Source organism: Haliotis asinina, chromosome 16 (genome assembly GCF_037392515.1).
Source record: "Haliotis asinina isolate JCU_RB_2024 chromosome 16, JCU_Hal_asi_v2, whole genome shotgun sequence".
Taxonomy (NCBI): Eukaryota; Metazoa; Mollusca; class Gastropoda; order Lepetellida; family Haliotidae; genus Haliotis; species Haliotis asinina.
The window spans coordinates 22,582,163-22,726,341 of record NC_090295.1 but is presented as its reverse complement, the minus strand read 5'-3'; the positions used below and the strand labels follow the sequence as shown (position 1 = coordinate 22,726,341).

General features: G+C 39.0%; 8 protein-coding genes and 1 pseudogene across 11 annotated transcripts in view; 2 read left to right on the top strand and 7 right to left on the bottom strand.

Moving 5' to 3' along the window:
• The window catches only part of LOC137268708 (toll-like receptor 4), a 2,604-nt gene extending 2,529 nt beyond the window's left edge, over nucleotides 1-75 (bottom strand). The window contains exon 1 of the mRNA XM_067803306.1: nucleotides 1-75. This exon is cut by the window's left edge and continues 2,529 nt beyond it. Coding sequence (XP_067659407.1) covers nucleotides 1-75 — 75 coding nt within the window.
• A 13,937-nt stretch (nucleotides 76-14,012) lies between these two features.
• LOC137268706 (toll-like receptor 4) lies at nucleotides 14,013-17,529 on the bottom strand. Its single transcript, XM_067803305.1, has 2 exons — nucleotides 17,512-17,529; nucleotides 14,013-16,598 (listed from the first exon to the last, which is right to left on the bottom strand). Exons 1-2 carry the CDS (start codon nucleotides 17,527-17,529, stop codon nucleotides 14,013-14,015), a joined length of 2,604 nt encoding a protein of 867 aa, XP_067659406.1.
• Nucleotides 17,530-20,659: 3,130 nt separating this feature from the next.
• LOC137268684 (chondroitin proteoglycan 2-like) lies at nucleotides 20,660-23,762 on the bottom strand. The gene is made up of 3 exons (XM_067803285.1): nucleotides 23,642-23,762; nucleotides 22,700-22,723; nucleotides 20,660-21,480 (listed from the first exon to the last, which is right to left on the bottom strand). The coding sequence occupies exons 1-3, from the start codon at nucleotides 23,700-23,702 to the stop codon at nucleotides 20,777-20,779; spliced, it is 789 nt and encodes a 262-aa protein (XP_067659386.1). The 5' UTR covers nucleotides 23,703-23,762; the 3' UTR covers nucleotides 20,660-20,776.
• Nucleotides 23,763-45,998: 22,236 nt separating this feature from the next.
• On the top strand, nucleotides 45,999-50,622 carry LOC137268705 (polypeptide N-acetylgalactosaminyltransferase 5-like; annotated as a pseudogene).
• Nucleotides 50,623-51,392: 770 nt separating this feature from the next.
• LOC137268452 (plasminogen-like) lies at nucleotides 51,393-53,724 on the bottom strand. The gene is made up of 2 exons (XM_067803018.1): nucleotides 53,603-53,724; nucleotides 51,393-51,797 (listed from the first exon to the last, which is right to left on the bottom strand). Exons 1-2 carry the CDS (start codon nucleotides 53,661-53,663, stop codon nucleotides 51,511-51,513), a joined length of 348 nt encoding a protein of 115 aa, XP_067659119.1. The 5' UTR covers nucleotides 53,664-53,724; the 3' UTR covers nucleotides 51,393-51,510.
• Nucleotides 53,725-64,793: 11,069 nt separating this feature from the next.
• LOC137268018 (OTU domain-containing protein 3-like) lies at nucleotides 64,794-110,213 on the bottom strand. Of its 4 annotated transcripts, none has more exons than XM_067802511.1 (9): nucleotides 110,186-110,213; nucleotides 109,626-109,977; nucleotides 77,494-77,642; nucleotides 75,401-75,513; nucleotides 74,494-74,616; nucleotides 73,413-73,556; nucleotides 71,617-71,716; nucleotides 70,946-71,181; nucleotides 64,794-70,304 (listed from the first exon to the last, which is right to left on the bottom strand). In XM_067802511.1, exons 2-9 carry the CDS (start codon nucleotides 109,859-109,861, stop codon nucleotides 70,125-70,127), a joined length of 1,281 nt encoding a protein of 426 aa, XP_067658612.1. In that variant the 5' UTR covers nucleotides 109,862-109,977; nucleotides 110,186-110,213; the 3' UTR covers nucleotides 64,794-70,124. The 4 variants fall into 4 exon arrangements, with proteins under 4 accessions (XP_067658612.1, XP_067658613.1, XP_067658614.1 ...); XM_067802512.1 differs by having other exon boundaries at nucleotides 70,946-71,178; XM_067802513.1 differs by having other exon boundaries at nucleotides 70,946-71,178; nucleotides 110,158-110,195.
• Nucleotides 110,214-110,254: 41 nt separating this feature from the next.
• Nucleotides 110,255-129,622, top strand: LOC137268010 (transmembrane and coiled-coil domain-containing protein 4-like). The gene is made up of 14 exons (XM_067802480.1): nucleotides 110,255-110,370; nucleotides 111,179-111,293; nucleotides 112,569-112,626; nucleotides 113,435-113,579; nucleotides 115,122-115,254; nucleotides 116,374-116,471; nucleotides 118,996-119,139; nucleotides 121,175-121,321; nucleotides 122,229-122,390; nucleotides 123,360-123,496; nucleotides 124,825-124,909; nucleotides 125,594-125,711; nucleotides 126,668-126,785; nucleotides 128,846-129,622. Exons 1-14 carry the CDS (start codon nucleotides 110,271-110,273, stop codon nucleotides 129,620-129,622), a joined length of 2,337 nt encoding a protein of 778 aa, XP_067658581.1. The 5' UTR covers nucleotides 110,255-110,270.
• An 8,191-nt stretch (nucleotides 129,623-137,813) lies between these two features.
• On the bottom strand, nucleotides 137,814-138,872 carry LOC137267703 (uncharacterized). Its single transcript, XM_067802168.1, has one exon. The coding sequence runs from the start codon at nucleotides 138,870-138,872 to the stop codon at nucleotides 137,814-137,816; it is 1,059 nt and encodes a 352-aa protein (XP_067658269.1).
• Nucleotides 138,873-144,036: 5,164 nt separating this feature from the next.
• The window catches only part of LOC137267702 (uncharacterized), a 1,637-nt gene continuing 1,494 nt past the window's right edge, over nucleotides 144,037-144,179 (bottom strand). The window contains exon 3 of the mRNA XM_067802167.1: nucleotides 144,037-144,179. This exon is cut by the window's right edge and continues 609 nt beyond it. Within this exon, the coding sequence (XP_067658268.1) occupies nucleotides 144,037-144,179 (143 nt within the window).

Sequence of the window (144,179 nt, the reverse complement as noted above, 5' to 3'; positions counted from 1 at the left end):
TTGCTGACACTCGAGACTTGATCCTCCTGCTAACAGGGCCACGGTTAAAGACAGGACCTGCAAACAATAATCCATGTGCAAGTGATTTGAAAATATATACACTTTCACTCCCAATTATGCTCATATGGACGTACTAATGAACACTTGAGGACGTGGTTGCTCTCACCCTCATAAATCACGTTATTCATCTTGCCTTCACCTGATTATTTTCATATTTGATCTGGAATGACGATATAAGTATTTGATACTAACGTAATTTGGGGATTAGGATTTTTAAATTCACTTCCTTCGTGGACCCATAAATAATGTTAATTTAGCATTATATTGTTATGAATGTCAAAAATGTCAAGTTATGAGGCATTGTCACAGATCACATGTACTCTAGGGGTGCAATTGCATAAATCTCTCATTGACATCGTTATAAATGAAATCCCGTCATTACAACTGCGCATTTCGATCTTTAATTACCTTAAATCGACTTTTTGACAACAGTGCACAGCCGCAAACGAAATTTCAGCGAATCAGAGCGGCACGTCTCCGTGACGTAATAGTAGGTATAGATATGAGGGTCTATGCAAAATTCATCTACATTTCATGGGGTAAACCATTTCGTTTACATATTTGACAATGACAATGACAATGACAATGACAATGACAATGACAATTTATTTCAGTGTGAAGGCCACATGGCCTAAAGTACATTAAATATACAAAAGAAACAGTGCACAGCAGTGTACAAAGAGTGGAGGGTTGTGTACTGCCAATATACTCAAACTGGCAAGCTTCGTTTCAAATAGATACTTAAAGCTAGTATGTGTTCATAGTGAGTTGATGTCAGTAACTGATAATATTTAGCCCGTGATGGATTAATATGATAATATGATGGAATACCTTTGTTGCGGCTTATAGAATAGTAAGGACAAATAAGCAAAAACTGGTACTCACCCTCGATTTGCTGTAAGTGGCACTTAGTGCATAATAACATTCTTTTCTCAACAGTTTTATCAAACCTATACTGTTGAATATTTAACTTATGTGAAAGACAATGAAACTTACATAGGATTCTTCTCGAATCGTGTCTGTCAGCAAGTGCGGATATGTATTTCTCAGGAGTTAGTAGTGATTTCAGTTCAGAATATGTCCCCAAAAAGTGCGAATTACTAATCTTAGAATGCCAATCTTGAAACTAGATATCTTCACAACGGTGTTGAAACTGCTTAATAAATATGTCAGCGTGACCACGAACCTGGGCGACCCATACATATGAAAAACCAGTGTACCAAAGTAATAATCTAACTTGTGACACCCAGTTTATTTCCCCATTTTTGTCGTATGTCTTGAGCATCTCAAAACAGGCTTTTGGATATCTTGTATGTTCCATGTATAATAGTCGACACCAGTACTTGATACAGCGAGTATAATATTTAACACAAAGCGGGTGTCTGCCTGTCTCACTAAGAATGGTATTTGTGGAAACAGTTTACTGATACCTATAAATCTCTTAAAGAAATTTCCTTGTACTCCCTCAATTACATCTCTCTTTGTGAAGCCCCAAATCTCTGACCCATACAATAAAATGAGAATGATTTTAGAGTCAAAAATCTCTAGAACACAATTAAAGGGGATAGTTCGGTATTTTCGCCAAATGTTCTGTATTGGAAAAAGAGTTTTAGTGGCTTGTAGAGCTAAGGTTTCACAGGCTTTGTACAAACCCGAATCGCGACATCTGTTGTGAAAAATGAAGCTATATGTTCTCACAATCTACTATCATTTAGTTTTGTCTCCTGCTTTGAACGGTTTCCGAGTTACAACCCTTGTAATCTCTGACCCATACAATAAAATGGGAATGATTTTAGAGTAAAAAATCTCTAGAACACAATTAAAGGGGATAGTTCGGTATTTTCGCCAAATGTTCTGTACTGGAAAAAGAGTTTTAGTGGCTTGTAGAGCTAAGGTTTCACAGGCTTTGTACAAACCTGAATCGCGACATCTGTTGTGAAAAATGAAAGCTATATGTTCTCACAATCTACTATCATTTAGTTTTGTCTCCTGCTTTGAACGGTTTCCGAGTTACAACCCTTGTTTTCATAGACGATACTGTCAAAATCACTTGGTGTCGCTAGGTTGTAATCTGTGTTAGGTGGTATAAACCTACACGTTATTTGTCATCATTCACTTGATGCTCAGTTAATATATTTATAACAGGTATAATTAGTGGTAACGCTACTTAGATTACCCGACAAAGGCCCCCATTTGGCGTTTCTTATGTCTGGATCGATCACAGGATTAACCGATAACACGCTGATTGATTAATTATTGTTATGCAGATTTAAATGGGGGATTTGTCAAAAGGTAGTGTTTATGTATGTAATCTATACTGAATGCACTCTGTCGTGTCTGTGTCTATGTAAAAACAACACGCATCATTCAAAGGATTAACCGCCAATACATTGATTGATTGCTCATTATTGGCTAACTAAATTACTTTTTAAAAGAATGACGCACATTATGCAATTAGTTGCCAGGTGTGCTGTCTTAGGTGACCATTGAGACTATACAGCAATGTGAAAAACCTGAAACGATACATCACGTTTTCGTATATTAGACTGTTAAAAGACGCATCGATATCACTTGGGAAATCTGCAGATGAATCATTTGTCACTCGTTTTTGTGGACAGTGATGGATACATTCTTCGAACAAGGTAATAGCCAGACATTGCTCCTATATCTTTAATTTGTTTCAATTTTAATATTTGCATTTTGTTTATATGAAGTTGTCGTAGCTTTCAACAGAATCATTGTTTTCGTCGTGAAGTATAATGATACAGACGACATACACTGGGACGTGCGTGCGAATTATGATTCATATAGGCAAACTATAAAATGTCTGCATATTACATTCCTGTTATACATTCGCAGATCGCTTCTTTTCATTAAGTTTCAAAATGCATGATCATAAAGTAATTAGGATTATGAGACCGAATCTAAAGACGTATATTGACAATGTGTCTACATATTGGCGAGTGAACGTTTACAAACCAAGTAAATTTAGCATGTGAAGAAATTTATCGCGCGGTAGTTTCACTTCGACCCCGACCTCGCTTAGGTTATGTTACAGGTTGTGTCATGCAAACTCCTTTTGGTCATGATTCAAATACATATTTATATACTAGTAGAAAGTAGTTTTGATTTTATACCTTAATGAAAACAAACCATAACCTCATTAATTCCAATGGATTTCACTTCACGATTTTCAAAAATGGCGGCGCCCTTTCACAGGATGAATACCATTAAGTATGTTTTCACCGACTTACAAAAGCAAAATTACTTTCTACTGGTTGTAAAATATGTATTTTATTGATGGACATTAGGATTTTGCATGACATTGATTATAACAATTTTACCCTTGGAAGCGAGGTGGAGGGCAATATAATATTACTTGCAATATTAATGTCACTTCGACCCTCACCTTGCTTCCTAGGAAGAAGTCGTTATGTTACAAATCCTTTTGGCCGTGATTCAGATACATATTTAACTACTAGTAGAATGTAATTTTGATTCTGTACCTTGATGAAAACAAACCATAGTCTCATTATTTTAAATGGACTTTAGCCCGTGACTTCAAGATTTTCAAAAATGGCGGCGCCCTGTCCGAGGATGAATGCTATTTAAGTTTGTTTTCACCGACTTAAAAAATCAAAATATTACTTTCTACTGGTAGTAAAACATGTATTTTATTGATGGACAGTGGGATTTTACATGACATTGATTATAATAATTTCACTCTTGGAAGCCGTGTGGAGGTCAATATAATTATATTACTTATGATAATATTGTCACTTCGACCACAACCTCGCTTTCGAGGAAGAAAGCGTTATATTCATGCAAAATCCTTTTGGTCACCAATGTGTAGTAAGCAGTCTTGAATTTATAAACTCGATGAAACTCGAACTACCATTTTCTATCCTGGAAGCGTGGTGGGGGGCGAACCATCCGATTTAGTATATACCACAGGCTTCCACAAAGCTCACTTCGCACACACAAACATCCAATTTAAGCACAAACTACGGGGTCTGGTGGAAACCTGTGCATAGTGACACCATTACTCGACCCCAAGGAGCAATTGACAGCAACACAAGAAGTCGGCATGTCTTTGGTGACGTCGAGAATTCAGCAAAATGGCGAGCTTCCTACACATTTTCTATACAACTAACTGAAAATCGTTCCTTCTATGGCGTCACTGCAGGGCTCTGGAGACAGAGTGACATAACCTTTTAATTAACCGCACATTTGTTGTTTGTTGTTTAAAAAAACAAAAAAAAAACAAAAACAAACACTGTGTTCCGTTTATGACTAACCAGAAGTGTTGCATATGCAGTGGTAAAAAGAGTACCAAAACGTTTATTCGTTCTTTAATTAAATGCAGAATTAAATGTTGTTAAAATTTACCTTCTTAACCATTTAACCCTTAAAAATATATAACATTATATAGCTTCCTTTTTCCAATATTCGACTTTTCAATACAGGCTATAGTCGGTATATCAAAGATAAGACGGTAACCCCACACACGGGACTGTCGGCATATCAAACAAACCGGACAGGTGGGACTAACCCCAAATTCTGAGGTATCAGGGCCTCATTGTCACAGAACCTCATTGTTCACTCTTCCGCCCAACCCCTTTGAGCAATGCATAGACGCAAAATCAAATCAAGGGCAGATTTCCTCTGCTTCTCACATCCCCAAGCGGTTCACTCTCCCTTAGAGAGAGTCTATCCAACAAGGTCATGTTAAAATAACATTGCACTATGGCTAGGTGAGACCTTTATAAATTGGTAAAGTAACTGTAGTGTGATCGGAAAATAGCTGACAGGTAGATCTTGACTCCCTGATATATTGCTGGGCGCGGCGTTAAACAAACAAAACAAATCAGAACCAGCTACTTACAAAAACATGACCATCCATAGTTGAAGTCATCAAAACTCTTCAGTAACAGGTATAAGCGTCTTCAGATGGCGGCGCCGTGTACACAAGTAACGGTATTGGGTGAATGCCCGCACACTAACTTCCTGGTGTTATCTACGCGATAGGATATCCTTTTATTGCCCACTTTGTCAACGTATGAGTAAGTGCATACTAATGTCGCACCTCACGAGTGTCGTATCGCGTCGTCCTGTGCAATAACCTGGGATTCTAACGATTGGTTGAATAGCCGATGACCTCTCAATTTCGATTTGCGCTGCGATCCTTTCTTTACATGGATTGTTCAACTCCACGTGTTATCGTCGAGACCTTACAGAAACCTAAAGGAGAACAAACGATGCAGCCTGTTTATATATAAATATAAATATTTATTCTCATACACCTTACTTTCGCAGTTGCAGAAGAATATTTACGTAACAGTGTAGAACTGTACAGCACCGAAAACCACCCTTTGCTTATTTATGAATATGTGCATTTGTCTACAAACAAGAGAAAAGTCCGGTCATGTGATGTGCAAATTAACCTGTGGCAGTGATGTTATGATTTAAAGCTCTGTTACACGCTAATGGTAATGGTGCAATCACGCTATATTAACCCAAAAGGCTGTGTATAAATACAGTAATGTAACTGTGGTGTCGTGTGCATAGGGGAAGTATAATATAGAACATACTATATGGAAGAAGCTGTTGCCCATAAACTTTGTTCTATATTGTACTTCCCAACTCCCAAACCCAACACGAAGACGTTATCCGTCGTCTACATGAGACGTGGCAGTTCCTACCATCAACTCCGTGTCTCGTCTTGAGAAAAAAACATTCACTTCCTCTCACGCAATCACCTCACCTTCCAGATGAGATGACGAGTTGAAAACATCATCCCTAAGACTGTGGACAGAATTACGTAGGCGAAACGTCCCGTCCCATCAACAACCGAGTTAAAGAACAGTAGACCTCTAGCACCAATTCCGACAGCACATCAGCCATCTGTGACCACATCAAGGTGAGCCCCAGTCATCCAATACACTGGTGCTGACATCACCATTCCTGCTAACAATCAGACTTCACTAAACGCAAACTCACCGAAACCATCCACATCAGAACAAAATAGAAGTTTATTGTCGTAAAACATACAGAATGAAACAGAGGACATACACTGTCGTTTATGGTTTAAACGTAATTTATTCACTTGGAAATAGATTGGCAAACAAGCCTGCATGGCTTATATTAATGCCTCTCAGGAATACATGCTTTGTTCACATTTGTACGTGGAAATGTTACATGATATTACTATACATTGACATGATATTGTTATTTGAGATGAGGCTGAATGTTTCGTGCGATAAACAATTTATCAGTCATCAAAATAAGAACAGATTGCATTTGTATGATAAGATTGAAGTTACATTAAAAGTAAACGCAGTAGCTTTACTAATATTTGCTCATATTTGTTTCGTGGCCAGTTAATACACGGAAGTTGTTACCTACTAAAGCTTCTAATAATCAAATCGTTTTAACGCAATGATGAACTGTTGAACTGAGTGTAGAATATTCATATTTGTCTGATATGAGACTGAATTATTGCCGTTCAACACGTCCCGCAGTGTGAAACCTTTCTTGTAGAAATATGATTCATATCGTATATTGTTATTTTTAGGACACGTGAAGAAATAATGGAAAGCATCCTCAGAAACATGTGAGCAAGAACAAGAAGCATTATCAGCAATGAAACGGTTGTATTTGTCACTTTTTAAGTCACTGCATCCCAGCCTAAGGCGACTGTGTATTATTTGACAGAATCGACTACCATAGTCTAGATCAAACTTAATATCAGTATTTGTGCGGGGTGTGATTTGATTCTTAAACTGTCCAACAGAAGAAGCACTAGTCGCATTTGTAGGTACGTAGTTTATTCAACAGTGTGATTGTATCGGGTAGAAACGATCTGCATCTGATAGTTTGGAAATTTTCACTATTTCTAAGATTATAATTATTATTGTCATATCCGATCCCTGGAACAAGATCACAAAGATAATCAGAAACCATGTGGTTTACCATTTTATAAAGCAATGTTAATTTTGATCTTTCTCTTCTTTTCACTAAGAAGGTTTGATTTGTTTCATTGTACAACTTATCATGGCTCGTGCCTCTGACTGCACCACATATTGTGCGTATAGCATCTAAGTGAAGGTGTTCTAGTGACAATGATTGCTCATTTGTACAAGTGTCCCAGGGATGACAACAATAATCAAATAATGTTAAAATAAAGGATTTGTACATTGTTTCCAATGTTTTGCGTGACAGCCTGTATTTAGAATTACGAAAACAATCATGGGGCTAATTTTGCTGATCACTTCATTGATGTGAGAATGCCAAAGTTAGTTATCCTGAAAGGTAATACCTAAGTGTTTATGAGTCTGAACCACTTTTATGACCGTACCATTCATGGTGAGTGGAGGTTTTACTTTTACGTGAGAATTGGATGGTTTCAGTTTTGTTTGGATTAAATTTAACTGGCCAGGTTTCTGCCCATTGGGATACACTGTCTAGATCTGAGTTTAGAGTAAACGCACTTGTATAATAAAATATAAGGATCGTCAACTATCACGTAGAGTGACGTGTCATATTACTTTCGATTCCATCAACTATGTCATTAATGTATACTAAGAATAGAGGAGGCCCGAAAACTGATCCTTGGGGAAGTCCGGCTATAAACGGTTTGGATTCTGACTTTTTACCCTGAATAACTACTCTCTGCTTTCGATATTGTAGATAACTTTCAAACCATTTCGATAATGTTCTGCTTATTCCACAGGATTTAAGCTTGTGAATAATTCCTTTGTGCCAAACGTTATCAAATGCCTTGCTTATATCGCAGAATACAGCTCTAACTTCTTTTCCATTATCTATAGCTTTAGCAATAAAATTATCCAAATGTGTAAGTGTATATGCTGTGGAATCTCCTGGAACAAATCCAGATTGTAAGTTTGAAAGGCAGTTATTATCTCTCATGAAATTAAAGGCATATCTAAATGCACATTTTTCAAAGACTTTCGATAATCAAGATGTCAAAGTAACCGGTCTATGATTACAACGGCCGTCAATATTTCCTTTCTTATGAATACATATGACAAATGGTTCTTTCCATGTATCTGGGAAGAGTGATGTTTGAAGTGACTTGTTAAAAAAGATGAGTTAATGGTAGAGACAAAGAAGACTATATCAGACGTAAAATACGATTTCCTATCTCATCCGGTCCTGTCGCTTTATTAATGTTTAACGATGTCAACACGTCTTGAACTTCCCGTTGAGTGAGTCAAATCAGTCAAATATGCAATGTTGTTATTCAGATTCACGTTTGGAACATCTTTATTGGGGTCATCTACTGTTGCCTGCTCAATAAAGTAATTATTCATAACATTTGCTATTGACACTGGATCATGATAAACATCGTTATTGTAATGAATAGGTGGGAAAGACGTATTTTCAGATTTCTTGTTTATATAGTTTTTAACTAGTCGCCACCATAGTTTGCTGCTATGGTTGTTATTTATTTCAATATCTAATTTTGCAATATAACCCTTCTTGGCTTTTCTAACTGTAGAAGTTACTTAGTTTCGAAATGTTCTAAAAGTAGCCCAATCGCCTTCACGATTTTTTTACTTCGCCAGTTTATGTTGTCTATTCCGTTTCCGAATGAGCTCGCGGATATTGTTATTCATCCACGGGGTATCTTTACTTCTTATCGTAACAGTTTTATTTCGTATATGAGAATCACATATATGTGATAGAGTTTTGACGAACGAATTGTATTCATATTTATATTCGGTGATGAAAGGACGTTTTCCCAGTATGTATTTTCGATGTGAGAGCAAATATTATGTCTATTTATCTGATTGTAGTCATAAACTTTTCTCTGATATGTGCTTGTCGATTTCATACATTCCTTTAGTTTTACGGATACTGGACAATTCTCACTGCAGAAAGGTTGCAAGACATTAGAAGCGAGAAACAAATATCAAATCAATGAGGGTTTCACTGTTTTTTTTTGTGATTAAGCTGATGTAAACAATGTCGCCATAAGATTAGTGTCCAAGGTGCCAAGTTTCTGTCAAACAGATAACGTCATGGTCATTCAATTCTGCATTTATGAGATCGATTTTATCTTTAACACTGCAAACATTTAAATGAATAATCTTGAGTTCAGTGTGGTGAAATGGCCCTGGGTTGGGATGGACATCGCCACAGAGTAATAGCAACAAGGTTACCATTAGGGATATTCTAGCATCGTAAGGACATGTCATCATTAAAACACACTTACGAAGGCGTAACAGATATGGTTTATCCAAAGATATTTTTAGGGAGAACAAACCCATCGATTGCCTATATTAAGAAATGTCATCTGGCATTATCAATCATTAAACTGTCAAATAAACGGCGGCAACGGTGGGAATATGAACTGTTACTGGTATTTACTAGCCACGAAATATGAACTAAGTCAAGTTTATTATGGACTAAATCATTGGCAAGCAAACAGGCAAATAGATTCTGGTTTATGAGTAAAAAACAGAGAAATACACATACATTTTGTAAACTCCAATTAGTTGTCATGAAGGGAAGTCTCAAAATCATTATTTGTTTTTGGAAACAAAAAAAGTAACAAGGCAGATCATGATCTGCAGTTTGGAGAGAAAAGATCTGTCATGGAATTTGTGGGGAAAAACCTCATACGTGTGCACATACCAATTATAGTAGGAAGTACAAGACTTATAAGACATATATATATTCATACTTATATATCATACCCATCTTGTGAGGTGTAAACATATATACATGTACTCAAACGTGACACCATATGTAAGATTTGTAAGATGTATGTATGTATGTATGTATGTATGTATGTATGTATGTATGTATGTATGTATGTATGTATGTATGTATGTATGTATGTATGTATGTATGTATGTGGGTAGGTAGGTGGGTATATATGTGTTTATATATATATGTGTTTATATATATATATATATATATATATATATATATATATATATATATATATATCTATATCTATCTATCTATCTATCTATCTATCTATCTATCTCTCTATATATATCTATATCTATATATCTATCTATCTATCTATCTATAGATAGATAGATAGATAGATAGATAGATAGATAGATAGATAGGTAGGTAGGTAGGTAGGTAGGTAGGTAGATAGATAGATATATAGATTAAAGTCTCATAAACACATATATACCCACCTACCTACCCACACACATACATACATACATACATGCATGCATGCATGCATGCATACATACATACATACATACATACATACATACATACATACATACATACATACATACATACATACATACATACATACATACATACATACATACATACATACATACATACATACATACATACATACATACATACATACATACATACACATATGTAGATAGCACCCAGTGACACGTGCATATGTTTGCACATACACACATACATATCCAAGGGTACATACATATATGCGAGTGGTCTTTGATTTTAACTACTATTGAATTTACAGGAGGAACACTAGGGAAAAGCAAACAAGCAGGGGAACAAATCAATGAAGCTCGCACAGCCAAACTTGGATATAGTGAGCGAGCGCTCAGTGATGTGCCATGTTCATATCACATGCCTGCCTCGTTTATAACACAGTAACATATGATGAGATATATTCGGCGCAGTTTTAGAAATGACTTCAGTTTCAACAAAAACTGATAGGTTCAATAATAGTGTGTTATAATCTGATTTCATAAGTGAGATAAATTTGTCAAGATGTGGGGTATTTCAAAAACAAGTGGGAAGTATCTTCTTGAGTTCAACATTAAAATGTGTCCATGATAAAATAACATGAAATTCGCGACAAATAACAGTATTTACGCATCAGACGACACAAGCCCACCACCAAACGAGAACAAGAATACTTCATTCCAACCGCCTAAGATGCCCAATCTAACACACGTCCAATCCAAGCCCAATCTACTGTATACCCTCTAGTGTATAAACATCTCACTACTTGTGCATCGTTGCCATCCGTGCCTTTCCTTTGTCCAACAACCTGGCTTTATCAGCTTACTGTCTAGCCAATTATGCTTGTGGAAGTCGCGGTGGCTGAGCGGGTTAGACGGCTGACTTTGTGTGCTGGCGATTAGGCGCCTGACTCTGAGGGTGCGGGTTCGAATCCCGAATGGGACTCAACCAAAAAAAAATACTAGAATTTGTACTTTACTGAGGAAGTGAAATCCCAAATATGACAATTGTTGCATTTGATCACTTCCTAAATGGCATCGTGTAATCATGTTATCATGTTGTTTTCTTTGCTACATTGTTACATTCAGTAACAGTCACTATCGAATGACAGTCATTATGTCCGAGTCATTATGGAAGAAAACATTGGGAAATATTAATGTTAGTTGTACTCCGAGCTGACGTTCTTCTTCAGTCAATGGCTCATAGTTATAAATGTGTTCAATTAAGTCATATTGGTGGTAATACGCTGATACTATTACCTAGTTCTTAGGGTTTGGTTAAATTACATATCACTCAACAATCAGTTTTCCACACATCTGTGCATCACATCACACAGCACAACAACGTCCAGATTGGACATGTACGTACACAAACTCGCATGTTTACAGAAACGTAATAGAAAACTGAAGTACAAACTACTTATCTCCCTTTTCTCAAGTCATACAATATCAAAGTAAAAAAATGAATCAATTAATTCAATCACATAATAGTCAATCATTCGATTCAATCTAAAATGAGACGTACTCGTTTACATGTGACGTCATCATCTTCTTGTGGGGCAATTATAACAGTCAGTGGTATACACAAGGTCAATCTGAAAACAAACAAACAAAACCCCAAGAAGGACAACGTTTTCTCAAGTCGAAAAGTCAAATGTTAACAAATCGCAAAAGTTCATAGGTCGACCAAATCAAATGTCGACAAATCAAAGTCATAAAGTCAACAAGGTAAACCCCAAGGTTTATCAAATCTCAGAGGGTATTACAATGTACTTTACCGCTGTGGAGACGGTACAAACAAGGTATATACATTGTATTGCCGATGATCAACCTGTAAAGAAAAGAAAACCGTTACAATGACATTCAACATGCGTATGCAGTATCATTTCACGTTATCACGTACGTAAACACAACGCATGGGAAGCACGGGCACAACGTAGGAGCCTATTACACGTGCATGAATCTTGACGTTTCTTCAGGCAGATCCATGAAACATTGAATCAGTCCCAAATATCTCCTAATTTCGACAATCGTACATTGAAAGTACAGTTTCCCTACTTTTTGGAAGAGTATATAATGTAAAATGTCGGCAGCCTGAGTGAGTGAGTTTAGTTTTACGCCACATTCAGCGATATTCCAGCTATATGACGGCGGTCTGTAAATAACAGACTGGACCAGAGTCCATTACAAACTAGATTAAATCATCCCGGTTAATTATCTTTAACAGATTTATAAAACGGCTGCAAGCGTATTTGTATTTGTAAAAGAACAATTACAAAAGCAATGTCGTAAATAGAGAAAAAAAACAAATATCTGTTTTTTAAATCAAAATTTATATAGTCGGTAGTGTAAAATATCGGCCTGGCTACCATGGAGTCTCATTAGCACTCCGAAAAGAAACAGACAGGATGTGTGTCGTCTCAAAAGGGATGGTGTTGCAGACACTGGTTGGGGTCGGGCTCGGGGAACGCAGATATATCAGTTATGAAAAGATATTCCTTTCGGGGGCTTAAACTGGGGAACTAAACGCCATGTAACAAAAATTTGCCAAAACAAATATCCATTCCCGTCGATCTTCGCGTGGTCAGGCAACGTATATATTTTGAGACGGTGGGGAAGCCTAAGACCTGGGTTCGATTCCCCACGTGGGTACAATGTCCCAACCCTTTCTGGTGACGTCCACCGTGATATCGCTAAAAGCGGCGTAAAACCATACTCACTCACTCTAAATATGTTGTGTAACAAGCGACTCTAAACAAGCGAGTCGTGTGCTTGTTCTCTTAATCGCGACCCGTGAAGGTCCCGGGGTAGAATAGGTCTTCAGCAACCCATGCTTGCCATAAAAGGTGACTATGCTTGTCGTAAGAGGCGACTAACGGGATCGGGTGGTCAGACTAGCTGACTTGGTTGACACATGTCATCGGTTCCCCATTGCGCAGATCGATGCTCATGTTATTGATCACTGGATTGTCTGGTCCAGACTCGATTATTTACAGACCGTCGCCATATAGCTGGAATATTGCTAAGTGCGACGTAAAATTAAACTCACTCACTCACTCTCTTAATCGCCAGATGTAAAGCCTTGTGTGGGATGCATCATCCATCCCTCAAAAAGTTGCATGACGGTAGCGCTATGGTCTGGTTTACAATGTTGGAGTGGTTTGTATATTTTGTAAATGCTTATATGTGAGCGCAATGTGTGCATTTAAGGTGAGGCTTAAATGAAATATTCTGTTTCAACGGTTTGCATTTCGTGCCAAGTGAGTCCACGGTTCGTCGACATACCAGACTAAGCGACCTAATTGACATTTATAGTCTGACATATTGCTTTCAGCAGCTTTCGGTCTTTTTGTCCAATTTTACGAGTACACTTTCTCTTCTGGATATTCTATTACGCATCCCAATAAACGCCTAGTTCGGACGATTATTTCGACATATGCTACATGCAACTGTGTCAATTTTAGGGATAGAGAGTGACAGACTAAACACATTTTTTTCTTCTATTTCCGACTGTACTTTAAAGACGTTTTGTATTCACATGCAGCTCTATTACAAACCTAAATAATGCAAGAACTAAACTGAGATAAAGAAAAAAATATGACATTTGCAATAATGTACAATAACATTTTTTCCTCATGGAAGTCATAGATCTCAAAATAGAACAGTGTGTAAAAGAACAGATATGTACAAATATACACTATGAAACATACCCCCCACTGAATAGTCACATTACATCCTACGTATTGATCGCTCTAGATTCTGCCAGAACACTTCCTGACCATCCTGATCATCAGTGTACTCTACATAGGAATCTTGACACATCAACTCCACAATGTCGGCGGGCAGGTCCTTCACAGGGATGTTCTCCAGGCCAACAACCAGCAGGATGTTCCGTCCCGTGTAGATACTCTCCATCTTAGCCATCTCCACTTCGTACTTACACCAGTAGCTCCTCAAGAAGTGTCTTGACAGGACAATCACTGTCTTCTTGCTGGATTTTACAGCGTTTAGGATGTTGGCAGCGATAGCTTCCCCAACGAGAAAGTCTCGGTGATGAATGCAGAGCTTTAGACCTTGCATCTCTTCAAGCCTCTGCCTCATTTTCCTAACTACTAGATCACGGTCCTCATCAGCGTAAGATATGAAGGCATCAAACTCGAACTCCTGATCCTCCTCTTCTACAGGCAGGTAGCCTCTGTGTCGGTTACGGGCAACGTAGTAGAGGTACCTCAGTTTCCACCTGTATCTGTACACGATGCCCGTCACAGCAAATATCAGGACCAATATGATCAAACTCAGCACCCCAATCACCACACCAGTGTAGGATGCACAGCTCTTCTCCAGTTCCATAATGATGTCATGTAGGTTGGTCATGTTTTTCTGGTCACCATTTGACCCTGTACAGAGTAGGTCCTGAAGATCATAAACACGACTTCGTTTAGTGTCCAGCCACTTCAAGAAGCTCAGTGTCTCACATGTGCATTTCCATGGGTTTTTATGAAGCCTCATTTTCAGTTCTTTGCTCGCATTGTCATCAATCTGATTTCTAAAGGTTACATCAAGCTGCTCAAAGAGATTATCGGATAAATCTAAAAGTTCCAAGCTGCTCAGGTCCCAAATGTTGGCATCCCACGTATTCAAATGGTTGGATCCAATACTCAAGTACTGAAGATTTTCTAAGCCCTTAAAAATGTCCCTTGGCAGACTACTCAGTTTATTATTTGATAGATCCAGGTGTTCAAGCTTGAACAACTTACTGAATGTTTCATCATGTAATGTATAGCCAAGAAAATTGAAACTTATGTTCAGTATTCTCAGGGAAATCATATCATCAAAGACGTGTGTGTTTATAAAATCACAATAATTGTGTGATCCATCCAAGAATTCTAGATGATGAAGCCCAATAATTGGTCCAATCACCTGCGTAAAGAAATTATATGACAGATCCAAAACCTTGACTTTGTTTTTACCAACTTTTACTCTGTGGATGTTGAAAGTCAGTTTCGAGTTGCTGATGTTTACATGTGTTAAATGTGGTGGACTATGAACTGTGAAATTTCCTGGCCATGGTGAATCACCATCAGAAAGATCTTCAAATCGAGAAATAATGTGTTTCACAGACTTGGTGACATCAGACAATGAACTAGAACTTTCCCTAGCATGTGAAGTGCCATCATGAGCCACATGACGGTTTGCCTCTAAATCACTGAGGTAAGAATCAAGCTGAGCTTGTGCATGGACATAAAATGGACGAGCATGGGATAAGTGACCCGACGAAGCATCTAGAAACTGCAGGTTGGTCAGTGATATCATTGTTAGAAGATACAAACCAAATGAAAACCTGTTTCTTCTCACCAAGAGAACTTTCAGGGTTTGTGGTAGGAGAACGGGTACTCGAGGATCCACTAATTCGATCCGGTTGTCTTCCATATGTACTTCCTCAAGAACCATACCAGACACGTGTTTGAAGTGCTCCTCTATTATGAAAATGCCGATACCTCGATATCTGTTCAGTTTGTTTACTTTAAGAATTTTCAGTGAAGAATTACGAAGACCGTACAAACTAGCAAAAGCCTTGTCTAATCCAAGATCGGAATTGTTGGAAATGTCTAACACGTGAATGTTTTGGAGGGACTCAAATGCAGATTGGTCAATATCAGTTATTTCACATTTTGTAATGTCTAAGTGTGTTACTCTTTCTATATAGCGGAATGTTTCGTTTGAAATGACCCTCATGTTGCAGTTTCCTCCAATCGTGAGTTTCGTGATGTTGGTGTATTTAAAGCCTTGTCCAAACATTGGATTCTTCAGTCCATCAATGTGAAGTTCCTGAAGGGAAACCAGATCCTGGAAAGTTTCATCTGGGTAGCAAAGTGAAGTGTCTGTGTCGCTCAAATCTTCTTCATTCTCGGGAGGAGAATTGTTGTTTATTATCAGCAACCGTAGTTTTGTCTGAGACTGGAACATACCAGTTGGATACACTTCTTCAGAGAGACGCAACTGATTGTAGCTGAGATTGAGGGCTTGCAATTCAGAAAGTCCGGCAAAGTCGTAGCGGTCGAGCTTATTCAGATAATTGAACGATAAATCAAGTATTTTCAGGAAAATGTATTTTTTCAGCTGCTTTCCAAGGGATGAAATTTTGTTACGAGTCAGTTTCAGGTTGGTGGTGTTATATGGGAGGTTACTGGGAACGGATGACAAGTTTCTGTTTGTACAGTCAGCAGTTATAGAGTGCCTGCTTTCAGAACACTGACATTGCTGACTCTCGAGACTTGATCCTCCTGCTAACAGGGCCACGGTTAAAGACAGGACCTGCAAACAATAATCCATGTGCAAGTGATTTGAAAATTCACACCCTTTCATATTTTGGTCAAAAGACCCCGTAGTGGCAAAATACTCTGCGTGAATACGCCCACTAGTTACGTGTATGCCATGACCGGATTGTTGGGTATGTCCATGAACTTCCAAACAGAGAACCCGTTAATTTTCAAATTTGATAATGTTTACACACCTTAGATCTTTATGTATCCTTCCGGATTTCAGGGGTATGGACATTAACGGTACATGTTCATGTTACATGTACTCAGGCACGATGATCATGTGTTTCCATCATGTGAATTACTTGGTACATAGAATTTCATTTTCTCATTTAGTACGTTTGAAATCAACGTTCGCGTGACCTTATTATTCTTATCCAAGAGCCTGACTAAAAGTCCCCCAATATTATGCAGGCTAACACGCTAATGTATTACTATAACAGCTGCTAACAAGCTGCTCTTGCTCTTTGCAACATATACTGTGTGGCTGTAGAATCCTGTATTACTGGCTAAGCTTTCGTGGACTTTTTTGTTTTACATTTCCGGATCCTGGACTTAAAGGCTGAAATATATTCTGGTTATGCTTATCAGTTTGTTAGATTTCCCCCGTTTTGACAGCTGTTCTTTGCCCACAATATCATCACTGACTGATTTGTGAAAACCATTGAAGTCGCGAATGGAATGAAGTACCAGTATTTTAACTCGGTTATTCTTTTCTGATGGAAGTGAGAGCAAAGGCTGCGCGATTTGACGCAGGAATAAGCAATATCGTATTAATTGGTAAAGTAAACGTAAAGTGATAAAAAAAGTCTCACATCCAGTTCTTGACTCCCTGATATATTGCTGGTTGCTGGGTTAAAACAAACAAACTAACTAACAACACAAACAAATTAGAGCCAATTACTTACAAAAACATGACCATCCATAGTTGAAGTCATCAAAACTGTTCAGTAACAAGTACTAGAATATGCGTCCTCAGATGACGGCGCCATGTACACAAGTAACGGTATTGGGTGAATGCGCGCCACACAAACTTCCTGGTGTCATATTCTCGATAAGATATCGTTGTATGTCACCACCCTGAAGCCATTGTGTTGTTACAAGCCTAGGGAACATCTCACAGGAAGACAACTGGCTGTATTGGGTACTAGGGCCTAGATTTTCGAAACTCTCTAAGGGCTAAGACTGTCGTAAGTACCATACATTAATATGGGACTTGTGGCGTTGAGCAGTTTTGCACAGAACAATATTGCTTACTTATTATGCACAATATTTATTACATAAATACGGAAGGGGGGAGAGGGTCATTGATTTTGTACATGACATGGGATGTGTATGGAGGTGGGGGTCGAGGGTAGGGGCGGGGTACATCGCTCACTTTATACATAAACTTGAAAGGGGTAGGGAGGGGGTGGCGGAGGGGAAGCCCTCCCATTGCGTCTCCATAAATCTCATCATCATCCTCTTGCCATAAATCGTGAACGGTCCCTATGTCGCTAGTCGTATTGCATGCAATGCTCATTCATTGAATTGTGTTGTAATGTTTGTTTGATGAATGTTCATGTTATGAGCTTAGAGTGAGCGTGAGAATATCATTCACTTGACATTAATCCATCCTTCCATCGTGTGAGAGTGGTGGGGTAGCCTTGTGGTTCAAGTGTTCGCTCGCCACAAAGAAGACACAATTTCAAACATAGGCACAATGTCACGCAAACAACCACAGAACATCATTGTTCTCCCTTCCCTCCAAACCCATCGTGCAATGCATAGATGCAAGGTGAAACAAGGTTAGGTTTCCTCTGGTTCTGAGTCCCCAAGCTCATTGGGGCTTATGTTCAGTTTAAATGGAGATAATTTGTCTCGGTCAAACTTACTTATTTCCAGAGACAAAGCTTCAGTTTTAACGCACATGTGACTTTGGAAATGGAAACAAAAGTGGCAAATTTCTTTGGTTAATCACATCGGAAACCCACTTTGCTGTTTCCGATTCACTGAATACCTTTTAGATGAGGAAGTACTGTTTCAGATTCAATGATCACTGAATCACTCGTTACCCCGGATGTGTGTTTTCAGATACAAACCCTCCTTAAACCGAATGCATGTTTCCAGATACAGCGAAGAAACCCTCCAGGCAGTGAAATCCTCCTTAAACCAATGGTATGGATGCAAATACAGTAAAACCCTCCTTAAACCAATGGTATGGATCCACATGCAGTGAAACCCTCCGTGAACCGGATGTATGCTTTCAGATACAGGAAGAAAATCCGTAAACCAGAGGTATGGATCCAGATACTGTGAAAAGACTGGACTAAACACTCACAGATAATCATATCGATTAGAAGGTCAGACTTGAATAAAATATTCTGTCTGTTTGTTTGCATTTCACGCCAGGTGAGTCGACGGTCTGTCGTCATACCTGGCTGAGCGAACTCATTGCCATCTCTTGTCTGAAATATTGTTTTCAGCAGCTTTTCGGTCTTTTTGTCCCATTTCATGAGTTAGCATGCTTTTCTTGATATCCTATTACGCATTCCACTGAACGCCCAGTTAGGACGATGAAGGTTATTTCGACATGTCCTAGTTGCGATTATGTAACTTTCAGGGATTCAGAGTAACAGAGTAAAAACTTTTTTTTCTATTTTCGACAGTACCTTTTTGTATTCACCTAAGGGACGTAATGTCATAACTGATGTAAAAGGCGAATAACTATTCCTTCTCTACCAAAAAAAACCCAAACGCTTATGAGTAGGAAATGAACGCTGGATAATATGAATGATGTTTTCGTCCCCTGTCTAGGCTTCATCTATCCCTCATCATACCGGGCTCAGGGACGGTGGGGGTAGGCTAGCAGTGAAAGCGTTTGCTCTTCATACCGAAGACCGGGTTCGATTCCCGGTACAATGTATGAAGCCCATTTCTTGTGTACCCGTCATGATATTGCTGGAATGTGGCTAAAATCCCAACCACCTACTCACTCGTTTTTTTCCACATCTCTGTGGAAAAAAAGTGGGTAACACTAAACTCACTCAATAGTTCATCTAATGAATAATCGAGTCTGGAAAGAGCAAACCATTACAATTAAGTAACAATCTAATTCTCATTCAGTTGTTCACACGGCGTCATGGTGTGCTGTCTGCTCTGCCCTTGTAGGACTTGGAAATTATTTAAATTAATATTTAAGAGCTTTATCATTGTAGCCGAAGGATGACACGTGTCAGCATTATGTTAAAGAGGGGCGGCAGTAGACCCGGGTTCGATTCCCACATGGGTAAAATGTGTGAGACCCAATTCAGGTGTCCCACTTCGTGATATAGATGTAATATTGCTAAACGCGGCGTAAAACTATACTCTCTCACTCACTGATATTCGTCGAAAGTACAATGCCACGAAGTACTCGAAGGAGTGCACCTGAGATGGAAGGAGGTCCTTTTAGATGTAGCATGAAGCAATATCGCTTTAACAGGTCTGCTTTAAATGATCGAAACATGGCTAACAGTCAGATCGCGACGGCCTGATCGTGTTCCAACTGTATCGGCCATTTACTTGTTCCCGTAAGGACTCGGACTAAACGTCACGCTGTTCTCTATTCCTGGCCTATATTCTGTCTCTTTTCAAGACGTGTCAGTCTGCAACAATGCGACGACGGATTTGATGTAGTCTAGGCTCGACTATTTGCAAAGGCGTCTCAGTATTACTTAAACCACCCATGCAGCGCTACCTAACACCTCACGGCTCAATTATATCCAGTTGTGAATCGGTACCAAGTAAAGAATGGGAAAGCCACATTAACTCTGTATGCTTAATGGCGGCAAGAGTTGATTGTTCCCCAGGGAGTTGAAATTGACAATGCGATGTACCGTTGAGGTTGCAATCCAATGCTCGAGGGAAAACACAGCGTATGTGAGCAGCCGAGCAGGAACCCAGCGCTAAATTAGATTAGAAGTAAATAATAATACAATAAAATTATGTGACTTTAAAATTACTTCAGTTATTATTGTCGAGAGAAAGTGAGGAATCGCAAAGGCTGGCTCAGTGACACACAAGACCAACCCTTGATGAGACACTAAGATTTATTTGCAACAAATGCTTAGTGAACTGATTATTGCTAGTTGATCCAAGTCATGGTTATTTTGTAATTATATTTATACTGTGCCGATCCCACGTTGATTCTTTTCAACCAATCGAGGAAAACGGTGAGTTGCAGGTTTCAAGAACCGTATTCCATATAAGTCCACCTGGACAAGAACCAATAAAGGCGTCACCATTGTTATCGCACTGGATGAATTTATGTGCATCGGGATGAGGAAAGTACAGCTTCCCAGCAGCAGCTTGGCTGGACATGCAAGGATTCGCTCCAGTTCCGGTTCCAGTTCCAATACCGGTTCCGGTTCCGGTTCCGGTTCCGGTTCCGGTTCCAGTTCCAATTCCGGTTCCAATTCCAGTTCCTGATGTTACTGGACCAACGGTTGGAGGTAGCGTCACAACAACGCCTGCATTAGTGGCGTATTCGCAAGCACGACGGGCCTGATTCCAAATCAGCAAGGAGGGACATGAAAGAACTGTGGCATCTCCGTTAGGACCACATTCGATGAACTTAGTGGGGGTGTTTGGGATGGCGAAATAGATAAGTCCAGCTGCATAATTGGATTTGGTGCAATACCTGGCCGAGGTTGTGGGAATGGATGGTGTGACCTGGGGGACGACACCTGACCGGCAAGACGTGGTAGCCGAGTTATAAGTCGTGCCCGACGGGCACTGGATGATGTACATCTGACCTAGATTGTCACATTGGAGGAACTTGGTGTTGTCGGTGGGATGTGGGAAATAGATTCTCTTATTGTTTCCCAGACAAGGGTTTTTGGGTGGAACCCAGCTGTCTGAAAATAAAAAAGCATTAACTTTATTTGGATATGTAGGTCGTTCAGTCTGAACAGTCACTCACTACTTTGCTTCTTACGTCATGTTTCAAGCGTCATGGTCATCTTAGCGCTCAGACGGCTTTTTCATAAGTCCTAGTCGTGGGCTTCTTCAAAGAGGCATCAAACGTTCTGGGTAGTTTGGGGCTTTGCTTAAGTCATTTTTTAACATTGTTATGAGAGGTTATTTGTAAAGACTATTTCTTGTGTGCTGTTAACGTTTTGAGTTTACAGTAAAACACTTAAAACCATGTTCGTATTACACTTGAGGTAACCTAGTGGTTAAAGTGTTCGCTTGTCACGCCGAAGACCCAGGTTTGATTCCCCACTCGGGTACAGTGTGTGGAGACTATTTCTGGTGTCTCCCGCCGTGAATATTGCTGGAATATTGCGAGAAGCGGCATAGAGCTATACTCACTCACTGACACTTTATCGTCCATCTCTACCAACAACACATTACTTTATCCTTGTTGTGGCGACGACATATCGGATGTGTCGCGTGATGAGCGAACCCCAATGCCTCATACTGATATCTCCCGACAAGGCCCGGCTCATATGAGTTAATGGCCTTATAATTCAAGGATGTATTAACCACGTTGACGTCTGAACATTAACGACTAACCATTAAAGACTAACTGTCTCAAAATTCAATTAAGGGTTAACGTTGTGACCACAAAATCACTGTAGTAGGGTGTTCATTGATAATGCTGAGGGAGGGACACGCGTGATTGTGACTAAAAAAATAATAAATATAAATAAATGACACCATATACATATTACGAACTTTGCTTGGGAATTATATTTCATAAAAATCAACATAAACAAATGATATGAAACTAACGGATGCCTAATATAATGCTCGGACGTCAGTAGCAAAAGCCAATGGAGTCGATTCTTATAAACGTGAAACTTAAAAACATAATTTTCTTACCGAAGAATGTATAAAAATAGACCCTTGTAATCTTTAGAGGCACTGATTAAAAAACTGTATTGTATTTATATCAAGGAAGGCAGCCACTGAGGGAAACCATAATTTTGCCATTTAGGAAAGATAATGTTTTTTAGTTAATCAACGCCATAACACAGAGTTGTTCCATTTGTCTGTAGCTGAGCTGTTTTATATAGTATTACCATCCAAAAATTTACTCTCTGAATAGATTGTATATCTTAAAACACTTACTTATGCAAGGCACTTGCCGCTTCACTGAAAGGTAAGACAAAATGAGAATATTAAAACGGTCAAGGAAGAGGTAAATAAACTGTAGTTAATATTCCAACTGCTGTATGCTATTGTATAAAATAGCACATACTCCTTAGGGCGAGATATGACAAGGACACTTTTTGTCTCACTAGATATGTAAATAAACAACTGAATTAGAGTTGATAGATCGATCCGAAATGTTACCTTGACTGACTACCCATTTATTGTGTTCCCACTTACAGATATTTGTCATATCACGTCAGGGATAATTTTAAAAGGCAAATCTTTTGAGCTAACGGTTAAATCACCTTCAGAATGTCATGCCCTTATTTTTTAGAAAACCAGATCTCAAAAATGTATTTGTGTTTAAATTATTACATACACTAAATGAAAACCTCTGGACACATTTTAGCAATGCAAGCATCTCTGAATATACATGGTTCTAAAACTTCACATGAAAATGTTGACAAGAAAAGAATAATCTTTCGGATGAACACTTCTGATATATTCTGTAAAGGTCCGGGTTAAAATTGGTCTTCCGCAGCACAATGTCATAACTACTAAAAATTGCTTATATTGATGCTCATGCTGTTGATCACTGGACGGATTGTCTGGATCAGACTCGATTATTTACAGACCGCCGACATATAACTGGAATAATGCTGGGTGCGGCGTTAAACATCAATCTTTCATATCTGAAGACATTCACATTGTCCTTGGAATTTGCAGATCGAGACAAAGGGGACAACTTGAACATGAATATGAATACACAGGGTTCAAGCCTTTTCTTCGAGAAAATCGTAAGTTCGAAACAACGGTGTTTGGATGTAAACTGTAGAACCAGAACGCCCAAATGACTATCATTCAAATAATTACAACTAAAATCAACAGATGAGATGGCAAAAGAAACTTTATACTCACATCTCAGCTCAGCTGAGACACTGAAGGCCAAAAAACCCAAGACAGCCACAAATTTCCACATGTTCTCAGGAACCGTCAAAAACCGTACTGTGAAGTAGGCAGTACCAGAAACATACTTTATAGTCTTACTGGGTGGAGATAGTAAATATAACGGCTCCTCAGGATCAAACCATGCCGAAATCCGGCAACGCAGTGTTGCTAGGTAAAGCTTACATTCAGATAAGGATGCTCTTGGTTGATGAAGTTGTAAATGGATGTCTGCGTTTAAACAGCGGAACAAATCAGTAGACGAACTACGCCTGTTTAGATTTAAGCGTAGGTGGTTTGGAGATGGTGTTTGGGTTGATGTCAATGTTGATGGTCATCCGAGTTCACCAGACACTTGTTTAAAGGAGGAGTTCTCTTAGATGGCTGCAGGAAATGAAGAGTAAAGACGGCATTTAAACATCTTGTGTGCGTCATGATTTAACTGAGAGCGACATGAACCTGTATTCAAGAGACGTGTATTATGGATTAATGCAATGCGTTTGCACATGTGTGTGTGCGCGTGTGTGTGCGTGTGCGCGTGTGCGCGCGCGTGTGTGTGCGTGTGTGTGTGTGCGTGCGTGTGTATGTAATCTTTGTGCGTGTGCGTGTGCGTGTGCGTGTGCGTGTGCGTGTATTCTTTGCAATTGTAAAGATATAGCACCCCGCAGATGAAACAAACAAAATCACGAAGATGAATAATTATCAAAAGACTCCGAGTACCACCAGAGCAATTAAGTAGTCAAGTAGTCAAAGTGTTCGCTTGATACGGCGATGACCCGGGACCTGGGATGAATTTCCACAGTAGTGCAATATGTGAAACCATATTCTGGATTCTCTGTCTTGATATTGTTGGAATTTTGCTCAAAACCATATTCACTCAGTCAATCATTCGTTGCAAACTTGCACAAAGTGTAGTGGCTTCTGAGTGTGACGGTAGTTTCATGCAAAACATGATGAAGTCTGATGACTAACCTCAACGACCCCAGCCCGCACCCCCTTGCTATATTCAATGACCCGATTGTGTTGTGGTCTACTTATTCAGGACGGAATTAACTGTCGAAGGAGACAGCACAAGGTCAATACATATGTGCGTTCGGATCCGAGCTACAAGGTTGTCCCCGTGGAACTGTCTTCTGGAACTACTTCAGCAGGGTATTTACGAACACCAAAAGATTATGCTTCATTTTACATCAAGTGTTAAAATGTGTTTTAGAGTACAATCACTCGTGTTTTACCATTAATGGTCGTTCAGTTTATATTGCACAGTGACTCGTGTCTCTGGTGACTACTGACCGTTTGTTTTATTGTCAATGACTCGTCTCTCTGATGACTACTGGCCGTTTGTTTTATTGTCAATGACTCGTGTCTCTGATGACTTCTGGCCGTTTATGTTTTATTGTACAATGACTCGTGTCTCTGATAACTACTGGCTGTTTATGTTTTATTGTACAATGACTCGTGTCTCTGATGACTTCTGGCTGTTTATGTTTTATTGTACAATGACTCGTGTCTGTGATAACTACTGACTGTTTATGTTTTATTGTACAATGACTCGTGTCTCTGATGACTACTGGCCGTTTACGTTTTATTGTACAATGACTCGTGTCCCTGATGACTACTGGCCGTTTGTTTTATTGTCAATGACTCGTGTCTCTGATGACTTCTGGCCGTTTACGTTTTATTGTACAATGACTCGTGTCTCCGATAACTACGGGCTGTTTCTGTTTTATTGTCAATGACTCATGTCTCTAATCACTAGTGTTCTTTTCACCTTTGACCTGGCAGCAACGTAGGAGATATTCGCCGGTTGTAATTGTATCGGGCCGGCAGTTTCAACTATTTGCTGGCCCTTGTGGCCTTCAGTAAATTATCAGTAAAATAGTCTTTTTTCAACTAGAATTTTTCATATTATATTTGCTATATTAAAGTTGGGGAATCATCCATGATTCTACATGCTACGATAATTACAGCTTCACATCCTGGTATTTCAGCGCTTTACTCATAGGAATGCCCACACCAGTCTTTAACAAATGAAATTTTTTTCTGCGCCATAGTCTTCTCTAATTGATTTTGTAGAAATATTCTGAAAGAGTGTATAAAGTCTAGTCTTTCTTGTTTTGATTAGCTTGACAAATCTCTCTCCAGATTCCATTCAGGGCCTGTAGATTTTAAGCTTGCAGGCCCCGGTGACCAACTGGCAAATGAAAGTATTGCTAACACTGCCTGGCCAGGACAGGTTGAATGATATGCCCTCGTTTCTTAATAAGCGTGGTCTTCATGCAGGTCTGACGTTAACTGTATTCTGATTCGACTTAGGTTCCGACGACGGGTCATACACGATGGAGGCTGAACATTGTATGATCGTGGACAGAAGTTTGAAAGGCCATAGACGTGATAAAGACTGGATATAAACTAACTGAGACGTGACATACACAGGGCGCAGACTGAACATGTGCTTGATGCGGGACAAGGCATACAATGGACGAAGGTGTGGCGAAGACTGAACGTACAGCCGATGTAGACTGGAGATTTGATTTTGACTGTAGTTGATGTTGACGGTGTACAGTTGTTTACAGAATGGATATAGACTGGATGAAGACGGTGTAGACTAGCTGCAGACTTCATACAGAGTGAATTTAGAATTATTGACACGGGTCAAAGGTTGTGACAACTGTATTGGTGCAGAGTCAAATGACAAACCAACAAACAAACTACTACTACTACTACTACTACTGCTGCTGCTGCTGCTGCTGCTACTACTACTACTACTACTACTACTAAAACTACTACTTCTATAGTTCGTTTGGCTCACAATCGAACCGATGAATTGCAATCTAACTCGAAAAATAATAACCATTTAATAATCAATGAAATACATAAGTTATTTACCAAACTGTCATTAAAAGTTTGACACAGTTCACTATATATTACGAGGGAGGAGTCCAAAGAAAGGAACAGCCAGGTGTGCAGGAAAGGATGGAGACAACACGGCACAGGTTAATGATTATCGCTGTTATTAACCGAAGATAGTAGTCCAGGAAGCAATCTTGTCTCGCTTGCTTGAGGTGAGTGCGTGGCCGTCAAGTAAATATCGTCCATTATCTTAGTTCTGTCCACTTTCAAATCACATTTATCAATCATTTCTGTTCTGGGTCAGTGAGGTCAAACCATGACTGAGAGTCTTCGAGTCAGACTGCAGTTCATCGGTCCTCTTTTGAGCCAAACGGACTATGGTACCACTTAAAGCAATGACGAAAACGTAGTACATCTTTGCTATATTTAATAATCGGTGCTGGATGTGAATAAAAAAACAATAATGACTATTTTGTCACTTCAGATTTATCAACACTTAGGAATATTGCATTGTTCATATCCGGGATAATCGGCCAGGTAGCACCACAGGTATCCAGATGCCAGGATGCTACCTCCAGAAGGGTCTCTGCAGTAGTTGGCAGCCCCAGCGTAGCCGAGGTTTGGTGCACCGTTGGTGATGTCGAAGTAGTTGCGGTAGTAGCCGTGATTGTTGGGGTAGGTGCTGGACCAGTACTGACATCTCTTTCCGCTGTAGGTTGTGGATTTTGTACCACTGTACACCGCAGTGCGACCTCTCATGGTGTAACACTCAGCTGTGAAGAAAATGTCAATGTCAGTAAGTATGATACGGAAATACATTTCGTACATTCTTAGTATGGTCTCTGATCAGCTGAAGGAGGAATTGAAATGTCATGGCTGTGATGTTATATTATTGTTGGAGCGCGTAAGTGAGTACTATGCTTTTCCGCCGCTTTTAGAAATGTTCCAGCAACATCAAGGTTATAAATTGGCTTCACACATTGTACCCATGTGGGGAATGGACCCCGGGTCTTCGGTGTAACGCGCGAACGCTTTAACCACTAGGCTACCCCACCGCGTCTTGTTGTTGGAGGAAAGCCCAAACTGAATGATGAAACGTTTGCAACTTTGCTAAAATAGTCCTGAATACTCTTGGCAACCCACGATCACAGGATCTTGGCTCACCAAGGGACAAAACTCTGCAAAGCGAATACCCGGGTTTGATTCCATACATGGGTACCATATTTGAAACCCATACCGATGTCCCCTGCAGGGAAAAACTAAACTCACTCACTGTAAACCCCAAGTGGGCGAGACATAACACTGAAGCGACATGTTGTTGACAGCTAAGTAGCAAGACACACTTATCGCCAGTCACTGACGAGAGCCGTCATCAAGCTATGGTTCGGCGAGATAAGATTGAGCAGCAGCAGGGGTGTCGCCAGAGATACGTGATATATGTCACTGAACGATTAGAAATTCTAACGACGAAATAAAGCAAAATACAGTACATTACAAAGTACGTCCTAGTATTCATTGACCACTGATTCTAATATTCTTTTTGGCGAAATTAACTTCTTTCAAAGATACTGACGTGCATTACTTTGATTTGCATAGTGCCCACAGTACCAAGCCTGGGTCATGGACGTGACGACCGAAAGCTTTTAAAGGTCACATATACTCTAATAGGGTACAAATGCAAAATCAATTGCTGACATCGTTATATATGAAACCCCGTCATTAAAACAGCTCATTTCAATCTTTAATTACCTTAATTCGACCTTTTTGTCAACAGTTCACAATTCTCAGCCGCAAACGGTGGGGCATGGTGGGCGAGCTGGCTAAGGTTAGTGATCCAGTGAGGTTGAGGTTTCGGGGTCGAGCCCACCTGTGACCGGGTGTAAAAACCTTGGAGTCAACTCTGTGTGCAGACTCTTTCAGTGTTGTCACAACCCCTAGTGTACAGTACACAACCCTGTGCAGTTAAAAGAACCCACGAATCCGTTGGTATATGACCAGATGGTGGCCACATGAACACGTGCATACACCTAGTTGCGGTGTAGTGCTGTGACTATGTGTCCCAGTCCACCCAGCTGTCGATTGGGTACCTCGCTAGGATGAGTGAGCCACAATAAACTCGGTGCGCCTAGTGGCACCTAGAGTTGTATACTCCCCAGGGAGTTGAGATTGAAATACGATGTGTTGTTGAGATTGACATCCGGTGATCGAGGGAAAAATACCTAGCGCCTAGAGAAATTGCCTTGCAGTTTGATTTGTGCGCTATACAAGAACACTTATAATAATATATTTTGTTTCACTCTATTTATGATGAAATATCTGTTGTACCTTTGGAAAAACGGAGGCCAATCAAACAAACCAGTCAGTCTTTTCCCACAACTGAAATTGATTTATTAAATGACATTATTTCTATGAAACTTTCTGCGGACTGTTCATTACATGAAGTAAATTGTTGTGTCTATGCTGCTGCTCGAACCTTGGAGGAACTTCACACAGTTTCCAAAGAAAAGTCTTCTAATACTAAAAACAATAAACCAAGAAAAAACCGGTTTCAAGTAAAATTAAGAGAAACTAGAAAATATATTTCCTGGATAGAGCTGTGCCTGAAATTAAGATCATCAGGGAATCCCATGTCTAAACGACAAAAGACAATTTGGAGAAAATTAAAATTACAGTACAAAACAGCAAAAGAAAAGGTACTTCTCCAAATTGTCGATTCCCTTAAGGCAAAAATAAAATCTGGACTGAAAGAAAGAAAAAATGGGAAAAGAGAAACAAATTTATCAAAGAAAATGAACAATTTAGAAATAATGAAAAGCAATTTTACAGGCAACTCAAGACAAGTGGTGTTGATGAGCATGATAAACGGCCTCCCATGGCTGCCAATGAAAGGTTCTGGAAACAGTTGTGGTCTGTACCCGGCGACTGTAACTTGGAGGCACCATGGGTCAGTGATTATGACCATGCAATGCATGAGAAAGTAACTAGGTCATTTGTCTGTTACATCTCACCAGATTGCCTGAAGACTGTTATAAAGAAGTCCAAATCTAATACAGCTCCAGGGCCTGATGGCATTCGAAACCGGTATTGGAAACTGTTTCCCTGTGTCCAAGCACCACTCCTTCACTGTTTCAATTCTCTTGTGGATACAGGTGATGTTCCTCCATGGTTCTGCAAAGGTTGCACAATACTCCTTCCCAAAAAAGGAGACTTGACTGATCCCAAAAACTTCCGCCCTATCACATGTCTAAATACTCAATATAAATTATTCACAGGGTGTTTGTCAAACCTCGTGTCATGTTACTGCTCTTCCAGTGAGATAATTTACAGAGAGCAGAAGGGGGCGAGAAAGGGATGTTGGGGGTGCAAGGATCAACTTCTTGTACAGAAAATGATTTTGGAAGAGGCTAAAACATACCACCGCAACCTCTCCATGTGCTGGATAGACTACAAAAAGGCATACGACTCTGTCCCTCACGAATGGATTCTGAAGTCTCTTCAGTGTATTGACCTCCCTGAGCGACTACTTCATTTACTCAAGTCTTTAATGAGTTGCTGGTCGACTCAACTTGAGATGTACTCGCAAGGAGAGGTGCAGACATCGGAATCTATTCCAATCAGAATGGGAATATTTCAGGGGGACTCCTTCAGTCCATTGCTTTTTTGTCTGTCTCTAAATCCTTTGAGTTTCCTGCTCAACGGGGAGGAAGGGTACCATCCCGGACCTCCTCAGCACAGATCCCCAACACCTCTCACTCATCTCCTCTATATGGATGACATCGAGCTCCTTGCCAAAGGAGAGACCAATTTGAAAGAACAGGTTCTCCTTGTCGAGTCCTTCTCTAATGATATTGGCATGACATTTGGACTCGACAAATGTAATACTCTTCATCTGAAACGTGGCAAGGTAACTAATGATGGATCGGTCAAGTTACAAGGGGGAGGAGTTATTGAGCATCTTGTGGAAGATCAGGCCTACACCTATCTTGGAATGGAAGTTCGAGACAAGCTCCGGAATGCCCTGATTCAAGATAAATCTCGTTTAAAGAAAATCTGGAGTTCAGAGCTAAATGCTCGAAACAAAGTCAAAGCCACCAATACTTTTGCTGTGCCAGTCCTCTCCTACTCCTTTGGAGTAGTTGATTGGACAAAACAAGACATCCAGAGTCTTGACCGCCTGACCAGAAGGATCATGTCTGATAACAGAGCACACCACCCTCGTTCCTCTCTTAATCGTTTATATATGCCAATCAATTCTGGAGGTCGGGATTTGATTAATGTGGAAGCTCTTCATGACAGAATTTTATTGTGTACTTTTGCACATATTTATTTGTCAGATGATCCTCTGGTGATGCACGTCAAGATTCATGATGAAAGCAAGGAATTCCACAGCTACTTTAAGCGTGCCAAGGTTGTTGGACACAATTTGAAATTTGAAGTTGATTTTGTTGATGGCGATGTACTGCTGGACGGTACAGTGATGGCAGTAAACCAGGTGAAGTCTTTCACCAAGTCTGCCCAGAGTCGGTCCTTTGTGGAGAAGCTGTCTGAGAAGCCATTGCATCGTGTGTACATGCAGTGTGTGGAACAGAACAGCAATCCAAGCGACTCCTTCGCCTGGATGAAGTCGGCGGGTCTTAAATGTGAAACTGAGGGCTTCCTTTTTGCTGCTCAGGACCAGTCACTTCCCACTCGCAATCGCCAGAATGTTATTCTTAAAGAAAATATCAATATGAAATGTCGTCTTTGCAATCAATTTACAGAGACTGTCCAACACCTTGTTAGTGGATGCCCTTCCTTGGCACAAACAGCATATCTTAAAAGACATGATGGCATGGCTCGCTGCTTTTATTATCGTCTCCGCCATGCCTGTGGCTTTGACTCCGAGGTCCATCCATGGTACGACCCTGAGCATGTCCAGGGCGTCCTGGAAAATGACAGCTACAAACTTCTCTGGAATAGGCCAATATACAGCCTGAGACGAATTCCAGCCAACAAACCTGATCTTGTCCTTTTTGATAAAGCCAATGAAATTATTTATATCATTGAATTTTCTGTCCCTTTTGACAGCAATGTGATTGGCAAGATTCAGGAAAAGCATGATAAATATGCGGACCTCGCCTTTGAAATGTCTCGCTTGCATCCCAAGTACAATGTCGTCAGGCTCCCCATTGTTCTCGGTGCCCTTGGTTTGGTACCTCCTGATCTCTTGATGCAGATGAGGAGAGTGCCCGGGTTCTCCACCGGGAGCACAGCCCTTCTGACAATCTGGGTAATGCAGAAGGCTGCAGTGTTGGGGAGCCTCCATATTCTCCGGAAAGTTCTTGGTGGGTTCGACTAGGCAGTGTTTCCTGGGAGAAGTCCCATTCGCTGTCTGGGCTGCGTGTAGAGGGGGCGAGGGCCCTGAGCTGATGATGAGCTTGACCAGCCTGACTGTGCCAGGATCACCCGAACCCTCTCTGCTGCATTTTCATTCTAATCTGTAAATAATAATAATAATAATAATAATTCTCCGAAAAGTTCTTGGTGGGTTCGACTAGGCAGTGTTTCCTGGGAGAAGTCCCATTCGCTGTCTGGGCTGCGTGCAGAGGGGGTGAGGGCCCTGAGCTGATGATGAGCTTGACCAGCCTGACTGTGCCAGGATCACCCGAACCCTCTCTGCTGCATTTCAATTTTTAATCTGTAAAAAATAATAATAACTGACTCCGAGGTCCATCCATGGTATGACTCCGAGGTCCATCCATGGTACGACCCTGAGCATGTCCAGGGCGTCCTGGAAAATGACAGCTACAAACTTCTCTGGAATAGGCCAATATACAGCCTGAGACGAATTCCAGCCAACAAACCTGATCTTGTCCTTTTTGATAAAGCCAATGAAATTATTTATATCATTGAATTTTCTGTCCCTTTTGACAGCAATGTGATTGGCAAGATTCAGGAAAAGCATGATAAACATGCGGACTTCGCCTTTGAAATGTCTCGCTTGCATCCCAAGTACACTGTCGTCAGGCTCCCCATTGTTCTCGGTGCCCTTGGTTTGGTACCTCCTGATCTCTTGATGCAGATGAGGAGAGTGCCCGGGTTCTCCACCGGGAGCACAGCCCTTCTGACAATCTGGGTAATGCAGAAGGCTGCAGTGTTGGGGAGCCTTCATATTCTCCGAAAAGTTCTTGGTGGGTTCGACTAGGCAGTGTTTCCTGGGAGAAGTCCCATTCGCTGTCTGGGCTGCGTGCAGAGGGGGTGAGGGCCCTGAGCTGATGATGAGCTTGACCAGCCTGACTGTGCCAGGATCACCCGAACCCTCTCTGCTGCATTTCAATTTTTAATCTGTAAAACATAATAATAATAATAATAATAATAATAATAATGTCTGTTACATCTCCCCAGATTGCCTGAAGACTGTTATAAAGATGTCCAAATCTAATACAGCTCCAGGGCCTGATGGCATTCGAAACCGGTACTGGAAACTGTTTCCCTGTGTCCAAGCACCACTCCTTCACTGTTTCAATTCTCTTGTGGATACAGGTGATGTTCCTCCATGGTTCTGCAAAGGTCGCACAATACTCCTTCCCAAAAAGGGAGACTTGACTGATCCCAAAAACTTCCGCCCTATCACATGTCTAAATACTCAATATAAATTATTCACAGGGTGTTTGTCAAACCTCGTGTCATCTTACTGCTCTTCCAATGAGATAATTTACAGAGAGCAGAAGGGGGCGAGAAAGGGATGTTGGGGGTGCAAGGATCAACTTCTTGTACAGAAAATGATTTTGGAAGAGGCTAAAACATACCACCGCAACCTCTCCATGTGCTGGATAGACTACAAAAAGGCATACGACTCTGTCCCTCACGAATGGATTCTGAAGTCTCTTCAGTGTATTGACCTCCCTGAGCGACTACTTCATTTACTCAAGTCTTTAATGAGTTGCTGGTCGACTCAACTTGAGATGTACTCGCAAGGAGAGGTGCAGACTTCGGAGTCTATTCCAATCAGAAGGGGAATATTTCAGGGGGACTCCTTCAGTCCATTGCTTTTTTGTCTGTCTCTAAATCCTTTGAGTTTCCTGCTCAACGGGGAGGAAGGGTACCATCCCGGACCTCCTCAGCACAGATCCCCAACACCTCTTACTCATCTCCTCTATATGGATGACATCGAGCTCCTTGCCAAAGGAGAGACCAATTTGAAAGAACAGGTTCTCCTTGTCGAGTCCTTCTCTAATGATATTGGCATGACGTTTGGACTCGACAAATGTAATACACTTCATCTGAAACGTGGCAAGGTAACTAATGATGGATCGGTCAAGTTACAAGGGGGAGGAGTTATTGAGCATCTTGTGGAAGATCAGGCCTACACCTATCTTGGAATGCAAGTTCGAGACAAGCTCCAGAATGCCCAGATTCAAGATAAACTTCGGGCCGAGTATAAATCTCGTTTAAAGAAAATCTGGAGTTCAGAGCTAAATGCTCGAAACAAAGTCAAAGCCACCAATACTTTTGCTGTGCCAGTCCTCTCCTACTCCTTTGGAGTGGTTGATTGGACAAAACAAGACATCCAGAGTCTTGACCGCCTGACCAGAAGGATCATGTCTGATAACAGAGCACACCACCCTCGCTCCTCTCTTAATCGTTTATATATGCCAATCAATTCGGGAGGTCGGGGTTTGATTAATGTGGAAGCTCTTCATGACAGAATTTTATTGTGTACTTTTGCACATATTTATTTGTCAGATGATCCTCTGGTGATGCACGTCAAGATTCATGATGAAAGCAAGGAATTCCACAGCTACTTTAAGCGTGCCAAGGTTGTTGGACACAATTTGAAATTTGAAGTTGATTTTGTTGATGGCGATGTACTGCTGGACGGTACAGCGATGGGAGTAAACCAGGTGAAGTCTTTCACCAAATCTGCCCAGAGTCGGTCCTTTGTGGAGAAACTGTCTGAGAAGCCACTGCATCGTGTGTATATGCAGTGTGTGGAACAGAACAGCAATCCAACCGACTCCTTCGCCTGGATGAAGTCGGCTGGTCTCAAATGTGAAACTGAGGGCTTCCTTTTTGCTGCTCAGGACCAGTCACTTCCCACTCGCAATCGCCAGAATGTGATTCTTAAAGAAAACGTCAATATGAAATGTCGTCTTTGCAATCAATTTACAGAGACTGTCCAACACCTTGTTAGTGGATGCCCTTCCTTGGCACAAACAGCTTATCTTAAAAGACATGATGGCATGGCTCGCTGCTTTTATTATCGTCTCCGCCATGCCTGTGGCTTTGACTCCGAGGTCCATCCATGGTATGACCCTGAACATGTCCAGGGCGTCCTGGAAAATGATGCTTTTAAACTTCTCTGGAATAGGCCAATATACAGCCTGAGACGAATTCCAGCCAACAAACCTGATCTTGTCCTTTTTGATAAAACCAATGAAATTATTTATATCATTGAATTTTCTGTCCCTTTTGACAGCAATGTGATTGGCAAGATTCAGGAAAAGCATGATAAATATGCGGACCTCGCCTTTGAAATGTCTCGATTGCATCCCAAGTACACTGTCGTCAGGCTCCCCATTGTTCTCGGTGCCCTTGGTTTGGTACCTCCTGATCTGTTGGCGCAGATCAGGAGAGTGCCCGGGTTCTCCACTGGGAGCACAGCCCTTCTGACAATCTGGGTAATGCAGAAGGCTGCAGTGTTGGGGAGCCTCCATATTCTCCGGAAAGTTCTTGGTGGGTTCAACTAGGCAGTGTTTCCTGGGAGAAGTCCCATTCGCTGTCTGGGCTGCGTGTAGAGGGGGCGAGGGCCCTGAGCTGATGATGAGCTTGACCAGCCTGACTGTGCCAGGATCACCCGAACCCTCTCTGCTGCATTTTCATTCTAATCTGTAAAAATAATAATAATAAACGAAATTTGAACCAATCAGAGCGACTCGTCTCCGTGACGTAATAGTAGGTATAGAAATGAGGGTCTGTGCAGAATTCATCTACATTTCAGGGGTAAATTATTTCGTTCACAGGTTTGCACAAACCTGAAATCGCGAAAGCTGTTATGAAAAATGAAAGCTATATGTTCTCACAATCTACTATGACTTAGTTTTGTCTCCTGCTTTGCCTAGTTTTCGAGTTACAACCCTTGTTTTCATAGACGATTCTGTCAAAATCACTTGGTGTCGCTAGGTTGTAATCTGTGTTAGGTGGTGTAAACCTACACGTTATTTGTCATCATTCACTTGATGCTCAGTTAATGAATTTATAACAGGTATAATTAGTGGTAACGCCACTTAGATTACCCGACAAAGGCCCCCATTTGGCATTTCTTGTGTCTGGATCGATCAAAGAATTAACCGATAACACGCTGATTGATTAATTAGTTTCAGGGGGATTTAAATGGGGGTTTTGTCAAAAGGTAGTGCTTATGTATGTACATTTACTAATCTATACTGAATACACTCTGTTGTATCTGTATCTATGTGAAAACAACACCCTTCTTTCAAAGGATTAACCGCCAATACATTGATTGACTATTGGCTAACTAATTACTTTTTTAAAAGAATGACGCACATTATGCAATTATGATTACACGATGCCATTTAGAAAGTGGTCAAATGCAACATATGTCATATTTGGGATTTCACTTTCTTAGTGAAGTACAAATTCTAGTACTTTTTTCGGTTGAGTCCCATCCGGGATTCGAACCCGCACCCTCAGAGTCAGGCACCTAATCGCCAGCACACAAAGTCAGCCGCCTAGCCCGCTCAGCCACCGCGACTTCCACAAAAATGAAAGTCGGACAACTGGTAGTCTAGACTGCGTACTTTGTGTACCCCTCTGATGAGTGTAAATTGGCACGGCTCCCACGGCCGAAAGCTATGATTACACGATGCCATTTAGAAAGTGGTCAAATGCAACATATGTCATATTTGGGATTTCACTTTCTTAGTGAAGTACAAATTCTAGTACTTTTTTCGGTTGAGTCCCATCCGGGATTCGAACCCGCACCCTCAGAGTCAGGCACCTAATCGCCAGCACACAAAGTCAGCCGCCTAGCCCGCTCAGCCACCGCGACTTCCACAAAAATGAAAGTCGGACAACTGGTAGTCTAGACTGCGTACTTTGTGTACCCCTCTGATGAGTGTAAATTGGCACGGCTCCCACGGCCGAAAGCTATGATTACACGATGCCATTTAGAAAGTGGTCAAATGCAACATATGTCATATTTGGGATTTCACTTTCTTAGTGAAGTACAAATTCTAGTACTTTTTTCGGTTGAGTCCCATCCGGGATTCGAACCCGCACCCTCAGAGTCAGGCACCTAATCGCCAGCACACAAAGTCAGCCGCCTAGCCCGCTCAGCCACCGCGACTTCCACAAAAATGAAAGTCGGACAACTGGTAGTCTAGACTGCGTACTTTGTGTACCCCTCTGATGAGTGTAAATTGGCACGGCTCCCACGGCCGAAAGCTATGATTACACGATGCCATTTAGAAAGTGGTCAAATGCAACATATGTCATATTTGGGATTTCACTTTCTTAGTGAAGTACAAATTCTAGTACTTTTTTCGGTTGAGTCCCATCCGGGATTCGAACCCGCACCCTCAGAGTCAGGCACCTAATCGCCAGCACACAAAGTCAGCCGCCTAGCCCGCTCAGCCACCGCGACTTCCACAAAAATGAAAGTCGGACAACTGGTAGTCTAGACTGCGTACTTTGTGTACCCCTCTGATGAGTGTAAATTGGCACGGCTCCCACGGCCGAAAGCTATGATTACACGATGCCATTTAGAAAGTGGTCAAATGCAACATATGTCATATTTGGGATTTCACTTTCCCGGATGGGACTCAACCGAAAAAAGTACTAGAATTTGTACTTCACTAAGAAAGTGAAATCCCAAATATGACATATGTTGCATTTGACCACTTTCTAAATGGCATCGTGTAATCATAGCTTTCGGCCGTGGGAGCCGTGCCAATTTACACTCATCAGAGGGGTACACAAAGTACGCAGTCTAGACTACCAGTTGTCCGACTTTCATTTTTGTGGAAGTCGCGGTGGCTGAGCGGGCTAGGCGGCTGACTTTGTGTGCTGGCGATTAGGTGCCTGACTCTGAGGGTGCGGGTTCGAATCCCGGATGGGACTCAACCGAAAAAAGTACTAGAATTTGTACTTCACTAAGAAAGTGAAATCCCAAATATGACATATGTTGCATTATGCAATTAGTTTTCAGGTGTGCTATCTTGGGTGACCAATGAGACTATACAGCAATGTGAAAAACCTGAAACGATACATTTCGTATATTCGATTGTTGAAAGACACATCACTTGGGAAATCTGCAGATGATTTCTATATCACTCGTTTTTGTGGATATTGATGGATACATTCCTCGAACAAAGTAAGAGCCTGACATTGCACCTATAACTTTAATTTGTTTTAATTTTAATATTTGCATTTTGTTTTTATTAAGTTGTCGTAACTTTCAACAGAATCGTTGTTTTCGTCGTGAAGTTGTAATGATACAGACGACATACACTAGGACGTGCGTGCGAATTATGATTCATATAGGCAGGGAGCCTATATGAAGGGGGAGAAGAAACTCCTCGAAAAGCCGTTGAACGTATGTCTCGGGTCGTTACGTAACCAGTGTAGCCAATATGGTGGCAGAGTAGTATTTAAGATTGAGTTCGGTTTATTTTCAACAACTGATTAAGTTCGCTGAGTGTTGTAACAACTGAAATCCTACATGTAGAAGAAAGGTTAACTATTTTGTCACTTCAGTTTAAGTCAAATAATTTGTATTAGTGTCCGTATTAGGGCAGCATATTTGTATTAAAGTTTACAGTCGGTATGTTATAGCTCTTCTATTCTCTTCTCGATGCACCGCGAAGATAGACTAAATTGTGCCGATGAAACTTCTTTCACACATTCGTTTAATTTTTAGAAGGAAAACATGCCATTAGTATTTCCATGTAATGGTGACAGTTTTATGACTTAATAAATTGTTAAGCTGTAATTGAGGTGTGTGAAAAATATGACATTTCGCCGATCTTTTCTCATCCTCCATTGAAATGCAACACGTCGTTGTTTGAGTGTTTCTAGTTATTTCTTCAAAAACATCTTTCACATACATCTTTAATTCATATGAGGGGAATATACTATAAGGTGAAATGTGTTTGCAAGCAACAGTGATACGTTTATCATCTAAAAAGGAATGTTTGGGTGTATTGGAGGTGTGTGAAAAATATGACACATCGCCGATCTGACCTGATTCGCCATTGATGCTTGAGAGTTATAGTTCCATAACTTCTTGTTGATCTTATTATTTGACAAAACGGGAAAGATGTTTTAGAACGCTTTTGACAGTTTTACACTTTATTTTTGAGGGCAGTGTGACAGTGTCATTTAACATTTTGTTAATGTGCATTCCATTCCCCACATGCAATAAGACATCTGAATTAATTATTGATGTAAACAAAAATGTCTCAAAGTAGATTTTTTAAAAGGACAGCTGATGTTAACACGTGTTCTCGCGATACTTTTGCGTTCTTTAGCATGTTTTGGGAGGGGAGACCACGGTGTATTATTAGTTCTTTCATTCATTCACATATGTACTTCTTTCTTTTAATTCTTATCCTTTCATTCGTTCACATATAATTCTTCCTCTTAATTCTTACAGTAATTCATTCATCCATTCATTGTAAAATTCCGACAGATACAATAAGCTGGCAGAAGTTCTGTTAAATACAACTGAAGTTGCGCTGGGAACGAGCCAAATCACTGTGTGCGTTTGAGCATGACGAGGCACATGTTAATTGGCACAAATGGTAAAGAAAACAAGCGAGTGACCTATCCCTGTTGTAGAGTATCCCTGATATAGGCAAACTATAAAATGTCTAGATATTACATTCCTGTTATACATTCGCAGATCGTTTCTTTCTGTTAAGTTTCAATATCCATACAAGTATGATTATAAAGTAATTAGGATCATGAGACCAAATATAGAGACGTATATTGACAACTGTCTACATACTGGTGAGTGAACGTTTACAAACCAAGTAAATTTAGCAAGTGTAGAAATTTATCGCGCAGTATTTTCACTTCGACCCCGACCTCGCTTATGTTACGTTACAAGCTATGTTGTGCAAATTCCTTTTGGACATCATTCAAATACATATTTAACTACTAGTAGAAAGTAGTTTCGATTTTCTTGATGAAAATAAACCATAATCTCAAATGGACTTTAGTCCGTGACTTCACGATTTTCAAGAATGGCTCCCCCTGTCTGAGAATGAATGCTATTTAAGTTTGTTTCCATAGACTTACAAAATCAAAATTACTTTCTACTGGTAGTAAAATATGTATTTTATCGATGGACAATATGATTTTACATTACATTGCTTATAACATAACAATTTCGCAACATAATTAGCAATATTAATGTCACTTCGACCCCCACCTTGCGTCCGTGGAAGAAATCGTTATGTTACAAGTTGTGTCATCCAAAATGCTTTTGGCCATGATTCAAATACACATTAAACTACTGGTAAAAAGTAGTTTGGATTTTCTAACTTGACGAAAACAAACCATAATCTCAATAATTCTAACCGACTTTTAGCCCGTGCCATTTTCAAAAATGGCGGCGCCCCGTATGAAGATAAATGCTGTTTAAGTTTCTTTTCATCAAAATTACTTTTCACTGATAGTAAAATATGTATTTAATTGATGGACATTAGGATTTTACATGACATTGCTTATAACATAACAATTTCACTCTTCGAGTGAATCGAGGCGGGGGCCGATACAATATTATTTACGATAATATTGGCAGTTGTTTCAAAGGCATTTTTAGAAGTTGGATGAATCAAACTAAAAGTGCTTTATGGTTCAACATCTTTATTATACAAGGTCACAACGTTTCGAGACAGATTCTAGTCTCTTCTTCAGGTGAGGTGAGGAAAAAGCTGAAGGGTTGTAATATATATACACATAACAGTAGACCTATAACAATGGTTAACAAGATATACAGGTTTGTATTGATTGATGTACAGGCTTCGATTGATTGATGTACAGGCTTCAACTTATGTACAGGCTTCAACTGATTGGTGTGCAGACTTGTGTTGATTAGGTTAACGAGTTACAGGTAAAAATCAATACAAACCTGTATATCTTGTTAACCATTGTTATAGGTCTACTGTTATGTGTATATATACTACAACCCTTCAGTTTTTTCCTCACCTCACCTGAAGAAGAGACTAGAATCTGTCTCGAAACGTTGTGACCTTGTACAATAAAGAAGTTGAACCATCAAGCACTTTTAGTTTGATAATATTGGCACTTCGACCACAACCTCGCGTCCGAGGAAGAAAGCGTTATATTCATGCAAACCCCTTTTGGTCAGCAATGAGTAGTAAGCAGTCTTTATTTTATAAACTCGATGAAACTTGAACTCCCATTTTCTATCCTGGATGCGTGGTAGGGGGCGAACCATCCGATTTAGTATATACCACAACTACGGGGTTCGGTGGAAATCTGTGCATAGTGACACCATCACCCGACCCCAAGGAACAATTGACGGCAACACAACATTTCGGCATGTCTTTGGTGACGTGGAGAAATCAGCAAAATGACGGGCTTGCTACACATTTTCTATACAATTAATTGGAAATCGTTCCTTCTATTACGTCACGTCCGGTTCTGTGGCGACAGTGTTCCGTAACCGTGTCTGTGGTATGTGGTAAGCGCTTGGTACTAATTAACTACATGTTTTGTTTTGTTTAAAAATATGGTGCTCCGTTTATGACTAACCAGAAGTCTTTCATGTGCAGTGATAAAAAGAGTACCAAAAAATTGAGTTTCGTGGTCCTTTAACACTTGACTATCTTACTTCCCTGACGGCCTGTCTTAAAGAAAAAAAGACCAAAACGGCCAGTCATTTATACTGACGTGTCACATCAAAATACCCGACGTCAAAATGGCGAGCACGAAAATTGTCGGGAGGTATTTCAATGTTTTTTATGAATCTGGGGCGATATGAAGTGCTATTAACAATCAGTTGGCCGCGGTTGGAAGGTGTTTAGAAGAAGTGTCAAACAGATAAGACAAATTTCCAGTTTGCTGTGGACTGTCTGTTGTCAATCCTAAGTAGGATTTCCGGTGTCCCCCGCTGTGATATTGGTAGACTATTGCTAACAGCGGCCTTAAACTAAGCCCATTAAACCAAAGTTAAAATGTAATTTTGTTCCGTTTTGTTCACAAGGATGGATTGTTCAGAGGATATTCTTTAGAGGCATTAAGCTAAACTCTGGTGTAAACTCTGACTTGTCCTGGTGTATGGCAAAGGATATAATGGTGCTAAAGTTGAGAAATGGCGCTTCAGTATTCTTCGCTGGAGAATTCTCGGAGGTTCCCGAAGAATATTTTAGTCTCTCAAAGAATCTGAAACTTAGTGTTCACCTCATTTCAAGAATAGGCTCTTGAAAAACGTATGAACATCAAAATCTGCTCTACATACACTAATGAGCGAAGAGCGGTGGGGTTGCCTTGTGGTTAAAGTCGCTAGTCACGCCAAACACCCGGATTGGATTCCCCACATGGGTGCAATGTGTGAAGCCATTTCTCGAGCCCCACGTTGTGATACTTGCTGGAATATTGCTAAAATCGAAGTAAAACTAAACTCACTCACTCACACTTACTTATGAGCGCTGCTTCGAGGTCAAGATCACCGTCTTTCTCCCATTGGAAAAGTGGTATATAAGAAAAATCATATAGATATATAAAATTCGTAAGCAATCTCTGCTAAATGTAAAGTGGCTTGTATGATTATCATGAGGAAACCGTCTTTAGGAATTTTTTAGAGTAATGAACTGTGGATTTTTAAGATTCGAACTCTTAGTACACACAATTATAACTACCACTTACTATTGCATGTTGCTAGTGACACAAAAACAGCCAGGGTTGTTAAGACCAGGAGACGAGCCATGTTGGACGCTGTACACTCTACACCTTATGGCACGTTTAAACAGAGCAGGCAACACACACGTCGTGACATTCACACAATCGTTTAGGTAGATGAATTTCTATTGAAAATTAATTCCCCATTAACCTTTCTGTCACATGTGACAGATGTTAGGCCAACGTAATTGCGACATACATCCGAAACAGCCTTTGTTCGACAAAAGAAAGCTTTGCTGAAATCCACGAAGTGTAAATTCTACACGTCTTTAGACACTTATTAAAAATACGGCTGTAACGAGGAGCGTAAATGTTTGGAATATAGTCTTGTAGTTACGTTCATGTAACCAGGAATGCCTGGGGTATGAAGGCATTGCACTCTCACATTTAAATCGTTGACAGCTTTGGGTGATGTTAAAACTTTAATGCGTTTCACTTGACTAGAAAGTTAACATGACTGGACATCGTGGATGATAATTGATTCACAGTTTGATAATAACAATATTAATAACAATAGTACGCCACCTTTAGCCACATTCCAGCAACATCACGGCGGGTCACACCAGAAATAAGCGTCACAGATTGTACCCATGTGGGGAATCAAACCCAGGTTCTCGGCGTGACGAGCGAACGCTTTAACCACTAGGCTACCCCACCTCACCGTTATAAACTATAATATGTAAGTGATCGTGGGGCAGAATAAACCCACCTGTTCGTGTTCCTGGTGTCATCACTAGTTTGATAGTGATTCATATAAATGCCATAAGTGATGTATATAAACCTGCTTTTAACAGAGATTTATCATGGTTTTACCGCGTGTATGTCCAAATCTGACACCTGAACCTTCCCGTGAGAAACAATTACTATGAATAGAAATCCCTAGTTCAGCTAGCTCGATCTGAGGTTGTTTGTTGTTTGCTGTTGTTCTTTTCGGCAGTCCATCCCTATTTCACTGATGTACATCTGAATAATGGGAACAAGATAAAATAATAATAATTATTATTATATATCATATTATGTATTCATTCAACACAGGATAATTGTCGTATACGTCACAAAATTCGATCGGTACCCTTAGAGATCCGGGTTAGAATTGGTCTTCAGCAATTCATGCTTGTTGAATGGGCGACTAACGGGATCGGGTGGTCAGACTCGCTGACTTGGTTGACACATGTCACCGTATTCCATTTGCACAGATGGTCATGCTGTTGATCACTGGATTACCTGGTTAACTACAGACTGCTACCATATAACTGGAATATTCCTGACAGCGGCGTGAATTTTGAGATGTTAGCAAATTATATAAATCTCCAAGAAATTTAAAAGAAATAGGTACTAAACAATTCCGTGTTTTGTTCTTTTTCATAATATTTAAAAACCAAAAAGGGTGGCGGACTGACACTCACATTTATGTTTACGAATATAGTTGGGTAAATTCTTTCCTAAAATACAACTATAAATACGCAATGATTCTTATATGTGTAATTTAAAATATGATTATGTTAATTTACAATGGTAAAATGAAGATGACATTTACAGTGTTGTTTACTTCTAACAATGTTCATTTCATTGCTTACTCTCACAACTTCCGGTTTTCATGATAGTGAGAGCGGAGAGATAGCCTAATGGCTAAACAGTCCGCTCCTCACGCCCAAGACCCAAGGTAGATTCCCCACACAGGTTCAATAGATGAATTCGTTCACTCTTTCATAGTGATCTTGCTTGTTACTTTGTGTAAATCACAACTGGAAAGTCATCAGGCATTTGTCTCGTTTACATTTCTTCCGAGGGGGTCTGATAATAAAAGCGTTCGCTCGTCAGGCTGAATCCTCGTGTTCGATTCCCCACAGGTTCAACTTGTGAAGCCCATTTCTGGCGTCCTCCGCCGTGGTTCTCCTGAGACATTGCTCCAAATGGCGTGAAACAATACTCATTAGCTTTACGTTTTTGTGTTCTGAACCACGGTTTTAAAAATTAACTAAATTACTGAATTGATTTCATTACTTACACAAATTAACCCATTTCACAAAGCTTAGTCTGTCTCACAGTCTCTCCGCGACATTAGTTCCTCTTGTACCTAATCCATTCTACAGGGACTATGCCCGAAATGAAGCTAGTCTAGGTCCCCAGGAAAACCTCCCTTCTCCAAACTGAAAGGAATTGTTCGTTTCTATGATACCTTCTAAGACGAAGCGTTAGTCAAGTATGGTACAGACAAACCTTGATTATCAGAGCAAACTAGGATTCGAACCCACGACTTTTGGTTTCTGGTGCGCCTTGTGGGAAGTTACTCGTACGTACGTACGCCATATTGATAGAATGAGAAGAAAGAATGTAGAGGAATGCTGAATACTACGGCCTACGTGAACCTTGTAGACGTACGTGATCAGTGTACAAAATAGTTTTCATATTTTACTACCCCACAAAATAATAGACTAGCCTGAAATTTGAATTTAGAAATCAAGCAAAGTTTACGAAAAGATGTTGTCGTCACGAGACGGGCTTGATATTTCAACTGCAAACGTGGACAATCTTGTATTATTTAAAAGTGTATTATAGTATATTTTAAGTCGGAGAGAGTGGTATATTTACAAAATGACCCCATCTTGCCCTTTTTGATAAAGCCAATGAATTTATTCATATCATTGAATTTTCAGGCACTTTTGACAGCAATGTGATTGGCAAGGCGGAAAAGCATGCTAAATATGCGGACCTCGCCTTTGAAATGTCTAGCTTGCATACCAAGTACACTGTCATCAGGCTCTCCATTGTTCTCGGTACCCTTGATATGGTACCTCCCGTTTTCTTGGTGCAGATCAGGAGAGTGCCCTAGTTCTCCACCGAGAGCACAGCCCCCCCTGACAATACAATTAATGCAGAAGGCTGTAGTGTTGGGGAGCCTTCTTATTCTCCGAAAAGTTCTTTGTGGGTTCGACTAGACTGCGTTTCCTGGGAGAAGTCCCATTCGCTGTCTAGCCTGCGTGTCGAGGGGGTAAGGGCCCTGAGATGATGATGAGCTTCACCACCCTGATTTTTCCAGGATCACAGGAACCCTCTCATTCTCTTCCCACAGAGGTTACTTGTCATATCTTTCTACGAACCTCTGTTCTAATACTGTTCTCATAATATCCCCTAGCGGCAAAAGATAGTAGCAGATTTAGTTCCCATTTTCTGTCCAATCAGAACACGTGTTACATGGACCTAGATTCAACTTGACAAATGGAAGCAATGTGGAGAAACAAATATGACTTGACTGTTTTCACGATGCTTCCGGAAATTACCGAGATCTTGCGAACGATCACTTTTGAAACAAGGTCGCCGATTGCACTACTAAATCTGATTGCCTCCAATCACGAGTCTTGAACACTCGCACCATGAAAGGGTCGTATTAGAGCAAAGGTTACGTTGGAAGATATGACAAGTAACCTCTGTGGGAAGAGAATGGAACCCTCTCTGCTGCATTTCTATCTTAATCTGTAAAACATAACATAAATAAAAAACATAAAATAAATAAATAAAAATCGAATATGATATATCCCACAAGAACATGCAAGACAGACGTAAGTTTTACTTTTGTCATTTTATATTTATTTTTGAAACAAGATTCATGATTCGAACTTGTTTTAAAGTTCAAGCTTCATTTAGGTACACTTATGAACACTTATGAATATCACATGTCCCCCATCCCACTCCATTAGCAGTGTAGCACCAGAGATATCCAAGTGGGGGTGAGTTTGGTCCAGATGGGTCACGGCAGTAGTTCCCAGGATAGGCTGATGATGGGGCACCGTTGGTGATGTCGAAGTGCTCAGGGAGAAAGGCGTGATTGTTTGGGGTCTTGCTGGACCAGGGCTGACATGCAACTCCCTCGTCGGTTACCCCTGTAGTACCACCGTACACTGCTGTTATCCCTTGCTTGGTATAACATTCAGCTGTGAAGTGAAAGTCAATATCAGTGAATATGGTACGTAAACACAGTTCATAATATTTTGACATTCGTGTCTGATTAAAGGAAGAATTGAAAAGTATTCTTTGAAGTCCGGATTGAGGTTTGAGACTTTTGCAACTTTGCTGAAACGCCATGGAACATTCCTGGCAAAGTACAATCTCAGGATCCTGGCTCACCCAAGGTAGGCATCTTTATTCTGCGAAGCAACTTTGTTGTTTTCGACGATTTAGATTTAAACATGGATGCAAACAGATTCCTATATACACACTGCTATGTAGATCACACTGCGAAGATATAACCTAACTCAAAGTGATGTTATTGGATATGTAATATACCTTACACAATATACCATGCAAAACTTCAAGATAACTTAAGATAATACTGAGACACATTCCTTAGACAATGTTTTGGAGGAAGGAAAATTTTCCACATATTCCAGTCCTAAATAGTAAGCATTTACACACTCTTACTGGATACAACGAATTTCAATATAAAACAGCGAACACTTGTTGAACGATTCCATTTTCGAAAATTATTTTCTTGTTCATTCGTTCAGCAATGTATGAGTCATATGAATAAGATTATCTACAAATATTCTTCGCATTCGTGATTCCATCTTCTAAAGATCTGTTCACAAATAACACTAATTCGTCAATAAAAAGTCACGGACCAAACCAGCATCCTTGTCTGACACAGAAAGTAATTCTGAAATGTGTCTGATAAAGATAGTATTATCTGCCTTCAGCGCACTACCGATGTTTCCATTTTGCTATTACTATTAATTCTAAACATCTTCAATCCTTTTAAATAGCTGGCTGAGCTCTTAAATTATGCTGATCCAGTGTTTGACCTAAATCTCGAGAGCTGCAGGTCCTAAGGTATTCTTTCGTAGCTGCATTTGAACTCACTTGTCCAGGAATTTCATTTTCATTTCTGCTACCAGTATGTAATGTTAAATTTACAAATATCCAGAATGCAAAACCTCGGGGCTTAAATGAAATACAAAAAGACTTTCCAATAAATGCTTTTACTGCAGGAGGATACAAATGAAAGTAGTTTATGATCATATAAATGGAACAATTCGAAAGTATTCGAGTCGTGACAGTCAAATTCAATATTGAATTTCGGAAAGATTATTTCGAATGAAAGTTCACAATATGAGAAACTGCTTCACTTAAAATACTTCTCAAGTTCGTGAAACGAAGTTGCTCATCACCTGAAACCCACATGTATGATTTGACAAATTCTGAAAAGGTCATTTACAAGTGGAATTGCACACCTGAGGTCAATAGTATTAAGAACAGAACTTACTATTGCCTGCTGCCAGTGAGGCAAGGGTAGCCAGGGTGACGACTAGCAAGAGACGAGCCATGTTGGATGCTGTTGTAATGATGCAACGCAGTTGATGCTGCCCACGTCGTTATCACAAGACAAATGTAGACGTGGGTGATGCGATTACGATTTTAAATATAATCAACCATTGATCTTTCTCTCAATTGCAACAGATGCTCTGCCAATTCTCACGAAAGAGTCTTTGTCCGAGTACAATTGGCCCAAATGTAATCCATTCAGTGCAAACAGCATGCAAATGTTGGCATCTATCAAGATATTGCACTGGCAATAATGGAGATGACATGTTTGAGTGATTTGAATATAATTTCTTATGAACTTCTTTGGCAACCAGAAAATGATTGACATTATTATTAGCATTTCATTTGCATTCTGTGTATATTATTATTCAGTAAAACAAACAATTATTATATTACAAAATAGTTAGCATAACAATATCCACCTTCCGTTATGAATTCGAGTAATAACCCAAAGTATGTTTAAGTTGAATTGGACAATTATTTCAGTGAACAGTGTAAATGCCATTCAACTTGACATGCATTTGCGAGTGTTTATGACGGGTTACTGCCAATGGGGCAGGATATGCTCACCTTTTCGCTAAAGCTGGGTATCGGCACTGTTTCGTGGTGTTTCAAACGGAAGCTCATGGCATAACAATGGATGTGGGAATGTTTTGTCGCTTTTATCTTTATGTTCTACTGGATTAACAAACGTTGTGTATAGTCATAAAGAAATATTGTGTGTGGTTTAGATTCAGTGCACGTAGTGTGCGCTTTCAACCTTGAGGTTGTTCACGTATAATTTTTGGAGCAAATACCCAAATCAGATGGTAGTGATAGAGGAAATACTGAAACGCCACTCACTGACTCACTCGTTCACTCGCTCGCTGACTCTGGACCCTGTGCGTAATGCTCGGGTAGTTTGTGCAATACGATCATCTTAACGGTCGGGTTTATGTATGTATGTATATATGTATGTATGTGTGTGTGTGTGTGCGTGCGTGCGTGCGTGTGTGACAATATGAAGATATCTCATTGTGTAACCGAAATACTTACAATGTTGATTGAAATAAATAGAATTCACCATGAATACTTTCTTGAGGTCACATCGTTGAAACACACAACAAACACATAGCAAACCAATTAATCCCCTTTTACTGCTGTGTTTGACCCTGCTTGTGCAATATTTAATCAGAGAAATACCAAGACGCGCAATATTTTTCTCGTTCCGTTTTATATGTTAGAGACATTTCTAAGACTTGCAAATATTGTTCCCTTGTGCCTCATGATGAATTTTGACGAATAGCAATGAATTGTCTAGGGAATTGTCAGATCCCTTGGTACGTCTTCACCATCCCGACGATCCCAGTGTGGAACTTGTGTTTGCCCAAATGGGCCTGGTGGACCCAGGAGTCGGTGGTGCAGGGTTGTTGGTGGATGTGACGAAACTTACCAAGGAAGAAGCCAAGAAGTTCCAGAGGAGTTTCGAGGAGTGGGAGTACTCGACTTATACCAGCAGTCTCCTTCCCGTCCAGAGATCTCTGCCTGATATCCGTCTTAAAGGATGCCACTCGCTGTACACAGACCTCAACCTCCCTGAAACCAGTGTGGTCATTATCTTCAACAACGAGCACTGGTCAGTCCTGTTACGGACTATCCACAGCATCATGGACAATACCCCGCCTCATCTCATCAAGGAGATCATCTTAGTGGACGATGCATCTACAGACAAGGTTCTGAAGGAACCGTTAGAGGAGTATGTCTCCCGATTCAGCAAGGTGCAGCTACTGCGAGCTGAGTCCAGACAGGGCTTGATAAGAGCACGGATGATTGGTTTTGAACAGTCTACTGCTCCTGTAGCAGTGTTCATGGACGCACATTGCGAATGTTTTCCTGGATGGCTGGAACCACTGGTGACAAGGATTGCTTAAAATGATTCGATAATCACTGCTCCTTTGATTTACGGTGTTAACCCCTTGGACTTCGGTATCAACCTGACAAAGGATATCCGATTGCAGTGGGTGTCTTTCCCAGAACTACGATTTGCATGGATGAGGGTTCCACAGCGAGAAATTTTAAGACGAAAACGACCAACAGACAACTTTCATTCACTTGCAATGATTGAATGTGTATTTGCTGTCAGTCAAAGATGGTTTCGGAAGCTGGGACAGTTTGACCCCGGCTTGGAGGTGTGGGGTGCGGAGAACACAGAGCTCTATCTGAAAACCTGGATGTGCGGGGGAGGGCTGGTGTTAGTCCCCTGCTCCAATGTTGGCCACATGTATCATCCACATAAATACTACGACACCAATCCGCCTTTCTTCAGTCGAAACATTGCCAGAATCGCCAACGTCTGGATGGACAGCTACAACGTCTTTGCCCGCAACTTCGACGGCAGTTTGGCTGATATCGGCGACATCTCTTACAGGGTTAAGCTTCGACAGGATCTGCGCTGTCATTCCTTTGAATGGTACCTTGCCAACGTCAGCCCTGAGTCTTACATTGTTGGAGATGGGACGCTTTTGCGAGTGAGAAGTTGAAATCACCCACTGCTTTACTTCCGTGCCGCGGGAAGCTAGTGAACCAACTATGGGACTACACAGAGCTCAGGGAAATCAAGAACTATATATTTTGTTTCCAGGAAGATACAGGACCTGTTGCCATGGCAATGTGTGACGAAGATCAGATGAAGCAAAAGTGGCGTTATGATCCATCTGCTAATGGACACGGTCCAGTTGTGTCGGCCAGTGGCCTCTGTCTAAGTGTGGATCACCCAAATGATTCTTATCATGGAGACCTGTAACAACACCGACGTCCAGTTGTGGCAGTGGGGAAAGAGACGCAAACCTCGCACAAGGAAACGGGAAACTTAATTTGAATTGAGGATCGCAATGAGTTCAGAGGACATGACATTTTGTCAGGACTTGCACACGATTTACGACTTGATTGTGAGAAAGGTGATTCAGGATGTATGCAGTCAGGTATTTATCCAGATCACCTGATCATAGGCTCGTTGTTTTCCTCCTCGATCATTGATTGTCAGTCTCAAACGGCACAATTATCAATCTCAACTTGGAAAGAAGAGGACAACAAAACCAGGAAGGTCCTTATCTTTATGTTTAGGGACTAGAGGACACTTCATAAAAGGCTGTGTTACAGAATGGGACTTACGATCATTTTGGCGCTAAGTGAGTGAGTGAGTTTAGTTTTACGGCACACTCAGCAATATTACAGCTCTTTGTCTCTAAATAATCGAGTCTGGATCAGATAATTCTGTGAGCACCGCAACTTGGATACGATGGCACAGAGCCTGACCTCCGGATGCCGGTAGTCGTCTCTTGCGACAAGCATAGTTTACTGAAGATCAGTCCTACCCCTTATCTTCACGTGCATGGTGGCGTTAAGATTGCTTTGGGCAAGTGGACCCTGTTCTTTAGAATCCTGCTCGTACGGCGCGCCTTAATGATGCTAGGAAACTTTCTTAACGGAAAATAACTGCCTTGAAAACATATGCTGGAATAAATGTGTTCAGGTCTTTCTGTCAAACGATCTGTACCGTATAAAGATGTAAAACGATAACAGTTTTTTCATTGCATATTTATTATTGAAACGATGCTGTACGATGTTATCAAGACGAACAGAGTTTACATTTCAAATGTTGTTTTAATATCCTAGGTTCAGTTCTGTACACAGATGAACACCACGGAACACATAGGACGGTCTCGGACAACCTGGGAACATCAAGGAACACCTTGGAAAACCTAGGAACACTTCGGAACCATGCATGTTTCCCATCCTGGCTGGTCGGCTGTGTAGCACCATAAATACCCCAATGAAGGCATGCCTCCTCCGGAAGGGTCGCGGCAGTAGTTGCCAGCGCCGGTGAAGCCGAGGTTTGGTGCGCCGTTGGTGACGTCGAAGTCACTGGGATCGTAGGGGTGTTCGTTCGGGGATTGGCTGGACCAAGCCTGACATGGTTTTCCGCTGGCGGTTTCAGATTTTGTGCCACTGTACACTGCTATTCCGTCCTGCTTGGTGTAGCAGTCATCTGCGAAGTAAATATCAATATACAAACAGACAAACCTGGACATCAGCTTCTTTATGTTGTGAGTGCGTTGTTTCAATACAGATTCTTGTACCGTTGTCATCCCTGGTTATCAACAGTTCAAGAACCTGTATCGAACGTCCATGAGCACATACTGAATGTTACTATTAGTAGTATTAATTTCCTATTACATAATGTTTATATAACGCAGATATCAACGCAACTACTACATGCTCAAATATGTTCAGAAATATAAGGTGTTGTGGTCGACTCAAAAACTAAAAAAGAAGTTATTATCCAAAAATGTTACTTCTATGTTGTAATTGTCAACTTCTAAAATGACATTAAATGAAGCAATATTGAACCCGTACGTCCACTGACAAGTTTGTCTCATCGACGTCAGCGCAGAGTCTTACATTGTTGGAGAGAACGTGGCTTGAGTTTGGTTTGAAGTTTTAATATTTTCATTGTAACTCCCCATATGAGATTATGGCAAGTTTAGTTTCCAGCTGGTGTGCTGATGGGGATTAGTATATGTGACAGACAGACAAAACTAGTGACTTAACAGATAGATGTTTTAGGAAATACAGTTGTGGCTAATTTTCAAAAGTGGATTGCATAAGAAAAGCAAGATTTAAGGGTGTCAACTTCTTTATTGTGAATAACATGACGTTTCGGAGTGTGTGCTGAGTAAGCAAACACTCCAAAACCTCAATTGTTGCCTCAAAACTCCTTGCGTCGCTTTCAAGTAAAATAAAGTGTGTATGCTAAGAACAAATGACTATTAAGAAAAATATTCTACTCGACGTGTTCTAAGGACCAGACCATTCACTACATATGGCGATTAAAGTTCAGTGATGTTGGTCGATCTAAAAGAAGCAAACTTATTACTTGTATAGCTTATGGAATTGAGAACATAATTTACTGTGGAATGTTGCCTTGGTGGCAGTTCCCTCTTCCACTGGAAAAGGTGACTGAGTTAGTCCAGGTTTACGCCGCTTTTAGCAATAGCACGGTAGGGACACCAGAAATGGGCTTCACACATTGTACCTATGTGGGGAATCGAACATGGGTGATCGTCGTGATGAGCGAACCCTTTAAACGCTAGGCTTCCCCGACTCAAATGGAAAAAGACTTCACATTAAAACCTCATGCAGATACATAGCATTCACAATGTCTCTCACCTAAAGCAGAGTGAGTTGTATCATTTAAACACGACCATAAGCAAGCTGTGTTTATGAATTTTCTGAAGATATCAAGTTGTCGATCAAAAACATTTTAAAAAGCCCGCCTAACTACCGGTACAATGAGTGACTTTGGTTTAATGGCACTTTCAGTAATATCCCAGCAATGTCACAACGGGGGACACCAGAAATGGGCTTCACACATTGTACCCCTGCACTGATATCAAACCTGGTCTTCGGCGTGACGAACGAACGCTTCTACCACTGCCCCACCTCCCCAACTAGAGTCCGTGCAATAAGTTAAGTATCGAGCGAAGATCACACCACGAATCGTGATTCACAACTTCCCCAAAGGTCAGGCAGAAGTGCATTTGTAAACGACATATTGGTCACGTGAATGTGAACTGTGAAGTGAATAGGTTTACTAGCGAATGGAGTAGGTGAATAAGTATGGATTTACGCCGCTTTTGGCAATATCCAGCAACATCACGGTGGAGAAAGCCAGAAGTGGCTTCACACATTCTACCCATCTGAGGATGCGAACACGGGTCTTCGGCGTGACGAGCCAACGCTTTAACCACACGGCTACCCCACCGCCCCGATGGCATCACGAACAGAACTTACCATCGCATGCTGCCAGTGTAGCAAGAACGGCTAGGACAGTCAAGAGCAACAGACGAGCCATGGTGGATGCTGCTAGTGGACACCGACTGGTACTTGCAAAGAAACAGGTACTGCATCTGTGAGAGACAGACAAATATATATACTCCTGGATGCACCAATTAACCCTTAACCATGTGCGACAGGTGCGTGGCCAACGTATTGTTAAATGCACATAAAGGGTTCATTATTGTCCGAGTAAACCAGCTGAGCTGCATGTCATTATGTGCATGTGACATGCTTCTTTATACATGTATCGATACTGCACCAAGGCATCATCAAGCTCGGGATGAAGGGCCGTTCGTGTAAAAAGACCGACGCACTGGGAATTCTATACTCATTTTTAATTTACGATTGAATCAAATGTTACATGTCGGAGTTGATATGATAATAATGAATGTTTCGAGAGTGCATCACCACTTGCACTTCCGTATGACCATAGTTTTTTCACACAGTAATCGTTCTTGAAAATTGATTGGTGTCAAATTTTTCATTTCAGAAAACAACAACAGCCCAAATGTGTGATGCAAGATGATTGTCAAAATTAACGGCCTGCGGTGATTTATCGACCCTTTTGAAAACCGTCAAAATCAAGAAAGACACCCCATGCAGGTGTTTGGAGCTACTGCGCTGCACACATGCATTCCACGCGTTGTGTTTAAGGGTAGTAATAAAGAGAAATGATCCAAGGTGCGTTCATATGATGTCTGTCTTTGGAAAGTTTTTAAGCTCCTATTCAAAATTAAAGTTCAGATTCTCCCACCTTCTAAGAGTACATTTTATATAAACCCAACATAGCCCATCGATGTAAGAAAATATGTACGTTAAAAATGTAAACTCGCCATTGTTGTCTTTTGTAATCAGTTTATAACGGGGACAGTTTATGAAACTATTGGTGTGTAATGCGGTTTTGTTGTGCCGCTATTCCCTTATAGTAGTATAGGGCGGTGGGGTAACCTAGTGGTTTAAACGTTCGGTCGTCATGCCGAAGACACGGGTTCGATTCCCCACATGTGTACAATCGTTGAAGCACATTTCTGGCGTGCCCGACTTGCTGGAATATTGCTAAAAACGACGTAAAACTAAACTCACTCACTCATTCAGAGTATAGTTGTGTAGTTATTAAAGCGATCGCTAAAATGAGTACATGTGTATTGTATTTCAGTTCGATTCTCATTCTCGTGAGTTTGGTTTGTTACTCAACTTAAGGTTGTAAATTTGCTCTCGTCGCAATTGCTGAAATAAAACCTTTCTCGAATCGACGTAGTATCTTGACTCACTCACTCATCTGATTCCCTATACAATAAGGCTTTGATATTGTAAATGCGGCGTAAAACCCCACTAACTCAATACTACATCTGGCGACCGCGCCCCTTCTTAAGTGGACAGAGCGTCGTTGAATGTGGTCAGTTCGATCTCCACTGCATTAAATGATAGTGCTTGCTGCTTCCCTATCGGATGTCGACACTGAAGGTACAGAACTAATACTGATTTGCTGAGGTTCTTTTCTCACTTCCCTATTCCAAAACTTCCAAAACTCTCTCTCTCTCTCTCTCTCTCTCTCTCTCTCTCTCTCTCTCTCTCTCTCTCTCTCTCTCTCTGTGTGTGTGTGGGGGGGGGGGGGGGTTGAGAGAGAGAGAGAGAGGAGAGAGAGGAGAGAGAGAGAGAGAGATACATCATATAATGATATAGTTCACATCTGAGATCTTAGCATTCCGTGTTAACCAGCAGGAATAAAACTATGAATACAGATCCCTTGATGTCAGGTGTCTTGATGTCTCTCTTTCTCTCTCTCTCTCTCTCAAACATCATCTCCTCTCACACACACCAAATACTACCATGCTCATTCGCTTTCTCACACACCCATTCACTCACTGAAACACGCATATACACACTCACACACATCAACTCTCACACGCTCCATTACAGTCTCACACAAACACATACATATACACACGTGGTCACGCACGCTCTTTCACACACTCTCACAGACACACATAACTCCTCACACACAGTCACACTCGGAAATACTCTCTCTCTCTCTCCCTCTCTCTCCTCTCTCTCTCTCTCTCTCTCTCTCTCTCTCTCTCTCTCTCTCTCTCTCTCTCTCTCTCTCTCTCTCTCTCTCACGGACCTCCCGCAACATGACCGGATACAGGCCACTAACAATCATACTAAATCGCTCGATAAGAGGTCCCCATGTCAGTGGAAGAGTTATCACTAAGTTACCCTCCATCAAACGTTCATGTAATGTGACAAGGCATGGTCCATACTATCGATACACTAGATAATATAGATTGAAGATATGAGTACCAGCCTTTAATCTCGTGGAAATATTGGATTCAACACTGACAGCTGACACAAAAGTAAACGTGTTCCAGATGGCAGATGTGGGGTCATGATAATTTTCTTACGGAGAATCATGTACGACGTGAATGAACTCCCTAATTTTTTTTTACAAAGTCAGTGCCACCCCCACACACTCAAGGTTAGAAATTATCTTCTGCAATTCATGCTTGTCGCAAGAGGTGACTGATAAGTAGTCAGGTTCGTTGACTTGGTTGACACGTCATTATATCCTAAATGAGCAGACGAATGCTCATGGTGTCAATGACTGGATTGTCTGGATATTTATCTTGAATATTTCTGATTGCGTCGTTTTACAATAAACAAACCAAAAAAGTTTGTCAAATGAGATGCTTATCCCACAAAATTTCGACCAAGTTCTCGGGCGGTGAGGTAGCCAGTTGTTAAAGCGTTTGCTCGTCGTGCTAAGGACCCTGGTTCGATTCCCCACATGGGTACAATGTGTGACGCCCATTCCTGGCGTCCCCACCGTTATATTCCAGGGATATTGCCAAAAGCGGCGTAAAATTAAGCACAATAAACTAGGTTGGATTGTGTATGGATTGTCGAGGCAAGAATTGATTTCTAAATGTTTGAGGTAACATTACCACAGTATTTCTATGGTCTGTCTAATCCCACTTTGTCCCCTACGCGAACGTATGGATAAATATTTCCTCGCCACTGATCGATTGGTTTAAAGTAATTGTACTATCGTCTTAAATCCATCCTATTTCGAGTGTACATTTATCGGTTTCCAATAAATTAAATGTCCTCAAAGAATGCTCATTGTGGGTATATACATAGCTTGTTTGGACATAAACAGTAGAATTTTCCCGAAAATTGATTCAGGCAATTTGTATGGCAGCTAATGAAATTTAGCTGATCGTCATTTTGGCAGTATGGAATTGTTGACATATAATGTCACTTCTACCATAAATAACGAAGCTGGATAAATTATATTGATTTTGTAATATAGGAAGCCACAGGTGGCTGAGCAGAGATATTTGAGCTGCATTTTGACGATGATTTACAGTCGTGAACCGACGGCAGAAATTTGCTGTTAGGAAACATACTGCGTTGCGTTTGGGCGATGGATCCAAGTTAGCAGATGTAGGGTGTTTCACGTCATTCTACAATGAGGGTAATTCATTTTTGATGACTTGTGACTTTCCACATTATGTAAAAAAGATTTGAATCATGTGTGTCACGTGCCATTTGTATCGGAGTATGTTACAATTTAGAGTCACAGAGTGATAAGAAGAGGTCAGTGTTCTCAGAGTGTAGAAAATCGTTATCTACAAATGAACTGAACAACAGGGGCATATGTGTGGCTTTTTCAGATGGAGAAGCTGAGTCATAATGAACTTTTGCGCACACTTAGTGATTATCAGGTAATATTCATTAAACGCACAAAGAAACTACAAGAATGAAGAAAAAAAAAAGAAAACGTCCATGTATTGATTTTAATTTAAACATACTGAACGTCGATTTGTAACTACAATGCAACAACACACCTCTCTCTCTCCCCCTCTCTCTCTCTCTCCCTCTCTCTCCCTCTCTCTCTCCTCTCTCTCTCCCTCCCTCTCTCTCCCCCTCTCTCTCCCTCTCTCTCCCTCTCTCTCCCTCTCTCTCTCCCTCTCTCTCTCTCCCTCTCTCTCTCCCTCCCTCTCTCTCTCTCTCTCACACACACACACACAAACACAAAATAAAAAAAAAAGAAAACAGAAAACAAATTCAAATTATTGTTGGTTAGAAAATAGAATATCTGAAAAAAAACACGAGTGAGTACGTGAATGGGATATTACGCCGCTTTTAGCCACATTCCAGCAAGATCACAGCAGCGGACGTCAGAAATGGGCTTCACGCCTTGTACCCATGTGGGGTTTCTAACCCGGGTCTTTTGTGTGGCGAGCGAACGCTTTAACCACTAGGATACCCAACCACCCCCTGGAGAAACGAAAACAAGTTTTTGAATTACAAATGCAATGGATCGTGGAACACGAGATTATACAAAAACACAATTTTAAGTAAGGAAAACCATATGCACATATGTTAAAACACGAATGGGCAATTTATGGAAATATGTAGTCCAGATGTTAAGTGCACTTATTACCATGTGTAAATTATCACCCTTGGTTAAGCATTCTGTATCAGTAACCTGGCCTTATCCTGCCTCACAACCGCCTTCCTGCACACAGCACACCGGTCAACCCAAACAATTTAGATGATACGGTATCTATTCAAACTGTATAAGCACGCATGACTACCGCCATTTTGATCATATTGTTGAAAATCAAAGCTGCCACGTTAGATCTTCTGATAAGCATATTCCAAAATTGTTAGAGTATAAAATTTAATTTATTTAACCATCATTTTTCATCTCAAAAAATCTTATACGATTTTGACGTAAAACCGTCACAAATCGCAGTGTCGAACTAACGCATGTGTCGAGGTAACTTGAAGAAATTTCGTACGTCCTTTCTACCCAACGCGGTTTGACATTATTACCATACACACTCTTAGGCTGTCGCCTACTCTGTCACGAAAAGGGACGGGGGACAAAAACTGAGACCAATAGAACCTTGATTGACACGGGCAGGTAATATAATAAAATGTCGCAGTTTCTTGGGGAAGTCTGAGGTCCCCACTAACCTTTTATACCAGGGTAACAAAATGGATTAATCATGATAGCATGGTTAATTGCGTGTCATTGTATCCTGAAATTGTTGTTTGGCTTCACTATATCAACCTCTGGTTTGTCGGGTTTATCGGATCCAGCCACGAGACTTTGTGCCAGAATTGTTAGGCTACACAATGACAGAAACGTTATCTTATGAGACAGAACAGAGGGCGTGAGAGGATAGTTGGCGAGTACAGTTATTTTTTACAAGGTTTTATTGATTCGGTCCCACTCAAATCCGTTGTGTTTAAGTCAAGTGACTAAGTGCGATTTATGCTTCTATTCAAATAGCAGTGAAAGGGTATCCGAGGGATGAGGTGGTAGAATGAATTAGCAGTGAATGGGTGCCCGATAGGATGAGGTACAGTGTTCCCAGGAATTATTGAGAAAATCTTTGTTTTTTTTCTAATGATGCTAAGATTGGAAAAAGGGCTTTCACTATGCACTAAGCATACTAAATAAGGGAGACAACTCTTGAAGGCTTAGAAGGCAGCTCATTACGTCAAGAGTTATCTCCCTTGTCTGAGCAGACGGCTTCCTGTGTTGACATGGCACAATTTACAGCAAGAGAGAAAAGAAAGCTCATTCTAGATGATTTTGAAAGGGGTGAGGCTGATGCTAAAGTGTTAGCTTGTAGACATGGTATTCCTCTGTCTACAGTATACAGAACTTTGAAGAATATTCAAACAGGAACCGGGATAGAGCACAAAGCAGGGGCAGGTGGGCCTAGGAAATTCAGTGTTGTGGATCGCCGAAGACTTGGGCAGATTGTGAGTAGGGGCAAATTGAAAAGTGTTGAGAACATCAGAAATGAAATGATAAGCAGAGGAAGTCCTCAGGTATGCAATGAAACAGTAAGGCAGGAATTTCAGAGACTTAATTGGGTGAAAAAACGTGGAATTCCCTCGCCGTTGATGAAAGATGCACAAAAGGAAAAACGTTTAAACTGGTGTCGGGCTCATAAAAATCAAGATTGGGATACTGTTTTCTTTTCGGATGAAAGTTCTGTTTGGCTTTTCCCTAATTGTGTGAAAATTTGGACCAAAGATACTGTCAAACCTATCTACCAGCGACCGAAACATAGCCCGAAGTTTCACATGTGGGGTGGCATATCGGCTCGCGGAGTGACGCCATTGTGTGTTTTCACGGGAAACTTGACGAAAGAAAGATACGTTGACATTCTAAATGGTCACCTTCTTCCGACAGCACAAACATTGTATGAAGATGATTGGATTTCCCAGCATGATAATGACCCAAAACACACTGCGTGCTACACAAAACAGTGGTTGTCGGGCGAAAATGTTCAAGTTTTAGACTGGCCCAGTTACAGCCCAAACCTAAACCCAATTGAGAATGTGTGGGGAGTCATGAAGGACAGAATAAACCAAAAGGGACTGAGAAATATTGAAGATATGAAGGCCGAGGTGGTCCAATATTGGGATACCCTGTCACACGATTACCTACAAACTTTGATGGGTAGTGTGCCTAGGCGTATTCAGGCATGCATTGCTGAGCGAGGAGGTCTAACAAAGTACTAAAACAAGACTGAGACTGTAAAAGGATGATGTTTTAACATGTTTTATAAGTAAAACGCCAGAAGTTAATAATCGTAATGAGTTACATGACGCAACATGATTCTCAATAATTTCTGGGAATACTATAGGAATTTGAATTATCACTGAATGGGTACCCGGTAGGGTGAGGTGGGAATTTTACTGTTAACCACACGCGCAGGTTGGATAATATGAACACTAGGGGATTGACAATGATAATACATAATACAATGACTGTTATTGATATTATTTATTTGTTTGTTGAAAGGATGCATTACATGCGCTTTGAAATAATTCGATGGCTGACATTGTCACATTCAGCCTGTGCGGGTATCTCTGTCTGATTCCGACTGATAACGGTTTCCCATTGTATGTGTTAATGTGCTTAGTTAATGTAATATTGTATGTGTTAATGTGCTTAGTTAATGTAATATTGTATGTGTTAATGTGCTTAGTTAATGTAATATTGTTATACTTTGCGTATTTCTCCCGTTACCGAGCATACATCACATTCAGTAAACACATTGCATTCCTATGAATACGCAATGCCCTTTAGAAAGTGGTCAGTTTTATTTATATAGTTTGTTACGTTTGGACTTACATCTCATTCTTGTCGTAGTGGGGTAGCCTAGTGGTTAAAGCGTTCGCTCGCCACACCGAAGACCCGGGTTCGATTCCCCACATGGGTACAATGTGTGAAGCCTGTTTCTTGTGTCCCCCGCCGTCATATTGCTGGAATGTTGCTAAAAGCGGCTTTAAAGATACTAACCCACTCACTGTAATCAGGATTTGGGCACAAACGCGCAGTATTGGAATGCATCGTCCATTGGGCTGGTGTCCAAGCTGGTGTACGTATTTAAATAATTATCGTCCAATTGTTCCAATATCAATAAATATAATGACATTATCAGGTCGTTATCCTGTACATTATGAGCAGGTGGCAGCAAAGTAACGGCACATTAATCGGGTATTCCACAACTTTAGCAATTTAAAACCATCATTATCTCCGAGAACTTCCAAAATATCCAAGAACGTTATATATTTCAATTTATGATTGCCACAGTGACTCCAAATCTTTGTTGGCATACAGCTCTGGTTTATATCCTCCTTGTGTCAAAAGAGGAACTCAAAACTGTCATAATGTCAAGCTCGCAAATGACCTGGGCTCACATTTTCGAAGCTCTCTTAGCGCTAAGATAGTGGTAAGTGCCACACATTAACATTAACTTATGACTATCTAAGTGCCAGCAGAGCTTGGTTTTATATACACTGAAAAGCAAAAAACCCGCAACCTTGACTTTTAAATAGATGACATATACATGGACGCTTACTTTTATGAGATTTCATTTTTTCCAAAATCGCGTTTCTTTTGCTGTTCAGAGTATTTTGACCTATTGGTGATTATACTTTAATGGAAGTATGAGATATTTTACAACGACTCTTAGGGACCAAACAATTAATGTTGTTTGTTGTTTTACGCCGTTTTGGACGATAAGGAAGTGTGACAATGGACTAACATGGCTGAAGTTTAAAGGACGTTTACCCTGGAAACCAGACAGACGCTCTATCTTGCTCGCCACACAAAGAACTCTTTGTGTGAAATGTGTACTTCCAATTTCGTTTCCTCGTGCCAGTTCTATGTTGATTGAGGGATATATTCTATCCTTTTGTCAGCAAGAATCAATGGTAATTTGACAGTTATTGTTTATATTGGGACATCTTGTCTTCAGGGCTTCCTTAACAATCTTGCTATGAAGAAGTGTTTTGTGAAGGGTGTGCTCCTCCGGTGAGGAAAACATTGACTACCATTGTGTGAACGATTAAGTAACTTGTGAATCATTGCCTTGGTGCTGGCACCTATTAGGAATATACACTGGGATTTGTCGTGGCAAGTCACCCAGAGAACAGGAGTAAAGGAAATCAGGTGTTCGTCCAGTTAGATGACACCTGTTCACTTTGCACTGCCAGCAAAACGGTTAAACATATACCATAAATATCCCAGTCGATACTCGTGGTCCGGGCTAAAAGTACTGGCTTTCAGTAACCCAGCAAAAAGGTTAAACATATACCATAAATATCCCAGTCGATACTCGTGGTCCGGGCTAAAGTACTGGCCTTCAGTAACCCATACTTCAGCGGCGACTAACGGGACTAGGTGTTCTCGTTCACTGACTTGATTGATACATGTCATCGGTTCCCAACTCGCAGATCGATGTTTATGCTATTGATCACTGGATTGTCTGGTCTAAATACCATTATTTACGGACCGCCGCCATATGGATGGAATGTTGCTGAGTGCGGCGCAAACTGAATTAATAAAGGACAATAGCGCCTTCTGGTGCACATTACTCCTCATGACATCCGCCAGTTTGAATTTGTATCATGTGAGATTCACATCGTTCAGTAAAAGATCATATACGATTAAACCCGTGAAGGTCCCGGGGTAGAATAGGCCTTCAGCAACCCATGCTTGCCATAAAAGGCGATTATGCTAGTCGTAAGAGGCGACAAACGGGATCGGGTGGTCCGGCTTGCTGACTTTATTGACACACGTCACCGGTTCCCAATTGCGCAGATCGATGCTCATGTTGTTGGTCACTGGATTGTCTGGAACAGACTTGATTATTTACAGACCGCCGCCATATAGCTGGAATATTGCTGAGTGCGGCGTAAAACTAAACTCACTCACTCATGAGTGTAAGGTGTTTTTCCATTGTTTTCCTTGCCGGGTTCCCCTCAGGGAAGAGTATGTTATGTGACTTCTGTACCGGAAATACAAGTAATTTGACGAGCTGTCTGCATTCGAGAAATGTTGAACTTTCGGGCTAAACATAACTCTGCACCCGAAGCACGTGCATGCTACAACAAACACGTGGCGTTTCATGCTTTGTGGCTTTCGAAAGAAGTCACTGAGAATGTCAGACAATCATGACAAAGAAGGTAGGATTGATATGCCAAACATCAGGACAGTTTTGACGACGCAGGTCAGAAACATAGACCATTGCATTCTGCCTTTGGGGAATCCAAGAAGACGAAAGGTTGGGAATTTATTTTAATTTTATTGTGTGTCCCATATCCTATTTTAGTTTTTAAAAATGGTATAAACACGATCAGTGAACTTATTTCAGTGTTAGAATATCACACCGGTGAAAGACTACCCAACGAGGATATTTACTATGCGGTATCGCGTGCACGCGGGGTGGGAAGGGGTGGGGGAAGTTGTTCGCTCGTGTTGTGGTCAAAGGGAGACAACTGCGTCAAGCGTTTAAGGGGGCACTGATGCGGAGCAATTTCCGTGGACTGGTGAAAACTTTTGTTGTTGTTTTTCTTCCGTGAGTACCCGGATGATATCCCAGAATTCGTGACTGGTTCGTGACCTCTGCTGCGCAGTCCGTACTGAGAGTTTAATTATAGACAGATCAACTAAGGTGAAGTCATTTTTACATCATTACAAATGTATTATGAAAACAAATGAAACACTTTGAAGGTTAATCATCTGCCAGTGGTAGAAATGGTAAAAAAACTATTAGGGCGGAAAAATAACGAAGCCAATGTACGTCTCTGTATTTTGTCTCATAACCCTAATTAGTTTATTGTCATGTTTGTATGATTTTGAAAATTTATAAAAGAACACACGGTCTGCTTATATTTTTGTAAATTTCTAACATGATAGTAACATTTATACATTGTGTAGATTGCCAGTGTGGATCCTATTTCTCAAACATACCCGATCTAGTGTGTGTTTTCTGTCATATAGATTCCGCTGAATGCTACAACAATGCTACACCTGGCAACTAATTGTATGATGTCCGCCATTCTAAGTAATTTAGTTAACCAATAATGAGCAATAAATCAAACAAGGCAAGGGTGGTTAATTCTTTGAAGGGTGTAGCAGACTGGCTTGAAAGTATGTTTCCAGATCGTCCAATAGATGTCGCTTCTACGGTGGTGAATGATGAGAACCCAGTCACATGCCAGTACAAAAACAGGCTCTGATTGGTGGCTGTGAGGAGGCGTTTTCGTAACCTGTCCGGCTAGTCCCGGAATAACACGGGTTTTCACGAATGGGATAGGCGGCTGGCTTTATTAGCTGACCACTTGATGGCTGACTGAGAGCGGGGATTCAAATCCAAGATATTGGACTCTAGCCAACACCTCAGTAATAGACCACTAAGACAAGAGTCATGTATAGTCTGGTCATTGAGAATACTTAATGATTCAATACCTCGAAATAGTGATAAGTGTACAAAACACAGATAAGAAACCTCTGTACCCAACAGCATTTGAAATCTGACGTTTTATGATCGGTGTTTATGACACCTGTTTAAGAAGCCGTCATGTAATATTGTACTATTTTCATGCTTCACACGAAGGGGTGATGGCCATGTTTTGTGCTCTTCCCTATTTTTGTGCACTTATTTATACCTGGCAAATTGCTGAATGCAGCATTAAACAAATATCGAGACTTGCCTTTTACTAACTTGAGACTAGAGGATCTGTTGCCTATATGAATTTTCACTGCATACAACTTGCAGAGAGAAAATATTCAGCCCCAATCAAACACAAGACTCCAAAAAGATCTTGAACCTTTTTATTGTAATTTTATTCTTATTTGTTAATGATGAATAAATCTTCTTACAGTGTCAACATGTTCTATACCTGCATAACAGCCATAAAGGATAACTTATCTAAAGCCGACATCAACACAAATTAATTTTTCAAAGCAGGCAAGAAAACATCACAATTCAATACTTGCTGAAAATCAAGCTTCATATTTACATTAAAAAAATAAATCTCTCATCGAACATATTTTCATTCAACATATTTCATACCGGTCTGAAACCATGTTCGGTTTTGGTTAATTCAAACCCTGAAGCAAATATCTTTGAACACTTCAAAAACATACTGTGTTTTATTTGATATCTGAAGACATTGGTTAGACTACTGTTAGTGCTGCCTACATGTTAACACACCCTCTCCACTAAAACAGTTTGGAAAGTCACATGGTAGCAGTTTAGATTCAAAGACTAAAAATATATTTTTTAATTCATGCGTTTTCATGAAGACAACAACTTTCTTTCAACAATGTAATTCTAGATAATAATTAATAAATGCTTGTTCATGGATTAAAGAGCCAAACATTTGAACTAATGAAGATCATGTACTGGTACTCAAAGGAAATACTGTTAAAACCTTGAGCTAACAGAAAGTGATGAAAAGGGAAAAAAATGTGTAATTTATCTGAAAAAAAAAGTAAAGAAAAACACTGCTGGAAGTTAAAGGGGGTCAGCATTTCCAGGTCAGACATGTTAACAGACAATTCAGCCAATCAGATGCAGAGACACATGAATAATGTGAAGCAGTGTCTTAGTCATTTCAGCCAATCAGAACTTGTGACATGTTATGTGCATGCTCTCTCAGAGACATTTCAGCCAATCACAGGGAGTATTACATCAGCAGCAAATAAGGTTTTCTTCAGGCAATAAATACTTCTATATCAACAAGCAAGCTATTGCAAGGTACTGAGAGTCACTGCAAGGTACTGAGAGCCACTGAGGGCCATTGTTAGCCATTGTAATGCATTGTAAGGCATCGCAAGTGTCAAAACTTTCATACTTGAGGTTAATGCACAAAATGTGCTGTTATCTTGACATATTAACCATACATGAAATTCAACAGATGTTACAAGCCTGCTAATCCTAGACTTTGCTGAATACAATGAAACCCTCTTAATCTGGACACTAAGATTACTGCAGTACTTACTATCAGATTCACTGTATAAACACACAGTGTATTTAACACCGTATTAACTGTACAAAATTCAAATTTATGAGTAAAAATTTTTTCGCAATTATTTTAAGTACTACATGCAAATTTGCTATAAAGCAAGATTCTACAATAAAACATATATGAAGATTGCATCATAAATGTGATGGAACATGGCAAAATAACAATACCTACATTGCAGGCCTTGGATTTCAAAAAAAACATTTCTTTGGTTTAAACTAACAACTAATGCAATACTTACACATATAAATCACACACTGCCTTCAACAACAGATACTTAAAACATTTCATTTGTCAAGAGGAAAACTGAATCACACTGTTTGAAACACTCGAGGGAACCCATACTGCAGTTCAATTCAAATCTGATCTTGTACCCCATTTTGATGCCAGTTCTTGTTCTTTTCGTTTTGAAAATGAATACGGACAGGCAGTTCCAAATGGCTAATGACAATTTCTCTTTTTTGTTACAAATCTTTTACACTTATTTTTTAGTTTCATTGATAAACAACAAAACTGAGGCTATTAATTATATTTTTTATCTTGTTTTTGTAGAAGCAAAATATCAGCATAACTTCCAGTGATGTGTTGCCTATGGCTGTCATACTGACAATGAAGCCACATTGTTTCACAAAGCAAACATCTCAAAAGCCCATTGATCGTGAGTGTACAATGTATTTTGAAATTCACTTAGAATTAATTATAGGTAACCCCTAATGCTTGATTTGTTACATCTGATTTGTGGCATGAGCATAACAGAGTAAAAGACCAAATATCAATTAGACTGACACAAATAACTAACTTGAGGAAAGACTCAGCAAATTTGTCATTCCGTTTCACAAACAAACATTCTTCAAACAGGCCTTGACATTAATAGCCAATAATCTGAAAAGAATCCTTTCAGCTACAGAAAAGAAAAATACAACAACACTGAAATCATTTAGCATACTTTCATGAAAATAAAATAAAAGTATGAATAAAAAAATAAGTAAAAATTATTTTTAAAAAATCATTCACTTCATTTTAGCTTCACAATTGATATCTTACTCGATGCAGATTACAAAACACTTTATGTCATTTTACAAAATGTTAATTATTTGTTTCACTTTCTTAACGTGACAACAGTGTACCAGGGGGTATTTGTGAAATTATGATGTAATGTTTAAGTATTTTCTTGATCTGCTAATAACTCAGAGCAAATATATCACATTTAGTTCACATGCTTCTCATATTCATATTCCTGTTTTGTTTTTTTTTGTATTTTTTTAAATATGTATTTTATAAAGTACTTGTTTCAAATAAACTCAAATTACTTTGAAGAGAATTCTTATTTTTCTATTCTTGCTTCAGTTCTTGGAACAAAAACCCAAATACATGTAATAATTTAACATTTGTCTCTCCCACCAGCTTAATTCAGAGCATTTATGCTGCCTGTAGATTCTGTCTCCATGGAACCATTTTAAACATGAAGGCTTAGTGGTTAATATCATCCATAAAAACATCCAGCACTACAAACATTACCATATATTACTGTGTATGAGCCGAATTTTGAGGACCTAAAAAAGCAGGATAGTGGTACACCTGCCAAGAAGTTGACGATGATTACAGCCACTTTGGTATAAATGATCAATGAAATACATATCAAAGTGTACAGTTTTCATTATTTAAATTATTAAGTTCTGTACCTACCTATTATATTATGGTAATATGTTGAAATCAATTTTCAAATTTGAGTTCATGAGATTCTAGAAATATTATACATACAACAGCAGACATGGAACAAAGCTTGATTTTGTCATATTTTCAAAAACAAGAAAAATAAGAATGTCGTAAGTCACTGAATCCAGTAAACATTGTCAGACACAAATGGGAAATGATATAAAATCTGTCACAAGTATGGATGAGGTAGGATAAGAAACCCCCTTTCGCCAAATGGAAATTTTAGAGATATGAAAATAAGAAGAAGAAAAATAGGTGCAAAAAAATACCCTTTTCACCTTCTTACACAGACTTCTGCTATGATATAAAGTGATGTAGATAGTAGATATGCTTTGAGTGACTGTTGCTTAAATGTCAAATCAGACAACACAGACAAAGAGAAGAAAACAAATCTCCCAGAACCTTTCAACAGGAAATAAGCTGTTTTTTGAACAAGCATTCCATACAAAATGTGCCTAAAATCAACCAAGACTTCCCCTCCATATTTTGAAATTTTAATAAATCTATACTAATCCATTTATCCATTTCTGTAGTTCCAGAAATCACAAATTGCAAAAAATGAATTTCTTTAATACTCAGCCGTTGTGTGGTTTACTGAAGTGCTGTCTGGGGAGATATTGATGTTTGACTAATGAAATAAAAAATAAAGCAATGAAACAAAAATAATAAAAATGAACTATGATCTGGCCTAATTACAAAAGCAAATCCATGTGGCTTAAGAAACAAGACACTGTATGAGTGACAGTATGATTAATACGTTCAAACGATGTCAAACATGAGAAAAACCGAAAATACTCTTAACACAAATTAACTGAATATCAAACATTTTCACAGTGCTACAATGCTCAGCATCAAGATATTTCTAAAATTTTCAGACAGATCTACACTGCTCAGCATCAAGATATTTCCTAATGAGTTGCACAAGAATTTCAGTGGTGTATTTTCGGCATATGACAAACCATATGGTGAGAGTTGTCTCCCTTTGTCTGCCATATTGGAAAAATCTAAACGATCTACTAATATGGAAAGTGAGTCATGTTAAGCTCGAGGAAGGTATCAGGGATACATGTGACAGTTGCCTTGTTGCATATTTACAGGTGTCTAGTAACTAAACTTGCCATCTAATAAATTGTGCCAGCTCTTGCTTATAATGAAATAAGCTTGGTCACAGTCAGATGTTCAAGCTCGATATTTGCCATCCAAACGCAGGGATATAAATAAAAATGTCTACTTCTGGATGAATGAGTGTTATTTCTGAAATTGCTTTTCTTTAGAAGAGACAGTCCGTCAACATTTTATGATGTTAAGTTCCTGTTATGGTAACACAACATCAAATAATATCACACATGAAACATTATTTACATTAAATACATTCTGTCATCATGGCTGTGGTATATTATAATATAATATTGAGTAATATATATCAAACAAAATAAACTAGGGATCATCATTATTTTTTTGGATAGGTTTTTTTGTTGTAAACACTGAAAACACAATTTCATGATATTTTTCGTAAAAAATTACGATCCATAGCTGTTTGGTAAATAACAATGTTAGAATTACAGATTTTCAGATCAGCATCCAATAAATAATATATAACTGTGAAAATATATTATATTCAGGATGTAACCGGATTCCACATTTCAGAAAATATGAATATTAATCCGAACATGGCACATGAAGTGTGACATTAATGCCATTTTCTGGTTGATGCAAAAGTCATAAAATAGAATTTGATGGCAAACAATTTTCAGATTTTTCACATAATTCCAAAATAGTTCCAGCGGAATATTTCTTTTGTAGTCATATAATATATTTTTGGATTTTAAGGCAGGCATTGTTGTGGTGTTCATCAAGGAGTATGTAAGATTTTATTTCCCTTTATGAAGAATAACGGTAATTGGAAAACCTGATTGTTCCATTATCAATACATGGTTTCACACATTGCATGTGTTTAAGAACTCAATTGGGTTACTGAAATTATAATCTTTAAAGAAACTATGTCAGGACTAATATTGGTAAATCTTCAAGGCAGATACATGGCCAAAAGAACAGTAAACATTTTGAAAAACACCTTTCCTTCATTTTCTTGCTACTTTTAATCAACAACCACATCTTTTATATTATTTTCATAAACATTGTTCTTTTCTCATTTTATGTTTATGTTTGTTCAGCCCAAGCTTTGGTGAAAAGGAAATCACTAAAATTCTTATTGTGCAATGTTGTGAAGCATGTGCCACTGTGACCTCAGGACAGTCTTGTTAATTTATATCATATGTATAAGTTTCTATTTACAAATTTACATGACACAAAATATATATGTTTTCCATATAAGTAAGATTTGCATTCAGAAGTTTCCATGGTGTTGTGCGTGCTCAGGTCACACTATCAACATGACCTTGACCTATATCCTGGTAATGGAGGCTGCATGGGACACAACTGTGAAAGCGCCGGGGTCACCTGAGACGATCTGTGGCTGCAACGTCCTTGATCCTATTACACGCTGGCGATGTCGCTCTTCGGCTCTCATCTTCTTTTCCATTTTCTTCACTTCTTTCAATTTCCGTGATGAGACTCGTGGGGGCTGTTGTTGCAAATAGTAATACCACTGATCAGTTGACATTAGAGATATACGGAGACAAGAATTATGAACTCTTAAACTAAAGGATCTTACTGACAACGGACAAACCTTTCTGTTTTGTGATGCCTGGTGTGGGCTGAAATAACCCAGATGGATAGTAGAAAAGTAGACAAGTAGAAAATTGTTATATATTATATATGTTCACAAATTATCTGTTGTCCTGTTGTGACGGTGTGTGATCATGTGCATAGAACTCAGGTCACAAATCAGTTGAAGTTAGGCAACGTCGAGCACAGAGAGTCCGTGTTAGGGCTTCAGTGTTGCCCCTCAGCAAATCACCTGATACATGTGGTCTCACCTTAGGCAAGTGAGTGTGTTCACCCAGCAGTAAAACAGTGACTGTAACCTTCTAGCGCCTCACAGGCAGCTTGGGTTACCCCTGGTAATAATAATCAGATTTTAAAAATTTGTAGCTCTTTCAGCATGCACTAGTGCCTGGAGTCTAGCAGTCTACAAATACACCTCATTATTATATATTATTATTAAAAGAAAGCAGCCCTACTTGCTTCCTCTACCCTCCCTCACAATGCAAAAGCAGTAATATTGTTTAAAGCAGGCTACATCTCATTGTTTCTGAATCTTACCTGTGTTGGCATGGGAACCAGCTTTGGTCGTGCACCACCACGATCGCTGTTTAAGGAACCGTATCCTGAGCTGCCGCCGAGACTGTCATCCCGGAAATGGACTCGCTGACCCTTCCTGCTGGATGCGGAGCTTGAGATGCTTGTGGCACCGAATACTCTCAGTCCAGTGCCACTGTCAGACCAGATCCCACTGTCTGTCGATGTTCGCTGAGATGACATGGAATCGGTGTCGTCTGCTGATGAGGTTGAATGTGTAAAAGTATTCATCATATCATATCACTGGATTCATCTAACACTACAAGCTTGCCATCAAGAATAAACAGGAACAGTTACTGATACACTCATCTGATGTGCACATAACTTGCTTTCATAAACATTCTCAACATTTCCCAATGTGTCAGTGTTTACACAACAAACACTGTAATCATCTATACATTGTATTTCAAAATAGTTTCTCAGTTTACTTTATTGCATGAAAATATGCAGTTTACAAAAATTAAGAAAATTAACTAAGCATGAGGGTCCCTAATTCGAGGAGTCGATTTTTCAAAATGACAAATAATTGCATTGATTACTTGTTTCAAATGCATTTTAGGAATGATGAGAGAATTCTTGGAATCACTGGGTGGACAATACCAACAAGTCAGTGTAATGGTTTGATATTTACTTACGGTCTTTATCTGTGAGTTCCATCACCTGCATAAGATGAGCTATGGCTGCATCTGCATCGTAGCTGCAGTCAACCAGTGTCTCGCGAATCATTGTGAGGTCCTGAATAACATCAACAACTTCAGAACAGACCCTGTCTGTAAGTGTTCATTTGTTATAGGTAAATCAGTGAGTGTGTCAGTTTAGTCTCATGCTGCTTTTAGCAATATTCCAGCAATATCACAACGGGGGACACCAGAAATGGGCTTCACACATTGTAACCATGTGGAGAATCGAACCCGGGTCATCTGCATGACAAGCGAATGCTTTAACCACTTGGCTACCCAACCACATCATTTCTTCAAAGTATGCAGTCGTACAAGTAACACCACCACCAGCAGTAGTGGTAGAAGTTGTAGTAGTAGTAGCAGCAGTAGCAGTAGTGATTGTAGAGGTTGCCCTGGGGTTCAACACATGCCACAGGGGAAGTGACTTTAAGAAAATCATATGTCCTGACTAAGTTTCCCCTTGCCCTGAATTTTATGATGTAAATATGATGCTGTAACTATGAAAGAATAAATCAACATGGTTCTTGATAACTTCTTTGAGAGGCATATGGAAGTGGGGCAGTAATGAAAGATACAAATATAAGGATGAAAGTCTTCTTCATTGCTATGAGTGAAATTTTAAAATACTTGCTTGATAACCTCACTTGCTTCATGACGGTGTTAGAACCTACACCGAAACGTCGCTCTCACGGCAATAAAGACGTTGTTCATCCCTATATTGTCATCCTGCCTTATGGTCATTGAGGTTAATGTTTAGTGACCTACTTATTGAGAAGTGGGAAAATAGCAAAGAACAATAACTCTGTTATCATTGTGAAATTTAATAGGAACATTTTGAGCAGATATGAAATGAAATCCAAGTTTAACTGCAGTTTGAAACCATAGGCAGAAATTATGTTGTAGCCCATGGACAAGTAAGATACCATTATTTCATTGCCCTAAAAGAAAACTGACTTGTCCCGGGCATAGGGCAAAGGGATTTTTGAACCCTTACATAGAAGTTAGAGTAGTAGCAGCAGTAGCAGAAGTGATAGTAAACTAACGCTTTGTCTCTGAATAAATATAATTTTAACAGTAACAAAAAAAACATACAAACTGAAAGGAGCCCTGGCAGACCAGAGATTCCGGGAAAACCTAGACTTGCTTCATTTAAGGCTTTAGCATGGCAGAGAGGGCTTGGCGGTAGGAAAAATAATGTGGTTCTGGGACAGTGAGGCAGACTAAAGTGATAGCAGCAACAATATACTGGCTTATGAATATGCCATCAACAATTAGAATGCCCAACGTAACATGAGCTATCCAGTTCAAACTGCTGCACACAGAAGTCACATTCTGGTAATGCAGACTCTTGTTTCAGTCACAGTGAACTTTAACTGGACGTTAATTTATGATTTGTCATATAAATCTCATTGAAAACTATGGTATGTGTTGCTCTGAGGTATTCAACATGGCATACATTTTTAGCACTAAAGGATGGTTTGGTTGCTCGAGACTCATGTATGAGAGCACTAAAACTACTTACTACTTCCAAAGGTGGAGCTGTTCACACCAAAGACAAATGTTCAATTCCCCACATAGTTATAATTTGTGAAGCCCATTTCTGGTGTCCCTGCTGTGATATTGCTGAATAATTGCTGAAAGCAGCGTAAAACTAAACTCACTCACATCCAAAGATAATAAGAGCAGACCTGAGAAGAAAATGTCAGGTTTTGACAACACCAAAGTATGAGTGAAGAATCTCATCTCCTTACCTGGCACTTGGTGGCTGCGACAACCTCGTCTTCTATGGCCTGACATCCACGAATGGCTCGTACATATCCATCGCTGCCTTCTTTGTGAGTCTCAGCATAGCCGTTCATCCAACCAGGCGGGGTGACCTTGCTGTCAGACTCGTCCTGGACACACAACATTGGTTGTTGATTTGTTGTTTGATGATGTGGTCAGAAATAATTCTATGAGATATATATATATATTTGATAGATGTTTTATACATCCTGTGAAGATATGTCGTAGAACATACTTGCTCAAGATCTTGGGTAGAGCAGACTGGCTCAAGATCTTAGGTAGAACTTACATGCCTAAGATCTGGGGTAGAACTTACTATACTGGCTCAACATCTAGGGTACAACTTACTGGCTCAACATCTGGGGTAGAACTGGGTTTGAGAATACATGTACCCCAAAAATTATTCATACTGGACAAAGCAATATAACGAACAACAGCTTCTACCATTGTTCTGAGTTGATGTGCAAAATTAATAAGTTGACAAGCCTCGGTTTGTCTTTTAGCAGCATTTAGAAGTTGATATAGATGACCAAAATATTTGATGCATTTATCTTTTCCCCCACAATCTTTCGGGATCATTACAGATCCCTCCATCAGTTTCAGGTGAAAGATTGTGAGATTAATGATCCCCAAACGTTGAGGTGAACCTGATAAATGGATCAGTAAAGATCCCAAAACATTGTGAGGTGAACCTGGTGAAAGGATCTGTAATGATCTCAAAATGTCAAAATTTAGAGCTATTATAATTTCGTTATATACCTCTGATTTCCCAAAACAGTATGTTTATCTGCTAATTATACCATGACTTCAGTAAATACTCGATTGTGATTGGTTAATCGAAGTCATTCAGAGGTATATAATCACGTTGTATACCTGTGATTTTCCAACACATTCTGTACTTGTTTAACATCTGAATAACGTGGTTAACCACTGAATAACCACTGTGTTGAGTTATAGAGGTGTCAATATAAGTATTGTATCATGTGTAGTGTCTACCAATACGCATCAGGTGACCAGTGTGTCAGGATATGTATTGTGAAAGGAAACCTGTATTCGGATGTTGGCAGGTGACTCTGTGTTGTCATGAAGTTTCCTGACACTTGAGTAGTGGTCACCGTTGTGGTAAGAGATGTGAAGCTGTCTGGCGTTGCTGTTGGCGGATCCAGTAATCTGCAAGACAAACTGTAGATTTTAAAGTCTGCATGCAGCAACAGACCCTGATGGCCAGTTGGCAAATTACAGTACTACAAACACTGACTATGAATGTGACCCTAACTGTACTCACAGCACCACATATGGATGCTTACAGCAACATACGAGGCCTTCTGTAACAGAATGATCAGTGGAACGTCATCTACATGATCCCCAAAGTATTTGAGATCTGTTGAGAACTCTCATTATTTAAACAGCTCACATCACTTGACTTTTATCCCTGTAATTTGAAACCAAATCAGCATGGTAGCACTCCCTTCTGAACATGTCACAAAAACAGTACATCGACTCATGACTTGTCAAGTGTTCTTGTGGGTTCTAGTTCAGAGCAAAATGTGCTTTATTTTGCTATACACTATTTCTAAAGTGAAGGGGGGGAGGGTTTGAGATTTATTGTACATATGTGGACTTTACACACATTTTGTCAAGCTATATGGCCTAAAAATACATCAAATTACATAACCTGTAAACAAGAAATACATGGAGCACTACTACTAATAATCTTGACAAAAGTTTATGAGCAATTTATCGGAGCTGACCATCCCGTCTCAAAACATGATTAAGCCTGTAGGTAACCTAACCAACAGATAATGTTTATATCTTCGGTAAGTTTCAATCTTGATACAGACTCTGGATGAAAGAAAACTTCCTGAGCAGTTTCAGCTGTAATATCTCAGACTGTCATGTTAAATAATTTCTTGAATTTGAATATTTTTGATGTGACCTGACTTACAAAACTTACCATAAGGTGCTTGGCATCAAGCTGGTGTATCACAATGTTCACTTGATGTAGTCTGGCAAAGGCGACAATTGCATCATTACCAGCATAGACACCAAGTTTCTTGAGGTTTTGTACTGGAAACAAAGGAGATATAAGGTCCAAGCATGAACAAAGTTGAAACAGATCTCTGCACATCTGTCTTGCTGACAAAATCATTGTAGATAACCTGTTAAAGTCATCATGTTGTGACACATAAAAAGCCTTTTGAATTTAATACAAATGAAATAGATTGATGAGGTCAATGTAGCATAGAGCTTTGAATTAAATAACACATACAGATAACCTGTTTTGATATTTATATCGGCTCTATCCTAAAATCTGTGTAACATATCATGTATATTAAAACTTGACTGGCTGCTGAAAAAAGACCGCGAACTCAGTGAGTGTACGTCAGAATCAGGCAATACTGAAGACTGTAGCCGATTATTGAACAATTTATGACCTTTTATCCCCATTTACAGACATAAAAAAATCGATCGATACACTGCACACTGGCAGCCTAAAAGTTTTTGATGACCACTGCCATCATCTGACATCATCAAGAGGTGATTCTATTTTTAATGAGTAAAACTAGTCGGTTTGATGGTTACAGACTGATGAAATCTGGAATTCCAGCCATGATCAGCTGATCCTGGCATACAGAAGGTTCACAACTCTGCCATTTAAAGCAACTTATGCTAACAAACACTGTCAGCTCTCGTTCATCCAACACTTGTGGTTGCACAGATATATAGTCTGGTTCATAATTATTGAGAATTTTTCTTCTTACTTTGAGCTATCCTAACACCACAACTGATTCACTGATACTTAAAACTAAGTAATGGTATAAGGGAGGTAACTCATCTTGGCCTACTGAGTATAGTACAATTAGAGTTACCTCCCCTGAATTTGTAGCAGACGTCATTTTCCTCAGCACTGTCAACAATGTTTGCTGAAGATAAAAGAAGGTTGATTTTTGAGTTGTGTAATCAAGGAATTGATGATGTAAATACATTGGCAGAGAGAACAGGAACTCCTCTTTCTACTGTGTATAGGATTAGGAAGAATTTTAAAGAGGGAAAGGATTTTGGGCACCAGAAAGGAGCAGGGAGACCCAGAAAATTGGACTTCTCAGATCGCGTCCGGCTGGGAATTTTAGCGTCTAAAAAGCAAAGGGCAAGCATCTCCAACATCAGGTATGAAATGATAGAAAGGGGATCAACAGATGTATCAATATCTACAGTTAGAAGAAATTTGATTGATCTTGAATGGGAGAAAAAGACTGGAATTCCTTCTCCTCTCATGAAACAAGAACATAAAGACAGGCGTGTTGAGTGGTGTTTGGTACATGAAAACTTTGACTGGGAAAATGTGATTTTTACTGATGAAAGTTCAATATGGGTATATCCCAATAATGTGAAAATATGGACAAAGTCTGCGTCAGCACCGTTGTATCGACGACCTAAATACAGCCCAAAGTTTCATGTATGGGGAGGGATATCCTTATTAGGAACGACCCCGCTGTGTGTGTTTGAGGGAAATCTGACAAGTCAACGCTACACTAACATATTAGATAATTTTCTCCTTCCAAGTGCACATGTGTTTTATGGAAATGACTAGATTTTGCAGCAAGATAATGATCCTAAACACACCGCAAAACATGCCAAGCAGTGGTTTCAGGAGAAAAATGTGACTGCATTACCATTTCCTGCATATAGTCCTGACTTAAATCCCATTGAGAACATTTGGGGGATGATGAAGGAATGTGTGAATCAAAAGGGGTTGACAAAAATTGAAGACATGAAGAGAGAAGTGGTCCGATACTGGGACAGCATAACTCACGAGACACTAACCTCTCTGATAGGAAGTATGCCTACCCGTCTTAGACTGTGCCGTGAAGCTCAAGGAGACTTGATAAAATATTAAATTGTTACCTACACAACATGAAAAGGTCAGTTCACTTTCACAATACATTCAATTTTATCTGATTTGTTCTCGTTTAATAATATGAAATGCTTTAGCTATTCTCAATAATTTTGAACCATACTGTATATTAAGGACAACACAAAACTTACTGTGAGTATCAAATGGAATGTCATCCTCCATGAAAGGTTCAAAGTCATCGCGGTGTTCAGCCATGTAGCGGACAACATCCTGGCGATGACGGAAGTGGTTGCGACAGTGTCCCTCTAACTGATCCCCAAGGGCACGAAATAAACAGTTTCTGAAAAAAAATATTTAATTTTGGAAAATGTGCAATCTGGTCACAATAAACACAGCTAACACTGGAACATCAGATATGTAATGACATATTTTTTGTGTTCAAATTACCAGTGTGACTTAGTACTGGGAACTGGTTAAATCTCATGATTGATGATTAGTTCATTTCATCTGACCAATCATAGAAAATAACTGGTTAGCATCACGTATCAACTTTTCCTGGTAAGTGCACAAGAAACAAAAAGAAAAGAAATACATGTAGTTCTTTTACTTTCTTTGGGCCAATTCACTAACTGCATTTGCAAATGTCACATCTTTAAAGGATTACTAGAATGTAAGGAAGATAAATTTCCTGAAATATTTAGAATGTAAGGAAGATAAATTTCCTGAAATATTTAAGGCAAAGTCCAATCATGACCACAAATGAGCTTGTTGTGCTTATGGAGTGTAAATTTGATGACAGACAAAACCAACCTTATCATAAATATTGCTAATGCAAAATGGTTGGTGTTTGATTATGATCGATTGCTTGACCCTTTAGTCACTGCGACCAGTCTTCGATTATTACCATTAATCGGAAACTCCACTAGTCTGGCTTGATATCCACTTTCAAGGCAAATGCCAGTTCATATTGCAAATGCTGTGATACCATGAAACAGTTTAACATGGAAAGAACTTGGACAATATATTGACTAGAGCTGCCTTGTTAATATTGATCATAAAGATTGGTAATCATTAACTAAATATTGATTAGTTATCGGAAAATTTATGTAACTTTGAGCACAAATGCCTGCAATACATGAATACATTTCACTTAACTGGTGAGTGGCTGCATGTTTTTGCATGTATTTTTAACAAAACATTGACCTGAATATAATCTAGAAGCAGACCCATCATGACTAAAATCTTAAATTTGTATATTGTTTGAGAAAATTAAAACTTTTTTCAATCACAATTATTATGTACAAAATATTATCGATATCACAATTTTCATTATGAAAATCATCAATCTTTCTTATCGATGATATTTAAGATCAACAACAATTTTTGCCAACCCTGATGCAGACAAGACATTTAACAATGACCTATGAATAGAAATAAATTCAAATGCGCTGTTTGGAAGATATAGTATTAGCACTGTGTCATTTTTATTACAAATGTAAAATCTGTAAAATCATGACTTGGTGTACACGGCAGCAGTTTGGTATATAACTAATCACTTTTTATGCATGGAACATTTAGACAGTCATATGGTTTCTGGTGATCTTATTCTTTTCATTGGGAAAACAGTTTGTTGTTTGACTGAGCAGCTACAACAAATATGACTAGTAACGAAACACAGTAAATAGATATATCCATTTTCTGCCAACTACACTTCATTCTGCGGAGTGAGTAGCGGTAGTATGATTGAGATTGCAAACAGAAGTTGTCAGAATCAAACCTACACTTTTCAACCAAAACAAATTTTAAAGATATTCCATGACATTTTGACAGAAAATAACTAACTTACATATTTAAATCCACACATGCAAAGAATGTGTTTTATTAGGAGTGAGTGAGTGAGTGAATTTAGTTATAGTCCACACTCAACAATATTCCAGCTGTGCAGTGGTGGTTTGTAAGTATTCAAATCTGGATAAGAGAATCCAGTGATCAACAGCATGAGGATCAGTATATGCAAATGCGAACCGATGACATGTGCTACGCAAGTCAGAGAGCCTGATGACTGTATGCTGTTTGCTGCCTCTTACGACAAGCATGGGTTACTGAAGATCAATTTTAACTCGGATCTTCACACTGGTGACTGTTTTAGTAGGAGATAGAGTAACAGCTGAGGATTAACTTGTGTAATTCAATATCAGTGTGTCCATACTCTATTTCCGATGACTGAAATTGGTGAGAGGATGTCAAAACAATATTGAACAAACTATATAACTGACAACTTCTTTCAGTTCGAAATAAAAGAAGTTGTCATTGATCGATAAAGTTTGTTCAATTTTAATTCCGATATGAGGAGTCAAATTAGGAGCTCATCTAATTGAACTTGACTTAAATCATCAGCTTAGCATTCGGTATGTCAACATGACCCCCTCAGTACACTCCCCTCCAACCCTGACCTTGTCAAAGCCATTACCTCAACGGAAACTTTCCACAAGATCCTACCCACAAAGTAATTGTTATAGTACAGAATCACACAAAAGGCTCTAGTCGTCATTCACAACTAGTGTAAATATCTCTCTTGTCTGATCTTGCCTATGTCCTTATGAGTATACTAGGTCAGCTACTGATGACATTTCCACCAAGATTTGCTCAGTAATGTCAATATCAAAATATACATCTCATCTTTAAGCATAAGGTCTTCCTCAGAAATCTTTTCAATAAAGTATTTATGTATTTTTTCCCACCCAAACCCTACCACATGTAAGGAAACTAGGTCATCCTTAAGCAAATCCTTCAGCAAAGCATTACAAGTTCTTTTGAAACACATTCCGGAATAAAACACAATGACTTAGACGAGTTGTGGGGAAGTCCAGTATTTAAGCACTTGTCTAGTACTCGGGTTTCATTCCCCACATAGGTATCACTGAAACACATTCTTCTCTTTCACCTTGATCTTGCTAAAAGCAATGTGAAACCCTTCCCACAAAGACAAAGTAAACATGAATTAAAATTTAAATTGCAATACTGTTTCACAGACACCCTTTCTGTCAAAAAATATAATAATGATACTTATTACTAGTTATGTGTATATCCTATAAATGTAAGTTAGAACGGAATACAGAACGATGTAATAATAGTGGCGTAAAACCGCACTCACTCACTTAAGTATGTTGTGTTTGGGAAAACAAAAAGACTAGCAATACATCAAATTGCTGATGATAACATTTCATATTTACCAATTCAAAACTTTTTAAACTTGCAATAAAAAATAATTCAAAATTTAAGTAAAGTTTGCAGTCCTGAATAAATATGGCTAATGTTACTTCAACTGTCTCCAACCATGCACAACCAAAACAAACTAATTCTATCTTTTCTGAGCTCTTGTCAGGCATATAGTTATTTATGAAGCAAATCTCTACACCAATCTCTCTTATGGTGTTGTTGCTAGCTCTTCAACCACAGAACGGTCATGCTCCACAAGATTATCAAAGGATATGAATTATGTATCTGTATATAAATAGTCATACCTGATTTCATACCCTGGGTATCATCATGACAATACTAACGTGCAATGAACATTTTGGCTTGTGAGGAATTTGGCGCCTAAGAAATTGACTCTTCATAATATTAATATTAATAGCAATAAGTGACATGGCTCACAGTGTTCAGAGACCATGTTGGTGAATACATGCTGCATGTGGTATGTGAGATGACAAAGATTGCCAAACTGCGTTTCAAAACTTAGTAACGCTGAAGGAGACAAGAACCTCCTCTGCCATTCCTGTACAACTTGGTTTACTAACACTCCTGGATATTTCTGAATTATGTCCAAATATATGACCAGAAATCTAAATTCATATGTGGGTGCTGGCAGTTTGATAGAATGTTGGCAGGGTTATACATGCATGCCATGTACAGAGTTGGCATCATGCCAGGTGTCAGTTCAGCCTTGACCTTAATAAAGGTCACTTTCACAACATGCTGACATCTAAAAAGCTGTTAATTCCATGTGATTGAATTCATTTGTGACATTGAGCTATCAAAATTCTCAATCTGAACTTACAATGTAATTAACAATTATACATTAATGTAATTTTAATATTAATATTCTATTTTGCAGCAATTTTCTACATATTTTGCCCAATCAAACTTTATCCATCATTAGAATGTATTCATCATAAGTCATTGTTCAGTTGCTAAGGTTTATATTTGAAAACAAACACCCATTGTTTAATGAATATATACTAATCGGATGAGAAATATATAGAAAACAAATAACTGATATTTCAATGTACTGAAAATAAATTACATGACTGATGTTCTAACAAACATCAATTGTGAATGCAGTAAAAACGTGTCTTTTAAGTAAGTCAGATTTCTTCTAAACCATAATTCATTGAAATCTCTGAAAGGTAATGTGAAGTGATGCACATAAAAGATGAAAAAGTTTTTATATCAAATTCTTCATTATGAGAAACATGAAGAAATTCTTCGGAACCATAATTTTAGAAATCTTTGATGGGTTTTTCGAAGTGATACAGTGAGTGTGAGTGAGTTTAGTTTTACGTCGCACTTAGCAATATTCCAGCTATATGGCGACGGTCTGTAAATAATCGAGTCTGGACCAGACAATCCAGTGATCAACAACATGAGCATCGATCTGCGCAATGGGGAACCGATGACATGCGTCAACCAAGTCAGCTAGTCTGACCACCCGATCCCGTTAGTCGCCTCTTACGACAAGCATAGTCACCTTTTATGGCAAGCATGGGTTGCTGAAGGCCTATTCTACCCCGGGACCTTCACGGGTCTCGAAGTGATACACATAAAAAGTGATAATATATTGATGTCAACTTCTTTATCATAAGGTACGGTTGCTAAAGGAAGGAGTAATAAAGGTATCCTGAGTGAGTGAGTGAGTTTAGTTTTACGCCACACTCAGCAATATTCCAGCTATGTGGCGGCGATCTGTAAATCATAAATTGAGTCTGGACCAGAAATCCAGTGATCAACAGAATGAGCACCGATCTGTGCAATGGGGAACCGATGATGTGTCAATCAAGTCAGCGAGTCTGACCACCCAATCCCGTTAGTTGCCTCTTATGATAAGCATAGTGGCCTTTTATGGCAAGCATGGGTTGGTGAAGGCCTATTCTACCCCGGCACCTTCACGGGTCAATGACATCCTGAAAGGTTGTGTACCTCATAATGCAGAAGTTTACATCCATAAATTTTCACCTTTCAAAATTATGTTCAACTTTGCACCTTGATTTGTCAAAGGTGAATCTTTTAATGAAGTTCCGTTCTGCATTGGGTGACTTACATAATTTAACTGACGTCTTAAATTTGTTGGCTGTAAAGTAATTGCAATAGGTACTTAGTTAATGTTTGACCTAAAAAACACCTGCCTTCCATGTTCCAATTCCAGGATACTTAACGCTCAACCGTATCAAAATTACGAAGCCATGAATATTCATTCCCTGACAGTCATCAGTCCTCCAAAACGTGGGCTGACTCTCTCAGTCAACCTGAACAACATTTACAGATGGCATGTCTCAGTTTTGCAACTGTAACAAATGCGAACTAAGCAAAGACGTCTTCAGTGACCTACTGCATAAGGACAGCATAGTGATCACAAATTCTGTTGCCTTTCTCTATACAAATGCTCAAAGGTTAACATCATGTTTTTTTAACAACATGCACCTTCAGTTGTTACTAGAGACTGGGTATGTAGCAATCTGGCAATTCAACTCTGTGACCCCCATAATTAGAATTCCGAGTAGTGAGAAACATGCTATTTTGGCACACTGTTGAGTAAACGGGAATAAAGACTGCACAAAACTCCAATGTTTTCGTTCATTTATCTTTTGGGTCTTTGAGAAATAAACAGAAACTTGAAGCAGAAAACATAAAACTATTCTCTGTAGCATGTGCAGGAATGCCCAGGTGGGATGGGGTTGGGTGGGGTAGTACATCTGGAAATGAGGGACGAGCGAATGCTTTTTGTTACTTAGCTTTCCAACTGACACTGAAGACACACTTTGCTAGAGACGAACATTATCAATGATTCATACATTATGGATCTGTGTGAATTGGACAAGTTCTCTGAGCCATGGATACCAAATTCCTTAACCAAATTCTTTATCCAAATTCTTTAACCTAAGGTTTCCATACTACCACTGAAAAGATTTAGTTCTTTCAATATCATTTAAAGAATTTGACTTTTTTGTCCACTTCCTCTACCTCTTCAAATAAGACATCTATTGTTCTGCAAACATTGCTCAGTGGGCTATACATGTCAGTTCTGGAATCATAAACGCCAAGCTCTTTCTGACGTTGTGCTCGTCTCTGTCTTGGCAGTCATAATAAGGACGCTCCTTCACATAAACATCCATTGTGACACTGTACATATCTCCCTTTCATTCACACTCCTTAGCTGCTAGTGGCCCACAAGGGTTTGTCAGTGTTTACTGATACCTACTGACCATGTCAGCAATTGTATACATGCATGATAAAAGCTGAGGATTGACTAACAGGCCATACATATTTTTTATGTATGTTTCTCATTTCATACCTCAAACGAGGTGATTTTCACTAAATGTTTTATTTGTGTAAAATAATTTTGAATTGAATTAAGATCACTTGGTAATGTGTAGTTTTCAAATAAATTTATATACACATATATGACGAATGACAAGTTTCATGAATATAACAAGAAGGCAAAGTCATCAGTATAATCCCCAGCAATGGCAAAATACTCTTCCTCAATATGTCTACTAATTAAGATTACTACATAATGTTTTGGTGGAGTGGAAGTAGAGTATTGTAAAGTTTTAAAGTTCTGCTCCAAAAAGAGCAGGACTACCAAATTCAGTCGAGGTTGAACTTTTTGCCATGGAGAAGCAACCAATATTTTATTCCAATATCTAAACCTACCAAAAGGCAGTCCATTATACAACCTATATGTGCCAAGTTTGTTGATGAAATAGAGAATGGCTTTAAAGTTCTGCACCTGGAAAGAACACAACCACCAATTTCAGTCAAAGTCAAACTTGTTGTCATGGAAACCACAAAAAATAAAATTCATAAGCAGGTGTAACCACCAAAAGGCACATCTAGCAATCGTGGTGAACATGTGTACCAAGACTGATAAAACTTAAGTTTGGGATATCTGCTCTGGACAACGTAACATCCTCATAGTCACAGCCTATTTCATGTTTCCATGGAAATCACATAAAATATATTTCAAATCTGGGTCTAATCACAAAAGGTACACTTACGGATCATTCCTGATATGTGTACTAAGTTTGATGAAGCTAGCATGTCTTAGTTCAGGAGATCGTCAGGTGACATCCTCATAGTAACAGCCTAAGTCACGTTTCCATGGAAACCACAAAAAAAATAAAATTCATACCTGGGTCCAAATGGCAAAAGGCACATCTACAGATCATGCTTGACATGTGTACCAAGTTTGGTTAAGTTATCACGAACAGTTTAAGAGGTATGCTTTGGTCAAAGCATTGCGAACATGGACTGACAAACGGACGGACGGAACTTGTTGGGTACGATAGCCCATGAGATATTTTGTTATCAAAGGTTTAAAAAGTGGTCAAAGTGTTGTGGTGACCTTGAAATTAAGGTCAAGGTCACTAAAGCTGACTGGTGTCTGCATAATCTCCCAATGTAGGCTGTCACCAAATTTGAAGACAGTGGGTACAACAGTTCATGAGATACTTATTAACAAGAACTGGGACGTACGTAGAGATGCTGTTAAATACATAGTCCCACCATTCCATGTTGCGGCAGGGGGACAAAAATGTGCTGATAATGTCCTCATGAATATCACTGCTTTCATACATTATCTGTTGGTTTACACCTAAGTAGGCTGTTTGTGATTGTCTTGGTAGTCTAATCTATCAAATATTAATAGGTGCAATCATCATTGTCAAAGCAAAATTAACGCAACATTAATTATGGCTCGCATTGTTCAAGAAAGAAATCAATAACTGTTTCACCTACAAGGAGATATACCACTACAGCTTTAAGGGACAGACAATGACAGCATTCTGGAACAAACAAAAGTTGTACTGTCATGTTTAGTTACACTTTTGAATCAAGATGCTTTTAGCATGTTGACTTTAAGTTTAAAACAGATTCTGTTCATGTGGTCGAACTGGATATTCTACATCCAGGGGCTCATTTGTGCATGAAGCAGAACTGTACTGTTAGCCTTTCTCCACGACTCTACTGAATGCGGCATGGATGTATCATAACTTTTTCCTATAAAGAGGCAAGACTTGTGGTGTTTTGTAATTGAAAATAATGAGCAATTGAGTAAATAATAAAAGAAGGATTAAAAACAATTATTGCTTATAAAAAAACATTTTCAATTAATCTGAATTTTTTTTGTTTTAGTATAACACACTTGAATGAAGTAAGCAAACCATTACATCTGACGAATATTCAAAAACAAGCATGTACTCAACAGTGACAAGCTATGTGCCTTGTGTTCATCATAAATTTCATACTCATCACTATATTAATTATTACTGTAACAAATACATCTGCGAAAGTCATAAGATTTACTGATACATATTTCAGTTTAACCACTTTTTGGTTTAAATACAACTCAACTGTTTTTCTTGCAAGTGTGCATTTTATTTGCATGACATTTAAGGTACAAAAAAAACTTTAATTTAAGGAAAAACCTGGGGAAAAATCCTTAAAATTTACACATTATTGTTTATAATAGATAATCATTTGCCACAAGTTCTCCAATAACCTATAGAGGATGTGGTTTCTGATTCCCATCATTAGCAAGTCTAGATAAGCAGACAATCAAGGAAGTCAATGTGTTACAAGAATAAGAATAAGTCTTATTTATATTTTTTTTCAGAAATTATCATTTAAACCATAATTCACAACCTTGAATAATTGTGAAGGCTGTTGACCTGTATATGCAACTGTCCTAGGTTATGAAACAAGTGACCTTGGATGCGACATTAAAGCTCATTTCATCTGATATCACCTCCTGAGATAAACGTTGTATTCTTTAAGACATGTCGGATCAGATTTATTTCTGACATGTCTCTTAGGGGAATAGTCTCTCCATCCAGGTATTGATGCTTGCTGAGGCAGCCATTTTTATCACATGCATGACAATACTGTAAGGATTCAGCTCAGGCCATTTTCTTCATAAAACAGTACTTGGACCTGAACTGAATGTTATTCAGAATGTTGTAAATATACAATTCTAAAAGTCTGTCATATCAAAGCTTGATAAAATCATAAACATGCCTTATACTTAAGCAAAATCACTGTTCCATGAACAAAGGTTTCAGTCAAACCAGGATTAAAGTATTTTGTTCACAAATTATTTGTCCTGTCTGGAAGAAGCCACCAGACCATGTAGATGAAATGTCCAAGGTTTAACACAGCATTCAAGGTTAATGTAGCAATGGGGCTGAGACTGGCTCCTTGGTTGTCATAAACATATGGAGGTTTTACTGTGTTAGCCAATTGAGAAAGCTTGCCACAGGTTAAAATGGATAGTCAAGAGTCACAATCATTGACTCCATTCTGACTTGTCCTTGTTTTAATTTCCTGAATGGCAAGGAACATGCAAACAAAATTACCATCCTTTCAAATTTGTTGGTATGATGCAAATAGGTTTGAACCCCTCATCTTCTGAATAGTCTTAGAATAGAGACCATGACACACGGGATGCATAATTACTTCCTTTTAAAAAATGAAGGATGCATTTTATTGCACTGTGTTACTAAGGGTTGTAACGTAACAGGAACATGCTAGGAGTGAAATGGTATACTGATCAGAAGAACCTTGCCTTTGGTTCAGTATAGCACAATGCAATCAAACTTTTTGTCTTTCATACCATAATATCTATCTAGTCATAAAATTAGTTTTGTTCATTCACAATAACAAGGATTACGGTTATTTTTTTCCTATGTTACTAAACAACGTATTTGGTAAATTGGGCTATTTAGTTTTCAGTATTATGATCATAGCTCATAAACCAAAACAGACTGAACTGAACTGAAATGCTCATCATTCTCAGGAGCACACAAAAATACTCATCACACAGAATTCTTGAAAAAAATAAAGCTCCTTTAATCAAAATAATTATCAAATCTTATTTCAACATTTACGACATATATTGAAAACACATCTTCACATAAAGACCCCTGAAATAAATCAGTGGGTGTTTGTAAAAAAAAGACCAGTTAGGTGAGCCCAGGTAAAAACATCATCTAATGCTTAGATAATCTCTCTCTGCATCAATGTGTCCAGAAATGATCTTTCAGAAATGTGTTGCCATTTTGTCAACAATAAATCCATTTTAATAAAGACTATATATCCATCACTGTATATTAACAAAATGGTTTCATGTGATAGCCTTAGTCAAGTTAGAGGAAAAAGCCTTCTTCACACTCAGCCCCAAGTTTGATTCCCATTGGATGATAACTGCTACAAATTTCAACACCCTTAATCTGGTGTTCCCCACTGTGAGTGTGATATTACTGAAATAATCCATGAAGATCTGGTTAACAATTGGTCTTCAGTTAGTCCGACAACCTTATGCTTATCATAAGAGGTGACTCATTTGTGTAGATTGATGCTCATGCTGTTGATCATAGGATTGTGTGGTCCATGCAGACTCTTATTACAGTCTGCTGCCATATTGCAGAGCGGAGTTTAGAATGCTGATTAAAGAATGAGATATCTCCAGTGAAAAGTGTCAATATCTTGCATGGAATAAATTTGCTCCATTGGAGCTTATTATACTGTGGCAACCTTCAGTTCATACCTTGGCAGTTCACCAAGTCTGAAGCAACTGCTTCCTAAACATATCTAAAATAACCAAACTAGACACACCAGTGTGTTGTCACACAAACCAAATAAACAAGACACAAATTCAAAACTTTATCTTCCAGCACGTATTTCCATTTCTTTGCCTCATCCAAGAAACACCTTCAACCATAAACCTTCAAAAAAGAAGAGCAGGTACGCGACAAACAAGTGAACCAACATCGATTCAATACAACTTTTTCAGGAATATTATCGGTGTTTCCTACAACGTTTTATCAACACAAGGTATCAGACTATTCTACAGATGAAGCAACCCTCCGTGGAGGGTGTGTCATGTCTATTTGCTAATGTTCAGCTTGAGTCAACATAAAGATCTACTCACAATAACACAGGCAGGCCTACCTAACAATTTGAAATTTCTATAGCCCTGTACCTCCTCAACTTGCTTTTATTTCGGCTGCCCCTGTACAATTTGTCTCACTTACAGTTACTGTCAGGAGATGTGAAATGAGACTTGATGTTGTAATCAAGATGACTTCACTAATTCAGCAAATTAGGGCAGCAAGATTACAGTAGGAGGTGATATTAATGTTTCACAAATATAGGGTAATGAACACGAAGACTTGTTCATGAACCTGTTTTGTTTAATATCTAGGAATTTAAATATCAGACAAGTAATGTACATGCTTGTGTTGTAAGATTTCAATTATGTTTTGTAAAGCGAAGAAGAAATACATTGTGACAATACCAAAAACTTTAAGTAACTAATAATAAGTAGCAAAAATATAGCTGCGAGCAGCGATGAGGGCTTCTTGGATGTTATGCAATACATCCATTTGCATCTGTGACGTACTTCCAATAGTAGTCATGGCTACAGATAATATTGATACATACTACTGCCAGTAATGGGGAAAGCGTAATTCTTTATGTTTGAATTCATGTTGGGTTTGAAACAGATGCTACCTGTATTAAAACATCAAAAGAAAAGATAACTTTGTGGTTGTCCATTCAGTAATCAAAGAGTGCATACGGCACAGCGATCTGTTCAAAATATCCAAAACATAAAGCTATAGCTTAAGCTGAATGTGATTCAATGCTGCTACATTCCAAGTCGGTTTACAAAGTGCACACACTCTTTAAAAAATGAAAATATTTGTCAAAACGTCTTGAGCAAGAAGAATTACAGAGATATAGCACCCACATGATTGAATAACTCAACCTGTTGATGGTGTGTGATAAGTGAGTGGAAAGCTTTAATCTAACCTCTCCAAATGGAGAAATCCTAGTATATTACTCCAGGACAAAAGATATTAAAGCTATAGAATTCCACTGGAATTTCTACACCGCATCTATACTAAGGAGGAATTAATGTTTATGAACTAACGATGATATTTGCTCTTTATGTAAAACTGACCAGGGAGACTTGTCAATGTGAATATGTAAAACAATATGGGAGAGTTTGGGACTATTTTTGAATAGTCCTCATAAAATAGGATTGAGACGCTAAACGTCGGTGTATGCCTTTCCACACCTTGTGTGCTAGCTGAACTACTAACATCTGTAAACTCGTTAATAAAAAATATGAGTTTGAACTTGAAACAATACGAGCAAGTCGGCCTATCACACCGCTGCTTTGATTTGTTTACTCGCGACTTGGAACGAATTTCACGTGCATTTCATGCTCATGCAGAGACAATGAGGGTGAAAAGGAGAGAGATGCAAGTAAATGGATTTTTAATTAGTCTTGATCTTGAAATCTATTCAAATGCATGTAAAATCATTTATAATATAGAAAGAATACGGAAGCTCGACCGGAAATAGAGTATAAGTAATTATAAGTTATATTCATGGTTTCCTCGCTGCATCGGTAAATATTTCTACTGTTTTAGACATGGAGACGCATCGGAGGCCCCACGCCTAAACAGAAGGGATATTGACCGATACACATCAGCCTTTGCTTGTTTTGAATTTTACGTATGCACTACAAAACACACAAATACCTTTAACTTTTTCGCATTTTGAGTTTGCTGTCAGATACAGTCTCTGTAAATGGAGTTTCAGCAAATAACTGTAGGGAATTTCAGCTGAAGTTGAGATAAAATGTATCCGGTAACTGTTAGTACTTTTGACATAGATAAAGATACATATTTATATACACAGGACTCATACAACTTTGAACGGAACAGTTGAACTTAGAAACAACAATGAGTGCTGGTGTACGGTCTTGTGAGACAGGTGTTTGAAAAAGCGGCCGTAATCGTCTTCCCGCTTTCCTTCAGATTTTCGTGCTCTTTCCAAGGGTTAAACGTTAAATGCTGCGCCAAATTTTGGCACATTCCGCCGCGTATTCATGGGCCGTCGGTGATAAAAAGAAGTGCCTATTTCCTTAATACGCACAAACTTGGGGATTTTGATGGCTAGTATTGTTCATGGTGATGTGTGCATAGAAGCAAGCACCTTCGATAGATATTTAAAGCGGTCTAAGCAGAAATATTAGAATATTTGCACCGCGCTCTTTCCTTTCATTAGAGGGCACGTCTCAAACGTTTTGTCTTCTTTTTACCCAATGCAGTGTGTATCGCCGTCAAAACAATGAATTTTAACAATGATGTAAGTGCGTAGGGAGGTGCCTAGAGACAAAGTATGGCAAGTTTGAAAGCGGTAGCTGTTGTAGTTGTAGTGCAGCAGATTTTGGGAGCAAAGTAGTCAGAATTGGGCTGAAAAACAGCAGCAAAAACTTCAATCGCAAATAGCGGCCAAACGGTGCATTTTAGCGACTCGACCCGTCCAGGCGAAATTGTAGCCATTTTGATTGCGCATCTGCTCAAGAAGTTTGGTAGTCATTGCAGCAGTAGTTTCGGAGATATTTGCATTTCAAATTGAAAATTTCGAATTAATTTTGATTTATCTGCCCTTTGCTATTGGGCCCACAGCCTAGAGATTTTAATGGGGAATATCTACACCTCGGTGCGCATCTGCCTGATTTTTTTCAAGCGATTCTGTCCACTGGTGCTCTTTGTAGCGCTGGAACAAAATACGGCGGAAAAATAAATAATAATAATAATAAAAACATCAGTAATTACAATAGGTCTTTTGCCTTATGGCAAGAAGCCCTAATAAGAAAATCGTTATTTTTGAGTTTTTCGGGGTTTTGACACTTGCATTTGATAGTATGCCAAACAAACATTTTTTTTGGTCAAGGTCACCAAGGTCACGTGTGAAGGTCATTTAACTGGTTAGACACAAGAAAAAGACCTTTTTTTCGCGAGCTAAGACGACATTGTTATGGCATTTAGACTGAAAAGAATTAGTGTTTCTGCTTTGCCCGGGCCCGCTGTATCATATGCGCTGGTTAGATTTGCTGACAAAGTTGTCCGTTGTCTGTTCGTACGTCTGTCCGTCAAAACACTGTATATCCATTATCTCGGAAACTATTCAACGTACAGAGTTGAGAATTTGCACACCGCATTCCCTTGACTGTGCGTAACATTGCTGTAAAAATCAAGTCATTTGAATTTCAACTTTCGTTGCTATGGATACCCCGATATACGAAAAACTTCAATCCAAGATGGCGGCCAAACGGTCAGAGATATCGAATTTTGACCCCCGCCCAAAAATGTTCGCCTTCACATGACCAAGCCACATGCAAAATATGGAAGCGATTGGATCAATAGTAAGGGAGTTATATGCTGTTTTATGCCGTTTTAGACGCATATTAGATTTCTCCAATTTTCAAAGCCACATAGCCGCCAAACGATGCAACTTTTGATATACATGTAAGAACACGAAATGTTAAGCATCTCATGCTGATGCACTATGCCGATTTTCACGTCATTCTGTGTAGGACTGTAGTAGCTACAGCGTTTCAAATGTAGTGTCATAAGAATCTGAGGAAATCCAATATGGCGGCCAAACAATTCACATTTTGACATGCATCAAAGAACAAAAAATGTTCAACACATCAAGTTACAGGACACTGCAAGATTTTAGCTGCGTAGCTGTAATAGTCATGGTGCTGCGATTTTTTTAAAATACATCTGAGTGGAAAATAAACAACAAAAGTAAACATCTCCATATGCGTAACTAAGCAAGATATCGCAACAAACTTTCACTTGCTACATATTTGAGGTAGGTAGTCTATATCTGCAAAATTTCAATGTTCTGCTGGCAAAACATTCAGAGTTATGGATTGCGGAAAATGCGTACTTCACAAAATCTGCAAATTTCCTTTCAACAGCTTCAATCCAATATGGCCGCCGCATCACGTGACTTTTGATATATGACTAAGAACAAAAATTGTTCACCAGCCAAAAGCAACTTCAGAACATGTATTTCAAGTGTTGTATCTGCTACGTATGGCTTGCAAAAAAATTCACAGAGAAGCCTGTATACGTTTTTGTAGTCAACTTTTGAGCCGAAGTAGCATCCAATATGGCGGCCATCGAATCCACATTGTCGCATTTGACGATGTCGTTGCGTAGGGAGGTGCCTAGAGACAAAGTATGGCAAGTTTGAAAGCGGTAGCTGTTGTAGTTGTAGTGCAGCAGATTTTGGGAGCAAAGTAGTCAGAATTGGGCTGAAAAACAGCAGCAAAAACTTCAATCGCAAATAGCGGCCAAACGGTGCATTTTAGCGACTCGACCCGTCCAGGCGAAATTGTAGACATTTTGATTGCGCATCTGCTCAAGAAGTTTGGTAGTCATTGCAGCAGTAGTTTTGGAGATATTTGCATTTCAAATTGAAAATTTTGAATTAATTTTGATTTATCTGCCCTTTGCTGGGCCCACAGCCTAGAGATTTTAATGGGGAATATCTACACCTCGGTGCGCATCTGCCTGATTTTTTTCAAGCGATTCTGTCCACTGGTGCTCTTTGTAGGGCTGGAACAAAATACGGCGGAAAAATAAATAATAATAATAATAATAATAATAATATGATGATGTACGCCTCTCCGTGGTGGGCCTAGATAGGGGAATTTTATTCGCTGAACTGAACGTACATCACCCAGTTAGGGCTGACCCCCCGAAGCTGGTTTTCTTACTGGGTTACAGCAAGACAAGAAGAATTCAATCTTTCACTTCCGCAGCCCAGTCAGCCTTCCTCCGGTAATGCCACAAACCATACTGGAGATGGGACTTGCCCCAGGGGAAGGCACAGAACCCGACCAAGAATATCTTGGTCAAACCATCTCAAATCCACACTACTAGAGTGTGCGACAGCGACAGGATGGCCTGAAAATCCACGAATTAACGGCAAGTCGCTGAAGCTGCATTGGGACAATGCCATGCCCATGTATGCTTACCTGACGGAGCAAAATCTCCGAGATCAACTCCGGAGGCTAAAACATCTTATGCCCCGTGAGCCAGTTCAACCCACAACTGGTGCCCGTCAGGAACCTTTGCAAGAGCAAAATGCTCAAGTGGCAGCAGACCCAAAACTTCTGATGGACGTCCGCGTCAACCTCTTTCCTCTTCCTGGTGGAAACTCTTCCGAGAAAGAGCCAATTGGCCCCGAAATTTTGGACCCTCACTCTTCCTCTTCTTCAGTTGCAGACCTTACCGAAAATTCTGTGTACATTTTGTTTACATCTATTTATGAGGAAATTTGTGATTTACCTTTAGAGAAACGGAGGCCAATTAAACAACTAAACGTGTCTTTTCCCAAAAATGAAATTGATTTACTAAATGAAATTATCTCTTCAAAACTTCCTGCGGACTGTTCATTACATGAAGTAAATTGTTGTGTCTATGCTGCCGCTCGAACCTTGGAGGAACTTCACACAGTTTCCAAAGAAAAGTCCTCTAATACTAAAATCAATAAACCAAGAAAAAACCGATTTCAAGTCAAGTTAACAGAAACTAGGAAATATATTTCCTGGATAGAGCTGTGCCTGAAATTAAGATCATCAGGGAATCCCATGTCTAAACGACAAAAGACAATTTGGAGAAAAATAAAATTACAGTACAAGACAACAAAAGAAAAGGTACTTCTCCAAATAGTCGATTCCCTTAAGGCAAAAATAAAAATTTGGACTGAAAGAAAGAAAAAATGGGAAAAGAGAAACAAATTTATCAAACAAAATAAGCTTTTCAAAAATAATGAAAAGCAATTTTACAGGCAACTCAAGACAAGTGGTGTTGATGAGCATGATAAACGGCCTCCCATGGCTGCCAGTGAAAGGTTCTGGAAACAGTTGTGGTCTGTACCCGGCAACTGTAACCTGGAGGCACCATGGGTCAGTGATTATGACCACGCAATGCATGAGAAAGTAACTAGGTCATTTGTCTGTTACATCTCCCCAGATTGCCTGAAGACTGTTATAAAGAAGTCCAAATCTAATACAGCTCCAGGGCCTGATGGCATTCGAAACCGGTACTGGAAACTGTTTCCCTGTGTCCAAGCACCACTCCTTCACTGTTTCAATTCTCTTGTGGATACAGGTGATGTTCCTCCATGGTTCTGCAAAGGTCGCACAATACTCCTTCCCAAAAAGGGAGACTTGACTGATCCCAAAAACTTCCGCCCTATCACATGTCTAAATACTCAATATAAATTATTCACAGGGTGTTTGTCAAACCTCGTGTCATCTTACTGCTCTTCCAATGAGATAATTTACAGAGAGCAGAAGGGGGCGAGAAAGGGATGTTGGGGGTGCAAGGATCAACTTCTTGTACAGAAAATGATTTTGGAAGAGGCTAAAACCTATCACCGCAACCTCTCCATGTGCTGGATAGACTACAAAAAGGCATACGACTCTGTCCCTCACGAATGGATTCTGAAGTCTCTTCAGTGTATTGACCTCCCTGAGCGACTACTTGATTTACTCAAGTCTTTAATGAGTTGCTGGTCGACTCAACTTGAGATGTACTCGCAAGGAGAGGTGCAGACTTCGGAATCTATTCCAATCAGAAGGGGAATATTTCAGGGGGACTCCTTCAGTCCATTGCTTTTTTGTCTGTCTCTAAATCCTTTGAGTTTCCTGCTCAACGGGGAGGAAGGGTACCATCCCGGACCTCCTCAGCACAGATCCCCAACACCTCTTACTCATCTCCTCTATATGGATGACATCGAGCTCCTTGCCAAAGGAGAGACCAATTTGAAAGAACAGGTTCTCCTTGTCGAGTCCTTCTCTAATGATATTGGCATGACGTTTGGACTCGACAAATGTAATACACTTCATCTGAAACGTGGCAAGGTAACTAATGATGGATCGGTCAAGTTACAAGGGGGAGGAGTTATTGAGCATCTTGTGGAAGATCAGGCCTACACCTATCTTGGAATGCAAGTTCGAGACAAGCTCCAGAATGCCCAGATTCAAGATAAACTTCGGGCCGAGTATAAATCTCGTTTAAAGAAAATCTGGAGTTCAGAGCTAAATGCTCGAAACAAAGTCAAAGCCACCAATACTTTTGCTGTGCCAGTCCTCTCCTACTCCTTTGGAGTAGTTGATTGGACAAAACAAGACATCCAGTGTCTTGACCGCCTGACCAGAAGGATCATGTCTGATAACAGAGCACACCACCCTCGCTCCTCTCTTAATCGTTTATATATGCCAATCAATTCGGGAGGTCGGGGTTTGATTAATGTGGAAGCTCTTCATGACAGAATGTTATTGTGTACTTTTGCACATATTTATTTGTCAGATGATCCTCTGGTGATGCACGTCAAGATTCATGATGAAAGCAAGGAATTCCACAGCTACTTTAAGCGTGCCAAGGTTGTTGGACACAATTTGAAATTTGAAGTTGATTTTGTTGATGGCGATGTACTGCTGGACGGTACAGCGATGGGAGTAAACCAGGTGAAGTCTTTCACCAAATCTGCCCAGAGTCGGTCCTTTGTGGAGAAACTGTCTGAGAAGCCACTGCATCGTGTGTATATGCAGTGTGTGGAACAGAACAGCAATCCAACCGACTCCTTCGCCTGGATGAAGTCGGCTGGTCTCAAATGTGAAACTGAGGGCTTCCTTTTTGCTGCTCAGGACCAGTCACTTCCCACTCGCAATCGCCAGAATGTGATTCTTAAAGAAAACATCAATATGAAATGTCGTCTTTGCAATCAATTTACAGAGACTGTCCAACACCTTGTCAGTGGATGCCCTTCCTTGGCACAAACAGCTTATCTTAAAAGACATGATGGCATGGCTCGCTGCTTTTATTATCGTCTCCGCCATGCCTGTGGCTTTGACTCCGAGGTCCATCCATGGTATGACCCTGAACATGTCCAGGGCGTCCTGGAAAATGATGCTTTTAAACTTCTCTGGAATAGGCCAATATACAGCCTGAGACGAATTCCAGCCAACAAACCTGATCTTGTCCTTTTTGATAAAACCAATGAAATTATTTATATCATTGAATTTTCTGTCCCTTTTGACAGCAATGTGATTGGCAAGATTCAGGAAAAGCATGATAAATATGCGGACCTCGCCTTTGAAATGTCTCGCTTGCATCCCAAGTACACTGTCGTCAGGCTCCCCATTGTTCTCGGTGCCCTTGGTTTGGTACCTCCTGATCTCTTGGCGCAGATCAGGAGAGTGCCCGGGTTCTCCACTGGGAGCACAGCCCTTCTGACAATCTGGGAAATGCAGAAGGCTGCAGTGTTGGGGAGCCTTCATATTCTCCGGAAAGTTCTTGGTGGGTTCGACTAGGCAGTGTTTCCTGGGAGAAGTCCCATTCGCTGTCTGGGCTGCGTGTAGAGGGGGCGAGGGCCCTGAGCTGATGATGAGCTTGACCAGCCTGACTGTGCCAGGATCACCCGAACCCTCTCTGCTGCATTTTCATTCTAATCTGTAAAAAATAATAATAATAAAAACATCAGTAATTACAATAGGTCTTCTGCCTTATGGCAAGAAGCCCTAATAAGAAGCTTAACAACATGATAAGTCTGAAACTATAAGACTTGTTGGTATAAACACAAAAACAGCTTCAAGCTAAAATCTGTATAACTGTATCTTTATCATGGTTATGATTTACATTGTGTTTTTGAAAGAATAATATCATATTAGGGTAACGCTATTTTTCAAGGCATTATCATTTGCAGAAACCCAAAGTCTTTCATTAACTGCCTGACATTAAGGATGGCAGTTGAAAAGACCGAGGGATCCGTTATTATAGCTAAAATGAACATATACTATAAAATAAGAATAAAAACAATGGCATGGGTTTAGGAGCATTTACTGCCAAGAACAAACGATGGAGGTCACTGACACACATTTTACAAATATAGACACGTATATAACAACACAGATGATGTCACTGTTGAATGTGACAACATTTGACTCTGACCTTTGCCTATACTACCAGCTACCATTGTTTTCAGTGCTTAACAACGTTAGATTTCTAGTCGATATTTTCACTGCTGTAAGTTGTAATTTATGGTACAACACAGGCAAGACAGTACATAATGGCACAGGTACATGTGACAAATGTGAGCCACATATATTGTCAATGAGCTCAAGTTCAAACAAGCCGTAGGTGAATGAACATCAACAGCTGAGCTACTTATGACGTCACCTGACAGCGGGCATTATCAAGTTACAGTGGCCCACTCATTTCTGAAAACATGAGGAAAACGAGAATGATAATTCTATCCATTTTAGCTGTGAGGACAATTCTAAGACATTCTGCTCCATCAATCAGTGGACTGCTTCCAAATTCAGATACAACCTTTCAATGATATATTTGTCTATATTAAATGCTCATTATTCCATATTTCAAAACACATAATCATCAGGGTCATCTTTGAGTTTCATCAATCACAACATGACAGATAAATAGACTTTGGGCCAAATGTCAAGAGCATGAGTTTTTAAATTGATCAAGACTTGTATCCTCAAGTGCACATACTTTGACCGACTGGCTGAGTTTGGTTTTACTTTGACGATTTCCTTGTTCCATAAACTTCATGTGACAACAAAGGTAACATGCAAACAATTAATGGATCTTTGATCTAAGAGATCATTTACTCAGTAGGGGTGGTAGGATGTAAACAGTAATCCTGTAAAAACTGAAAAAACAACAACAGTCCTTTTGTCAATACAAGTCTTCAAAATAGATGATTCATTTCTAATTTTTATGCAAATGATAATGAAAACCATAATTCAAAAACAGAAACCTTAGCAACAAAATCTTACTTGACACCCCTCAATTTCACATGGCATATTCCACCCACCATTACACTTACTGATCAAAACTTGTTTGGTGACAATGTGCCTCTATAACTCTCTCACTTGATTGCACTAGTAATTGCCAATCACTATGAAAGAACTATTACAGCTCTTACAATTAATTGGGTACTATTTCATGTTGTCTCCTCAAACATTGTCAAAGGGATATATTTGATTAAGGATTACTGGACACCATCCAATTCATTTACTGTCCGACTTCATTATTTGATTCCAGCCATCTATATGGTCAGTAGCGGTGGGTGATAATACCGATCAACCAGCATATTGCAATTCGAACTTCACAATACAATTATGGTACACATTTTGCGAAAGGGTTGACACCCGATGCCACCGTTAATTTTCATGATGGAGTCAAAACTACTAACAACATTTGTAATTCTTTGCATTATCATATATTAATAATTTTGACAACTTTTATTTTGTTAATATAATTGCATTTGAATGACTTTTAAACCATATAAATAAAAAGATAGACTGGTACTGACAAACCAACATGGCAGACACCGCTGCAGATGCTTTTCTTCAAGTTCCGAACTTCAGAGCAAGAGGGCCATAACATAGGTAGGCTAGACAGCTAAATCCAGTTTTTGCATGTTGTTGCAATGGTGAATCCTCATGAGGTTCATCATCAGTGTTAAACCTTCTCAGCTTAGAAGATGTTTTAAAAATCTACAAATGGGTGGTGGATGTTTTATTGAAGAAATTTTATCAATACCAGCACAGGACAACAACATACTCAATGGTTAAGTGTGCAATTCCATCAATATGTTCAACAGACACAGAGGCCCTGACACCACAACTACCTCATGTCAGCTCGCTTGGTGCAAGCTGAGGATATAATCATGATAGCATTGATTGTGTCTGTGCATTACTGGTTACAATTCACATGTCACATCTCTTTCTCAACTATGTATTACCTACTGAATGAGTGAGTTTAGTTTTATGCCACTTTTAGCAGTATTCCAGCAGCATCATGGCAGGGTACACCAGAAATGGGCTTCAAATACTGTACCCATGTAGGGAATCGAACCTGAGACCTCAGTGTGACATGTCAAACCAAAGGTTCTAGTCTGATCCCCACAGTCTGCTTCACAGAGGCTCTACATATATATATAGGACTCTGTAAAATCTGACACTCACTGGGACTGGGTAAAAATGTTGGATCATATGAATTGTCAGATAATTTAATGTCTCCTTGCTGGAATACTTTTCAAACAGTACCATACATTGTGACTGGCTTATATCATGCAATTAATGCTTAATAGCTATATCCTTGGTAAATAAAGGGAAAAACAAATTCTGTATTTACATCATAATACAGAATTCACAGATTGTTGGATAATTCAGGGTTTGGATTATACACAGTCCAGTGTACACAATTTGGACAGACACAAACAATTCCTTTTGAAATTGAAATGAACACCAGTGAGAAGTGTCAAGGAGAACTTGAAGCTGAGGAAATTTCGGCATGCTTCATGTATGGTGTTAACATTGCAGAAAGGGCTGTCATGAAGGGAAAATACAGTGGTTCAGACACTGTAAGACAGCAATGTGCTTGTTACTGATGGATTATTTAACCAAATAGTTTTAAAACGCATATACTGCTCTCATTCAGTCATTAAAGAGGCAAAGTTTTCCCTTCTGTGAAATCTATTTAATGAATTTATTTAACTTGCCCTCTGAAGTTTCTACAAGCTGAGCAAGTTGCAGCTTCCCAATCAGTTTGTCTGTACAAAAACCTACCCTGGGTATATTACACCCATGTTGACAGTTAAAGAGCTCATAAAAGATGGCACCTTTGTCAGACAGTGAATAATACTAACATTAACACTGCTAGAGCCAATGGTTTGTGGTATATTTCACAAGCGTTATGAAAATTTATCATCTGATGTGACAAGCTTTTCACCGAGCACATCCAAGGCAGAATCCTTATTGCCATAATGGCACTGGTATCTGAGAGATGTTGCTTTTAAGTACCTAGCACTGCTGCAGGCTGTCTGTTAACAACATTCCTCAAGCATGACATCTGACACAATGTGACAGCAACACCAAGATGATGATTATGTTAAGATGCGACCTTGCTTTCATTATGTTCAGACACACTTATGTCTTATACACTTGTGATAAAAAGACTGTTTGCATGTACACTCTGAAAACGAGACATGATTACTGAAAACTTGTTCTCATGATTACTGATAATCCAGACCCATGGTGACACGCCCATCAACATGGCAAAGATTCACTCTCATCCACATGGCAAAGATCCACATGACATCCACATGACGAAGATCAGCTCTCTCATGAGAAAGACCCTCCCTCATCCACTTGGCAAAGACCCACTCTTATCCACATGTGGTCCACATGGCAAAGACCCACACGACATCCATATGGCAAAGACCAACTCTCATCCACATGGCAAAAACCCACTCTCATCCACAAAGACCTGCTCCTATCCACATGACAAAGACCCACACTCTTCCCCACCATGAAGACCAACTCTCACATGCATTGATACACATAAAGACCAGGGACATTTCTATTCCTGACCTGTGACCAATACTGTATCAATTCAAGCGTTATGTGTTATGTACATTATATACTCTCATCTCAGCTTGATGGGCAAGAAAACCTCTACTTAGTACGCATGACTGGTTACATGACGGGTCACATGAGTTTATACACAGTATTTAACATGGGGAATGAGGTAAAGAATCATGTTATTGAGTAGGGACTACTATCACAGGTTTAGCGGGGAGACTTTTTACTCATATTTGCTCTGGTCGCGTTTTTTTAACCAAGTACCTTATTCAAAAATCTGTTTTCTCAGAAATATGGAAGCATTTATGAAATTATGAAATTCATATAAACTTTTGTACTATAGATTTACTGAAGAGCTCATGCAAGGGCCTGGTACTTATATCTCAAAATCCCAAACCATTGTTATTTTCCCCTTCGGCAAGCACATGCTGTAAAGATAAAGCCCTGAGTAACTTTCCACAGGTTCAGCTGGGATCTTTTCAATTTTAATGCAGCTGCTCGTTTCCAACAAGAATATTAAGCATTCATCCAACCCTTACCATTCACAATCAATAACAGCAGATTCATAATGCACTCATCCCCTGCAACATGACACACAATGCAAGACAATCCAACTTCCAAGTGCACAAACTGGAACATTTCTAGATGTAAGCTTCCCAGAAGAGCTGAGACTTGTGAAGTGCTCTTAACTCTCATACAGCCCCTGACCCACATTATTTTTATCCCTACTGTCCTGCCCTCCTAGATTAACAACTCTGAAATGAACATATTTTTCAGAAAAGAAAAGAAAGAAAGAAATGTAATGAAAAGGAGCCTGGAAAATTTCTTTATTTTCAGAAGCCACTGAAGCTGTGGAAATGTAGACTTGTGACATTTTCTAGACTTGAGTAGGCTTGAATATATTTGCTTCAGAGTCTGACACTATCACAGACTACATCCCTCCCTGCAATGCTGAAGCCCAAAACGAAGGAAGTCTGGTATATGCCACCACACTGGGGCTCCTTTTCTATCAAAATGAGTCAATTTGTTGCAATCAAATATATAATGAATATTCAGGGCTTACACGGTTGTCTGAACGTGTAGCAGACAGGTCAGGTTTTCCGAGATCAAATGGTTGCTGGTTTTCCCTGCAAATACTAAGTATGTTTCTTCAGTGATTTGTCATTATGAGTGAGTATTGAAAGTGCTCAGAACAATTTGATTAACTGTACAGACTTTGAGTTAAAAAAGTGCTGGCTGCCACTAATCAGTCAGACACTTTTCTCAACAGCGTTACATCATGATAGATCATTCTTACAAGGCTCAGGATAGAATATACTGACATACATTACAACTTACAGACCTGTGAAGGTCCCGGGGTAGAATAGGCCTTCAGCAACCCATGCTTGCCATAAAAGGCGACTTTGTTTGTCGTAAGAGGCGACTAACGGGATCGGGTGGTCGGGCTCGCTGACTTGGTTGACACATGTCATCGGTGCCCAATTGCGCAGATCGATGCTCATGTTGTTGGTCACTGGATTGTCTGGTCCAGACTCGATCATTCACAGACCGCCGCCATATAGCTGGAATATTGCTGAGTGTGGCATAAAACTAAACTCACTCACTCACTACAACTTACAATACTTACAATACATCATGTTACAACTCAAAATGAAGTAAAATCGTGGCTAATAAAAGATATGGTCAAGACCTAGTTTTTTTCACTTTATCTATATTTCCTGGGCTATACACACTGTACCCTGGGAATGATGGGAATCAAACAGGGGTCTTCTGCATGACAAGAAATACTTAACCCACTTGGCTATAACATGGAGAATTTCTGCCATGGAAATCACAAACAACAGCTACCCATCATTCAATAAAACATGGCAGACATACCTTCAAGGAAGATGTCACATGAATAGATTTATCATACACCAAAACCCACATTCCAGTCTGTCTCACACTCCTTGAACCACATCATTTTCCCTTCCTGTCAGTCATTGACGCAGTAATAGCCCTACATGTCTAGATTTCGTCACATACAGGCAGAAAGTCTTATCTCACTGAGGCTCTTTGTCTTTGTAAAAGAGATCATTCATTTCCATTAAAATTATTTATATTGTGAGTGAGAGAGGGAGGGAGGTATTACCTGCCTTTAGCAATAATTCAACAGTATCAGAAATCCGCTTCACATAATGTACTCACATGGGGAATCAAACCAGGGTCTTCGGTTTGACTGATGAACGCTTTAGCCATGATGCTACCCCTCCATCCCACCTATATTTAAAGACTAAGCGTTGTCTATCCACATTCCAGCTGTTTTGTTCAGACATTGTGATTACATTGATACTCCACCCATGACCAGATTGCTGGTTGATTACATGCTGAAGTGAACCTCTCAGGAATGTAGTGTCACACAAGACAAGCAAGAACACCTCGATAATTTACATTTGGGGGAGAAAACATTCAATGCATGACAAAGCTTGTTTTACCTTACAAATTCTGAGGTAACAAACCAGTTATAGAATGTAAATGCTTGAGGCAGTTACTGACAAATATTACCTACCTGAATAAGTGGAAATGAATGAATGATTTATGCGACATCTTATATCTGTTAAAAGATTGTTGTCTACAGAGTTTCTCCAAAATCATTACAACTTTGAAAGTTTAAACATTTGTCTCTTACTTTCTGTGGTACCTGTGTCCATCAAGATAGCTTGACTTCAGCCTCAAGACATGTTGGAGATGTACAGTGCATCACTGAGAGTCTACAAAATAGAGCCTTGTGGATTCCATGATCAGGATCTCCATGTCAGTTGTTTTCATTTGTTACATCAGCAGTCGTTTTAATACTACAAATAAAGTCTTAGGGGCTGGGGGCTGGGATAATTAAGCGTCTAAAGTGTCCACTCGTCATGCCGAAAACCTGGGTTCAGAATCCCCACACAGGTACACTGTGTGAAGTCCATTTCTGGTGTCCCCTGCCATGATATTGCTAGAATATTGCTATATATTGCTGGACCTTTCTCACTTGCTCACAAAAAGCCTTAGACTTGTATTTGGAAATATTGGGACATGTACTGATTATAACATTGGTATCTAATGAAGCATTATGTAACAACTGTTGATGATGACTGCTTGTTTATTGCGTAGAGATAATTATGTACCACACAAAGTTAATCAATGGACAGTTAGTACTGAGCATTCAATCAGCTTGTTAACAATTTAATCCTTGGTGTTCTCTGGGTTAAGTACTTGTGCTATTTGTTGTTCTTAGTCTCCATCAGGCCTCATACAGTTATAAGTTGCCATTGGCTATTGCTAACTTGCTGCTTGTCACTACGTACTACACAGATATATCTGTGACTCTCACTTACGTCGTAAAATATAACATCAACTTACTACGACTCTGGTCTTGATTAAAACTGATAACGAGGTAAAAGTCAACACAGAAACATCACTGTATCCAACAAGCTGTTCATCCATAAAACTCCCTGACTTTTACATATATATATATATACATGTCTTTCTGAAAATAGTAAGTCAGTAATTTTTATTATAGTTTAGGTGTCTTTTCATTATTCCCAGTAAATCAGTAAAACTATAAAACATAAACTGTGAATGACCTTAACATGGATAGTAATGGAATAAAGACTTGCTGTTTTCACTGATGGGGACCCCTAATTATTAGTTTCAAGCAATCTCACAGGCAATGTGAAGGTCCTGTGCAGAACGGTCTAGATTATTGTATGTTTTGATCTTTTTTCACAGCCTGGATTGAATCGGTGAACATGTTGACTGATGGATGACTATATAGGTTGTTCAGTGCTCACAAGGGGGAAACTTTGGGTTGATGTACCCTCGATGTTTGTTTATGTCCCCTCAGCCCATCAACCCATGGGCCCCGAAGGACAATGTATATATCTTACTGGACACCTCAGTGTTAATTTTGCACTGTTTGAAGAACAGGTATTAGATTGTAGTCATCACAAGATCATTCTCAGAACAAGCATGCAACCGTCAGTGGTGGCAGTTGTCATAAATGTTTGAACTTGTAGAATGAAATTGACTAAACTCGACAATAATCTGTAAATAACCTAGTATGAACCATACAATGAGCATTGGGATACAATCCAGTGATCAACAGCATGAGGATCAATCTATGCAAATGGGATACAAGGACATGCATCTGAGTCTGACATCCAATGACACCAGTCTCAAACCTAAGAGGATACTAGTTACAATTGATCTTCAGCAACCTTGTTGTTATGAAGTAAGAAACAACCTGAGGCATCAGGTGGTCAGACTTGCTGACATGGTTAATGAGTGTCCTCATTTCCTGATAGCCAGTAGTGTAAGTCGGTTAAGCCTTGTAAGTCCGACCAGAGACCATATACCGACATGTATATAGTCTCTGGTCCGACCTTTGGATGGGTGTAAAAACAAACTGGTCATGTTTGCATGTTGACTTGTTCTAGACACTGGACGGTCAATGTTTTCACAATGGTAGAGTTTTTTTTAAGTAAAATATATTCATTTAAGAGACTAGTTGTTCATATAGAAATAATGAAGAAAACTGTCAGTTCAAACATTCTTAAAGCTGCAAGTTTATGTAAGAAACTGAATATCTCACTACTATTGAATCAAGTGAACTAAATTCAGTCTCACTAATCCTGCTGGTTCACAAGTAAAAATGTTGGTACAAATTTCCGATTTCAATGCCTGTACAGTGCCTTCTGTACAAATCAAGTATTAATCCCTTAAAACAACACCATTTTCACGACATCAAACATCAAAGGATTTTTACCTCAACACAAAGGTAGAACTTACAAGACTACCCCTGTAGATAGTTGCTTATGACATTATCACTGGATCATCTAGTCAAGACTGGATTATTTACAGACAACCCAAGTCAGACTATTGCTGACAGTGATGTTAAATAGTAAACAAACAAACGTGATATGTGTAACCGATTCAAGACTACAGTATTTTAGTACCACACGAGTCAGCCTTGATTTTACTCTCATGTGAACACAAAGTGTACATTGTTAAGTAAATTACCACAAACACTCAATTAACACCCAATCATTATTCAACACATCTAAGTTATTTGACAGCTGTCAGTTACTCCTACACATTTCCCTAATGACATCAACACCTTGATCACAATACAACTTACTGCCTGTTATGAAAGAGTCGTTACAATGTGATTGTGAAACAACTGCTATCACCATGGTTCTCAGGTCATTTGAATCATGGGGGTCAGAGGTCAGTCATCCACCTAGAAAAACATTTAGCTCAACAGGTAATTGCTGTGTTAATAATTGAAAGACAGACCACTAACAAGGCTCAAATTATTAGCCTGTCAACACAACCACAGACTGCTAATTGCTTTAGCAAATGTTTACAATATCTATTTATCAACAAATAAATCATTGACCGTGTTTATCATTTCTTATCAGCATGTACACCTAATAAGCATTATCTACCTTTAATACATTATAATTTCACAGTGCAACATAAAGACCATCACAGAATGTTTCCTATGGAATGCCATTCATATTCTGGACAACTGAATACCTCTGAGTCGACCAGAACCTGGGCCATAGAAAGAGATTTGACTGATTGTGCCAAAAACCTTTGAATCTAATCATTTTCACTCCAATGGGCACGAGATAGCGTTTATGTGCTTAATGTAGAGACACTAAATAGAAATAGTTACTTCACAAACAAATAATATACAAAGCTCAGGTTTCAGGTTTGTGGTTATAATCATAGAACTTAACTTTAATTCCAGCCATCAAACAACTCAAGTTAAAATGGAGATTATCAGTCCCAAGTTTACACAATTTTTAAAAAATTTGATATGAGAAAGATTTAAAACACATCTGAACAAAAATCCAGCAAAATTCCTACAAAACCATAGTGGGGGATCTAAGACAATGGTTACCATGGTTACAAACAGGTCCAGGGTGGGAATCAAATCCAGGACTCCAGACAGACTCGTGACTGCTTCAACCAGCTTTGATGACTGGTCAGTATGGATGTAACAATTAGGTTCCATTCATCCAAAATCAAATCTGACCCGCTAATTTCAATTTTCGATAACCATTTTCATTGTTTTGATTCAACATTTAAATACCTAAACAAATTATTTCTATGCAACCAGAACAGGTGAAACATGATTGGTTGACATTGAGCTAAGTATCCAATGAAAATTCTTGTTTAGTAGACACTGCCAAGTTGATGACAGATTTCACGCTGAAAAAGACTCTGAGAGTTAAATGCAATGTTATGTTTTTCCTTATATCGAAGCGAAAATGTTCTAATCAAGGTTCCATTATCAAAAATCGAATTGAATCGAGATCTCAATAAGTTGTGTCAGCCTTATTAAGAGCGATGCAAGTCCTTAGTGTCAGCTGGAGTATGTTTAACCCATCATTGTACTTCATCAGTCAAGGTCCCATGCCTATGATAAAGGTGCATCCCACTTGTAAACAGCTCTTTTTCAGAAATGTATGGTGACTAACATAAATTCTTCTCTCTATACACGTGAACACGCCATCAGGATTAATCACTCCTTTTCACACACAGCCTTTCACAGTTTAAGCCCCAGCTCTCAGTCTTCAAACAGCGATCATACAGGCATGATAATCTCAGCAATGGTCACCAAGTTGTCAACAGATGACTGAGCATTCAGGTTAGACTTAATTGAATCCAAATACCATGAATACAGTGTCATATGAAAATGGGAAATAAAAGATTTATATCACATAAAAAAAAATATTTTCATGCAAAATGAGCAAACCTTATGAAACTACAAAATTATTCGTAATAACGTTGTTATCCATAAAGTTTGTCAATTTTGTACCTCCCAGCTTCTAAAATGCCACTGAAAGAAGTTATGAAACTAATAACAAACCAGGAAACATACATCAGCAGATACACACTTACACAGAATTTTATACAGGCTAACTCAGAAGAGACAATCAGTCCATAGTGAACGTCATTAAAAATGTTAGAAGTGAAATTATATACAATTTACCCCATTTTTTTTCAAAAAGATTGCCATGGATACAAAGTTTGAGGTCCTGAATATACTGCATTTAATCTTCTTCAGATTAAACATATACAATGCCTAAGCATGCATAGTAATGCAGGCTGCATAATATGAATAATGTATGTACATATTTTAAGCTACACATTCCAATGCGTGTTAAACGGAGATATGCAGGATATAAAAAAGCTAACCTGTGACAACCATGAGGCACTGAGCATGTTTATACATTTCATTCTCATTCCTTGATTACACAATGCCTCAATATGATCAAAAGATTAAACAGTAAAATGGTAAAAGATCAGTGAATATAGCTTGATTCCTGTTCCATATACAAAAACATATTTGGGATACCACTCTCTTAGTAAAGTACAAATTCTAGTACTTTTTGGGATTGAGTCCCATCCAGGATTCAAACCCAAACCTTTAGAGTCAGGCACCTAATCGCTAGCACACAAAGTCAGCCGCCTAGCCTGCTCGGCCACTGCGACTTCCACAGAATGAAAGTCGGACAACTGGTAGTCTAGAATGCGTACTTTGTGTACCTCTCTGATTAGTGTAAATTGGCACGGCTCCCATGACCGAAAGCTATGATTACACGATGCCATTTAGAAAGTGCACAAATGCAACATATGTCATATTTGGGATAACACTTTCTTAATGAAGTACAAATTCTATTACTTTCTTAATAAAGTACAAATTCTAGTGCTTCAGAAACATATCAGCTAGATATTGACACTATAGGTCAGAAAGGATGGTACATGTATGTAGTTTTCATGACATCATGATGATGCACAAAAATAAAAGCTAACACCACAGAATCTGAATGAAGCTCATCATGTTCACTGAATGCAATAATAACACATGCACATGCTGATTTTTTCAGGTTTTGTTTTTAATCATGACAATCTATATCACATCAGATTCTATTTAACAAGGTGTAACCATGCTCCAGGGGGTTCTCACCATATGCCTTATGAAATATATCATATCTCAGAGTCTGTAGTAGAGTATTCACAAACACTCTGAAATAAACATATTTTACAGACAAAAGCTTACAGTATGAAAAAAAAAAATAATAATGAATAGGAGCCTTGAAACTGTGGAAATCTGGACTTGCCACAGTTTCTAACTTGTGTGGGCTTTCTTTGATATGTTTGCTTCTGGGTCTGTATGGCAGACTAGGTCTGTAGCTGAATGCTGATTGACCACATAATTCTAACTCTGTGACACATAGTTCAACATAGATTACATAACAGGTGAGAGTATGTTGTTAACTCAAGTATTGCGATACATAAGTATTTAACTGAATATAAATCGTTCTTAGATTGTACTATGATGTATATACTGCCTACAGTGACAATATCTAGCTGATCTGTCATATACCTATTTACACATGTCAGTTGAACTGAAGAATTATGTAGGCAAAACAAAACCTTGACACCAAAACCTAAGGCTGTTTATATGTGGAAATGAATGAATATCTCAAATACTTGACTGAAGGGCCTACCCTTAGAATACAGCACCAGAAACGTGAAAACATGTCATGATACTCTTTTAGCTTATTGTAGACCTGTAATTCAAGGGTTAGGTTGTCAGTTCGGGTTGGGGTTTGGGTTAGGTTTGGGTTTAAGGTTTGGTTATACTATGCTGACCTAACCCTAACGACCTCACAAGAAGTTGTGGTGCTGTATTCTAAAGCCTGAAGGTGCTCCGACTGAAGTATTAATACTTACCCATCACCTGGAATGTCCCTTAGTTGTAATCCCATTTTAGCCAACTCTGTGGCAAAACTTGGAAAATTTTCATCATCAGCAAGATATGATTCTATTTTCCTCTCCTTCTTGTACGCTTCTCTCACAGCCCTTTCCTCTCGTTTTTTGGCTGAGAGAACATCGTGTTCAGTCGTTTGTTTCTGTTTTTTAGTCATGCTGTAGTTGTAAGTGTGTCCTCCTCTAATACGACCGGGCATGTTATGGCAACCTGAATGATGGTGGATGGCCCCAGATCTGAATCACTCTTTCGATGACACTCTATTCATACCCAAATGATATGCCTCCGACTTCCATAAATACTCCATCGCCCAACCTGGAAAACAAGTTATTGTGAAAACGGGGACAAATGACAGCGGACACCGGTCATGTAAATCAGAATATTTAAAATATATAACTGTCTAGTCTGCACAACATGTCAAACTAAGCATAAATTATTTGGAAAGGTGTCATAGCGAGCTTCAGAGAATCTTGTCCATAAACAAACACGGCACACCTGAGTGACTGCATTTTGTTGATCTTACCTGGGAGATCGACGGAAGTGAAAGTGACGCAGGCGGAAGCGGAAGCTTTAGTAACCGACATGCGCTCTCTACATTAGCAGACGACATGGCGGATGGGGACGATGTTGATGACACATTGTCATCAAAACACAAAGTCCTGACAGATGAAAGTGATGTCCAAAGAAATCATGAACCACCATCTGCCAGTTTGTATAACCCCAATACGGTTTTACTGTACCACAGAATAACATGATATGTTGTAGCGCATTTCGTTCGTGTTGTTCAGACAACAGTGGAGAAGGCAATCTGGCAAAGAAGTCACTTGTTGCTTGAGTGGAACTTCACAAACTTATAGAAATTACTGACCGGTCTAATGATTTCGAAACAGAGATCATATGCAGATGTCTCCTCTAGCTTGCCTGGTGATTCGTTTAAGCCAAACCCCAAATATTGATTGTCATGCCAGGATATTTTAATTTATTTTTTTTAAAATCAAAATTAAGAATTCAGGATTGTGTTTGTCAGAATCTTTGACTTTGTTTATCCTAAACATTGTCACTTCATTGTCATGTTGGTTTTAAGGTAACTACACTTTTTAGCCTCAGTTACTCAGTTGGCGCTGATATGAGGGCAAATTATACACACTTGACATTTGACATATTCATTTATAATACATTGGTTATTTTTATGTGAATCAATTGGCTTGTGTACCCTAATAGTTTTAACGAGAGCTCTGTTAAAACAGTTCTTAGTGGGACTTTTGTACCAACAGCTGCAGGTGCTGGATAATATGTCTGGTAATAGGGAAATGCAGTGTTTGCCATAGACATAGATGGGTACCCAGGTAATCCATTTATATGTGGTCTTACGCCCATCTTGTTGTTTGTCATTACTTATTCAAAATAATTTTCTTCCTAAATGAGCAAAAAGGATATTTTTTGGCATAATTGCTTTCATTAATGAAACAATGAGGATCCTTTGTGAGAAACAAATTAAGCATGTTTCTTTTTTCAGATTCCCTTACACCTAGCAAATCTATCCACAAACTCTTGTCTGACGTTGGACAGTACTCTTATGCAGCATTGTGTGCTGTTTCACTTCGTCTTTTGTTTGGAGACACTTGGCACAGGTAATAGATTACATCTGTTACATTCAGTGCATTTGTTATGGCATATTTTTACTCTTCACGTTTTACTGTTCAACATTTCATTTCTATCATTCATGATAGTGTCCAGCATTCAAAAACGAGCAGAAATAATTTTACCTGGCACCATAAATGGACAGACACAAAACAAATTTGAACGAATATATTTGCTTGGCTGAATTTTTCTCCAACTTAAATGGAGATCAGTTACAAATGTTGAGTTTTTGTATGTGACCTTATGAATCTCATTATCACAAAGACTTTAGGTATACATGCATTTTATCTTAGCGGAACAAAGATAGCCTGACATTGTTCAAGTGAGGGGCTTCATCTCCAATCAAATCCCAGACTTTTGATATTTGAAACTATAGAAAAAAGGGGTGATCTTGCATTTGTCTTCTTATACATTATTAGGAAATGACAAGATCTGTTATACATACTTAGCGAACTGCTCATGCTACATACATCAGGGGGAGATCTAGGGTTTTGTCTCGGGGGAAGGTGGGGTGTGCACCCCCTTCAGGATCTGCCCCTGTACATGTAGATTTAAATGAAACTCACTATAACATCAGTTTTAAACTTCCAAACTAGTAACACCACAGGTTTCTGTTCCTACCTCCTTATCAGTGGTGGCAAATGAGATGAGAACAAAATGAAATTAAGGGATACATTTGGAGATTTATTTTCAAGCTTGAATTGCCTGAATACTTTTCACCTTTTTACAAATTTATGGTCCTTAGTGATAATGAGCTGAATGTTATTTTAGGGGTTCTCAAATCAAGAAGTACACATCTAGTCATAGAAATGTCAGTGATATACATATCTTGACCCATACAGTTGATGCCAGGTCTTTAACAGGATGAGAATAATGTTTTGTACTGTGTTGATGAAACTCCTGTTGTACATGTAAGACATACACATCCGCTTTAAAAATAAAATTTCTCTGTTGATGGTTAGACAGCATAACCAGCATCTTGTTTCCACCTTCAACAAATTGTGCTCGAAACTGGGTCCAGTCAATCCCTATTTTATGTTGTAAGCAGGATAAATTGTTCTTGGAGTTTGTGTGGTGGTATTCTTACATTTAGTTTAATGGATGATATTTATATACCTCATTTGTTAATTTGTTAATTGTCTATTTAGTTTGACAGAAAGAACTTTTTGATCTTTACCATTATACATCAGTGGATATGAACATTTGTGTGATATTTCATATGAAAAACCAAATTTTCAAATTAATTGCATCTTTTTTCTTTTCAGGAACTTCAAAAAAGACACTTTAAATGCTATTCTAAAACATTTGGATCAACCAAGTCAGGTAATTGTATCCCATCCATTGAGGCACTAGTAAATCTAAGGAGTCTACCGCTCATTTCAGACATGTAGTTTGTGTTCTAACCACAACATATGAAATAATGTTGAAAGATTGTTCCTATTGTCACCCTGGCCGTTGCTCAGGATGAAAGAAGGATTGAGTTAGTTTTTTCTGTTGGAGTTGGGTATCCATGTTTGCACTGCAGCAAGGTAGCACTATAACACTGCCATTAATTGGAATCCACATTTACGTACTCTTACATGCTGATTTCTTTTGGCTTTAAATTTTAGTTTGGGTGAAAGCAGAATATATTTAAATCTCATATCCTCATATTCTTACACCTAGTCACTTATAGTCTTTGAACCCATGAAGATCTGAATGAGAATTGTTCTTCAGTAACCCATGTTTGTCATAAAATGTGACTAAAGGAATCAAGCAGCCAGGCTTGCTGACTTGGTTGTCATCATATCCTACTTGTAGAGGGGCTGTGAGGTATCCTGATGGTTAAAGTGTTTGCTTACCATGGACATGGGTTCATTTCTTTACAGGGTTACAAATTGTGAAGCCTATTTTTGGTGTTCCTTGGGATGATATTGCTGGAATATTGCAAAAAACAGAGTAAAACTAAATTCAGTCATTCACTCACCTATTTGTGTAGATTGATACTCATGTTGTTGATCACTGGATTGTCTGGTCCATTCTCAAGTTTTTATAGATTGCCACCATATTGCTTGACTGTAGCTGAGTGCAGCATTGAACAACAACCCAATCCAACAATCTTTGGAAAAAATGCTCCCCTCCTTTTCTGTAGGTGTGTGAATCCATCCAGGCCCTTCTAGCAGGTCAGGGAGTAGAGGAGACCAATCCATATGTGGACCTGCTTTTTGAGGAGGAAATTCTAAAGAACAATGGTGACCCTATTGTCACTGACCTTGTCACTATGGCAATCACAAAAGGTAATTGTACATGACATATTGTGTGTGATGTGCTTGTTATGTCTACTGTTCATACTTTGAATTACCACACTGACAGTTTGATCACAAGCTTGGAGCTTTGTTACAGAAGTACAGTGTGCAAGAAATAAGAAATCTTTGTCATTTGTAACTGATAATGACAAATGTGTTTTATTTTTAACTAGAGAGATTAGCACAATTTTATGAGCGGAATGTTGTTCGCTGTCGTTGTTTGGTTGGTTGGATTGTTGTTTAATCCCATAGTCAGTTGCATTCCAGCTATCTGTCTGGACCAGACAATCCACTGAAAAGCATCATGATCACTTGATTGTCGGGTCCAGATTAGATTCTCTTCATACCACTGCCATATAGGTAGAATATAGCTGGAGTGCTGCCTTAAACAAAAATACAACTAGCCAACTAATGAGACAAACAACATTCTCTTTACTGTCAATAACCTTGGTCTCATGGTATACAAGCCAATTTAGTCCATGAAATTCTGTCTCCTGTTCATACTTTGAATTACCAGTCCATATGAAATGCAGAATATGAATGAAATGCAGAAACAACGAACCCAAGGGAAGCTGATTTTAGTTCATTATAACTGAAGTCCATTGTATTTATTTCAGTTCAAATGTGCAACGTGTGTGTGACCAATAACACAGTTGTTTATGGCTGTATGTAATAAGTATGTGTGTTATGGTTCACCATAGTTCTTTTGCATTTTTTGTGACATGTCAGTAGGTACCAAAAAATGAACTAAATTGTTAAAATCCAGGACATATTTCAGTGTTTTTCAGTACTGTCGGATGGCTATTTCATTCATGTCTCTGAGTCTTCAGTGGTAGCAAAAACATTTAAAGGCACATTTTCACACATTTTCAGCAGTTTTTGGTGTTTTTTATGTGTATTGGGGGCATATGCACCCACCTTAGTTTCCTACTGCCCCAGTGATGCAACAAAAGACTTCTTACTTAAGACTTACTCGGAATCGATAACTGAAACTTCAAGGTGAACAGTTTCCAAACCATGACGTCTTGCCATAAATATGGAATGTAAACAATTGCTCCGTACTTCGAAAACTGTCACACACAGTGTTTGCTGGACTGGTTTTGATTACAACTCTTACTTATGATTTGCAACAGACATTAACATCATTTTGTCAAGGCCTGAGTTCCAAAGGAGATATAAGATATTCGTAAAGAGCATGGCTCCAAGGGACATCACTCTTTGGAGTTCACTTGAAATATTGTTCGGATAGTAGGAGGCTTAAGAGTAAAATTTATGCGATTTTGTTGTAATCTAAATATGTAATTTCTTTTCTAATAAATTATATGTTAGCTTCTCTGATGAAATTATTAACAACATGCATTATTTGTGTCTGGAGAAGTGAAGTGTGACATAGTACCTTTAAACAAGTTTTGGGGTCCTTCAAAAGGGTTCATACAGGGCTTCAGTTCTTGTGTTTGCATGAAAAAGGAATTAAATCTTAATTTGCTTTATATTTGTACAAAACATATTGAAGTGTGATGGTGTGTATTTCAGGTTGCTATGATTCTCGTGTACGGGTGTTTGTGAAGCACGCTGCCTGGCAGCTCCGCGTCAGCTGGGACGTCCTGGAGAACATTGAGTGTCAGCTGGCTGAGACGCTTGGGAGCAACCAATATGTCATGACAGAGTGTGTACCAGCTGTTTGTTTTGTTATGGACATACAATTAATGTCTGTCATCAAATTAGTTTAATTTACTGTGAACAGATTCATAATTTCTCATAAGGCATTAAACAATATTCATGCAAGGCAGGACTTAAGAGAAAGCTTAGTCGAGTTTCTGCCACATTTAGCAGTATTGCCATGGTATGACAATGGTCTTTTAAAAATTTTTTTCAAGACTAGGCATCTAGTGGTTGATATCATCAGCATTGATATGCTGAACTGGAATACTATGACATGAATCATTGAGTCTGGCTATCCAACGCTGTTTAGAGACCAGGTCTAACCCTGATCTTCCAAGTTTTTCACCCATACAGGTTCTCACTTGATGTGCATTCAGTATGCATAAGAATTTAGAATGAAAGCAGGAAAAAAACATATTGTGTTCAATCTGGCACACAATGAACAAGAACTGAAAAGTTCTTCCAATTGAAGTGATTGTAAATATTACAGTACAGTTTGTATCACCATTTCATTGTTTTACAGGACTCACATATATAGCTCTGATTTTCCAACACAATACGTTTTTCTCCATTCTACCATTACCATGTTATTCAGATTTTAAACAAATTCTTAACGTGTTGGAAAATCAGAGGTATATAATGTGATTATATACCTCTGAATGACTTTGATTAACAAATCACAATCCAGTATTTACTGAAGCCATGGTAGAATTCTTGTTAGGACACTTGAAATTAGTTAAAGGGGTTCCTGAGAACCAAAAGTGTTCTGGGTCATGAAATAACTCCACCTCCATTTCTTCTTGTTCACATAAGAAATAGAACAGCAGTTAGGTTTGAAATAATTCGCAGACAAAAAGAAGTTAGTAAGGATTAGAAAAAGGAATTGTTTGCAACTTTGCAATGAAGAAACGGCTTGATAATCTAAATGGAATTGATTTTTATGAGATGGGACCAGTTTTGCTATGAAGTTGCAAATGGTAATAATCTGGCTGGCAAAATTTCACACAATTTTGGGGTAATTCTTGACATGTGTTTCATTATTGGGACTCGAAGATGATCTTGTTTAATTTTCATCTCTGTATGATTTTTTTTCCATTATATTGTACATTATTTGATTTTACAGAGAAGAGATCAAAGAAAAGAATAGAGTTGCAACAAAAAGTAAAGTTAAAAGGATAGCGCTCATCAGTCTTGCAACAATAGGAGGAGGAACGATCATAGGTATGTAAATTATATTCTCTCTCAGAATGTGGTTGAAAAATTGTTAAACAGTTAACATTTTCAGATTATGATGTGATGAGAGGCATTTTTCAGTGTTTCTTTCCTTTAAATGTACAGGTGATTGAAGCTAACCAGGTGTTCACCGTTACTTATCCAAAGAATCCCCAAATTTCACTACACAATTTCCAGTCTAAGTAAACTCATACTCAGTACTTTTCATTACACTCCACTACTGAGTCTAATGGAGTTATGGAAAGTTGCGTCAGGTAACCTTTGAGATTAACCAATCAGAACACAGCTAAACAAATCACGAAAGTGGACGTTTTTACATACCAGTACCTTTCGAACTTTTTATCTCGAAAAAGTTCGTACCCGAACGATTCCGAACGCTATTTAGTGTACGCTTGCTTCCGGGTGATGCACATGGCATACAACCATGACAACAGTGAGTAAACAGTCGCTGAAAATTGTGTTTTGGGCAATATTCAAGGATGTCATCTTGCGGAAATATTATCTAATGATAACCATGTCAACAGAAACCCCAAAGACTATATACTGCAGATCAAATAATTGTGTTCTTGGCGGATTTTATTTGTGAAGAGATCTATGTCAGTGACCTGAATATTTTGAAAGTCCCTCCGATCCCTAAATAGTAGCCGTTGTCTGATTGGTTAAATCTATTTAACCGTCTCACGTTTTATTGGGCGGTCATTGGTCGCTCAAAGGTTACCTGATGCGACCTTCTACTAGGTTTGGTTAGACTCAGCGGTGGAGTGTAACGAAATACACTTAGACTAAGTTTACTTAGACTGGCACAATTTCAAACACAAAATTACTTGAAATTAATTTGAAGGTCATCTGTTGGGTACTTCACCAGCCCTGTTAGACTTCAGTTAAGAGCTAAACCTACTGTTATATTTGAAGTGGTGCCTCTGAAGAGAACATGACTCTTATTATCCCAGGCAACGCGTTTTGCGTGGGCATTAAAATGCTCTCTGTACGTTCATGCATGCATGCATCTGTATTTTCTGGACTAGAACTTCAAAACCGTTCGCTATTTTTTCACTAAACTTGCCACAACGATAGATCTTATGGTGTACTGATGCCTTTTGGTAGTTTTGGATTTCTGAATAAAATGTGTTTTGTGCTTCCATGCCTACAAATTTGGCTTCAACTGAATTTGGTAGTGGTGCTTCTTTCTAGAGGAAAACTGAAAAACCTTTCAATACTCTCCTTCCACTTTGCTATATACACACCAAAACATTTGACATAATCATAACTAGTAAACATATTCATTAAGAGTATTTACTATTGCAGGGGATATTGATGACTTTCTCTTCTTGTTTCAATTTGGAAACAGTGCTATCGCTTCAAATGTATAGGTAATAAAATAAATCAAATCATTCTTTAGTGTCATGTGCAATACAGTTTAAATCTTCAGAAACGTGATATCTGAGTTATAGTCAACATTGTCCATGTGTTATATGAGATCCTGACCTCACCTGATCACTTGGAAGATACACCATTATGTGTCACAGTTTGCAGTTTTTACAACAAATCCAAACTCATAACTCTTTTAATTTTTATTCTAATATCCAGGGACAGTACTCCAAATGATAACCATGTAAAAGACACAAACTGTGAGGTAGCCTAGTGATTATAGTGTTTGCTCGTCATGCTGGAGACTGGGTTCAGTTCGGCGCACTGGTACAATGTGTGAAGCCCATTTCTAGTGTCTCCCATCATGATATTTCTGGAATATTTTTTAAAAGTGTTGTAAAACAATACTCACTTACAATTATTGAGGTAATCTTATAACAAAAACATATTTTTTTTGTTTTTATATCCTGATGTTATTCTGTGTATTTGTTCCGTGTCACGAAAGCTTTTTTTCATGACCTGACTGTTGTGTTGTGTATGATGCACGATTTTGTGTGTTGCCCTGCACAAAGGAGTAGAGCAGATGACTGTAGATAAGTCAAGGCCAAAACTTGACTCTCTATCAAAACGGTATGTCTGGTACAGTAGCTAGACTGATGACCATCGTACATCATAATGTCAGTCATTGGGGCTAAAATATCAATATTCAAGTTAATCCTTTTGGTGGGTACGTTCTTGTTGAGTGAAAAGTGGGGAGAGAGCTAGGTGTAGCAGGGCGGACAGTTCCCTGAACAGAACTTTAAAACCATTCAATGTTTCTTCACCAAATGTGGCCGTATGTAAGCTATATGGTTTATCATGCTCTGGATATATTTGTTGTTCTTATAAATGTTAGTGTGTATTTCAGGGTGTAACTGATGAGGATAGTCATCATTAAACCGAATCACACCCGTAGCTGTGTTGTCATCTTTGTTCATGACACAGTTAATACTGCTACACATAGATAGGTCTGGTGGTGTACTGGTGCCTTTTGGTAGTTCTGGAATTCTGAATTAAATACATTTGTTGTTTCCATGGCAACAAGTTTGACTGACACAAATTGATGATACTGCTCTTTTTAGAGAATGTTATGTGATATTCACAGGTCTGACTGGAGGTCTGGCGGCTCCCCTAGTGGCAGCAGGTGCTGGAGCCCTGATTGGTGGAGCTGGTGCAGCGGCTCTGGGGACTACAGCAGGTGTAGCCATCATTGGCTCCCTGTTTGGTGTAGCAGGGGCTGGACTTACAGGTAACACTGACACAAACATAGCTTTCACACCTACCGTTAAACAAATACTCTGATATAGATGTTGTGTTGTATATCTTGTCAACAACCCATGAAGATCTGGTTAGAATCAGTCTTCAGCAACCCATGCTTGTCGTACCAAGTGGCTAACAGGATCTGTTGGTGGGGCTCGCTGACATGGTCGACACATGTCGTGGTATCCCATTTATGCAGATCGATGCTCATGCTGTTGATCACTGTATTGTCTGTATCAGACATGATTATTTTCAGACCATTGCCACATACCTGGAATATTGCTGAAAACATCTTTTAATAACAAACCAATCAAACTGATCATATCAACAATACTGAATCACTGATTTGATGTATTTACATCTGTAAGAGTCTACTTATGTCATATAAGCTGTGTGATTATTAATCTTATCATCCTAACCTTGCTTTCATGTGAGATTATGCATGGGGATAACTCAACAATGAAATTGCATCACAATGCCTTCCAGATTATTGTGATGTCCTCAATTACCATTACTAATTTCTCTGCCACTAAAGCTGGTTAGTTCAGGAGACATTCTTTTCAGACTGAAGACTGTAGTTATTACAGGTAACCCTGTTGGTTGGTTGAATGATTTTGGATAATCTTGGTATCTTTTGATGGCAGATACATCACCATTTGTTAAAAATATCTTTCATTTCATGGATACTTGTTTCACTTTGGGACCATTCATAATTTGTGGCTAGGGGGTGATGATGATTTTTATGGAGAAACATGTACAATATGAGTGACTGTCTGGAAATTTATGTACGGAGTAGGTGACTCCCCTGCATGTCATGGTCAAAATCAATGACCCCTCCTCCCACTTCCCTCCTCCTCCTCCACATACTACCACTGCCACTACAACAACACACCCCATAAAAAAAGAACAGTGCCTAGCCACTATAGTAAGCTGCCAAATTTGCTGTAGAAGGCCCACACATGAAATTTTTCTCCATTGACTCAGACCATAGAATACTACAAATCTGACCATTAAGGGCACGGGAGTCTCAACCATGTTGCCTAATTCCTGTTGTGTGGATCACTTGTTCAGTAATGGGGTTAGTACCTGCACGGAAGCATCACACCCAATGCAATAAAGAAGTGGACTTGTGCAGAGTTTGTATCCTTTGGACATTCGAGAAACATGGTATTATGGGTCCACATTCATCCTTTTTCTGTCTCTTGAAGTAACTAGGTCAATCAGCATCTGCATCTGTTCCCTTATCTGCATTTATTCTCGTTTTATGGGGATTTAAATTATTTACTAAATTATTAATCCTACTGAAAAAATACACTGTTTCATTGTAATAAAAGGAGATAAAAGTAAACATTCACTCAGAACACTTATTTTTAAGACCATGGACCGTTTTCGCGAAACAAACTTATAAAAACTTGTAAAAACTCGAACTTGAGAAAACACATTTCCTAGAATGTACTGAAATTGATATTGAACTCAAAAATAGTGAAAATAGTAGACAGTTTGAGTTTTGTGAATATATACCTTTTGGGCATTTTCTATTTTGAAAAATGTAGTTGATCATGAGTTTAAAGTTCAGTGATTTCAAATTGTCAAACTCTGTTTGAAATTTGAGTAAGAACTTAAGTAGATGACAGTAAACTTAGTTTAGTTTGCGCAAGTAGTAAAATGATTAATATCTGGGAATAAGTAAGATGTGTACATATTTACATTTTTCATGAATTCATGTCCATGACACAACATTTTAAATTTTCCATCTTTTCTTTTATCATATAACATGAATCTAAAGCATGCCTCGTCAGCCACATAATATTATTTTTATTATACTGTCACTAATATCTTGAATTTCCATATTAATACAAACTTGATCTTGCACAGTTATCTGTCTATTCTTCTTGGACCAGTTTTGTCTGTGTTGTACTGTTTTTGTTTTGTAGTCTTGTAGAACATTGAAAATTTAACAACTTTGATTGAAAGTTATAACCAAATTACCACAACAAGGCTGATTTTTATTTAATTCCCTTCAGGCTACAAGATGAAGAGAAGAGTTGGTGCCATTGAAGAGTTTGAGTTTGAACCATTGATTCCTGGAGGACCTCTGCACATGGAACCAGTCATAAAACAGCTGCACATCACAGTGGCAGTGACCGGCTGGCTATCAAGCACTATGCAAGGTGAATATGTTGATCTTAAACTACAGAGCACATGGAGCGTTGTGCAACACTGACAAATACAGTCACTAATGTTTACAGCCACATTCTTCGTTATCAAACCTTGGAAGGTCCAGGTTAGACTTAATTTTCAGTAATCCATGCTTGTTGTAAGACTTGACTAATGGGATTGGGTGGTCAGAGTCACTGACTTGGTGTACATATGTCATCAGTTCCCAGGTGCGCAGATCAATGCTCACGCTGATAGTCATTGGATTGTTTGGTCCAGACTCGTTCACAGACTGCCACCATATAGCCGGAATATTGCTGAATACGGGCGTAAAACTGAACTTACTCAATCGCACACTTCATTATCATGATTTGTCATACATATTCCAGACTGACATTCTGTGATATCTTTTGATAACTCACTGCCTTTGTCTTTTGGAGTAGATCAGGGAGCTATTTTGCTATCAACAACCTGTTCTGGCACAGGTTAACAATGGGTGGTGCAGGTTACATTAAGTGACAGGTTGCACCCTGTGTAGATAACAATAAATCTTCCAACATCATATAGCTGTCATTGTGTGTTTTTTCTGGGAAGTAAGCTACTAGAAGTAATGTGTTTCTTTCTGCAAAAACATTATGTACTCATTCATCATTTTCATAGCAGTAATCATATAATTGAAGTTTTTAAATAGCATTTACGTAAGTGAAACCTACGATTTTATCGTAGTCGCTTAGAATTTTATCCTCAAACTCTGCCAGTATGAGTGCTCATGAAATTTGGAGAAAAATTCTGATTTGTAGACAAAAACCTAAGTTGACTACTAATTTTATGGTCAGTCTACTAATTTTGATCCTTGAAACTACTATTTACAACACTTTGAGGTTTACATCTCTGATTGTGGTATGTTGATATGTTTTCAAGATTTCCGGAAGCCCTGGACATCACTGGCAGAATCCCGAGAGCAGTATTGTTTGAAATGGGAATCAAAGTACCTCATTGAGCTGGGAAAGGCTTTTGATTATATCTTGAGTGGTGCTGTAACCATGGCAACTCAGGAAGCGCTGAAATATACAATACTCTCAGGTACTGGCACTCATCTAGTTTTTTAATCCACCAATTAGCTTAAAGAGGCTTCTCTGAAACGGACAGAGTAGGTCCCTTTTGACTCTCCTATCCTTTTGTTGGTGATGATATTTGATTCCCATTCCACTTAGTCATCATAGCACTAGGAAATTTGCAAGTTTATGTAAGAGAATTTCAGTTTCAGTCAGCTAATTAAGTACTACAATTACTTTTTGTGGCTGATCCCCACAGACCCTATGACCCTGTGATCATGTTATCAATTAGCAGTTTTCAATCATTTAGAGGTCTCTCTGATGTATCTGACTTGTGGCTGATTGGGACATAAAACAACATTCAGCATCACCCACTCACTCCTAAATCACAAGATTCTGAAAAAAAATTGATATTAGCGGTGTTGGCTCAAAAGAGGGTTTTGAAGTGTTTTGACTCATCAAATTCAGTGAGGACCCCCTCTATTTTACGTCTGCTACATCTATTTAACATTGAAGGGGGTCCAGAAACATTATTTTCATCAATTTTGACCCACTCAAAATTTCACCCAAATCTAACACTGTATTAGTGTTCACCCCATCCTCGATATCTCCAGGGTATATGTTCTGATTACTCTAAACTATACCCTGGATGCCCAATGACTTTATTACCTCCCTTTGTTGGCTCCGCATTCTCACAGTAGCCAAACAGCTAAGCCACCATTGCAACTGACCTTGCAGGGTCAACAAAGATGGCAATCACAGTTGTGACTCAGATTTTTTTAAATCATACATACAAAGTGATAGAAAACTTTATAAAAATATGTGCAATTCCCAGCATAGACATTTGATTGGATAAAAAGCCAGCCATGGGAGGTAATAAATTCATCAGACTTAGCCGTAAATGCGTCCAGGGTACAGTGGAGACTTATCTGAACATATACCCTGGAGATATCGAGGATGGAGTTATCCATGTGCAAGTATAATTTTCGATGTCCAGGTCTGCTGGCTGCTATAGCCTGGCCTACTGCCCTGTTGTCTGCTGCCAGCGTGATAGATAACCCCTGGAGTGTAGCTGTACAGAGAGCTAACTCAACTGGGAAACAGCTCGCAGAGGTACTCCTAGCAAGGGAGCAGGTAATGGACTCAGAGCATCAATATGTCAGTTTTATCCGTTCTTAATGACATTAGAATCTATATCAAACCATCACTTTTCAAATTATCATCTTGCTTCATCTGCTCATAGCCAAGGAGCAGGTAATGAACTTTAATTTGTCTCTCAGTAATCCTAAAAGTTTATACTTGAACCATTTTTTTTTCATTTCTGGTTTGTTGCAAAATTATGGTTTTGAACTGTTCAGAATCATTGCAAATCATGCTACAAGCCAGTGAGGACCACTATCACCTATTACTTGTACTTGTCCTCAGCATGTTTTATTAGCCTCTGACCAGAAGGGAAGCATAAATTTTGTAGGTTTGACACTGTCAATTTCTGAATAAATACTTAAACAATTTCATGTGCATGTTCATCAGTGGTCAGAATGTATGATGAAATAATTGCAAGAGACCCTAACTTTGAAATTAAATAACACAATTTGGCACAATACAATCCAAAAACTGCTTTTACCAAACCACATCCCCGCTACAATTGTGAACTCACAAAGGGCCTTGGTGAATCATTCCTTTGATCGATATGTGTGGTTACACCAAAAATTAATCGTGACTGATATCAGAGTGAGTGAGTTTAGTTTTATGCCACACTCAGCAATATTCCAGCTGTATGGCGGTGGTCTGTAAATAATCAAGTGTGGACCAGACAATCCAGTGATCAACAGCATGAGCATCAATCTGTGCACTTGTGAACCGACGACCAAGTCAGCGAGTCTGTCCACCCACTTCCCCAGTTATATTGTGACCTGATTATGGTATTGCTCTGAATGGGCTCCTAGATCTGAATATGGTCTCAATAGAGTCACTTGACCTTGTTGCTTCCGCCTTTGAACCATTAGAGATCGACTTGCTACTGCATTGAGAATGGATTTGTGAGCATCATCGTGAGCATTGGCAGTCACTGCAATTGTATGCGATTAAGTTCAGGATTAGTAGAAGCAATAATTAGCAACTGAAAAACACCTAAAACTTTGTGATCATTTATGCAACCAAATAGGGAGTCTTTAACAATCAGTGAGACTGAATTGACTGTGCATTGAGACCTATGTGATCTCACTGCAAACACATTTCATACCTCTTGCAACTGTCAGAAACATTCTCAAACCCCTTTGTAACCGATGCAGAGTAGTTGTGACCAAAGAGACCATGTTTGAGACCATGGAGACCATTTTGAGAGGGAGGGAGTCTTAGAGAGTGATGTTGAGCCGAGGCCAATTTCCTGTCGTAACTTCATTGCAAGCCCGGTATAACAGGAATGACACTTATTGTTTCATCTTTAAATATTCTGTTTCCAGGGGAAGAGGCCAGTGACTCTTATAGGTTTCAGTCTGGGAGCCAGGGTCATCTTTACATGCCTGGAAGAGCTATGCAAGAGAAAAGGTGAAAAGTGTTATGGATAAACCTCTAGAGCTGTGAATGTTTTGTTCCTAAGCTGCATGCACAGCTCTCAAACAGGTGTGGAACCTGTCTTTGGACTCAAACTGCCTCTCCCATAGCAATCTTAACTTTACTGGTGATGTGGCCACTATAAATTGTTCACTAGCCATAAGGTGGACCTAGGCTGATCTACAGTCTGTTTGTTTTTGTTCCCTGAGCCTAAACAAACTTGAGGGTACATCAACTTATGATCCCCAAGGCCCAGCAAACAAAATGTGTATCTTACCAATCACCTCAATGTTAATTTTGAACTGTTTGAAGGACAGGTATCAGATAATAATGAGTGGCATTGCAAGAATTTCAGATGACCTTTAATTTAACAGATGACAAGAACAACAAAGAGTTATCTCCCTTCCATTGAGTTGTATTTGCAATACATCTTAAACCTCTGTACACCACATGTAACTCAATTATCCTAAACAGGAAAGTAATGATTTACATGTAAATGTCAACCTTGATGTATAAATGTATCTGTGCAATAAAATTCCAGAAAACTTTGGACCAAGGTTATCTAGTTTTTGGCTAATGTAAAAAAAACATAATGTATTTATTATAATAGTCTTCCATCCGATTCCCATGTATGACATAGTGTTTTCATAACTAGCAACTGTCTCATGTGGCTTACAGGGTGTGAAGGTATTGTGGAGGATGTGATTCTGCTCGGGGCCCCTGTGTCTGGAGACTCCAAATACTGGGAACCACTGGAGCGTGTCATAGCAGGCAAGATCATCAACGGATATTGCAGGTAGATGCTTCTGTCATTGCCTTCCATGCTTCAAGAATCATCATTTGGCCCAAATGGTCAATAGTAATGCAGTGGCGTAGGTGCTTGTGTCTCTTATTTTACATTCTGCTGATGCATTTGTGGTGGGTCAAACTCCTATTGTTCCTTGCATATATTGTGTCTAGATTTGTCAACATCATCCAGTTTGCATATATTTCACTAAAGCTGTAAAGTTAAGTGAGTGAGTGAATTTGGTTTCTGCCACTTTTAACAATATTCCAGTGAATCGTAATATATATCGTAGGGTTGGAAAATGGATATGGGCTTCAAACATTGTACTCACTATTGGAGTTGAACCCAGGCCTTGAACGTGACAAGCAAACACTTTAACCTCTGGGCCACCCCACCTTCCCCTTTATTTGCGCTGCAAACACTTTCTGTGAGATCATCATCAGTCATTTTCACTTTTACTTAAGTTCTTAAAGAATATTTTCAGGTATTCCTTCTCAACTAATTCACTTCAACTTTACAGGTGCATTCTTTTACTGTGATTTTACTGTGCAGATTCAAGTCAGAGCACCTTGTCTTTGTGATCCGTTAAGCCTGCAACAAGGAATGAATTTCAAATTCTGAATAACAAACTGAATCTTAAGATATAAAAGAGGGAGTGTGCGCCCTTGGCTTTTCCATGGCATACACCAGCACTTAAACACAGGATGTCTTGTGACTTGACATACATTTTGAGTTTTCATTTTGAGTTACAGAATTAAAACCTTTCTTGACAGTTTTATGATAGCAAATTGTGATTTAGATATGCTTTGACTTAGAAATTGTTGAATGACATCTTAGTTTTACATTTTGAGTTACAGAACTAAACCATTTTTGAGAGTTTTAGATAACAGATTGTGAATTGTGTATGTTCTGTTAAATTGATAATATTATCATTATTTATGATGCATGATGCTTGTTGCCAACAGAGGAGACTGGTTGTTGAAGTTCCTGTATCGAACTGCCTCAGTTCAGATGAAGATAGCAGGGCTTGGACCAATCAAGTGGAATAACCGCAGGATGCACAACATTGACCTCAGTGATGTGGTAAGTATAAGTCATCACCTCATAATTAATATGATAATTTATTAAGGTCTGATGGTGTAGTCTAGTGGTTAAGGCATTTACTAGTCATGCTGAAGACCCAGATTCAATTCCCAGTGTTTCCTCTAGGCATAAACATTTAGCAATCATAAGCACTCCCTGGGGTCAGGAGTGGGAGTTATGGACATCTTTTTAGGTGTCAACTTTAAACAGTTTTTGCTCCTGGTATAACAAGTTAGGAATCATCATAACTCCCTGGTGTCATGAGAGGGAGTCGTGTACATGTATTTGGGAGTCAGATACAGAAGTTTTCTGCATCATAGGAAACACTCAATTCTACACATGACTACAACATTTGATGTCCATTTCTGGTGTCCTCTGCCATGATAATGCTGATATATTGCTAAAAGTAGTGTAGAACAAAACCGATTCATTGCAATGAGCAAAGATCATTTCCAGTGTTACCTTCCCTGATATTTCTGAAATATTGCTGATTATAGCTAAAATGGATAGAATTATCATTAAAATGGCCGCACGTTATCAGAAATGAGTGGTCCACTGTAACTTGATAATGCCCGCAAAATGCTTGACGACTGGCCATTATCAAGCCCGTTGTTAGGTGACATCATAAGTAGCTCAGCTGTTGAAGTTCAAACACCTACGGCTCGTTTGAACTTGGGTTCATTATTGACGATATATCAGGCTCACATTCGTCAGATGTGCCTGTGCCATTATGCACTTTGCTGCCTGTGCCAGCCATAACAACTGTGCCATAATTGAAAGCATACAGCAATGAAAATATCGACTTGAAGTCTAACATTGTTGATCACTGAAAACAATGGCGGCTGGTAGTATGGGCAAAGGGCAAGGTCGAATGTCGTCACTCTCAATAGTGAAGCATCTGTGTTGTTCTATGACGTGTCTACATTTGCAAAATGTGTGTCAGTGATCTCTGTCGTTTTGTTGGCAGTAAATGCTTCTAAACCGATGCCGCTGTTTTTATTCTTATTGTATTAAAAATTCTATTCATTTTAGCTATAATAACGGTAACACTATTTTTCGGTCTCCTTCGTCGGGCAGTTAATGAAAGACCTCGGGCTTCTGCAAATGATAATGCCCTGAAAAATAGCGTTACCCTTATAATGATAGTGGGGTAAAATGAAGCTGAAGATCCGGGTTCAGTTCCCCACATGGACACAATGTGTGAAGCCCGTTTCTGTAGACCCCTGAACTCACTCACTCACTCACTCACTCTCTCTCTGTCTCTCTCTCTCTCTCTTTCTCTCTCTCTCTCTCTCTCTCTCTCTCTCTCTCTCTCTCTCTCTCTCTCTCACGCACACGCACACTCATTCATCCAGTAACAGCTGAATTCAAATAGCAGAGGATAGTCTCATGACTTGAATTTTGATTCTTCTTTGTACCAACTTTGAAAACAACATCTCAAAAGTTCTCCAAAATGGCAACCAAACATCCCCTGCTAGTATCCTTCTAGGGCTCGCATACATTGCTGACACATTGTGATAATGAAGAAATACTGTTCTCTTCCAAACCAAACCACATAAAATGCCTGGATTTATCCCACAAAGTTATGGTTGCCTTCAGATAATCATAACTCTCTTACTTTAACTTCCCAAATGTCATTGTGCCTTGCTTACTTTGTGTACCTTGGGCCCAGCCTTAACATGAAAATTAGCTGCCAGTCTGTGCTAAGTCTAAATTGTGAACTTCATTATGTTACCAGAGATAAGCCAATCTCATAGATAAGCTGACTCCCTAACTTGACCCATGAAATCAGTATCAAAATGGTATATTAAATTTTCATAAATAAGTTGACCCCCCATGATACAATATCGTCTTGCCGGTCACAAGAAAGTAAGTTTGACAAAAGTTTTACCCTTATATAAGCCAACCTCCTACACTCTACTGGCTGCATTTGTTGGCTTTCAGTATTTGGCTTATGAACGGTAATATATGATATGTTATGTTATAGCTCTGATTGTGAATTTCTGAAATGACTGCATATTTCCTTGATGATGTCCCTGCTTATTTCTGTCTCCTTGAAGGTAAATGGGCACAGTGACTATATGAAGCAGCTGGATATTATCATGAAAGTCGTGGGTGTCCGCACCAAGGATGAGCTGAAGAAATCAAGTACTACAAGCAGCTTCTGCAGCAACCCATCTCCTGGTGACACACCAGCCTCAGATCAGTCCTCACAGACAACATCGTTGTCAACATCTCCATCGCTTACAGCATCGTCACCAGTTTGTGCAGGGTCAGTTGAGATGCAGGAGATTACTTACCATGATGTTCGAGGAGAGATGGTAGATGACAAGACGCCAGACAGTGATATTTCTAATACATGTACACAGGGAAATTCAGGGAAACCCACACAGCAGCCACATGACATTGCTGAGGAAGCAAGACTACACAATATGGGGAATGAATCTTCCTTCAACCAGAATCAGCTTGACTATCAGGGAAATGTGGGGCCACGTTCACAATCATGTTACAGTGATGAGCAAGAGGGGCTACATGATTGTAGGTACAGCCCTCCCACCAAAAATAAGTTTGTAGAAACTAACAAGAGTATCACAGAAACTCAAGTGCCTGGAGCATCCTTCTCCAATGATAAACAATCAGCTGGGAAGGACATTAGTGGTGTTGTTAAGGTTGGTGATGGTCAAAGGATTGTTACGGACAGATACGAAGCAGGGAGGAGTAAATGCAGGGATGGTTGGGCATCACTAGACAAGAAAGACGTTGAGACTGAAGGGGTGGACGGAGTGACGACAGGTTTGGGAGATGTGCATCTTGTCCCTTCAGCTGATGATGTATAGGTTGGTGGGACAGTAATTGTCTGGTCTGATATTGTGATGCAATTTTCACATGATGCCGATGGTAGGAATTTGAAAATATTGATTTCTTTGAAATTCCTGTGACAGACATCCATTAATGACTTTACTATGTCAGATTTTGAGGTTGGGAACTTCAGCCAGAAATACTCTCACATTGCAGATTCCAAAATTAATTATAAGATGTTTTTGACAGTATTTGTTTGCTTTGTTTCCATATATTTTTTACCAAACCATCGATTACATCATTAGTAAGTTCAAATTAAAGAATGTAGAATTTGTATTTTCAAATTGGTTGCTTAAGAATATGGAAACTGGCAATAGATCAGTAAAAAAGCATAAACATCAAAATACATCTCCAAAGATTATTTTCATGACATTTGACCTGGAGATCAGTTCCATTCTTAGCAATGGATAATGAAATGCCTCACATTTCATATTTGATAATTTCATGTTCAAGTGCAATGCAAAAACTAATACTTTTCAAAATATTTTGTTACCAGTTATTAATTATTCCATTTGTTCCAAATCCATGTCTCATGTGGATATGATAATGCTGGAAATGAATATGGTATGTTGGTCTCATGTCATTTGATTTTTAAGGTCTTGCTTATTGGTATGTGAAAATTCAGCTGGATATCCCAGATTTCAGTGTCACTGTAAGGATGCATACAGCTGTGTCACTGCTCTTCCATTTGCTATTGAAAGTGCCTAAATTGCAGCCTTAAACTCAACACTTGTGCTAAATCTTTGAAGTCATGTTGAATTTGAAAGATATATATTTTTGTGCTGTTAAAGTCAACATTTGGGACCAGTATAAATACACCAATATTTTTGTAAGCCGTTATCTCAGACATGTAGATTTTGTCTGTTACCGTAGTGCTCATGACACTAGGATCTCTACAGCAGCTCCAGATGGATGAAGTATGTCTGTTTGTTGTTGAAAGTCACACCTTCATTATTCCATCTGTGTCAGGGTGGTGAGTTTAATGAAGTGTGGACCAAACCGGTCAGTGATTGACCACACTGATCCACACAATAAGGATGCAATGACATGATTTTAATTTGTTCACATCCTCAGATACAGTTGGGGAGATGTGTTTTTCCCAATGTGAGGTATACTTATCATGTACTTTGTAATGCTACATGCATAGCATTGTTATGTATTTACTACCAAGTACATTGTTTTGTGAAATATGTAGGATGTGGACAGGTAACACAGAGACCCGGGGTCAGGCGGGTAATGAGTTGAACCCGGGTACCCGTTTCAATACCGGGACCGATTATGATCATTTGATTAATAGATTAAACAATTTTCTATGATATTCTTTCATTCTTTCATGTATTGTCTTTGAAGATTTAGACGTAATTACAGTCGCAACTTTTAAATATAATTCATGGTTAAGATATTGAAAAACTTGAAATTTTAGCCTCATGGCTGAAGAATATATTGCCATTTCTCACAAATTTGATGTCAGGAATTACAGAACATAACTGGTATCGGGGAACGGTAATAAGAGGTGAGGTACCCTGGTTGAAAATTTGAAAAACCCGTGCCATCCCTAGAATTATATATAGTCATCTCAAGATGTATGTTAAGTATACCTCATCACCAAATGAATGTATATTGGTGTATTGACAGAATTAACCCCATGAGAACTCCAGAACAGAGGTCCAACGTACTTTAAGAGCTTTGTTCTTTGAGGATTTGAGGATTACAGTGTGTGTCTTGAATGTTTGTCAATCTGTGGATTGTACAGACTCTTGTCTGTTCTCATGATAACTGTAGGAGAATGATTTCACATTAAACATTGCAAATGATTGTAAAACAATGTGACTATCAGGATTTGTATTTCCTGAATTAAGTGCATGTTTTTATCACTGATGTAGTTGTGTCAGAGATATCCAATGAACTCAGGTCTTACACAGCACAGTGAGTAGGATAGCGCAGGATTTGTTGATTAGAGTCTTGTTATTGTTTTATAACCAATCCCACCTGATTAGATTTTGTTGGTAATAATGATTTTAGCTAACATCAATTAGAAGATCAGAAATTTGTGGTTATTACTACTTGTGGCTAGTCTTTTAGAATACTTTGAATTGGATGATGTTCTGGTTGTTTGGAAATAATTTAAATGGGTATTCAATTATCAAATTGAAATAGTGATAATGATTATCAAAAATCGATACTAAGATGCCTGATTCGATTTTTGATGAATCAAACGAAATTGTTGCAGCACTAATGGTCATTGTTTCTACCTGGGATAGGAATACTTATGTGACTTAATGTGCACTGCACAGGTCAAGTGGAGTTTCAGACCTGGGAGACTGCAGTTGGGTATGAGTGTCATGAATGCCATCAATGTCCATCACTTGAATGCTCATCACATTAATGTCCATGAATGGTATCCTCATCTCGCCCACTTGATGAATGTGTGGACTTCTTTTCACATGTTGACATGCAGTTCACGTTTAGTCAGATGGTATGATCAAAATTTGGGGAACTGGAATTTAAGGAGACAAAAAACAAAGAATTCCAGGCCCCAAAATAGTAAATAATCACTACATATTAATTTGTTTTTTATCATGAGATGTCGATTTCAGAATGTTTATCACACTTTGCTTTTAAATGCATTTTTCTCCTCATGATAGCAACTCAGAATGAGGCATGTGTCAGCAAAACTCACAGTTTCATGAAGAATGTAACAAATGTTTATTTTGATTCTTGCTCAAGTTATGTATGGGTACAATATCATGTGCAGTTATGTAAATTAAGCATGGCTTATGCTTTTATCATTTATGCACATGGAAATATCATGTCCGAAATAGCAGCATGCATAATAGTGTTATAGTCACGACAGACACTGGGCAGTGAATGGAGTTTGATGTCTTCAGTGTTGAAATGAACATCACAGAGGTAAATTGGTCAACTAGCAGACATGAGAACGTTCTGTGGATTTATGGGATTTGGTTTCACTTTTTAATGTCTTTGAGATCAATGCAAATCTACAGAAAAGCCCACAATAACCCTAGGTAAATTTTCATTGTTTTCTGTGCTCTCCTGTGCTCATGTGTGAACTAGACATAAATGTGAATAGGAATATATCAGCCATTAGACAAGAAATGTTTTTAACAATTCAGGAAACTTTTCTCACAAACACTTGCCCCAGACACTTGTATGTTTTAGTTGAAGTGTGTATAACAAACTATTATGGCCCCTTTGACAGTGATGTTATTTTTGATTGATGTTCTTTGAAGGGTGTGCTAATTTTGTGTGTTAAACAGTGTTATTGTCACCAAGGTTTGAATACATTGAGGAAAGCCTACAAATTAGTGGCTTTATAGTCACATGAATTTACTTCACATGACACCCACAAGAGTGAGTGCGAGTTCACTCAGCAGTAATCCATGGCAGCCTGTAAATATTTGAGTTTGGACCAGGCTTAAAGATCAACAGCATGAGCATCAATCTACACAATTGAGATACGATGACATGTTTCAACCAAGTCAGCAAGCCTGATGCTGTTAGTTGCCTCTTACAACAAGTATGGGTTACTGAAGGTCAATTCCACAAAAAGATATTTGTCTTTCTCAGGTTGAATCTTTGATTCAAGCACACATCCCACCAATTCTGTCTTGGAGATGCTAGCCCAGCATATTTCCCAGTCATCAAAGGCACAACACTCAATGTGAAGGATTATGTTCCTTACACTAGACAGGATCAGATATGGTTTGCCTTTACTGTGATCCTTGGTTTGTCCTGTGTTACGTGGATTTCAAAAAAGTGGTAAACATCTACTACAGGCTTCATTTTTATGTATCTTCCCACGTATGTCCAACATGCTGTAACACAAATACTTGCTAACAGTTAAATTAAACTAACTTTTTTTATTAGTCCACATATGCTTGACCAAAAAGCAGAAGAAAGATTCATTTTATTTTGATGAGGGCATGTATGCCTTTTAAAACTGTTACTTCCTTGTACATGTATCCTTAGCACTGATAAAGGTCCATGAACTGCCAACTGAAGTATTGTGTGGTTATGTGGTTGAATGTTTACTGTCTCAATCATAAAAATGTGATATTACATTCTTTATACTTTGGTAATCAGATTGTAGTTGTCATGAAAGTTGCCAATTGTGTCCCAACATTTTCCTATTTTGTATGTAATGAAATCTTGTGTAATGAAATTATGTTTTATTAGGTGTCTGTCATTTATTGGATGTGGCAGTGGCTCAGAGGGAATCTGACAGTAGATAACCCAAAGATGTCTCTTTTGGAAGGGCATAAGAGATTTAAACTTATTTGACCAAGAAACAAATTATATGTTGCAATATAAAGTGGTTTTGCTGATTTTCATTTTCAGGAATGTTATGAAAATATGCACAGGGACACATGACAGGCCTTCTTCAAATGTAATGAGCAGTTGCAGAAAGAATTTTTTAAAGTATGCTAGTTCATACAAATACCCAGACTCAAAAGCCTCTGTAATAAATGACTGGTACCTAATGTATACTGAGGGAAACAAATAAATGAACATAGGAAAGTTCAAGCATTCCTTTAATATTTTAAAGTTTTCATCACCAACTTTGAACAGCACTGTGGGAGGAAATCTGTGAAATTTATAAGGAACACTGCCATGAAGTGGTGTTACCTTATTTGTTGCCCTCAGTATATATGTAAATATATGTGCTTTTATTATGCAGAATGATGTCTAGTGTTTTTTTCATGATTTATTTTTTCACCAGATGTTGTTGAACATACACAGATATTTCTTCTATTCTTGATGTTTTTAGAATGTTTGCCCAAAGCCGTTCATCTTGAAGCTTATCATCATCATATAGACATAACATCCTTGATATCTCCAGGGTATATGTTCCAATAAGTCTCCTCTATACCCTGGATGCATATAGGTTTGCCCAATAATTTTATTACCTCCCTTTGCTGGCTCTGCATTCTCACAGTAAACAATCAGCTAAGCTGCCATTACAACTGAGCTTGCAAGTTTCAACAAAGATAACAGTCGCATCTGCAAAGGTTCATTCACAGTGCAACTCAGATTTGAGGAAAATCATACAGACAAACTGACAGACTCAGAGAGCCTCTGCATGGTTTATAAATTGGTAATAAATTTATCAGGCTGAGCCATAGATGCATCCAGGGTTTAGTGGAAACTTATCAGAGCACATTCGCTGGAGATATTGAGGATTGCTACATAAGCGCCCACTGGCAAACTTTAAGATCCATTTGCAAGATATATGTACAGAAACACTCCCAACCAGTTTGCTTCAGAGATGCAAACCCCTACCATTTTATTGAAGTCATTATTAAATAACACCACAAAATATGTGACAACAATAGCAGTAAAATATACAAATTTTTAAAAAATACAAATAATCAAATATCATGTACCATATATAATAAATTTCAAATACAGTTTATACCGTATCAAGCAAAATGTGGATACTTAATACTGATTGAGGTGATTACAATGTTAACAGCAAGTTGAGCGAAATTAGGGTTGGCATTTCTGTTAATGTATAGTCTATCTTGTACTGTCTTGGAATCAGAAATGAGCAGAACAGATTGCACAGATGATTGCCAAGTAACCATTACAGAATGTGTCGTAGTTGTCATTTTTCAACTTAGTTTTTCTGTTTATCTCATATGATGTCATTTGTGGTTGAATTAAGCCTTTTCCCCTTGGTCAGTTTTTAAGCCTCTGGGCTGCTTATTATGGCATGTAGGTCATTTGGTTTAGTTTTGACAACTAAATATTGACATGAAACTACAAGGGAGTAATGTATTGTTTTGTGTTATTCAGTCAAAGAACATATTTTCAATACAAGAAATTTTCAATTGTTGCTATTTTTTACAGTGTGCCTTACAAGTTGAAAGCATTTGCAAACTGTTTGATAGAAGAGTATTTTCAAATATCTTAAAACATTTATTCATGTTTGGATTGATATATTTTGCCTGACCTTTGCCAATCATCATATTCGCTACAGCTATGCATTTTAAAAATATTGCTACACTGAAGTATGATGGGTTTTCAGAAAACTTCTGAATTCACTTAATTGTAGACGTTTTGATGTTGAAGTGTTGATTTGTGAATTTGAAGTAGTATAATCTTTTTTGATGTAATTCTTTGTGTTCTTTTATTGTACCTTTGCCGCATGTATTAAGGTCTAATTCCTCATATACCATGAAATATTTTTCATACAGACATAAAACATATCCTTCTGGAGTGGATTTCTTGATATCAGGATGCTGGAAAGGATGAAGTAAATGGGTGATTTGGGTTTAAAGACACTTAAATATTCCAGTTACTTGGCATTGATGTTTAAGTTAAGCCTGAAATGCTGCATGTTTCCGACGAATGGCGACTACCTTGGTGTAAGCCACATGGACAGATATTCTTCTGACAAACCTTTTAACTAGTCCGATTAATTAAAATAATTGAAGATTGGCCACAGTGACTAAACAACCCAGCAGCTGATGTTGTTTTCCCATAATCGAACACAAACAATTTTGGAACATATTAACAATATTTTTCACAGGGTTGATTTTGTCTGTCGTTAAGTTTACATTTCATAAGCACTGCAAGCTTGTTACGGGTCATGATTGAATTTATCTTAAAGACTCCATAAAATATATGTTCCTAACATATAATTCATCCTGCAAAGATGTGAAATTTGCAAATGCACTTTGTACAGATTGATAAACAAAATATAAAGAATTGCAGGTTTTTTCTTTATTTTGTTTTTAAACATTAAGAAACATTATAGAAAAGAGAAAAAATTTGATAAATGATGCTAACAAGTTAATTTTGATGATTAATTGGTTGAATGAATTAGTCATCAATTATGAGATTTTAACCAATTCACAATATTAATAGTAACAAAATCAGTGAAAACTGTGAACTCAGATCCAAACCCATGATAATAATAAAAATGCTTTTAAAAATCACATTAATTAATTACATTAAAGGACTAAATCACCAAAACATTTTCATTTCAGGGATTGATTTTTTTCCCTGAAGCATTCATGCATGGTGAAGGAATGATTCAGCTTTAATAGGTCAACACAGACTTATTTGAATGTTGAAAAAGACAGATTGACATCACATGAACCCCCGATTTGAGTCAGATGTTCCCACAAGTGATGAAGTGATGAAATAATGTGTACAATCCCATGGAAAATTGACGGTTCATTTCCTTCTGTAACCGTATTGATAATGTCACAAGTAACCTTGATGTGCTTGACAATTAAGGATCCAAAAATTCTCTTTCATTGTTGAGAAATCAGTTCTTGAATTTCTGTTGACTCAATTACCAGGACACTCCATATTAAAGTATTATGATTGAAAAACTCTCTGTTTTGTTTTCTGTGAATATGGGAATACAATCCTGCATTTTCTCCCCATGATGACATTGTAACTTGAAAGCATTGCTCAGCCTCATAAGATGCACCATGTTGGTGTGTCTTTTCAGTCTTTTTTTCAAGTCACTCAGTTAATTCTATATTTTCTTTGTTTTGATTGTTTGCTCTTCATGGGTGGTGGAGTAGTTAGAGCATCATACCAAAGAGGCAGGTTCAGTTCCCCACAGGGGTACAGTGTGTGAAGCCAATTTCTGGTGATATTGCTGACAATTGCTAAAAGCATCACAAAACTAAATTCACTTGCTGCTCTTCACAGTGGTCAGCATTCACTTAGCAATATCAACACGGACAGTAATTAACTCCAGACCAAGCTAATTAGAAGTAAAGATGTATTTGTGGTATAACATGATAACCGAGTATCCAAGCCTGTCACCCAATCCATTTAATGTCATTGAAGTAAATATGATATAATAGTACGAATAATGACGATCATCAGAAATGTCTAAAAAATATTTATTCACGAAGGGATGTTGCATTCAGTCAGTAGGTAGTCCAAGCAGACATGGCATGTGGGGCACTATTTGAGCTGTCCGTTGCATGAAATGTCCCAACACATTTGGTCAAACTGACCCAGGGATATACTCAAAATACCCCAATTTATTTGGAATTATTAAATATATGTCAGGAAAGCCTATTTTTTGTCAGCTTTGATATTAACATTTTCAAAAGGTCGAGCTGACCGAACACTTGACACGTCAGTCACAGACATCCGTCTGTAGGTGCTTTCAACAGATTATCTCATTAGAGTTCTTTTCACAGAGAGAGCAGTAACAAGGGATATCACGGCAACACCCAATGCCACCCATAGTGGTGTCAGCCACGTTGTATGGTCTTGTCCCTCCTTACTGCCTTCTGCCCAAAGAGGCCTCCACGACGGTCCCTTCTTTGCGCCTGGATAGGAAAGAACCCCTGCCACACGTTTAGCATCATCTGTGCAGGCTATGTTTGGTAGCTTGTCTATTGCCATGGGCCCACCTACTTCCACATCCGAGAACATTGCCAGCCCATTACAGGGCCAGTGGGATGTCATCCTCATTTCTTTGTATGCCTGCTTCTTCTGTCTGAGATATTGCTTACTAGCCCAAACGGCCGGACCCATGGAAACAAACACAACGTATCTCCATCTTCCAGGATGGCGTCTGTTTTCCTTTGGCCGAACGTTTGCATGGATGAGTCTTGAATCCCATATGATCATTCCTCCTTTAGGGGCTGGCACCCTTCTACGTGTAACTCCATTGTGCGCAGTGTACCACTCCACGTCTGCGTCTGTAAGCCCATAGAACTTGTTGGTGATGCTTCTCATCTTTGCTCGTGGAGAAGCTTCAAAGAAATCATTGTGCAGCACATGCGATCCTTCCAGAACCTCAAACGTCCAGTCATCCTCATCAGCAGCCTGTAAGTACACGGCTCCTTGGTAGGCGTGGAGCCCAACTCGCTCTACTCCCTGATCACAATGGAGCCAGTGCTTTCCAGGGACGGCAAACATCTCCTCGCCATCTTCAGGTGGCCGGCCTATGGCAACTGCGTCAAAACTTGTCAGAAGTTGGTCAGTGCCCCATATCTGCTCGAAGACCTTCTTGGCCTTGAGGCGGCTTCCCCAAGAAGGCTCCATATGACCGATTCGGTATCGTTGGATCAGGGAGTTGCTTGATATTGGCCACGAATCATTAAACTGTGCAAGCCACTGTCTGTAGATCTTGATGTACCTGTCACAGTCATCTGGTGACACGACTCCTTTCACAACCGTGTAACCTTTACTCTCCAACTCGGATATGTCAACAGTGGGCGGCATTTTTCAGTCTCACTGGATGCCCTGAAGGGAATGAGAATGCACTGTCATATCGGTATTACAAGATTATGACCAGGAGCAGTAGTTATAATTGGCAATAGAATCGGTCCTCATTACTTGTTACAGCATGATATAGGTCTGGGAGGGGTCCAAATTTTCTACCCGGTTGCCCCGCCTCCTGTTACCCTATTCTATTTGTATACAATGTACCCGATCTGTGATTTCCTTTTTTTAAAAATATCTTAATCATGTGCTATATTCAAAATAGGTGTCTCTAAATAATGTCTAAATCCTCAAAGACAATACAAGCTTTTAATGATGAAGGAGTAAGAAAAGCAAGATTTATGATTTTTGTCAACATTTCTGAGCGCATGCATGGTTCTTCATCAGTACCTGATGAAGGAGCAAGCATGCGCTCAGAAACGTCATGTTATTCACAGTAAAGAAATTGACATCCAAAAACCTTGCTTGTCTTATGCATTCCACTTCTAAGTGCTCTTCAAAGATGCCATGATAGAAAACCAAAGTACATTGTTTAATTTATCAATCACATGATCATAACAGGAACGGGTATTGAGACAGGTACCCCGGTCCAACCGATCAGTCCCGGATAGTCGCGTTACCCGTCACAGCCCAAGTGTGATAGTCTTGTGGTTGAAGAGTTTTCCCGAAAACCCGGACCCCTGTTTGATTAACCATATGGGTACAAACTCTGATGTCAGCAAGAATCAAGTTCGATTACCCGCCGTGATATTACTGAAACATTTCTTACACCTGTGTAATAATCTTTCACCTTGTCACATCACAGGGCCATCCAGGCCCGTTTCAGAAAGCTGTTGTAGGTCTAAGACTCTCGTAAGTCTGTACATTGTAAGAGGTACGGCAGTCGTAGCGCTACGATACTTTATGAAACGGGGCCCCAGTTGTCAAGTTCTGCGATTTTACTGTGCTTTGTGAACGTCTGGTTTGCCTGACCCAGGTTCAGTTATTTCCAGTCGGGACCCGTTAAGGTCCGGGGTAGAATGGGCCTTCAGCAACCCATGCTTGCCTTAAACTATGGCTATGCTTGTCGTAAGAGGCGACTAACGGGATCGGGTGGTCAGGCTCGCCGACTTGGTTGACACATGTCATCGGTTCCCAATTGCCCAGATCGATGCTCATGTTGTTGATCACTGGATTGTCTGGTCCAGACTCGATTATTTACAGATCGCCGCCATAGGGGTGGAATATTGCTGAGTGCGGCGTAAAACCTCACTCACTCACTCACTCACTATATCCAGTCGGTCGTAAACGATCCGTGTCCCCGTCGTGATATTGCTGGAAGATTCCTTAAAAGGACGTGAAACACAACTCACTCACTCCTTGAATATGACTTGAGTGCAACAATCATCAAGAAATAGCCAAATGTTTACAAGGTGCACCAAACATGATGAGTCGTCATATGGGCGATGGGTTACTAAGTGACACCCCCAACCCCACTCCCACCCATAGCTATACCGACCCCTGAGTATATTTATGCATTATTGTATAACCATTACCACCCCTCGCTGTGAGCTGGAATATATATTTATGTAAACCCTGACAGTTTTCAGTGAAATAACATGAAACTACAGTGTTGTTCATTATATATATATCACGCCTTACCTTGTAGTAGAAAATTATATCACTACACTGTCAAACCACCGACCTAGCGAATGTTAATCGCTAACGTTGTGTTCATGCATAAGTACTGTGTGGTTATATATAGTATACGGTCATGTGATAGTCACGTGACTTCCACATAGCTACAGACAGCTTGTCAATAATGACAGCGTCGAATAATGATGGCGGCCAATAGGCTTTGCTTAAGGTGTTATGACAACAGTTCCTGAGGATGAATCATTATCGTTTAGTAATCTGCTGAGACAAAAAGATATATCTGAGAGAAAAATATTTTCCTTCGACGATGTTAAAGACAGACCTAGCGTTACAAACAATTTAAACGCGAGTTCGAATTCCCATATGGTTACAATGTGTGCATCTCATATTTATCAACCCCAAAAAATATTTATTGCATGTGAAGAACGAAAGCCAATGTTAGGTGATACGAAAAGTGCCCCCAAACTGTTATGAGGAATTACCCATCCACCGTCAAAAGGAGCATACATACAAGTCATTTATTTTGTGTACCACGTTTGCGATATTATCTAGTCATCTTTTAAACCCAAATAACCGAGTGAAGCATGCACTTTCTATCAATTCTATAAATGTTAATAATGTTAATAATGTTAATAATTTTGCACCAGTGTAAGTGTCTTCAAACAAAAGACGAGAAGTCGATCGAATTATCGTCTGCAATGTAAAAGTAAACCGTGAAATGTATTTATCATATACATGTACATGTAGTCACATGTCAAAAACGTATCTTTCTTTCAATCAGTCTATTCAGTGTTTCTTTCAGTCTATTTCACAAGGTACCGAGGAAGCCCTAATCACGTTTGCTGCGTTTTTCAGTAATAGTGCCCGATTATCCGACTGACCAGTCTAATTATACATTGTTGTTATAACTAATGTTTAACATCGCTTATTTGGAATTTTGGGCTGTAAATTGTGTCAGTCTTTCCTTGTTAGAATTTCAGAATATCGACGTAAATTCTTTCTTCACAAATACCATCGATCAAGGAACTCTTTCGTTTTTACTTCTTCCTATTACTGAACTGTCTGTAATTAAAATTCTTTAGTAACAAGAGTGAGTTTATCAACCCTGAACACGATGAGAAACAAACAACAGTGCGCCGAAGCAATGACACTTAGACCACAGCTTAAGTTTCATGGCACACCGTTTGTTCGAAATGGCGCTTCGGAATAGCCTGACAATGGTGTTCACACGAGTTAAACAATTAAGAAAATGTGATGAAATATGTATGAGCAAAATAATTTGAGAACAGAACTTACATGCCTTTGAATGTGTGTATGATTCCCTCTGCACGGTTCTTTGTGAGTATTACACTTTGCTTCAAATAACCAAATGCACCAGGAATTAGATATGAGACAGAAAGGGGCGGTGTAATAACCTAACCGTTAATTAAAGCGTCCGCTCGTCACATGGACACCGAAGGTCAAGGATCAGTGCCACAGGTGGGTGCAACGTGTGAAGCCATTTCTGGTGTCCCCACCGTGATATCGCTGTAATACTGCTAAAAGCGACCAGTTTCTGTATTGAAAAAGACAAGCGTCAAAGGCCCAAAGTGTAACACTAAGGTCCAGCATTTATTGGAAGTTGAGTGTCGTAAAAGGCCCGGTGTATGATATAGTTTAGTGTGTATGAGAAGCCACAGGCCCATAGTGTATTTTAGATGTGCGGTGGCATTAAGGTGCAGTATTTATGAGAAGCCGAATGCATTTAAGGCCCGGTGTATAATATGGTCTAGTGTGTATGAGGAGCCAGGTAACTTTATGGCTCAGGGTGTATTAAATGCACGGTAGCATTAAGGTCCAGCATTTATTAGGTCCGGGATAGAATAGGCCTTCAGCAACCCATGGTTGACATAAAAGACGACTATGCTTGTAAGAGGCGACTAACGGGATCGGGTGGTCAGGCTCGCTGACTTGGTTGACACATGTTATCGATTCCCAGTTGCGCAGATCGATGCTCATGCTGTTGATCGCTGGACTCGATTATTTACAGACCGTCGCCATACAGCTGGAACAGTGCTGAATGCGGCATAAAACTCCACTCACTCACTTTTAGAAGCCAAGTGTAGCAAAGGTCCGGTGGATAATGTGGTTTAGTGTGTATGAGAAGTCCCGTGGTGTATTATATGCCCAGTTACATTAAGGTCCAGTACTTTTTGGAAGCCAAATGGAGTTAAAGCCTGGTGTATAATTTCTTTTTATACAAAAAGAATTTCCTCTGGTATATTAAAGTTTTATCTTAGCTTATCTTAATATGGTTTAGTGTGTGTAAGAATCCAAGTGTCTTTAAGGGTATTTATTATGTAAATTTAAGGTCCAGTATTATATTAGAAGCCAAGTGTATATAGTTAAGGCCCGGTGTATAAATCTCTTTAAGGCCCAGAGCGTATTAAATGACCGGTAACGTAACGGTCAATAAATTATTAGATGCCAAGTGTAGTTAACACTTTTTAGTGTGTATAGGCTGTGCATTGGACGTCCGTGTCTATTTAAAGTCAATTGTGTATTAGATGTCCGGTAACGTTATGGTCAATAAATTATTAGATGCCAAGTGTAGTTAACACTTTTTAGCGTGTATAGGCTGTGCATTGGACGTCCGTGTCTATTTAAGGTCAATTGTGTATTAGATGTCCGGTAACGTTATGGTCAAGCATTTATTAGAAGTGCATGTGTGTTCAATTTACCATCGAATTAAATGAAAACTGTCTCTTGGGCTGAATACTTTATTGCAAAAGGCTGACAGAAATCTCTGAAACGCATAGATTTGTCAAAAAAAACCCCATACAACTAAATACATGAATACGATAGATTTATTCTGTTATAACCGGTACATAAGAGAGAAAGACACACGCCTACAAATTCACCTAGCAAACACTCTTCCACACAGAAACAACCAGAGGCAATAATCGGCCCTTATAGTGAGTGGGTTGGGTTTTACGCCGCTTTCAGCAATATTCCAGCAATATCAGCAGTCAGTACTTATTCCCGTGTGAAGCCGATTTCTGGTGTCCACTGCCGAGACATTGTTTGAATATTGCTGGAAGCTTTGTAAAATCATATTCACTCACCCAGGCCAGTCGAGCCTGTCTCTTTGGGTGTAAAGTTGTGAAACATGCACGACGATTACCATTCTCTTCCCACAGAGGTTACTTGACTTATCTTACTACGAGGATATGACAAGTAAACTCTGTGGAAAGAGAATGGATTATTACAGAACGTGTCTGTATTTATCCACGCAATAACATTTTGTTCAAAAAAAGCTAGGTCCTGGTTTTCGCACAGTCTCAGTAACCTCACAGTAGCAGTGTAACGCATAATATATACAGTCTGTCAAATATGTGGCAACCCTAAAGTCTCAGGGCTCCTTTTCATTTCATTTTATTTATTTACTGTGAACTTTTTCCTGTTCATCTGTCCACATGTTCGTCTGTTCATATGAGAGACTGTTAGTCTTCGTGTGATACTGAAGCGTAGTTTACTTTGACTGGGTTTTTCACAGCGAACTGTTGATAGGACTTGCAGTGTACAGCTCAAGTACACACTGAAAAACGCTTTCCCCATTTTTCAACATGTCGACACATATGGCGCCTGGCTTTGTTTCGTGTTCCCAAAAGTCAAGTTGAATGGCGTCTCCAA

Excerpts from the sequence above, each read along its gene's own strand:
- LOC137268684 (XM_067803285.1), bottom strand. The coding sequence starts at position 23,702 with ATGTGGAAATTTGTGGCTGTCTTGGGTTTTTTGGCCTTCAGTGTCTCA. Across the intron at positions 22,724-23,641 it reads TGTCTCAGCTGAGCTGAGAT|TGAAGCGGCAAGTGCCTTGC; the intron begins GTGAGTATAAAG and ends CTTACCTTTCAG. Across the intron at positions 21,481-22,699 it reads GCGGCAAGTGCCTTGCATAA|ACAGCTGGGTTCCACCCAAA; the intron begins GTAAGTGTTTTA and ends TTTTATTTTCAG.
- LOC137268452 (XM_067803018.1), bottom strand. The coding sequence starts at position 53,663 with ATGGCTCGTCTGTTGCTCTTGACTGTCCTAGCCGTTCTTGCTACACTG. Across the intron at positions 51,798-53,602 it reads TACACTGGCAGCATGCGATG|ATGACTGCTACACCAAGCAG; the intron begins GTAAGTTCTGTT and ends TTTACTTCGCAG.
- LOC137268018 (XM_067802511.1), bottom strand. The coding sequence starts at position 109,861 with ATGCCCGGTCGTATTAGAGGAGGACACACTTACAACTACAGCATGACT. Across the intron at positions 73,557-74,493 it reads CTGCCAACATCCGAATACAG|GACGAGTCTGACAGCAAGGT; the intron begins GTTTCCTTTCAC and ends TTGTGTGTCCAG. Across the intron at positions 71,182-71,616 it reads GGAACTCACAGATAAAGACC|CAGACGACACCGATTCCATG; the intron begins GTAAGTAAATAT and ends CAACCTCATCAG.
- LOC137268010 (XM_067802480.1), top strand. The coding sequence starts at position 110,271 with ATGGCGGATGGGGACGATGTTGATGACACATTGTCATCAAAACACAAA. Across the intron at positions 110,371-111,178 it reads TCATGAACCACCATCTGCCA|ATTCCCTTACACCTAGCAAA; the intron begins GTTTGTATAACC and ends TTCTTTTTTCAG. Across the intron at positions 121,322-122,228 it reads GCTATCAAGCACTATGCAAG|ATTTCCGGAAGCCCTGGACA; the intron begins GTGAATATGTTG and ends TATGTTTTCAAG.
- LOC137267703 (XM_067802168.1), bottom strand. The coding sequence starts at position 138,872 with ATGCCGCCCACTGTTGACATATCCGAGTTGGAGAGTAAAGGTTACACG.